The following is a 144179-nucleotide window of genomic DNA, read 5'->3' as shown; positions in this document are numbered from 1 at the left end:
GGACTTTAGTCTGGACATGTGTACCACAGTGATGCTATTCCTAGTTGTCTTAGTTACCTAATGTTGGTGACCAAATCATCACCTCAGAATTTCCGGCTCAAGATGTCAACTATATATAATAATTTCCATGGGTCAAGAATTTGAGTGCTTAGCTGAACAGCCTGGTTCTGGATCACTTACATGATTGTCATCAAGGTGTCTATAAAGGTGACAGACATATGAAGGTCTGACTGTAAATAGAGGATTACATTCCAAGATGGCACACTCATAGCTGTGAACAGAAGGCCTCAGTTCTTTGTGGGGCATAGTCCTCTATATTTGTGGAGAGTCCTCAAGACGTGGCAGCTGGCATCCCCAGAATGTGAGGACCTGAAGAGACTGTGGGAGAAGCCACTGACTTCTATGACTTGGTATTTAAACTCGCAAACTGTTGAGCTTGCCTTATTCCATTTATTAGAATCCAGTCACCAAGTCAGGTCCATATTAAAGGGGTCAGAAATCAGCCCCCATTTCTTAAATGGGGAAATCATAGGTATATCTTATAATCATCCCAGTGGCCATAGAGAAGTTCTGATTTGTGCAAAAAGAAAGGAAAGGGAAAATGCAATCTCTTCAGTCTGTTTAGGTCCCTCTTTATCACCGTGACTAACTTGCCTTCCAAGCCCCAGGCCCATCCCTGTGCTGTTTCAACACCACTCATAGCTTTGCTTATCTTCTTCCTACACTGACTCACAATTGTTGATCTTCCATTAATAAATCTCAGCGCCACACTCAATCCATGAATAAAAAGAATTGACTACTGATAGACTCAGATGCTCCTGAAACATGGAGTTGAAAGTTTCCGTCGCCCCCAAAACTCCATGAATTCAGAAGACAAAGGTGAAGTAGGCATGGATAGAGGAGGCGAATTCTCTCTCCACTCATGCGATTCTCCTCTGATCTGCAGCATCCTTGAGTTCCAGGAACTGTTGCTAAGGCTTCCCAGAGGATTCCCCTGGCTCTTGGAGAGGGTGGGCAATTTATCAATGTGGGGCCAGCATGACACCTCACCCATCACACCTCTGCAGCTCCCCTGAGCTTAGTAGTAATCACGGCACTAAATCACTCCCAGCTCATTACTATCCAGACTCTGTCCACAGACAACACTCTAAGCTACCAGGAAGTCTGATGGGCCTTTCACTGACTCCCTTTCATGCTCACTAGCAGCTTCTGGGATTACCAGCTCACAGGGCACAGTCAGTCCTAATGGCCTTATCACTTGGCTACCTGCTTCCCCTTCCCAAAGGGAACACCCCTTAGTGTATCTGAGCCAGAAAGTCTGGCTGAACCATCCTATTACTGTTTTATATAAAGCACTTACAGAATTCCTAGAGGGGAGAGAAGTCTCCAAGGAGAACTTGTCTCATTAAGCTGCAGCCTGCTTTCCAAGCAGCCAGAGAGGCTCTGAGCAGAGAGTTAAGACCTTTTGGGGGCTTGGTGGTGCTAATGCACTGACCTCCGGGTACAGGGGCACCGTAATGGGGGGATGCTCTCAAAGGAGACTGAAGAAGCTGTGCTTTTGTCCTTTGCCCCACTTAATGGGGTTGAGGAGACAGAGACATCTATAGAGTGGAAAAAATGTAGCCAACATCAAAGCTCCAGGGTTCCTACACCTAAAAACTCCCCAGGATACGTTCTTTCCTTCCTTCCTTTCTTTCTTTTAAAAAATTCTCCTCTCTCTGCTCTATAGGACTCTCAACTTAGCCATAGATAGATAAAGAAAATGGCTTCTGAGCATGTGGTCTTTTAAAAGTCTAGAGAAGAAAGACCAGACATTTCTTTAAAAGGCTTCTGGCCACGATGTCTTTCAACTCTGATTTATAGGAACTAGTCAAAGAAACTCCTGGGAAAATTTTTTTTTCCCTCCCCTTGCTAAGAAAGCATCACAGAAAACAAGCCAACTCCCAGGTTGACAGGACGGTGTCTGCAGAGAACTTGGGGTTTGGTTTTAGAAAGGTTTGCAGAGCAACCCAGTGAATCAGGATGCGATGCGCTCTGAATGCCGACTTATTGGGGAGCTCATTCCGCTGCAGGTTCTGCAGAGAAACCAGCCTTCAGCACCTTGGCAGACAACGCCAGGGCTGCTGCTCTCTGAACATCACTTTCGTTGCCAGAAAAGTTTTCTCCCTCTTCCCCTCCAGGCTGCTCAATGCAGAGAGGAGCATTTTAAGCAAGCATTTATGCCAGGTGCCTTGAGAAGGAAGCAAGAGCAAGGAAGGAAGCAAGAGAGAGGGAAGGAGGGAGAGAGAGGGAGAGGGAGGGGGAGGGGGAGGGAGGGAGAGAGAGAGAGAGAGAGAGAGAGAGAGAGAGAGAGAGAGAGAGAGAGGTGCTGTGACAGCACTACCATCCAATGTTGGAGGACCTCAGAGGAGCAATGTTGCATGTGGAAATGTCTTCTACCAGGACTCAGTTTGGTTCTTTGACAGTGAGGGCCATGATCATTGGAGCTAAAAGCAGGTCTCTTTCCTCAGCATCTTCAGCAGATAAACTTCCCATCACCTTTCAAGTAAGTTGTTAAGGAATCTGAGTGCCTGATTCTCAAGCTCAGTAAAAGTAGGTGGGGGAAAGTGGTGTTTTTCTTCCTTGTGTGAGCGTTAAGAGTTACCATAAAATTCACACTTCTTACCAGCGTGTGTGCCTGGCGGTGGTCCAGCTGATGTCTGCTTCCAGCTTCAGGGTGACTTAGAACAGGGTTTTGTTACTCACCTTGGGTGGGCATGCAGAGGAAGTGATGAGAAAGCTATTGCTGTTGTAAGAAACTGGGGGAACCATCTGCTTTGTTACTGCAGCAAAACATATCCCGTTCAGTGTGATGTACGGTCCTCCTCAGAAGAAGGGACTTATATTGTTATGTCCTTTTCAGAAGCGTGATTTATGCTTACAGAAATGTGTCTCTAGATGAGGGTTTGAAAATGCCTCATGACTGATCCAAGGGCCCATATATTATCTCTGCCACAAGAAAAAAACAGATTAAAAAAATAGCTTTATATGAGTCTTCAGTGAAAGGGTAAGGACTTAGCCAGTTTTTTCTTTCAATTTCACTATGAAAACTTACAATTAAATTAGTCTATCTTTCTACCCACGCTTATGTGTAATGTCTGTCTTGCACAAAATGTATGTGCTTGTCATTTTCTCTCTTTGCCAGAATATAGATCCTCCTTTAAGCGAGATTTCAGAAGATGACCACGAACTACTCATGCCCTATAGGTGATGAAATCTAGCAATATTTTGTCTACAGTATAATTATTTTTGTAATGAACTCCTCTTACACCTGTCATCTATACAAAAGACTTAGAAACAGATCTGTTTCAGGAACCCTAGGAACAAAAGGTTATAAACAGCAAGATATTACCTTTTTCCCATCATCCAGTGGGTCCAGCAGCTAGCTGGGATGATCTCAAATTCCAGGCCAACCCAGACTACATAGCAAGACTCTGCTTAAAAGAAGAAAAACAAGAGATAAACCCAAATATTCAACTGGGCAATGAGAAGTGTTATATGAGAAATTGACAGACTAAGACTCGTTGTTTATGAGTCATGATTTCCTCAATAATGGGTGAAACCCTGGAATATACATAGAATGATCAGCCAGATCCCAAGAGCAGACCCAAGGCGGGCTTGAAATGCTGGTGTTTCACTGAGGTAGACCAGGGCATATGAAGAGTGTGTCAAGAGATCTGGCAAATCAAGTGAAAGGCAGTGGCTTCTGAGCCAGCCACAGGTTCAAAAAAAAAAAACAAAAACAAAAACAAAAACAGAACAAAACAAAACAGCTGGCTGCTTGCAGGGATCTGTGGGTACCCACGGCCTCCTCTGCCCTGCAGAGCAACCTGTCAGGGAGAAGAGGGGCCAGTTTATCTGTTGCTGTCTCTCTGTTTCCTTCTCTGCTCACTAGGTGTATCTCACTGGTGCTAATTCTCACATACCCTCATTGCCAGTCATGGTAGCTGAGTCTTTATGGGTGTTTCATCTACTCCTTCAAATAAGGAGGACCATGGCCTTTGTGGATTCACAAAGATCTGAAGAGGGCACTTGAGCTGCTACCAGTAAAAACAGGCAATTTGGTGTCCAAATTTGAGCAAAATCAAGTTCTACGGCAGTGATCAGGCAAGGTGCATAGACTGATTCCAATATAAGAACTCAGTATTTAATGGTAAGAATTATAACATCTATATGGAGATGATGGTTGGAGTTGGAATTTTGCTACATGTAGAGAACTACATGCATATCATTATAGATGGCTGGAGGGTTGTGGAGCCACGTAGGAGAAAGCAGAGTAATGTTTAAGACTGAGTACAGTCTGTGTCAAAAGCTGGTACCTTAACTACCCAGACTGCTGGACATGGCAAATCCCATTCAGCTTACTGGAAACTTTGCCAAGATAAGATTGGAGTGACTGCAAGTCCTTTGTGAATACATTTTTCAAAGCCAAAATGCCTAGAGATTACATGCACATGGCATTGCAGCCAAGCAGGGCTAACCAGTCCTCATGCGTGTCCACAATCCAATCTGTAAACACGGCTATTAGAGCACCGATTTGCTGAAGTAGTTGGACTAGTAGGCTCTGTCTATCTGGTACTAGAAATCATTCAATTAGCCAGACCATGATTGTCATAAATACCAATGAGCCTGACTATGGCAATGCTTCTCAGGATGCAATGTGGTCTGGAAGTCATTGCTGTGGGGACAAGGATGTTACCCACACTGCCTTGACTAGAACACTTCAGGGACAAGGCTCCAAGGTACGTTATTTTAAAAGAATTTTAAATTTATTTTTACTGGTGCATTTGTGTGTGCATGTATAGGTATGTGCATGTGTCTGCAGGTGCCCACAGAGACCAGAGGTATCAGACTCCCTCGAACTGGAGTCACAGGTGGTTGGAGCTGCCTGACAAGGGTACTCAACTTGGGGCTTTTGCAAGACCACTAGGTCCTCTTCACTGCTGGGCCATCTTCTCTCCAGCTCCCAAGATGCCTTACTTTAAAGAACTCTACACAATCCAGTGTCTCCTGAAAGTTTTTCATCATACACCATTCCTTTTTGTGTTACAATAATCCACCATCTGAGAAACTGGTAGCACAGAAAATATGCCACCTCTAGACTGTCTTGAAGTGACATGTAACAGGCTTGTATTCTGGCAGCTTAAAACTAAGTGAGCATTGTGCTCCAGGCCTGCTTGTGACATCAATTCTCTGTCACTTTAAAATCAAGTCACACACCCACACTCTGACTTAGTTTCTTCATTTTCCAAATAGAAAAAAAAAAATAGTATCTTACAAGACCCATCAGGAAAAGCAGATCAAGGACTGGATGCAAAGACATTTTGAAGTTAAAAGGCAAGGCGAGTGAACTCCCCACTTCTCAAATGAACAATGTGGCTCACGATGGATTCAACAAGCGCTCTCCTTTTTACAAATGAGTTCTGCACTGATCTGAGCAGGTTTTGTCTTTCTCAGCAGACTCTCACATCATTTTATGAATGCAGAGAGCCAAGAAGAGCGGATGTTGAGTGGTTGCCAGAGTGAAATGAGCGAGCCCTGCTGCCAGCTTCCCACCAAAAAGTAGGTGCTTGGACCATTTTATTCAAAAGCGGTTCTTTGAATTCACTATGTGCTGAATAAATACCCCAAACGCGTGTGTGGCTTCTTTGCTGTGGAGACAGGGTGGGAGTCACTGAGTTTAAGTGCTCACATCTCTCCTGTGTGCTCCTCCTGAATCAAAAGGGAAAGAGCAGAAGAATAGGTCATAAAATCCTGGGATGATAAAATAGAAAGGGGCTTTCAGGTTTTTCTGTCCCCTTTCCCTATTTGGCAGAGGTATAAACCAACTCCAGGTCTAAACTGACTTACTCCTGATAAAGTGACTTTTGGGAGAAGAGCTAACTCAGTCTCCTGTTTGTCAAAGCCCGTGCTCCTGTTTTAGCCACCACCTCACTTCCGCCTTTTGATCTGGAAGCTGTGGCAGGACAACCAGGCTATCACTCCACCACAGAAGAGCGTGCCAGGAGTGCACAAAACCCCTCCATGGTTAGACTATGAAACGTTCCCCCATATATCTGAGTGCTTGGTCCTCTGCCTGGCAGTGGCATTTTGGAAGGCTCTAGAACTTTGAGGAGGTGGCACATGGCTGCAGAAAGTGGGTCACCTCATTGTGGGGGGCGGTGAGTTTGAGGTTTCACAGCCTGGCCCTACTTCCGATCTGCTCTCGGCCTCCTGACTGTAGGTACAGTATGACCAGCTGTCTTACACCCCTGTTGTCTCCTCAGACTGTAAGCCACAAGAAATCCTCCTCCCTTACAAGGAGTCTTGTCAGGTATCTGGGACCAGCAACCAGAAAATAAGTGATCTAATTCCCCAGGGAGGCTGTGCTGACTCTCAGCCCACACTGTGGCTAAAATGGCTTTTCTACAAAGGTAATACAGAGAACGACAGAGAAGAGATGAGATGAAGCTGTGTTTCTTAGAGTCTGACTCGGGGTAGGCAGCGGAGGATGTGGCTGAGCTGTGTTTTGATTTATGGAAGGAATGTTCTAGAGCATGTGCCATACACAGTAGCTCTGCCTTCTAGGCAAGGAACTTGACTCTTATATTTCGTGTCTACCAGTCACTGGCTACACATTCCCAGAGAGATTTTTTTTTCCCCCATCAAGATGGTTCTTGTCCTCAGAGGCAGTTGTCTGGAGAAAGGGGCAGCTGTGGACTCTCTTGCAGCATCCGGTGTGGTTAGGATCAGAGCTAGGTCAGGGGTCTGAGCCTGGCAGCCACAGAGTGTAAGCTCAGCAGCAGAGCACTGTTAGGGAGAAAGAAGAGGCAATGCCTACGGTCACGGACTTGGAAATAGGTATTTCCCAGGATGCCCCAGGGCTGGATAGGACAGGAGGCCTAGTGAACCCCTTCACGGGAGTCTTTGCCCTTCTTCACCTCACATTTCCTTTAGGGTCCCTCCTGGGTTTCAGCTGCAATGATTAACAAAGCATAGGACGAGGCGTGTGTGATGATGTCCCCAGGGCCTTGGTAATCAACCCTGAGCCCCAGGTTGTCCAGAAAATTCATCTGTAGCTGTCTCAGTCTGCAGAGGGAGCGGCTGGCTGGAATGGGTACTCCCAGAGTAAAAGTGGGACATAGTGTTCCCACCTTGAAGCGCTGGGAAGCATTTCTTTCATCCCTTTCTCAGGTCGGTATGCAAACTCCTGTGCTTGGCCACATGAGTCAGAGAAGGGAATGTTCATTTATTTTGCACAAACATATGTCAACAGTGCTTGCAAAAACAACCCACTCTTCTTATCACACCATGAAGAAAATGTTAGTTCTTTTCTTGGGAGAGGTTAGGTCTTAGCAATCTGCAGCATAGCTCACATAACAGTCTATTGTTGGGAATGAACTTAGCACACTCCCATTGAAGGAAATAGAGGTTCGGAGAAGTTTGTGTGTCTTGACTAGCCACCCCCCTCTCTCTCATCATACTGGGGATTGAGCCTTATTCATATCAAGCAAATATTTTACCATATAGCCATATCCCTAGACTTTTTCATGCAAAGTTTTAGCACAAAGTTTGACTAAAGTTCTACAAGCTGTCCCTGAACTCACTGTAGCGTAGGTAGCCCTTGAAACTTGTGATCTTCCTGCCTCAGCCTCCCATTTAACTGGGTCTACAGTCCTGAGCCAATAGCCCCTGCTAGGTGTCACTACTGTGTGTATACACACACACACACACACACACACACACACACACACACACACACACACGTGTGTGTAGGTATGCACATGTGCCTAGAGGCCAGAGGCCAACATCTGGTGTTTTCTTCTATCTCTGTCTACTTCATTTCTTGAGACAGATGTTCAGTGAATCTGAAGTTCACTGGTTTTTCTAGATTGACTGGCCAGCAAGCTTTAGGGATACTCCTGCCTCTACCTCCCCAGCCTCTTGTTTATAGGTGTGTGGCTCTGTGCTTGGATATTTGCATAGGTGTTGAGTGTCCAAACTCAAGTTCTCATGGTTTTGCAGCAAGTACATTACCAATTGACCCATCTCCTTAGCGCAATGTGTGTCTCTTTTAAGGAAGCAAACAATTGGATGTCAAAATATCAAAGCTTTGGCTGAGAAACAAACATTCCCAGTTGCATCAAAGCCAGTGACAGCCCCTGGAGAAGGCACAGTGCATATGTGATCCATTTAAAGTGACACAGGAAATAGGAAAGGAGATATACAGTGAAAAGAACATGAGACTGGCCTGAGAGAATTTGGAGACCATCTTCCCCAAACTTAGAGAATGGGTCAGATTTTGAAATTCAGGGAAGTCGGAGAGGATGAGACAGGAAAGCACAGCTTGAAGGAACCAGAGCTGAGCACAAGAGGTGTGTTCAGGGGCATGGTAGGTCCGGCAGAAGTGCAGCACACTGAGGTAGAGTCTGGAAGGGAAATGGGGGTGAGCTTTGATTTGGAAACCAGGCCATGAGTGAGGAGGTCACAGAGAAGGGATGAAGATTGAGCTCCCAAAGCCAGTTGGACTCGGGAGCAGTGTTGTGGCGGGTCCTACTAGATGGTGTCACATGTATAAAATTCACTTTTAAAATGTATTCTTTTGGGATGCTGAAGATGTTTCTGAAGTAGGCACTATTAAAATACAATGGCCCTACTGAGATCAGTGTAATCTGCTGGGTTATAATACGCCCAGGAAATGCGTTGAGAACTTAATGGCAGTTGGCTGAAAATAAAATGCCAAGAAGGAACACAGAGGAGGCACCTAGGGGCAGGAAGCTGGGTGCCAAGGGACAAAGGAAGAGGCAGTCTCAGGATTCAAACCTGAGGTTGATGTGCAGGAGCCAGATATGAGGGCAAAGGGAATTGACTGGTGGGCGGTGGTGCAGGGAAGTCTTATATTTACTCTTTCCCTTCTGAAATTTCAATAAATGTAGTCTTTGAAGTGAACTGACAGCGCATAGACAAACAGGAAGAACTTACAGTGGTCAACATGCCTAAGTATGGGAGTCACAGAGGAAGTGTGAGACCCACAGGGAACAGGGAAGCTGGTCATTAGAGACAGATAAATGAAGGGACAGAGGTCCGGGCTGCTGGGGGTAGGACAGAGGCTATGAGAGGAGGGGGAAGGAGGTGGACAGTGCAAGGGTTGTCTTGTGATAGAGTCAAGTTCCCAGGCGACAACCATCTGTGGTCATCTCTGATAGGACCAGGTGTCAGACCTCAACTCAGTCTCTTCTTCCTGTGGACACAAAATCTTTGCTAAACTGAGAGGATGTCATCAGCAAAAACCCTGTCACTCCTCTACGGATGTTTACATTGCCTCTTACAAAAGGACAGCTCTTCAGAGTTCTTGCGTCTGCTGAGATCTGCAGTTACAATAGCCAACTGGAAACATATCAGATAAATTTGTTTGAGGTAACATATTCCAATCCCTCTTGGTGTCTAGACCCTCGGTCCTGAAAGGGAACACGCAGTATCTCCGCTGGGAAGTATCACTTCACCTGGAGCCTTGGAGAGTAGAGGATCCAGGTTCTACAACTACCTTATCTGATTGGAAGGGGGAGGATGAGGAAACTGGCTTGCAGGAGACTTCCTTCTTCTGCTGTGGGGGAACTATGGATGTTGACTCCAAACTGGGATAGGAGCCTGCTTTTACAGACAGCAGTTCCCATCCACTGGTGCAGATTTTACATTAAATCAGTTTTAATCATCTTGAAGATATGCACTATGTTTACCGACATTATTTGATTGATACTGCCTGCCTTTTCTTCTTTAAATTTTTAAAAATGTGTTTGTGTGAACATATGCCACAAGGATGCAGGTACCCAAAGAGGCCAGAAGAGCTGAATCCCCTGGAGCTGGAGTTAAAGGTGGCAATGAGTCGCCAGATCACCTTTTCTGATATTAAATCATGAGTATTATCTGCCACTAGTAGCCAGTATTCTTTAAATTTAATTAATTTTTTTTTATGCGTGTGAGTGTTTTGCCTGCATGTATGCCTGTGTCTGTATACCATATGCATTCCTGGTGCCCAGGAGGCCGAAGTGGTCTTCAGAGCCCTGGAAATTATTGTTACGGACAGTTTTGACTGTCATGTCAGTGCTCAGAACTAAACTCAGGTCCTGTGCAAGGGTGACAAGCACTCTTAACCACTGAGCCATCTGTGTTGATGTTCTCTAGCTAGTTTCTAGGATGGCTGAATGAATGTTTGTGTCCTTGCTAGCATCCCAGCCTACTCGGAACAGAGCTGGCAAGGGTCAAGAACACTGAACTGCAGAAATCATGGATTCTGATTTCTGAACAGAGGGTTGTTTCCAGCTAGTGTTCTTAACTCATTGGTTAGGGAAAGCCAGGCACCAGGTGATAGCCTATGAAAAAGCCATTGTGGCAAGGTCAAAGGTCTCCTGCCCAAAGCCTTGGGAGAGAATAACACATCGTCTTTAAATCTTTGCAGAATCAACATAGATTTTTTTTTTTTTTTTATGTACCATTGTGACAGAACTTTCGGCCACTCCCAAATTCCTGGGTCAAGCCTCTGTGCTTGAGAGTCATGTGTTACACAGCAGCAACCAGCCAATGCATGGTCTGATGTAGACATTCAGAACAGGGCATAAGGAAGCCCTGAAAGTAATGTGTGCTGTAGACCACGAGAAGGCATCTCTCTCTCTGAATGTGTCATAATCTCAGACTAGATGGGACCTGAGAATTGGGGGAGAATGCACCTATACAGAAGGATTGCTCTTAAGATAATAGGTACGTGCAAAGGGAAAGTCATTCAGATATGTTAAGGAAATGGTTAGAGACACTCCCGGTGCACAGAGAGTCTGGAGACTTCAGTTGTTTCCCTGTGACCCACATTGACTTCTTGATTTCTCAGAAGGTGGTACTGTTGAAAATAGATGTCAATTTACACCTTAAGAAGTACGGAGGATTTAGTGAGAGAGTAGACAGAAAAATCTTAATGAAAACATGGACTTGGCCTCGTTTAGGTGGCTTCATTTCGAGATTGCTCAAACTTGTAAATAACCAGTATAGACATCATGCACTGGTTCTCAGGGAAGGAACTCAGGGAAGGAACATAAGCAAAGACATATGGCCAACGTCTTGCCTAGTAGTAGCAATGGTCTCTTTTCTTTCCAGGGAGTAACCAACTGTCCCTATGTTGGGCTCTGGTGTCATTGTCAAACACTTTCTCCCACTTTTCATGACAGAAGTATATGACCCTGATTTGGCCAATCAGAATAACTGTTTGTCTAGGCGGACTGATGGATGCAATGCCGTTAAATTTGGAGCAGCAGCACCTTCCTGGAACTTCCCATCAGTGCTCTAAGGATGGGTGCTCTTGCCTTAACGGGTTTACTGTTCAGCTAGCTATGAGCCCCAGGTTAATAGCTAAAAAGTCGTGGCCACTTCATTCAGAGTCTGAGGTAGCAGGTGAGATTCTACAGGTTTCTAAATTATATTGTTGGTGTGCTTGTCAGTCACATGAGCGAATAAATCACCTTCATGCTAAGTGTCCATCATTTGAAAACATTTCAGTACTTGTTGATTCATTATCACAGACAAGAGAGAATGTTCATACAGTAGTCCCCAAGCATCTGAAAAATGAAACGTGACATGGGCATTTTAGCAGAAAATTCTCAAGAGATAAAACAAATTGGAACAGCAAAGAAAAGATAACTAAAAAGATAGAAACTGAGCTAGCAGAGTATAGAGAAGAAATGAGAGAGAAAGAAATCTTCCAAAGATGAAAGCCACACAGAAAGAAGGAAAAGAATGTGAGCTAACATCTCAGAGAGAAGGCCAACAGCTGAAGCTAGAATCCCAGCTAGAATTCTAATTTATAAAAGTGAGTGATACCTGTCAGAATGGCTACGATCAAAAACACCAATGACAGCCAATGTTGGAGAGGATGTGGAGCAAAGGGAACACTCCTCCACTGTTGGTGGGAATGTAAACTTGTACAACCACTGTGGAAATCAGTATGGCGGTTTCTCAGAAAATTAGGAATCGAACTTCCTCAAGACCCAGCCATCCCACTCTTGGGCATATACCCAAGGAATGCTGATTCATACCTTAAAGATACATGCTCAGCTATGTTCATAGCAACACTATTTGTAATAGCCAGAACCTGGAAACAACCTAGATGCCCATCAACGGAAGAATGGATGAAAAAAATGTGGTACATATACACAATGGAGTACTACTCAGCAGAGAAAAACAATGAAAGCATGAAATTTGCAGGCAAATGGATAGAACTAGAAAAAAATCATCCTGAGTGAGGTAACCCAAACCCAGAAAGACAGTCATGGTATGTACTCACTCATAAGTGGATTCTAGATATAAAATAAAGAACAATCAGACCACAACCCATAGAACCATAGAGGCTATATATATAGCATGGAGATCCCTAGGAGACTGTGGCTTATAATAAATTTCAGTTTTACTCAATTATTGAAAAAAAATAGCCAAATGAATGGAAACAATGAACTATGAACCAAAGGCTGAGGGGCCCCCAGCTGGATCAGGCCCTCTGAATAGGTGAGACAGTTGATTGGTTTGATCAGTTGGGAGGCAACTAGGCAGTGGGACTAAGTCCTGTGCTCATTGCATGAGTTGGCTGTTTGAAACCTGGAGCTTATGCAGGGACACTTGGCTCAGTCTGGGAGGAAGGGACTGGACCTGCCTGGACTGAGTCTACCAGGTTGATCACAGTCCTCGGGGGAGGATTTGCCCTGGAGGAGGTGGGAATGGGGGGTAGGCTGGGGGTAAGGGAAGAGGGTGGAGGGGGGAGAATAGGGGAACCCATGGCTGATATGTAGAACTGAATGGTATTGTAAAATAAAATAAAATAAAAAAAGAAAGAAGCCATTAAAAAAAAGTGAGTGATAAAAGGATAAATGCAAAAGCAAAGGAGTAAATATATGATATGTAGTGTGTGTGTGTGTGTGTGTGTGTGTGTGTGTGTGTGTATTACAGCTACAACCATGTTCACAAACAATACTTGTATAATGCTTCATGTAGGCAAGAATCTTGTGAGGCAGCTGTCATGGTTTGAATGTGAAATGTCCCTGACAGGCTTGTGTGTTTGAGCTCCTGGTCCCTAGCTTGAGCTGTTTTGGAAGGTTGTGAAACCTTTAGGGTAGGTGGCCTGGATGATGGAGCTTGGTCACTGGAGGAGGGCCTCCTCTAGTAACAGGAAGTATGAACTAGAATAAAACTTCTTTTTTAAGTTGTTCCCATCAGGTATTCTGTGACAACAAGAAAAGGAAGCAGTACAGCCTCAGTATTGGCTTTACTCTTTTTAAGAGCCCTGGGAAAATAAGTTCACTTCAAAAGTGACAAAATAGGGAAATAAAGGAGTTTAGTAATTACCCAAGACCACTTAAAAATGACAGAGATGGGGTTTTAAACATGTTCTAGTGTTGATGTTCTAAATTGATATGCTTTGCAATTTCTCATATGGGATGTAAAACAAAGGGAGTCTTAGAATGTTCAACAACACAACACAGGAAATTCTTAATAAAGCCATGTTAGCAGTAACAATAAGTCTGATGTGTGTATGTATGTATGTATGTATGTATGTATGTATGTATTGCATATTACTATAGCCAAAAAATAAGTACAAAATTATCTTCATGACCAAAGCAATTCAGGATAAAAAAGAATAGGGAGCCTTATGAGTTCTGAACAAATAATAAGGATAAGAAAAAAGCAAGGGTAACTTCTGACTTCTTAGTGGCATTTGGTGGCAAACTACCATGCAATAAGTCCATATGAAAAATAATTTTGATATTTTATCATTTTATCTACCTTAATTTAGATTTTTGATTTAAGCATATTCATATATCATATGAGAAAACTATATCTTCAGGAATAGGGTCTTACCATCAAGTTCAGCAGACAAACAGACGCAATGGCAAAATCCTGTATTGTTTGGGATCTCTGGGAAATCTCCACACAAAACTGAAGAGAAGATATCCTGTACCTGACACTGGACTGTTGTGTCTGACTTCTGGGAGGAGCATTATTCCCTTGTGTAGAATAACTCCAATTGAACTCTGTTTTTTTAAAAAAAATTAATTTTTTAATGGGTATGGCTGTTTTGCCTACATGTAAGTCTTTGTACCACATGCATGTCTGATGCCTACAGAGGCCAAAAGAGGATTTCACATGCCCTGAAGCTGGAGTCACAGTTGCAAACTGCCACATGAGTACTTGGAATTGAATCCAGGTCCTCTGGAAGAGCAGCCAGTGCTATAACTGTTGAGCCATCTCTCCAGGTCCCAGTTAAACTATTTTATATACTGTATAATATGCATATGAAGTTTACAAAGCGGGTTTCCATATGACTTTTAAAACACCCTTAGTGTTACTTATCTTTCTTCCCCACCCCCTCCTGGCACTAGCCTCTCACCCCTCTCCTCATTTAAAGCTCTTTCCCCATTATCCTCTCTTTCCCTTTCATATTACTGTGCTCTACTCCCCCTCTCTGTAAGATCTACCTTCCCCTTCCCATGAGTGGTCCCTTCCCAACTTCCTGTATCTGACAGATGCCTTGGGTTAAACATTCAAATCCAAAGATTCATTACAAGGCTCCACATATGAGTGAGAACTTGGGGCCCTTGTCTTTGCTGGGTCTGGGTTCCTCACTCAGTATAATGTTGATGATTTTCATTCCATTTACCTGCAAATTTTATAATTTCATCTCTCTTTACAGCTGAATAAAATTGAAGGCTCAGAAGACTGTCATCACCAAAGCAGGGAGAGATGTAAGAGCTAGACCTTGGGGAGGACCAGAGCAAGACAGTGTCTTCTGAACCCAACGCAGCCATACCTGACAGTACTCATACCTCACAGCAGCTGTGGTTGCTTGCACAAGACCTGCGCATAATTAAGTCAGTCCATATGCTGGTATGGAGGTATGGAGTAGGGAGGCTCTGGTGAGTCCCAGCTGAGGAGCTGCTGGCCGTTGATGTCTTCTGAGGGGAGAGAACATCATTTTCTTTTAAGAATGTGATCATGGTTCAGAGGACAGCCTCAGCCCCGTGTGTGTGTGTGTGTGTGTGTGTGTGTGTGTGTGTGTGTGTGTACACATATGGGGTATTTCTAGATAAGGGGCCTTCACATCCTTTTTTTTTTTTTTAACTTTCTTCTTTGTATTCCATATCACTTGCAAGTTTTCCACAGGTAGCTATTATTTTCACCAAAATAGAGAAGTGAATGTGTATATGGGTATTTATAGAAAACAGAAAAAAATATTAGTTTACCAACAAATGATCATTGTTGGGCAATTTGCTTAAATGGGGTTCCTGACTCAGTGGCATCAGCCAGTGGCAGCCTGCTAGACTCCACCTGAGTTGATCTACCTCAGTCTGTGAATTGCATAGCACCGTATGCTGCCCCCACTGAATTTTTTTACACAGTATGGAAGTAATTCCTGTTGACAGGCTAACCACAATTACTGCAGGTAGGCTAAACTAAGGGAAAACAATAATCAAATTAGGAAAACAGTAAGTAGACAATTACCTGTGCCCACCACCAAATGTTGCCACTAATCTGTATCTGTTCAGGATGCCTGCAGAACATTTGGTTGGGAACAGCTTGAGGGCCGCTTAGAATGATACTTGGGTGTGAGCATGGGCCCTCCTGAATGCACTTGTTTATGAGCTGCTTAGGACTTATTATTCAGTCTTAATTTTTAACCACAGTCTGAAACATGAAAAGTTAGTCCATGCTTCAAACCCTGAAGGTAGAGATCTAGCACCAAGAATGTAGCTATAAAACCTGCTCCTCTGCTTGGCTGGATGGCATGTACCTTAGATCCATAACTGATTTTTTTTTTTTTTTTTGAGTTTCAAAAGTCAGTGTCTAATTATCTGACCCAAACTATAGTCGCATCGTCTACATGTCCTGACACTCTCTGCTCAGTGGCCCGCCCTCCTTTGCCATCAATGACGAAGACATCTCAGAGGGAAATGTGAGTGTGGAGATACCCCCGTAGAGCAATGGTTCCCAACCTGTGGGCGGGGGAGTCAGTTGAGCCTTTCACGGGGGTCACCAAAAACCATCAGAAAACACAGATGTTTACGCTGTGGTTCATAACAGTAGCATCATGACAGTTATGAAGTAGCAACGAAAATAGTTTCATGGTTGGGGGTCAGCACAACATGAGGAGCTGTATTAAAGGGCCGCAGCACTAGGAAGGTTGGGCCCCGCTGGTACAGCGAGCCCTGCTGAAGCCAGCTGGTCACAGGCCCCAGTCAGCCCTTCGCTTTCAGTACCTCACCTTCTCTTCATCAGTAGGAAACAACTGATACCTCTCTGCCACCCCCATGAAAACAGTGGCTGCTTAGACTTCCCGACCTGTGCTCCTGGCCGGAGCTGGGTCCCCCAAACCTGTGGAGGTCAATGTTTTCATTGGACAGTGCCTCTGAGAGTGAGCAAAACTGCTGTTTGGAAGGGGGTTGAAGGATGCCATAGGCCTGAGAATGCTCTTAAAAACATTGTTTTAGATTCATTTATTTTATTACTTTATGTGCATGGTGGTTATGCCTGCATGTATTGCTGTGCACCATGTACCTGCCTGGTACCCTCAGAGGTCAAAAGAGGGTGTCAGATTCTCCGGGCCTGGAGTTACAGGAGGTTGTGAGCTGCCATGCAGGTGCTAGGAATGGACTCTAGTCCTAAACACAAGAGTAATCAGTGCTCTCACCACTGAGCGACTCCCCAGCTCAGGAAGGCTTTAAATGGCTCCTAAAGTTAGAAGAAAAATTCCTGAAGGGACACTAGCCCACTGGAACATGTGGCTCTGGCAGGCCTTGCCCTTCTCCCCTGTTCCCTCTGCCTTGCTAAAAGCCATTAGATAACATTTCTAAGGAGAGCCACCAAGGTCCATTCCCTTTTTGGCCACTTCCTCCTCCTGAGGCTGATTACCAAGGTCCAGCACTCAAAAGCTCCCTTTGGCTCTCCTAATTAACATGCCCAATTAAAATTAAACACCTCATCCTAACACAGGGTTTCCCCTTTATCTTTATAAACTGACATTTTCCGATGTGCCACATCTGTCTCCCCTCTATCCAGAAGCAGTCCTTTGTCCCTCTGGGGTAAATACCCCTGGTCCCTTCCCCTTCTCCCTCGTCCCCAATCTCCTCTACCTCGGCAGCCTAGCCCCTTCTAACACAGACCCCCCCCCTTTCTTCTCTGCTTAAAAATCACACCTGCAAGGTCACTTGCCGCTGCTTTTCTGCCTGAGTCAGAAAGCAGTCACTTCAACTTTTCTTCCCCACTTAATAAAGGATCTCTCTGTGAAAACAGGTGTTTGGTTGTGGTTTGTGCCTAATTCGGGGTCTAGGAGGTAGCCCTGCTGTGTGTGTATGTGGAGGAGGGGTTGTCTCCTTCAATTCCTAGTGTAATTGTGTGGAACTTTTTTTGTGATCTAGATCTTTAAGAACAGTCAATTAAAATATATCTGCTAGCGCCTTCTGCAAAACAAATTAGTATGTCACTTATTAAAAATGAAGAAGCCATAGTGTCTAACATGCATGTGGAAGAGCAGGGACATGTAGCAACGGAAGCTTAGGGGCAAGGTGTAAAAAATCACACTGCACCGTTCTGATTTAAATGTACCACAAAGTTTGGGCGTCGCCACCTGCAGCGCACGACATTGGCATAATCAAGTTTGCTTACTTTTAGTTTATGAGTTGCAGACGGCAGTTAGGCTTGATTTGTATTGTTTCATCTAAATTATGGGCTGTAGCTTGGAAAGCAAAAAGTAGTTAAAGAAGATGCTTACAGCAGCTGGAGAGACTAAACAGTCCCCTGGTTTCCTTTGAAATAGACCACAAAACAGAACCCTGCAGCATGGAGATTATTTCTCTCTAGGCTTCCCATTTAAAGTGGGTTTCTCTATCTGAGACGCCTCCCCTGCTGGGTCCAAAAATGTATCTCTGTGCACCATGTACCTGCCTGGTGCACTCAGAGGTCAGAAGAGAGTATCAGATACCCCTGGGACTGGCGTTACAGGTTGGTTGTGAGCTGCCATTTGGGTCCTGGGAATTGAACCTAGGTCCACTCTGCAAGAGCAACCAGTGCTTTTACCTGCTGAGCTAACTCTCCACCACTGGGAAAGCTTTTAAATGACTGCTAATCACAACCCCACCTCCCCCACACTGGTAATCACCCTCCACCCCCCCCCCCCACATGCATATCTATTCTTCTTCTGTCTTTGGCGCCAAAGTTCCTTGTCCCTAGAATGGCATGAATTTCCTGAGACTACCTAATCATACTGTTTGAGTCGTGAGACTCTGGCTTAGAAACAAATAGCATCCCTTGCTCTGACATGACCAAGTGTCCTACAACCTGGCTCACCTCAAAGGACAAGGGCAGTGTCACCAGGGAGAGATACAGGCTCTGAACTCAGCTCATCAAAGCAGAGGCCGGCCTTACCTAGCCCCATCCATCTGTAGTTGCTAAGACATTCATATTAATACCATTACTGATGGTCCCTAGATACACTTTGGTAGCCATGTCTCCTCAACGGACACATACACAGAGGGAGGGGGGAAGGGGAGAAGGAGAGCGAGAACCTTGTTGTTTGGGGATGTCTGCTTGTTTTTAAATGGCGTCTCTGTTTTGATAACGAAGTATCTGTTTCTTTTTGGTAGTACAGACTCACTGCCTCTGCCTCTCCCTCTGCCTCTCCACCCTACCCATTTCCCAATGATCTGCCTGCCCCCGGCAAGGGCCATGTCAGCTTTCCTATGTCAGCCACTCTGCTTTGCCTCCTGTCCCCGCTCTGGACGTTTCCGTCGTGGACAGCTGAGCCTCCGTTGCCTAGTTATCAATGCAGGCAGAAAACCTGCTTTCTGATTGTTCCCTTGACCCTAGGTACAAAAAGGAAAGGCAGCTGGAGGTACTGCAAGTCTCGTGTTCAAAGAGCGATTGAGCTCATCAACAGCCAAACTCTTGGGCGTCCCATGTCCCCATCTAGTCCTCTCCTGTGAAATTCCCCCAGCTAGAAGTAAAGTTTCTCCACCCTGTGACTGTACAAGCCGAAACTCCAGGTTGGAGTTACTGGGGTCTCTCTCCCTGTTCCTCGGGCTCACAGGCAGTCCATCAGTGAGAAGGTTCCTCCGGAATCACTCTCTTGTCTTGTCTACCCCACTCACCTGCTCCATTATTCTAGGCTGCCAGTTCCCAGACAGGTTTCCCTGCTACTAGCTTTATGCCCACACAGAGGTCAGATGTTCAAAATCATTTTCTGGAGTATAACTATAAACCTCCCCATTCAGACCACCAATTGGCCTTTAGAGAACATCGAAGCAGGATATTGTGGCCATTGACTTTTGCCTCCATCTCAGCTTCTCATCCTCTCTCCACCCTTCTAGCTCATGGGCTCACTTCCTCTGTGTCCATCCCTGCGGCCTCTTCTGGTTGACTATCTGGAGCTCTCTGCTCCCACAGGAGCAGCATGATGACCTTTCTCTACTCAAGCCTAACCTAAAGGTTCTGTTCGCAGTGAGGTCAACCCCTGACACACTGTCTGAGGCCAGTTCTCATGCTAGCCCAATGCTAGCCCAATGCTCTCGTCCAGGCTTGTCACTCTAGAAAGCACCTTGCTGTCTTAGTGCCTTTCCTACTGCTGTGATAGGACACCATGACCAAGGCAACTTATATGAGAAAGAGCTTCTTTGGGGATCACGGTTTCAGAGAGTTACAATTCATGACCATCAGCATAGCAGCATGACAGCAGGCAGGCAGGCATGGTGCTGGAGCAGTAGCCGAGAGCTTACATCTGAGATGCAACCATGAGGTAGAGCTAACTGGGAATGGCACCAGCTTTTGAAACCTCAAAGCCTACCCCAAGTAACACATTTCCTCCAATAAATTCACACCTCTGAACCTTCCAAGCAGTTCCACCAGGGGGGATCAAGTATTTAAACATATGAACCTATGGAGACTGTTCTCATTTAAGCCAAACATTTACTGTGGTTTGGTTTTGTTTTCTGTTCCTGGGTGTGTCACCATTGGACTATAAACTCTAGAAAGTAATTACTTTAAACTATTGATTTATTCTTTTCTTAAACTGTGACATGAGACCTGACAAACACTAGCCTTATTTCTGTGTTCATATATCTCCAAGTTAATCACTCTTTGTGATAAAGAGAATGTCACAACTAGCTGTGTAGGTTGGGAATGCCAGATCAATGGACCCATACTTGAACCATGCTTGGAGCAAACATAACTAGGTCTGTATGCCTAACACAAGTGGCTGTGAGAAAGACTGTGGTAGAATATTGTTTTAAGGTGTGTTACTTTTTCTATGCTCTGGGACATTTGTTTAATGATGCAAAGATGTGTTACATTTGATTGATTAAATAAAATTAACCTGCGGTCAGGAGGCTGCATCAGCAACTAGCTGACAGGAAGTGGTAGGGAGGAACCAGGTGGAGAAGGGCTTTTAAGTGGGGGCTGGGAGAAGGATGGGGGCTTTTTGGAGGGCATGAGCAAGGAGAGGAGGTAAGCTACTTGCTGTTAGCCTCTCTGAGGAGCAGAATTCCACCTCAACCTTTGAATCTTGAGTTCTTTAGAAGGATAGAGATTTAGATAAGTTCCCTTCATAGTTTTGAAAGGGTCAGTACCTGAGGGAACAGAATCTCCTCAGACTGCGGGTATTGCAGCTGAATGGCTGCTGGTAGCCTTGGAGCTGCAGTTGCTGATTAGGACAGCCACGGCTTAAAAGGCAGCAGCAGATTTAAAGAAAGACACCAGGGCCCTGCGCAGTAGTCGGGTGCACTCACCTCCTACTGAGCACAAGGCCACAGAGTCTTGTGGAAAAGAGGGGATGGGGTTGAATCAATAAATCTCTGACCCCCCCCCCCCAAAGAGGGAAGCATTTTCTTCTTGGTTTCACCTTTCAGTGAAGTGTGTTTCAGCCATGACTAGACTACTGTCCTGTTCCTGCAGATGGGTCTGTTCAGCATAGAGGCAGACAGCACATAGGAAGTCTACACTCCTAACTTGCGGAACTTAATCCAAGACTATAGCATGGGTTGTCCGAACACCAACGCATGACAAAACAGAAAGACCAGCTGCTTCAAAGTGCACAGACTTTGCTGCTCTGTGCAGGGTTTTCCTCTCATCTTCCCAAATCCCGTCTTTGCCTCTCTCTATCTGTCTTGCTACGGCATTCTCTTTCCCTGTCACTTACCCTCATTACTATCTATGATTCTGAGGACATTTAAAATACTGGTCTCCCTGTCCTAGACAAAAATCTCTTTCCTGAGCTTCATACATTTCTGCCCATGTGCCACTCAGATATTAAAACTAATAGCTTTATTGAGGCAAAACAAGCATACGATGAGTTTCACATATTTGAAAAGTAAAATGTGTTACATGTGACAGATACATATAGCTGGAAAGCTGTCACCAGAATCAAGGGACGTACTTCCCGGCAGAGAGTCCCCTGTGCTGTCCTTCTCATCCTTCATATTCCCAGAAGAACTGATCTGCTTTTACTGTATGAAATTTGTCATGTGCTGGAGTTCACCTAAAGGGAGCCATTCAGTATCTGTTCTTTGATGTCTGGTTTCTTTTGCTTAGCATCAGTCTGGTAAGGCACATTCGAGTTGCTGAATCAGTGGCTCATTTCATTTTATTGCCGAAGAACATTCTATTGAATAGTTATACTACAGTTATTTATGCGGTCAATCACTGAAGTTCTTTATAGTTTATGGCTGTTATGAACAAAACTGCTAAGAAGTTGCTTTCACTTCTTCTTATCCATAAATGCTAAGATGTGGAATTTCTATTTGAAAGGAAGAAAGAAAGGAAGGAAGGAAGGAAGGAAGGAAGGAAGGAAGGAAGGAAAGAAAGAAAGAAAAGAAAACATAGAATTTCTTCTAAAGTGTATAGCTTTGCTTTGGGACCTTTTGGATAGGTCAAGTACAGAATGTGTGTGCCTATGTATATGACTACCACTGTGAACAAACTCCACCGTGCCTATACCTTTGCCAAACACAGTAAGGCCACTGTATTACCTTCAGCCATTACATTTAGGGAATTGTTACAGTTAACCTGAACAGTTCAGTCTCCTGCTCTCTGCTCTCCCCTTCAAATTCTTGTCCCAGTGCCATTCTTTAAGTAAGACCCTACTCGGGTCTCTGACATCTTCCCACATTTCTTTTTACCCAAAGAAACTAACGCCTCCTACAAACTTGGCCACTCCTTCCCTCCTTAGTACTGCAACCATGCCCTATAACTGACGAAGCTGGCAGGGACCTTGTCCTATTTCAAGAAAGGAAAATGAAAAGAATATAAAGAAACACCCACATCATCACCGTGTACGCTGGAATTCACCATAAACATTAACAGCCATATCCTCATCGTAAGGAACAGTGAGTTACATCACAATCCAAGCTGAAGTTGAAATCAAGCTTCCCTTTCAAACAGCTTTCTCCTTCAGTGGGTCTCCCTTCAGACAGCACCAATCACAGTGAAATACCGCATTCATATTTCTCAGAAATAAGCCAAAAGAGGGCACTAGCAAGAGACGGCTGCAAATTTTCATTCCTTTCAAGTTTCATGCTTACAATTTAAAAACTTACAACCCAGGGGAGAAAGGAACTCGAAGGCTTCTCAGCCGTTTACACTAAGAAGTGGGACTGTTTTGGAGATGCCCCTGGGATGGTTACAAATGCCTCCTAACTGGAGAACTGTGTGTTTCCACTCCCCTGTGGGGCTGAAAGGAGCCCAGGGAGGAGCTGAAGAAAGGAGATAGCTTACAGTGCTCCCTGCTTGTGTTCACCTTTCCCTTGCTAAACCATGCACCCGCCGAAGGTGATATTTTAACTCTTTCTTCACCTCAGTACATAAAATCATAGCTGCTGAAGAGACTCGTTGCAGACTCCAGCCAATGAGTGAGAATTTTAAATGGATTTATTGTACTTATTATTATTATTATCACCATTGTGTGTGTGTGTAAGTGTGCACAGCACAGCCTCCATGCAAAAGCCAGACAACAGCTTGAGGCAATCAGTTCTCTCTCTCTCTCTCTCTCTCTCTCTCTCTCTCTCTCTCTCTCTCTCTCTCTCTCTCTCTCTCTCTCTCCTGTGTGGTTTCCAGGGACCCAAATGAAGTTGTCAGGCTTGGTGGCAAGAGCTTCTACCTGCCTGGCCATCTCATTGGCTCACAGAGAGACTTTTAATGCCCAATCTCCACGGCTTATATTTAGTTGAGCACCCCACTCCACACCTCACAAGGTAATTGGCCTCATATCTCTTTTGCCTTTCAGTCTTGTGCTCTGTGCTTTATGGAGACCTTGCAAAGCCATCTGACATTTCTAAGGAGAGGGGACTCTGATTTTAGGATGCAGACCTTCTCTGTGTGACTGGTGCCTGAATTCTGAATGAACTGAAAACCAGCTGTTCCCAGGGCCAATAAATCACAAAAGCTGTCTGGGCCTGTCTGCTAGAAGATCTAGCCTGTGACCACTCTTGCAAGTCGGAAGAGGAGGGTGGGGCCGGGGTGGTTGAGATGAAAGGCAGGATTTCCTGTGGAAACTCAGCTTGGGCCTTTGCAGTTAGTGACCCAGCTTTTCCTCCTCACATGCTAAATGTGAGCCTGGGTCTGTAACCAGCTGGCTATCCACCTACCTCATTACAGCACCAGGCAGGCGCTGCCTTCACCTGAGCAAGAGCCAAAGCGCTGCTTCTGTCCTGCTTGTGGTAACATTGGAGAGGCGAAGGAGGAAATGATTTCATTTCCAGCTTCAAAAGGGGGATTCCCAAGTCCTGGTGCAGGGACAGTCCTTAAGATTTCAGAGGACTTAACTCTGATGCATGCACACTTACCCCCTTCTCCGTTGTTAGGGTACCTGGATGTGGACAGACTGGAGATGGTGGTACACTTGCTGGCAGGCTTGCTGTGACTATGGGCTGGCTGGTGAGTGAACCCCTCGGTGTGGAAGTGGTCACTCCCATATTTGGGTCTGGCCTTCGGCAGGACTGACTGTGTCGTGTAAGACGTCCAACACTCCCCAGCTAAGAGTGCAGGGAAGGGAAGTGGGCGTTGCTGAGGCCAGCCTTCTGGCCTTCTCTGCTACTGTGGTTTAAAAGTGAAGTGCCATATGTTTTAACACTCGTCTCCAGGTAGTGATGCTAAATTTGGAAAATTGTGGAGCCTTTTGAGCATGGGACTTCCCTGGCAGACATAGTGCCTACCTGGCAGAACTTCCGTGATGGGGGCATGTCCCCTCTGGTTCAAGCTGTTTCCTGATTCACTGAGGCAGTGGTTCTCAACCTTCCTAATGCTGTAACCCTTTAATACAGTTCCTCATATAGTGACCCCCAACTATGACATTATTTTCATTGCCACTTCATAACTGTAACTTTGCTACTGTTATGAACCATAATGTAAATATCTGTTTTTTTCCAATGGTCTTAGATGACCTCTGTGAAAGGATCATTCGACCCTCAAAGGGGTCGTGACCCACAGGGTTGAGAACCACTGCACTAACATGTGAGCACTCCCATCATCGTGGACATGTCTCTCCCACTGCCCTGAGCAGCACCAGGCTTTCCCATCATGACACTGAGAACCCAGATATGTCCCTCCTTCATTAAGCTGCTGCTACTTCATTAAGCTGCTGCTACTTGATACTTTGTCATGGGGAAATGAATGAATCTGCCAGGGCCCCAATTTTCTGTCACCTTCCGTCCAGCCCAGTCACTAGCTGAGTTACCACCAAAAGACCCCATTCAATCCACAGCCATAGAAAGGAAACCCAATTCTTGACCTATAGACAATGGTTGTTTCTTTTTGCCAAGTTTTAGGATGTTTCTTATAGAGGAGTCAGTCCCTGGAACCCTGAAGAAGGACAATTCCTATAGGAGCCTCTGCATCTTACACTGCTTTTCAAAACCTCAGCCTATTCTTTTTTATTGTTCTACAAACTTTATTATTAAAAAAAACTTGCAAATAAATAAAAACTAAAGCCATAATAACAACAATAAGTAATACATTAAAGATAAATAAAGCTAATTGTTTTTCTAGTTTTAGCTCTGTCATTGCCTTCTTGTTTTGGGTGGTGAATAAGTCCCTAAAATATATTTGATGCTGAAAGCATAAAAATTTAATGTGAACTTTCACAGTGTCTGTTCTGAATGCCATTTCTAATGTATAGAAGTTCACTACGATGCATAGACTTTGTGTCTGGTTAATTTAGGGGAGTGATTTTCTTTTTATTTGTCAGTCCTGTTCTTTATCAGACACTTCAGTTGGCGTCTGTCCCTCAGATTCAGACATCCAGGACCCTGGACCTGTGCTTCCCGTGGGAGCTGCTGGGCTGGCCGAGGAGTTTCAAGCTTTGCTCCAGCAGTCAGAACTACTTCATATGCAGCTGTCAACTCAAAATCATAGACCTGTCCTCTGCCCATCCAGGGCACACTGTGACACAAACTTTTCTGGTTGTCATGACTGCGATTTTATAGTTAAAACTGAGTAGGGAGATGAGGATTCTGCTAGAGAAAACAAGTAAATCTTTATGAAATTGTTCTTCTCAGACTCAGAAGGGAAGAAGAGCCCAAGGGCGGTAAGAATTCAAGTAACGACGCCACACTTTACCCACTTTAATCCTTCCCTGCTTTTTCTCTCAATCATTCTGCTTCTCTTCCCCAGGGCTCATGTCCTCAACACCATGCTGCCTTTCAGGATACAGATTCACAGTTCCCAATTATTAATCTCCCTTCGGGCCGTTTTCTCCTCATTTTCTCTTTCTTTTGCCCAGCTAAAATTAGCATCGCTAGGTGGGACCAGTAGTTAACCCAGCACACAGCTCCAGCTCTGAGTGGGATGCCAAGAACACCTTTTCAGCCTGGATCCCAGGGTGTGCATGGATGTTCTGTGCTGAGGGCATCAATATGGTGCTCCGCCATGCGTGGTTGTTTCTATTCTAAGGGATGCATTTGGCTGTTTATTAAGCAGCAAGAAACAGCATAATCTTCACCTGCTGACAAAATGAATGTGGGTAAGATGCTCCTAGATGCTTGGCATTGATGTTTGTGAGCAGTAATCAGCTAAGTTTTGGTGCGGATTACAGCAGGCAGGTGCTTGCTAGAGAAGCTGACATCCCCAAATGGCGTTTTTATTTGATCCAGGCCCCCAAAGAACTTTACTTAGCTTGGCAAAAGCAAGATGCATTTACAAATGTGATGTGTCAAAGTTACCTCATCCCATCTATTAGGAGGTCTTATCTTTTCTGGTTCCTTCATTTCAAGTTGCAGGATATTTGCTAAAAGCCCAAGAAGAAATCAAGTTAGACCGAGGAAGAATTGAATGGGCTAGTTGGGATGTGTTTCAAGTTATAGGAAAATTAGGATGACTGTATAATTGATTCTCACAAATAGGATAGTGAGTGAGAAATGAGGCACTTCCAATAATTATATCAAGATGACAGATGTTAACCTTCAGAGTCCTAGGAACAGGGGTGTTCAAAATCTCCCAGGTCAAGGAACTGGGGAGACAGCTGTCAGCAATGTGCTTCCCCCTGCAAGTGTGATGACCCGAGCTTGATACCCAGAGCCCCAGGGAAGGGTAGTTGCCATAGCTCCTGCTTCCATTCCTGGTGCTTTAGAGGCAGAGGTAGGAGGATGCCAGAGGGTTGCTGGGCAGCCAGCCTAGCCTAACTGGTGAGTACAACAGTATATGCCAGGTGAGTACAAGTGCATGCCTTGGCATATATGCCCCTGTACTTGTGTGTGTGTGTGTGTTCATGTACACACACACACACACACACACACACACACACACACACATGAATGGATAAACAATGTAATTTTAAGAAGGGGAAGGGTTGAATATAGAATGGGTGACCAGCAAAATGTCCACTCTAGAGAAACAAACTTACATTCAATCAAGTGGCTCCTTAATGCTTTGACTGTAAATCGAGCCCTCTGGTGTTAGTTACCAGAGTAAAATCAGGTTTCATTCTCATGTGACCTTTGGCAAGGTCTTTAAACCAGACTTTATTTGTCCAATTCAGAAACAGGGAAATCACGGTTACTGCCTTGTACAGCTGTAATGGGATTAAACAAAATACTACTAAATAGTGGGATTAGAACAGTGTCTGCCGAGTAAGAAGTGCTTAGTGAATGGCAGCATCATTGAAATGGTCGTTAAACGACTGTTTCAAAGGTATGTGACATCATATGCAGTGGAGGGTTAGGGTTCCTGGTGTAACCCTATTCCCTGAGGCACGCAATAGGACAGAGCTTCTCTTTCGCAAGGGAGGTCAACCAAATTCTAATCTTGCCTCCAGTCTGCCTCTGAACTGGCCATAAAGAAATTCTGTAACCTACCCTCGACAGATAGATCTTGTGACACTGGGCAGATCTTGTGACCCTAGTATTCCAGAAACTTTCTGTCCATACCCTGAGAGAAGGAATGCCGCACAGCAGAGATAAGAAGACAGCTGGAGGCAAACAGTCTTTGCCCACTTTACAGAGTCTCTTCATCAGCATCTGGTATGTGATAAAACCTCCATAAAATGCAGAAGAACAGGCTTTTCCAGCTCTGAGACAACTACTGAGTGTGTGGCTTTTACAGAAAGTCCGATGAGACACCTCACCACAGGGAGTTGGAGTTCCCTGAGGACATGGCTGTAGTGCCTGTGCTCCGAACCCTATACTTCACCCCGGCTGCCTCATCATCTGCCAGTTTCATTGATATTCTTTAGGGAAAGTAAAGAACCGGAAGCATAGTGTTTCCTTGAGTTCTGTGGGCCACTCCTGCAAATTCATCAAACTTGGGGCTACGGATCCTTAATCTGTAGCTGATTGGCCAGCAGTTCCAGAGACCCAGACTTATGCCTAGGCCTGCGTCGTGGGCAGTTAGGGTCCCCAATCCCCCAGTCCAGACAGAATGCAGCAGAGGGACACCCCAGTTCCGCTGCTGCAGAGTTGCTTGCTTTCTGGAAGGGAGGGATCCTCACACCTTTTGAGGCCACAGATGACTTCTGAGTTGATTGCGTGTTCGAGTAAAGGAAAAAGGTCGTGGTTTTTTTTTTTTTGTTTTTTTTTTCCAGAGATGCTATCAGCAGTACAGAAATTCATTTACTTGGTTGAGGGGGAGATAAAAAAGGCAGAGGTAAACTGAATGGGGATCCTGGTGAGAACCGAAGAGCAATTCAAAGAATGAGACCAACCTGCAGGCAAAGTCAGGGGCTGGGGGAGTTTGGATGTTTGCTGCTAAAGGTTGTATAATTACGTCATTTCTTCCTTCCCAACCCTCCCATACACCCCTGCCCACTCTCCTTCAAATTCATGGCCCCATTTTTCACTAATTGTTATTGCATGCATACATGTGCATGTATATACATACATATTCCTAAATAGAACCCATTTGGTCCCTATAATATTACATGTATGTATGTTTTTTCAGGGCTGACCATTGGGCATTTTTTCTTTCTTTCTTTCTTTCTTTCTTTTTTTTTTTTTTTTTTTTCCGAGACAGGGTTTCTCTGTGTAGTTTTGGTGCCTGTCCTGGATCTCACTCTGTAGACCAGGCTGGCCTCGAACTCACACCTGACTCTGCCTCCCCCGAGTGCTGGGCCATTTGGCACTCTTAAACTCACCACAGGGTAGGTTAAAGAAGTTTCCCAGTGTTTTGTGGTCAAGAGATTCTCTCAAATTCTTGATAAATCCCCTGTTTGTCACATCAGCCCATTGTATGTCTTCACATGGATAAAAGCATGGGGGAAGGATTTAGAGGCAGGAGCTGAGATGGTGTTTTAGAGATGCCACAGCAGAAAGGCAATGAAGCTTAGTGACATCCATTTCTCCCAGACAGGGGAAAGGGGGTGTCAGATGCAGGCCTGTGACTGCAAGGATGAGACTAGGGAGACAATGGTATCCCTGACAAAGAGGAGAAGGAGGAGGCGGGCCTCCTAGACACAGGGTTGGGTTTGTAAGAACAAGACTGGCATGACCAGGGCTTTGAGAATAAAGTCAAAGTGATCCCAGAATAGTGGGGAGGGCGTTTTCTCTTCCTCTCTGTCTTCCTCGGCACAAGCAGGGAGTGAAAAAGCCAGCAGAGAGAAAAATGTCACATCAATAAAAACATTTTCAAATTTGTACGTATCCTGCCTAAGTTTACCACTAGCGTCCTATCAAAGTTAGATGCCATTTAGTCCTGCTTTTGGGTGTGAGCATGAAGGAAGGCAAAGGAGTGGTTTTCATCTTTGCTTCCTAGATGCTTTTGTAACCAAACCCCTATTTTAATAGAAGGCAAGATACCTTATGAATGTGTGTTATAAATAGAGATTGAACCATTAGCAACAACTATGCACGTGCACAATTTAGCTTTTAATATCCTGTGTGTCTCTGGGGATTTTTAGGGTAAGATGTGGACAGGTTCTTATAGTCAAAACACCACACACACACACACACACACACACACACACACACACACACACACACGGCATAGGAAAAATAAGCAAACTTCAATTGCTAGGCTTTGTTTCACAAAACCCATCAAAAACATGGCAGACTGATAGACTCTTTTCTGTGCTTCTTTACAATGGCCTGTGCTTATCATTACCTGGGGAAACTATCTTTTCCCACCATTCGTCTGCCTCTATGGCACACTCAAAGGGTAGGTAAAAAGGAATGAACCTTATTGTGTGGAAGTCTGACCCATTCCTGAATCCCTCACCCATTCTACTTCAGCTCATGGATAATACTCTTCTTGTTAAAGTTTGTCTATGAAGCCCAATACCCAACACTCCCTTGTGCTTTAAGAAGGGCATTTACCCCTCATGTCTATGTCTTTGCCCTGTAATAAACTTCCTCCTGATTATTCACTCTGCTTCTTTTATGTATTTTTTCTCTGATAGAGACGGGAAACCTGCATAAAATTTCACTTCTGTCTGTATTAGAGACTTCCTCAGCCTTCACCCATTATATAAGCAGTTACATAGAGAGACAGGCAGACAGACAGATGGATAGATAGATAGATAGATAGATAGATAGATAGATAGATAGGATGGAATTTCTTCTTTTCTTACTGTCAGTTTCTATAAAAGACAGATTATCCAAATTCTCATTGTTTATTAATATAATGCCATTAAAGGAAATTTTTTAAAAATGTTTTCATTACAAAAGATTATCTATGATTTTTAAGCACTTAAAATTTTTCTTCCTGGACATGTAGAATCTGGCAGTCACTGGACTGAAGATATTAAAATATGCCACTGCCTCTGAAGTCTGTACTCTGATTTCAGAGGTGCAGGTATATAGTTATACTACTGGTCTAAATTAAATTTCAAAAGAGGACTCTGTCCTGCCCAAGACTGAGTAAGGAATCTTATTTTTCTGTCTTTGCTCTACGGGCATGCTTTGATTCTGAAACCAACTGTAGAGTTTTCTGGTATCACTAGCTCATCGTCATCATCAAACTGATGGTAAGCAGCATGTTCCGTCTGTGTGACTAGTACTTGCTCAAGTGATGTTTACAAACAAATGAATCAATGAATCCATTGTCTTTGACAGAATCAATTCAGTGGTTCAAGCTCTTTCATGGGCAGTTTTGAATTATTCCTTGTATCAATGTAAAGTTTTGGATACAATGAAGTAATACTTCATATTTTAAATGTATCTTTCCCTAATTTATTAACTTGTTTAAGAATTTAATTTTTGCTCACCCACTTGACCTACTGCTGTCCACTCATCTCAATTACTTAAGAGCTTAAAGAGACACTTAATAAGTATGAAAATGGAAGAACCTTAACGAAAAGCAGGTTTCTTCTAAGTGTCAATTATATGCCTCAACATTCCCTTCAATTTGAATGTGTTAGTAAGACTCCAATTACACTGGTTTACAGCTGATGGAATTACGGGAGGAGAAGATCTCTCTCCTACATACTTATTAGACCTCGGTAAGTGTTCGTTTGCAATCTGTTGCTATTCAATTATCAAGTAATAACTGTCTTAATGAATCTAATTAAAATGCTTATTTCAGACTCCTATCACACCAAAAGAAGAGGCTTCACTTGGAGTCACTCTCCTGGATTGAGCCTGGTTTGTTACCCAGAAAGAAGTGGCTTCCTGGGGCAGACAGTCACATGCTGAAAGCCGACAAAGAATTTTAAGGGCATCTGTGTTTCTGTGATTTGTATGCCATGGAACTGAAGCCCTGATTCGACCTTGCTACTCCAGGCTGCGTGATCAAGAACACTACCACCCCACATACATTTTCCCATTCAATCTCTACAATGCCCCCGAAATGTTTATACATTATTTTCCAACTGAAAAGATTTAGAAACTAAATATATTTTATTGTTGCAGGATAGGAAATTCAAATAGCTTATATGTTAATAAATGGCCAGGATCATGATTCAACCATAGGGTGGTGTTTCTCTCCCTCTCTGAATCTACCACAGGATATAAGATCTTCCACAAGGGCAAATGTAGTAGAATATTATTTTAAGGTGTATTGCTTTTGTTTATGTTGCATTTGTTTAACTCTGTGAAGCTGTGTTATTGTGCCTGTCTAAAACACCTGATGGTCTAATAAAGATCTGAACAGCCAATAGCAAGGCAGGAGAGAGAGATAGGTAGGGCTGGCAGGCAGAAAGGATAAATAGAAGGAGAAATCTGGGAAGGGGAGTTGAAAAGGAGAAGGAGCCAGAAAAGGGAAGGACATCAGGGGCCAGCCTCCCAGCCACACAGCCAGCAAGCCACAGAGTAAGAGTAAGATTTACAGAAAAGAGAACAGGAAAAGCCCAGAGGCAAAAGGTAGATGGATGATTTAAGAGAAGGAAAGCTGGCTAGAAACTAACCCAAGCTAAGCGTGGGCATTCATAAGCAAGAATAAGCCTCCGTGAGTGATTTATTTGGGAGCTGGGTAGTGGGCCACCCAAAAGAGCAAAAAACCAACAACAGGCAAATATTTGAAATGAACACTAGTGTCTATCCGATGACATTTCTGGTTCCTCAGGAAGTTGAGGCTCAAACCTACACAACAAAGTGGGGCCTGATACAAGTCTCTGAGGCTCAGGCCTGCAGTGCATTGTTGTGTTTTTGTTTTGTCGTGAGACAGCCTTGCTAGTCTCAAACTCATGTAGACCAGGTTAGCCTCAGACCCTTGATCCTCCTACATCAGTCTCACCAAGAGGATGAGGCCAACCTGGTCTACATGAGGTTGGGATTAGGGAAATCAAGTGTACCTGTGCGTGTTGATCTAAATGGGGCTACATGACTTAAAATCAGTTACGAAACAAAACTGCTTAAGCTAAACGCGCTCTACAGTACTCACGAATTTGTAGCTGTTGTACAATCTCCTTCCCTTTTGTAACTTTGTCTGGATCTACAACTTCATCATCAAACCCCTTCACTGCCAAGTCTAGAGACCATTTAGTATATAAGAAGGTGGCTTCAAACATCTCACTGTGCCTAATCCCTCCCTCCTTTTATTAATAAGTTTGATCTCTTATAATTTCTTGCATGTGTGTAATACATTCTGGTTACTTTCCCTGGTACCTCTTATTTCCTTCTCCCCTCTGCCAGCCCTGCTTCTCCCTCACAAACCTCTTTCCCATATCATTAGTTGTGTTTGGTTAGTGTCCCACACACTTTAAAAGGACGTGCTGTGTGATCCTGGGTTTGGAACTAGCCGTCAAAGCCTAGTGGTATTACAACCAAACGTGTGGACCTACAACTAAATACTACGCCTTCCCTTCTCCCAGAATCTGTTATTTGTCAAAATATCAGCAGTGAAATACAGGGCCCAGTGAAGCCCTTCTTCATCCATAGCTGACAGTTAGCGAGCCTGGCTTACACGGGCCCACTGCCTGGAGACACAGCTGTTATGCATTACCCACTGCCATGACCTGTACTTAAAAGCTGGCATTTAGCAGCCTTCTCCCTATCTTCCAATTCATATGTTGCTTCTGCCTCCTCTTCCAAATGTTCCTTGAACTTTAAGGGGTTGGAGTCATCGTCTTTGTCAGGATGAACCCTCAGCTTTCCCTTATTCTCAGCAGCTCATGCAGTCATGGGTCTCCGCATTCACTTCTGTTCAGGGATGCTTCTCTGATTAAAGCCGAAGGTGTGGTTGTCTGTGGGTATAAACACAGATACTTAGGAACTGGAGAAATATTTCAGAAGTTTAGGAACATTTACTGCTCTCCCAGGGGACCCAGGTTTGATTCCTAGTACCCACAGGGTAGCTCATAACTATCTGTAACTCCAGTTCCAGGGGCTCCAATGCTTTCTTCTGTGAGCACCCAGCATTCACATGCTATACTGACATACATGTAGACCAAACATTAAAAGACAAACATATTGGTTTAAATATTAAGGCAACTCCACATAGTTAAAAGGGAGGTGTATCTTGTGGGGTAACTTACAAGTGAAGGGATAGGTTACAGGGTCTGGGAAAGGTGTGTCGCAGTCCGCGAGTGTTCTCTGGAGAACTCTGCTCAGTCAACCTCCAGCATCCAGGATCCAGGAACCAAGAGAGCCGGCCCATCAGATCTCAGGTCTTCAGGGGTCCTCTCTCGGCTCCACCTTCTAGGTGTGACAGTTACCAAAGCCTCAATGGGGGTGGCACTTCCAGGTCAAAGCTGGAATGGCTACCCACTACACAAACACATTTAGGAAGTGGTTTGTTGCTATGTCAATTCCGCTAAGCAGCAGTATTGGGTTCCCCTCTAGGGCCCAAGACTTTTCAGTTGTGGGGTTTGGGTGGGGTTATCCGTATTAAGCATGGATTACTTCTTACAGAGAAGGCCTCAAATCTAGTCAATAGGAAGTTGTTGACTCCCACAAAGGTTATGCTGTTGTTGCACCAATGGACTCATCATACTCGGCAGGTTAGCATTGCAGTGCTAGAGTTCACAGCTGGGTAAGGCCCACCCCCACGGCACCCTGCATAGCACCCCTGATGCTTTGAATGGGAGCCAGCGGTGAGGAGCTTCCATCATAGTTCTAGCTAGATTCCACTGTCACATGCATCCAAGATGGGTGATGTCCTCAATAACAGGGTTTTACCATCCGGTCCTGGTGGGTAACTAAGGGCAATGGCAGGAGGCTGAATTATTTTGGAGGCCCCTGATCCATACTTCCCGTGGAGGCATCTCTTCACTGGCCCTGTAGCTTTGATCCATACTTCCTTTGGAGGTATCTCTTCGCTGGTACTGTAGCTCTTGTACACCTGGTGCCAGCAGTGTCTACCTTTGTGGGCTTTGTATGAGGTAATGACGTCTTTGTAAAATGAGTTTCACAGTATTAATCCCTGTTCTATTTTGTAGGATAATTTAAATACTGTGTTTTCTTCTTTGAAGACCTAGTAGAATTCTGCGGTGCATTTATCTACCTTGTTATGGGTTGTTGTTTGTTGGTTTGTTTGTTGTTTTCTTTGGGGACTTTGTTTTGTCTTGGGTTAGGAGAGTTTTATTACTGTTTCAATCTCATTGATGGTTACAGGTCCGTTTAAATTATTTATGTCGTCTTGGTTCAATTTTAATAGGCCATATGCACCTATAAATCCAGCTATTTCCTTACATTTTTCAACCTAATAGAATGTAGATTTTTACATTTCATCCATCAGCATCTGTTGTAATGCCTTCCTTTTTACCTAATTGCATCAGTGTGGGTGCTGGCTTACTTTATTTTGGTTAAGTTATCCAAGAGTTTGCCTATCTTACTTACCTTTTCAAAGAACCACTCTTTGTTTGCACTGATTCTACACATTTTTGCTGCTGTTGTTTCATCCATTTCTGCCCTGATCTTGATGATCTCTCCCTGTCTATTACTTTTGAGTTTGGCTTGTTCTTGTTTTTCCAAGGAGTTAAGGTACACCCTTACGTTGTCTGTCGGGGGTTTCTCATTTCTGCATTTGTCTTGTTTTGTTTTTGATGTAGGTGTTTAGCATTACAAATTTCCTCTTATAACTGCCTTCATTGTGGTTGATAGATCTGAGTATTTTTATTTTCATTCAATTCTAGGAATTTTTTTTTTTTTATTTCCTTCCTGCTGTCTTCAGTGACCTGGTTCTTCTTCAGTAGTGTTTTGTTAGTCTGTGTACCTCTGTAGTTTCTATTGGGGCAGATATCCAACTTTACTCCATCTTGGTCAGCTAGAATTCAGGATGTTACTTCAGTTTGCCTGCACTTGTTAAGAGTTTATTTGCATCCTAAAATATGGTCTAAAATAGAAGATTCCATTTTTCCGTGTTTGGGTGAATGTTCTGTAGATATCTCTGCAGGGTGAGATATAAGCATCCAGTTTTATTATTTCTACATGTTGATATACAGGTTTTTGAATATCATTTGTTAAAGATGCTCTTTCTCCAGTGTATATATTATTTTTGCTTCTGTGTAAACAAACAGAAACAAAAACAAAAACAGATAGCTATTATTGGGCATACTTACATCTAGCTTCTCTATGCTATGTTAAATAATCCCTTTTGGTATCTTTTAGAATTCAGTTTTCAAGTATTTTACTGAGAATCTATGCAACTAAATTTAATTAATTTATGAAGTCATATAATGTTTGCCTGTTCAATTTTTGTTTTGATATTCTGGCTATTGGTGAAAGTGGGTTATGGAAGTTCCCCCAATTACTGTGTTTGGATTAATTTGTTTTGTTATAGCTAGTAGTATTTGTTTTATAAAATTGGATACACATGTGTTTGGTGTCTATTTATTTAATATTATGATATTTTCTTGATGGGTTATTTCCTTAATGTATGTGAAGTGGTGTTCTTTATCTCTTCTGACTAGTTATGGTTTGGAATCTGTTTCATCAAATATTAGAATAACAATGCCTGCTGGTTTCCTAGTTCCATTGCTTAGAATATCTTCTTCTGTGTTTGTCACTGATGATGAGGTGTGTTTCTTGGGGACAGCAAAAAAGATGAATCCTGTTTTCTACTCCAATCTGTTCGTCTGTGTTTTCTAATTGGGGAAATGAAATCATTCATATGATTTCAGAGTTAATACTCAAAGTTGTGTATTAATTCTGGCTGCTTTGATGACTGTGTGGTGGGCGTTCTCTTAGACTTCTTTTGATGAGCTATCCTGGTATTGCTTATTTTTCCCTGTAGCTTCTTTGGTAGGTTTACTTTCAGTCTGAAGTATTTATCCGAGGGTCTTCTGTCTTTCGTAGAACTGGATTAAAGGTCAGACATGCCTCTAATTTGTTTAAATGGTTTTTAAAAAGACATTTCCCTTTATACATAAATGCATTTTATTCCTATCAAATCCAGCCCTTACTCCCACCTCCAATTCCTCTTGGGTTTCCCATGTCATGTCTTTCTCCCACCCTCATGTTCTCTCTCTGGCCATACACATACACAAGTACACACATATGGAAACATGTATGACATACTGAGTCCAGTTACAGTTACCCCCCCCCCCACACACACACAGGTACAAGGCTGTTCACTGTAGCATGAACAACCCACCGAGTTCCCCAGCCTAGAAGAAAACTGACTTGCTCTCCCCTAGTTGCCATTAGCTGCCTTTAGCCTCTGCGGGAAGAGCGGGGCTGTGTGAGCTCCACCATCCCTGCTAGAACACGAACTAGATGAATGCTCTGCAGGTCTGAGGCAGCATCCACAGTTGTGGCGAGTTCAGGGGTGCAACTGCCTGTGGTGTCCAGAACAAAGTATTGTGCAACTGTTCTTCCTGACCTCTGGCTCATAACAATCTTTCCACTTCCTCCTCCAGTGTTCCCTGAGCCCTGCCGGAAGAGGAAGTGATAAAGATGTCCTGTCAGGATGAGCACTCTGCAACTAATCCTCTGTGGTTTTCTGCATTAGTCTCCATTCACTGCCAAAGGAAGCTTCTTAATGAGGGGTGTGAGCTGGACTAATCTATGAGTCCAAGCATTTGAAAGACAGATATCATATCAATTTGGCAAGATGATAATTGTAGGATTTCTTCTAAGGTCTATGGCCTCTCTAGCCATGGCTTCTTGGCCTGGTTTATAATACTGTTGAGCTAGTCTTAAATCCAACTGATCACTGTTGACTATGTCCCGAGACATTCATACCACTATTGTACAAATGGGCATGTCTTACGAGGCAGGTTGGTAACCTGGTTTACAGCTGAGAAACAACCATCTGTGCCTTATTTCTCCTATCAGCCTGCCTGACACCTCATGGAATGTAAGCAATGACCATCAGGGAGGAGATTTCTAGTTCAGTACCAGCTTGATTTCTCCAAGTCCTGTGACCATATTGTGTGGTGTTTCAATCAATAGAGTCTTACCATCAAGTACTTGTGAGTAACCGAGTAAAAGGCCAATAGTTTTTATTATTTTTTAGGGTCTTTAGGGCCACCCAATGCTACCCACAGACAATAACTTAAAAGAAGATATTCTGGGACTGGGACTGGGCTTTTTGTTGACTGGTCTATGGTTACTGAGATGAGCATTAATCCCCCATATTGAGTACAATTAAACACACACACACACACACACACACACACACACACACACACACTGAATATATATTATATATGACTATATGTAAATGAATATATATATATATATATATATATATATATATATATATATATATATTATTCTCTGAGTGGCTGATTTAGTGGCTATGAATTTCTTTATCTTGTTTACAATATAGAACTTTTCTCTTTCTATTTCTTTCTCCTTTAACTATAGCAGACTGTTATGCTGGATACATAATTAGTCTGGGCTGGCATCTCTAGTTCTTTAAGACATAGGGCACATTACTCCAAGGTCTTCTGGCTTTTGAAGTTTCCAAGGCCTATGTGTGACATTTGACTTTTCTCTTGTAGTTTGCAGCAGGCTTTGCTTTCTTTGTTCTGTATATTTAGTGATTTAACTATAACGTAATGGGGGGGATTTCTTTTCTGGTCCTGTCTCATTAGTGTTCTTTACAGTTCTTTTACTTGAATGGACATCTCCTTCCATAGTTTTGGAAAACTTGCTTCTTATATTCTATTGGAGATTTGGCCTATGCTTTTAAATAGGAATTCTTTTCCTTCTTCTCATTATTAATAGGTTTGGTCTTCTCATAGTATCCCAAAGTTTCCTTAAAATCCATTCATGAGTTTTAAATTTTTTCAGTTTCTTTGATTCAGTGGTCCAATTGCTCAAGCCCTGATATTCTGTCTTACATGTGATCCACTCTATTCTTAAAATTTCGACTGAGTTTTTGTTTATTTGGTGGGAGGGCATTGAAATTTTCACTGCTGTCTTCTGTTCAGCTTGGATTTTCTTCAGTACTTCAAGCTCTTTGTTGAAATCATTTTTTATATCCTGAATTCTGTTCCTTGTTTCTTTCAGTCTTTTCTTTCTGTTTTATTGGACCTTCATCAGGAGTTTATTAATGTCCCCATTAAGTTCATTCAGGAGCTTTTGCTTCCTTGAACTCTTTGAATGCGTTTATAACTGCTCTTTTAGACTTGTGTCCTGAGATTCATCTGGGCTGTTCTTGTTGAGGAACGTTATTATAGGACTGATTATCTTGTGGAGGAACAGACTATCTTGGTTTTTCATATTGCTTCTGCTTTTGTGTTGGAACCTGAACATTTGGACTTAGGATGTTGGTTGTGTATTTTGTATGAGTTTCTAGTCGCATTTGAGTTTAGTGGAAGTTTGGTTCTATTTTTGTTGTTGTTTGTTTGTATTTCCTGCTATCCTATCTCAGTTGATTTTATATCTGGTAGGAAATGCTTGAAGTTCATTCAGTCTTTCAGATACTTGGTGTGGACTTGTGAGTGGGGAGGTTGGGGTGATTCCAATCTGGTGGCTACCAGAGGATCACAACAGGGTCTATGATGTGTAATTTGTTTTTGTTGTTGTTGGTGGTGGTGTTTTTGTTTGTTTGTTTTTGTTTTTATCATGAGATGGTTTATTTCCTCTTCACTTATAAAAGATTAGTGAGTATAATATTCTTGTCGACAGCTGTAACCATTCCGAGTTTGGAATGCATCTTTCCAAGCCCTCAGCTTTGAAAATTTCTACCTAGTAGTCAGTCATTATTCTAATGGGTCTGCCTTCATCTCTCTTGCCTACTCCAGCATCCTTTTTCTGTTTTGTGGCTTTGGTCTTCTAACTCCATGCCAGGAAGCATTTCTCTCCTGATCCTGTCTATTTGATGCTCTATAGAACAAATCTCTTTCCTGAGAGTTTGGGAGTTTCCTCTTATGATTTTATTGAAAACGATTCTGTGTCTTTGTCCTGGAATTCTTCTCCTGCTTTGTTTACAATTTGCATATTCTAGTTTTCCATGGAATCAAAAAGATCCTCCATGTTCTACTTATGTATTTAAAAATGATCACATTCCTTGAGCATACGAGCCAATTCCTCTGTCTCATCTTGTAGTCCTGATCCTCTGCCTTCCACATGGTCCATTCTGCTAGTGAAGCTACACATTGAACGTTGCATTGGGCTAATTGAATTTTTCTTTTTCCAGCTTCAGTCAGTTCAGGCTTTCTTCCGTATTTCTCTTTGTTTATTGAATTCAATTTTCATGTGCTGAATTGACTCCCTTATTTCATTCAGCTGTTTGTTTTCTTTCAAGCTTCAAACAGTTTATTCCTGTTCTCTCTCAGCTCATTCAGGTGTTTGTTTGTGAACTCTGAATATACTTGTGTAGAAGTAACAGTCTTATTAAATAAGAAACACAGAGTCAAATGCAGAGTTAAAAGCCCAAGAGGTCAGAGCAGTAGCTAAGAGTGGAACCTTTAAACTACCTTCTTACCCTCCGCTGCCGCTGCCATTCTTCCCCTGAGAAAGAGACCTACTTCCTGTGTGTCTGTCTTTTTATTGACTTTCTGTTCTGCCTTCTCATTGGTTATAAACCCAACCACATGACTTCCTTGTCACTGCCTGTCTATACAGACCTCCAGGTCTCTATGATTGGTATTGAGATTAAAGGCGTGTGTCTCCATGCTGGCTGTATCCTTGAACACACAGAGATCTGCCTGTTATGTGATGGGGATTAAAGGTGTGCAGCTTCTGCTATGGCTTGCTATTAGCTCTGACCCCCAGGCAACTTTATTTATTAACATACAAATAAAATCACATTTCAACACAAATAAAATATCACCATATACTTGTCATTGCGGTTTGAATTCTGTGTCTTCTCTCTCATCTAAGGCATTCTGCTTGGGTTAGTGCCTCTTAATGGGGATGGAGTGGCTTCGTTTTTTGTTTGTTTGTTTGTTTCGTGTTTCTTGCATTCTTCCTATGGGATCTGGACACCTGGAGTTAGGCTCATGGCTGTGTCTTTTGCTATGTGTTTTCAGCCCATCGGGCTTGTACTTTGAGGAGGGTGACAGACTGGACTGCCTGTGGAACAATGGTCAGGAGCAGGCTGGGCAGCATGTAGAGCTCAGCTGGAATGGTCTTTCATTTAAGGCAGGAGTAGGGAGTAGGGAGAAAGGGACTGCCTCTCTCCATCTTCACTGGGCTGGGCTGGGCTGCACATCTGGATTGATTCTCTTAAAGAAGAAATAGGAAACTTTATTACCCCAAGACAAATGAAATTGAATCAAGGTCAGGTGAAATTTCTGTCATCTTAAGGGTTCTGAATATAGACTTTACAAGGGTTTTAGATACAAAGAAATGACCTAAGTGTAATAAGAACACTTGATACAGTTGATGGGTCGTGAAGAGTTACCTGGGGCTGGGCAGGTTTTGTTTCTGACCACTGTTTCATCTCAACATGGACTGTTTTGCTCTTCTGAATAGCCAAGGGTTGTCCTCAGGCCTGTTCTTGACTTTTGTGCTATCTGCGTCTCATTTCACTGTCATATCTAAGATCTTCCTAGGTAAGTTCAAGGGCCTGAGAATTTCTTCAGGAGCAGTGAGACCTTGTTCTGCCCAATTAGTGGAGTGCAAAAAGAAAAAAAAAGGCAGAGCTAGTCCACAGTTGCTTTTCTAGTTAACAAAACCATGTAATAGAGTCATTTACTCTTGTGAGGAAATCTCACATTCACCCAACCTGTTTCTCTCAATAGTGTGTGGGATCCATGACTGTGCCAAGTGACTTGCTAGGTTCTTTGCCTCAAGAACTCATTGCTAAGGATGGGCAGCATGCCATTTGTGGAGAACTCTCCAGAATGACCTCACCATGATGACCTCAGGAAGTGAAAATGGGGAAATAAAGAGCATACAGTGGAGAAAACAGAGTTTAACTTCTCCCCCCCCCCCCCCCCCCCCCCCCTGTCTTTTCTAAATATGAAATGCTCAGCATAAAGGCTCCTAGGGTGATTTGGAAGGAAGGGTCAGGTCTGTCGGGGTGGGGGGGGGGGGGGGGGGGAGCTGCTGAGTGCCACTGAGATGATTTAGCATGTAAAGGTGCTTGTTATGCAACAACTGGCTGAGTTCACATCTACAGTACCCATAAAAAAAAACTGGGCACGATCCCTGTGTGTAGCTGTAAGCAGTGCCATGGGGTGAGGGGCAGGGACAAGAGCATCACTGAACTTTGATAGCCACCAGCCTGGATCCTGGTTCAGTAAGAGACCCTATCTCCAGGCAAACAGGGAGACAGTGATAGGGCAGGACATCTGATGTCCTTCTCTGGCATAGGTTCTCCTACACAAGTATAGATTCCTGCATGCCACGTGCACACGCGTACTTACTTGTATAAAATGATTACACAAATTTTTAAATTGAAATAATTTTGTATGTATATACTGCAGTCATAAGCAATAAGTTTAGTCAAGTATATGGAATATTTCTTCTAAAAGGGAACAGTGGATTGTTTGGTTTTAAATGTTTACCAGGCACTTATTTATTGAATTATGACTTTTTATTTTGTTGTTTCTCTAAGGCATGGTATGTAATTGATCTCTGAAGTGTTTACATTGCCTTGTGAGTTACCAAGAGACTCTAGTCTTAAACTCAAACCAGAATTTACTCCTTAGGCTTTGCCTGCTTGTTTGGGGGTAGGCTTAGTTCCTTTGCAGGGGTTGCAAGTGGCTCTTCTTGCAGCTGTAATCCCGAGGAATCTCACTGTAATCTCTCATCCATTCTCTCCCTCTTTCCCTTCTTCTCTCCCTTCCTCTCTCTCCCTCCATCTCTTATTACCTGTCCTGGTCCTTCATTTTCTCCTTCTTCTCAGAGGTCTCTCTATGGTCCCAGACTGTCCTCAGATTCACTGCTCTCCTCCTTTAACCCCCCAATGTTGACAATGCCTATGCTTGGCAAACAGCTGATCTAGACAGAAATGAATCCACAGGCTAGGTTTAAGATCTTGACTTGGATGGAGAAGTAGCAAGTGGGCTATTGTGAAAGATGGCACAGTGTAGAGAAAGGCACGTGAGATGGAAGATAGAGGGCCTCTTGTTTATTCATCACATATTTTCTGATAATAAAGAGTGCTCCAGAGGATAAAGCTGCAAACGGGACAGAGCCTTCCCACAAAGCATACACTGTGGTTACAGAAGGCAGGTGTATAATACACCAGCAGACAACAGTTAAGAGAATGTCTATTGGAGATGAGTGTTAGGAAGTGACTGAGAGCACTGGAGTGTAGCTCAATGGGAGTGTACTTGCCTAGCATGCAAGAGGTTCAAGGTTCAAATTTCAGCACTGAAAAAAAAGAAGTGCCTGAGATGGGACTGTAAGGTCTGGATGTGAAGTATCTTCTTTAGTGAGGACAGCCTCTGTGAGGTGGTACAATTTTATTGAAACTTTGCAATTTACGCTTTAAATGAATCACTTTACTTTTAAAATTACCCAAATCTCAGGTTATTTTAAGGATAAAAGATAGGGAAACAGAAAATACTGAAGATATAGTTTTTATACCACCCCTGAGAATGTAACATGCAAAATCAAAATCACCATATGATAAGTGAAATGAGCAAATCTCAAAAAGATAGGATTGTATGTCTTCTATCATATATGGAATCTAGGGGAGAATAAAAGCACAGGAATGTACAAAGAGGCTATTAAAGGTGTGAAAAGGGGAAGGGGAAATGCTATATAAGAAAGAGTAATAGAGGGGTGTATATGATCAAAGCATATGTTCACAGGGAAATGTCATAATGAAACCACTATTTTGTACAGCTTATATACACTAATGCAATCTGTTTAGATATTATAGTCATTGACAAAACAATGTGTCAGTTGGGATAGGCACAAGAAACTGGGAGCACATTGTCATTGTGGTAGTGTAAGTCAATTATAATAGAGAATTTATAGAGCTGTGTGCAAGGTGTAGAGAAACAAAGTGGGGCACTTCCATCTGTGGCTTGGCAAGAGCAGAGAGCAATGGCTAGTTTTAGACCCCCAAAGAAGGACGTGGCTTCAGCGTGGCACATGGTGGTGGAGAAAGCTGGGCAGAGGGAACAGCTCACTGAGCTGATGCCTCCAGCCTTAGACTCAGAATGGTGGGGGTCTACCAGCTTCAGGGCCAGCTTGGCGCTGCAGATGACTACAGTGCTGTACCAGATGTGGGATCTGCCACCAACAGGCCTGCCATCTAGAATGAGAACTAGTAGCTACACCCAGGACTGGGTGAGCACACAGCAAACAGTAAGAATTATAGGAAGCTATGAAGCATTCAGATAAAAACTAAAGAAATCCACAGGGACTGTCAGATTGCTTCCGGTCAACTGTTGTGGGGAGTAAACTATCCTACCCAAAGGTATTTCTTTTTTTTTTTTTTTTTTTTTTGGTTTTTCGAGACAGGGTTTCTCTGTGTAGCTTTGTGCCTTTCCTGGAACTCACTTGGTAGACCAGGCTGGCCTCGAACTCACAGAGATCTGCCTGCCTCTGCCTCCCGAGTGCTGGGATTAAAGGCGTGCGCCACCACTGCCCGGCCCAAAGGTATTTCTTTAGCATGTTTCAAATTCATTATACAGAGAGTGCTACTCTCTGGGCAGACATGGGTATAACTCTGAAAAGCTATCCTTTTTGCAAAAAAGTTTACTGCTATCTGCATGAGGCAGATGAGTACCAGGGGCTGCAGAGACTCTCCCTGGAGTCACCACCTGCCTAGAGAAGCTCTTCTCAAAGGGAGGGGAGTTGTGGGTCTGCCATTTGGTCCAGCCAAAACTTGGCTCCTGCTCTTCCAAGTGATCTTGTAAGGGAGGCCTTTTGCATCTTAAGACGACCTTTGATCCTAAGCTGATTCCCACCTGTACCTTCCTTGACTTTTGTCACCCTCCCTTGGCTCTGGAAGTCCCAAGCAACTATTGCTTTTGGTAACCAAGCTATTATATGAACCCGTCTCCTGTCTCTTTCTTTGAGTCTTACGATTTTTATGTGTCTGTCCATGTATGTACAGATAACACATTCTGCTGTTAGTCTATAGCCAGTTCGTTTTATGGAATAAAATCATCAAAACAGAGGAAGAGAACATTGGAGTCTTCCCTTCATGATGGATGGAAGCAACTGCTATAGAAGGCTGGCATTTGCCTCAGGGCTTAAGAAGAAAGAGACAGGGTGATGACTAGGTGAGAATATACCAGTTGAGGGAACAAAAACGAGACAGACTGACAAGCAGACCTCTTGTGATGAGAAGGCCCTGCTGTATGTGCATGCCACAGCAAGTTCAGGCTGAAGCCTTGATATCTGAAAGAGATCGAAACACTGTTCTTTCTGAGAATCCACCCAATATGCATCCATTGGCCAGTCTCCTACATCTATCCTATGCCTGTCTCTCCCTTTTTCTATGACTTTCTCTTCCTTTCTTTATTGCTCACCTTGTGCTCTTTTAAGAGAACATTTGGGAGAAAGATCACATGACAAGGTTGGAGTACTGTAGAACACCATGTTCAACCTACATTTTCCAGTCTCTCCCTCAGCCCTAGCCAGGGTTCATTTGACAGGTTGGGAAATAATTGGGGACAAACAATCTTGTAGCAAAACCTATTCCCTTTATCCTATAACTCAGTTTTCCTGCTTCTTGTTCTCCTTTCCTAAGAACCAACAACAGAAAGCATGACCTAGCAGAAGGCAGAGAGATTTGTTCTTTGTTATTAACAAACCAGAGGATGAGTCTACCATTAACAGTGTGTGTGAAGAACCAACTCCTCTCCCAACTAACGTGTCCAGCTTGCTTGCACCTGGAGCAGGTGTCTTCTCATTGTCTATAGGATGCAGTACTATCCAGATGCCGTGTAGTCACCCAGCCCAAAGGCCCTTCCTCTCTAAGAGGCAGAAATAGGCACTTAGAACCTGATTTTTCAAAAAAGCATGGACTCCTGACTTGGGCTCACAAGGTACCTAAAAGCAAACTGAAAACCCAACATTTGCCACCTTCATTTCCAGTCTGTCTCCTTTACTTCAGTTGAAGGCACATGGATAAGCCATTGTCCTTGTCCTTTCCTTCAGTCACCTTGGAACCCTACAGAAGCAGGACCTTACAGGACAGTCCTCCCCTGCTCCTACAAAAGCACTTATTATACATGATAATAAGACAGGTGTGGTGTCTCCACACCACACCTGGAGTAGAATCATTGTCTTCTGAGAACCAGGCTGATCCCCTTAAGCTGTGACAATAATAAAGATTTCTTGAACCACCTCGCAGAGCCAAAATGGACACAATGAGCAGGTAAAGAACACACCTTGACTGGGATAGCTAAATTACAACCTCTTGCTCATACCCACCCCTAGTTCTTCCTCTATTTAAACCTAAACCTCTTGATGTTTGGTTGTGAGTCCAGGCTTTAACTGCTGAGCCATCTCTCAAGGTCAATGTCATGTTAATATCCTGGAAGGTGAACTTGGTCTTACTGGACCCTTATCTGTTTCTCTTCCCAATGTGGCCATGTTGAATAAGCCATCTTTCTATGTTCTTCACCATCGCTGGTTTCCTTCATTGGTGCACTGGGGCAGAGTGTCTGAGCCTAGATTCTTAGAGGTTCCAGAGCCCATGCTTTTGTCAAAAAGCTCCAATTACAGAATGACCCAGCTGAAGAAAAGCTACAAAATCTGACCTGGCTTTTGGGGCAAGAATTCATTGTTTGCTTGGTTTTTCTAGTTTGTGGGCTGGGATCCTGGCCTTATCCTTTAGGCAAGTGCTTTCCAGCGAGGTGTGCACCCAGCTGGGGATTTTGATTTTGGTTCTTTGCTCACCATGGAATCTCAGTTGAAGTGGATAACTTAAGCTCAGTGTACTCTCACTGGCTTTGGTAGGTGTTCTCATAGGCTCAGCAGTAGATGTTCCACATAGGCCCATGTGATGCATGAACCATTTGATTGGCAAGAGTGTCTACATTAAATGGACTCCAGTTCCCAGGTATGTGTTTCTTCTCTCCCACAGGCCTAGCTCCACTACAAGGAGAAATAATACTTTGATCATTTTTCCCCAGGCCATGCTATATTTTCATTAATCATGTAAACAACCTTCATTAATATACTAGGACAAAGAGGAGGAGAACTTGGTTCTCAGATTGGAGGCCCTGAGAGAACGCTAGGCTGGTGCAGGGAAGCCAGTTTACAGTGCCACTGTGGATTATGTCCAGGTGGTGAGAAGCTCTTTCTCTCCACCACAGCTAGGGGTACAGACATGACAATGTGTGATATGTGTGTCCTCTAGATGCTTAGGATACTTCCTGCCACTTTCTCTGATCTTCTGTCTCTATGGCCAGATGGACATTCCTGCTTCTCCATTTCCTTCAACTGGGCCCTATCACGGCTGGAGATTTTTCTTCATTTTCAATTTGCCTGCCATTTTCTTAAGATAATCTGTGTCATTGTGCTCTAAGCCCAGAGTCTAGAGGCTCCCACTTGGACTCCTGGTGCTCCAACTTGGGCTCTTCCTGTGAGAGACTTGTGTTAATCATCTTCAAATCCCCAGTTGCTAGTATACTATATATGGTCCATAAAAGGCCTCTGATACACCCTTGCTTGATGAAATGAAGTTTTCCTTAAATAAATGAGCCTGTTGGAAGCATGATTTACAGACATATCTGAGAGAAATTAGGTCTCTTTACTGAGGCCAGGGGGGGAAGGGCCTAGTCACAAGACCCAGTTTTTATGATGACTCAGCTGGTTTTCCAGCTGTGGAAAGAACTGAAAGTTTTGAAGCAATTGGGGGGGGGGGATGGTGATTTCGTGATCAAAGCTTTTTTAAGAAGACCATTTCGATGGTTGTTTAGAAGATAGACTGCTGCGGTAATATATTTGATGCATGTCTGAGCTTTTGTTGTTTCTTAAATTGACAATGGAAACTTTTACTGAATAAAAGGTTTTGGAACTCAAGTCCAGGCGCCGCTATCTTAATTCTACAGCTTACTAATGGGGATAAATATACTTTATCCACCCTCTATAGGCTAATGCAGGGTATAGTTTCAGAAGACAGCGTGTCCCCATGAGACCAGTACACAGCAGCATGCTCTATTATTTATCATTTCAATAAAGAACAAAGTTACAAGAAACATCCAGATCCTTAATGGTAACCATGAAAGGGAAACTCTGGTTTCTCTCTTTTAACATCCTTCTGGGAAACAGAATGCTCTTCAATGGTCTTCAAAGCGACATCAAAATTGTATGATTTTATAGCTGAGTAAGATTTGAAAAGTTCAGCTTGAAGAAGATTGTGGGTTTGCATGTACTTTGTGAGTAGCTGGTAGTGATTTTCACACCTTCATGTACCCTTTGGCCAAAGCATTTAGAATTTTTTTCCCTTTAGAACTACTTGTTTCTCAGAATCTTGTGAAGAGCACTTGAAATTACTAATGTCTGGGTCCATAGTAGATATAATAATTTATTTTATTTAATTGTTCTGGGATCTAGCCCAGACACTGAGATTTTTAAAAGCTCCCCAAGTGATTTTAATATCTAACCAGGTTTGAAAAATCACTAATATAATACAAATGACTATATAGGAAGATAGATAGCCACACAGCAGAGACGGGAGAGTTCCACCTTGTCTGTTCTCATTAGTTCATCCACTGTGAGCATTCTGTTACTTAGGGCACTCTCAGCTGGAAGAAAGGTTTTGATAAACGATGGAATATGAGAGACATTATTCTTTTCATCCATAGAAACTCTATACGTGAGGGTCTTCCAAGTTAGTTTAGCAGTTGTATAAAGCTGACAAGGACTAGAAGGCTTTGCATGATATTATATATATATATATATGGAAACAGAGCACATGTGTATGTATGTATGTTAGGAAAAGATAACCTGCTTGCAAAGATATTCATTAAAAAAGAGAACTTGTCTATTTTTTTCCTTTTTGCTGCTAGTTTTATATATATATATATATATATATATATATATATATATATATATATATATAGAGAGAGAGAGAGAGAGAGAGAGAGAGAGAGAGAGAATGGCAGAGCTAGCCCCTAAAAATTCTAATTCCTTGCTGGCTATATAAGTTAAGAATCCCAGAAATGTCTCTGAAAGAGGGAAAGGAGGGAGAGGAAGAGGAGAAGGAGGAAGAAGAAGAAGAAGAGGAGGAGGAAGAAGATCTCTTCTTTCTAGGGAGGCCTTGCAAAGTGTAGGAAATTGCCTCTCTAAAAGTGGGGGGAAGCCTCTGGGAATTTGGCAAAGGGGCGTGGCTCTTCTGACATCCTCAACTGGCATGCTGAGAGGATTTAGCTGCTAATTACTTTGTATTTTCTCAAGTTCTCATTACCATAATCACCTCATTGTCTTCCAAGCTACCTGCTGTCTGTTCTTCAGCTGCCTTGAATCAGGGGAGAGGAGCAGACAAAGGGGAAGCCAGGGACTGCAATCGGTGCCCTTCCAGACAGGAAGATGGATGAAGCCTGCACAGCTTCTTCCTCCTTTGTGAAGACTCTCAGCCCTCCTGGGGTCCCACAACACTTTATTTTTAGAGACAGTCTGGCTGGCCATCCTGGGACTTATTTTGTAGACAGGTGTTGAATTGCAGTCATCCTCCTGCCTCAGACTCCCCAGGGTCCGGATTACAGGTTACAGATGGGAGCCAGTGCCCAGCTCACAAAGGCCTTGTCTTTCACGTATTCAGAGTCCCTGCATCTTCAGCTGACAGAGATGCTCTGCTTAGATGCTTTAGCAATCAGATGGCATTGAACTTGAGCATCGTTCTGTCCTCTCCTTTGTTACCACATCCAATCTTTGGGGAGTTTGTTTTCAGTGGACACAGAGTTCATCCTTTCTTGAGACCAATTAACTAAGCAAAGTTAGATTTCTCCAGAATGTCTGTTTTCCTTTTATAAAGCAAACTTAGAATAACAACTTACAGAAAATTAAAAATATATATTTGAAGGAAGCACTTTTTAAAGAGCATCTCCATTTTAATGATTATAACTAGTTTTAGTATTTTTGCATGTTTCTTTCTAGACAGATATAGACACACATATATATGACATATAAAATAAATTTGAATTCTATTGCATTCTTTGATTTTAGTATTTGCCCATTTTCATTCATTGGTGATACACACTCATCTAAGTTCAGCACACATTGTGACCTCTTTGGAGGTGAGCTCCATAGGGAATCAGAAATAATCACTTACCAAATCCTGAAATCTGCTGGACTAATTCAAGAGCAGCCTTAACCTGTACAGCTGGAAGAAGCTGCTGTCAGTTCATTTGGTGTCTTCATTTTATGGCTCATCCCAGTACGCACTGACCAACCGAAATCCAGATTACTGGATCCAGTGAATGACAAGTCTTTCAACCTGAGATGTCATGGACTTCAGGACCTCGCTATATCCAAATGCTAGGTAATAGTCAACAATTGTAAATTTGCACATTGAATATTCCAGGAGCACGACAGTTCTCTTTCCAACTTCCTCAAGCTACCCTCAACATCTGTGGAAAGCTCCTTTGAGAGAGGCTGAAGAATACACTAATCCTCTTATTTGGGAAACTGTTTTGCAAATGCTAAGATGCTGTATGCTTTGTCTTTCCTCTCACACTCTGGGGCATATATTTCTTCAGTGTTTATTAGCATCAGAAGGTACAACTCTCTGGCCAGGCCTTGCCACCTAAATGAGAGTGTCATTTGGGCTGTCACCATATCTGGTTCCTGCCTCCCAGAAAGGCTAGGCAGTCCACATGATCAGAAAACAACCTTGTTCAACTACTAGTATGCAACCTCAGCTCAGTATGGAAAACAAACAGACAAACACTTCCCAAATAAGAAATCAATGCCTCCCACCCTAGGGCCCCTCCGTCAGTTCACGGTGTAAATCTGGCAGGATGCCCAGAACCTTAGATGGGTGCAATTTCACATATTAAGCTAGCTCCTTGCAGCACCATGGTTTCCATTCTGTTTGGTTGTGTTCCACGTACCCAAAGTGAACTCAGTCCATGGACTTTCTTTTCTAGCAATTGATGTGGAATGTTTATTATGGTGGCCAAGCATGTGACTGGGATCAGTGATTGTCTCATTTCTCAGTGGCAAGCTGGCATGTAACCCTGAACACCCATGACCATTCTGCCTCTATGGCTTCTCCTCTCTGCAATGAAGTGCTGGAGAAAGACCATCCTTCCAGACCCACAGCCCCTTTTCAACCTTAAACAGAAGGTGTGAGTTTGCGGACTGGGCATGAGTATATGTGGATGGGATTCAATTTGTGAACTGACTATTCTTTATACCTCCATAGCTGTCAGAGCCCCACGGAATTTAATTCCTATACTTTGAAAATGGGAATGCTAAATCTTACTCCTAAAAAAATGTTGAGGATTAACTGAATAGAGCCAGAAAGCCCCAGGAAATAGTGTATACATATGATGGCACTGTATTTTATGTTTCCCTTCACTATCCAAACCCAGAATAGAGAGTCTGAAAGTGTTCCAGAGATTAATCACTCCATAATCAATACCTAATTTTGAAAAGAATTATATCAAAAGACAGGGGCTAGAAATATGCCATCTTCCTTTGTATGTGAATTCTAGTTGACTCATGGCCTAAATGTCTAGGACATTACCTACCCCCTTCATCCCCTCCATGAATCTTCCACGAGTTAGATTTATATTACCATAGGTTCATTCCTTGTTCTTTATGATATTAAAACTATTTGATAAAGATTGAAACACTGACAGAGATTTAAGTGTTTATCATATTCTATATGCAAAAGGAGTAAACTTCAAATATAGATCCAAGTTAAATAGCATAAAGAGCATTGTTTATCATGCTTACTTTATTGCTAATCTCACATATATTGCTCATCTAACAGGGAAAAGGCCTCATGCATCCATAAATGGCCTACAAACCAAGCTACTGAATGAAAAATATTTAAGCTCAGCATTCATAAAATAAAAAATAGAATTAGAGTTGACAGAGACCATAGAACTGCCAGAGAAATAAATGCCAAACGGTCTCTGCTCAAAAATGAGATAGCTTAAGTTGAGAGAGGTGGAGTAGCCTAGTCACTCAAGCGGTAAGAGTCAGAGTCAGACCCATAGCTCAGCCACAGAGGGAGGGCTGTGGAGAAATCGTGTTCTTTGCCAGTCTGAGGAGAATTAGGGAGAGAATGCAAAAGAGGAGAATGGAAAGTTGGCCCCTCTCAGATGTCAGGAAGGTAAGTCCCTCTGGTGCCAGGACAGTATTTAGGCCACCATGTCACTGTCTCACTTGAGAGATGTGCTCGCGCTCTCTCTCTCTCTCTCTCTCTCTCTCTCTCTCTCTCTCTCTCTCTCTCTCTCTCTCTCCTGAGCTGTGTCAGCATACTGTGTTCGGTCAGGGTCCAATGCTGCCACTTCCTAGAGTAATCTAAGTCAACGTATCGCTGGAACAGGAGCATGGGCGTTTTGTCTTGGGTGCTTTGTTGTATTTGTACCTTTACTCTGGAGCTTAGCCATGTGTTCTCTGAAAATCCGCAAACTCCCCTGCTGTCCTGCTCTCCAGTAGGAGCTGAGTATCCACCTCGAGGATTCATAGATGTGGTTTTTAGGTACTATAAATCCCCTGAAGAGGAAAGCGAAGATTATTTTTCATTCCATAGGCTGTGTTAAACCACCAAGGATGCCCATGATGGAAACAGCTAGGCATACCTATGAAAAGAGGAGAAAAAGGATGCACTTTCTGAAAGAAAGAAAACCCCAATGGACCTAGAAAAACTGCTGTCCATAACATAAGTAGCAGTATTGTAGGAACGCGCCGTCAGAGGGATGGAGTGCTAGGATTAGGCCAATGACACATTTCTCTCATGTCTTTCCATCAATCTGCCCAAATGCAGCTACAAACTGACTCATGCTGGTCCTTCCCGGGGAACACAATGCCTTCCTGACTCACTCTCAGTGCTGGACAGGGGCTTTCAGAATGCCATGTGCAGCTGCAGAGCTACCTACAAAAAATGAATAAATATGCTTTTCACCAACTTATTTTAAAAGAATTCCTGAAAAAGAATAAACAAAACCAACCCCCTCCTCAAAAAATGTGTTTTTGTTTGTTTGTTTGTTTGCTTTTTGTTTCTGGAGACAGTCTCATTTGGCCTAGGCTAGTCTTGACCTTAAGGATTGTCTTAAACCCTGATCATCCTGCTTAAACCTCCCAAGAACCAAAGTTGCCGGCATGTAGCCACACTCGGTTTATGCATTGCTGGGAATGGAAACTAAACCACCTGCATACTAAAAGCATTTGACTAACTGAGCTACAGCCTTAGCCACGATTTCCACAATTCCTCATCTCTCTGGACTGCTGCATGTTATAAAGAGAGTGAAAGGGGGCTCAGACCACTGAACTGATGCTTGGATCCAGATGCCTCTAAACCCTGGTTAAAGGATACCATGAAAGGGGTGAGACCCTAGATGGGATATGGCAGTGTCTGCTGCTCTAAGATGCTACTGAGGTCTTCTGACAAAGGCCTCAGAAAAGCTGCAGGTAGGTTTTGTCTGGGAGAAGCTGCTGAGGGCGGACACAACCTCACTGCATCAGAAATGGCTTTGTGCCCATCCATAAGGGCCTGTATCAGCTACTCCCAGCTAGTCACATGCTAAGAGACTTTAATATCTGGGGAATTCATCTCCTATTATACAATGTGTGGAGGACTTCCAGGCACCCAAGCGTAAGAACAGTTCGCCAGTTATAATTCTGAACAAAATGTATGTTTACATTTTCATGTGATAATACAAATCATGAATTCTTTGTGATATTTCTCCTTGTGTTGTATGTATGCATGTATGTATGTATACATATTTGTGTGTAGATGCATGCATGCCATGGTGCATGTGTGGAGATCAGAGGACAACCATGGGTATAAGTAGTCTATCTTCCACCATGCCTGAAACAGGGTCTCTTGTTCACCTCAGCTTACACTAGACTAGCTGGCCTGTTTAGAGGGCTCTCCTGTCTCTGTCTCCCATCTGTTAGGAGCACTGGTCTTATGAAGTGCTGCTGTGCCAAGCTCAAAATGCTGGGGGTTCAATCCCTGGTCCTCACGGTTGTACACCAAGCACTCTACCCATCTAGCCCACAGGGTATAAATTCTAAAATACTCTTCGAGCTGGATCAGGGCACAAGACCAGCATTGGGCTGTGGATGCAGGACCATCAGTCCTGTGATTTTTCTGAACCACTCATCTAATTTCAGACTCTAGCCTTTAACGAGTCTTCCAAGGAGAAAACAGGAACAGAATGTGACCAGGTAACAGATATTTCTGATAAGAAGTTACTAGATTTTTGAAATAAATACAGCATGACTAACATTAAAAAAAAAAAATGATGCAGTATAAACCTCTAAATGTCAACAGGCAGGATGTAATGACTTGGATATTTTATTTTGACTTTACATGCGGTGTTAAAAACCCAAAGTACATATTATTTACACATCCACAATACAAGTTTACAAGATATCTATACATGTTAAAGTACTCTATAAAACAGTATAGAGCCACTTCACTTTAGGGTTATTTTTTATGCCGTACCATTAAAAAAGATACAATCTGTGTTTACCTTTGCACAAATGGATAAAGCATTTAAAATTAAATTAACAGAATAGAGACTAGAATCCATGTTAGAAATTTCAACATAAATACTGATAGAACTCACAGTACACTCTAAGGCAGCACAATGTTACAAAATGTTATCAGGGTCACACAGAGTTACCACGCTGGGATTAATATCGGTAAGGTAAATGCAAACACGTTGTTGGTGGCAGACTGCGTAGTGCTTATTGTTGGTTGGTTTAATTGATTAAACTGTAATATTTTAGTTGCAAAGCTGAAGTAGTTTGAGGACAGGTGTTTCAGCTTTTGAGCTCCCAAGAAATCACAGGGAATCATTTTTCTCTAGAAAAGAATGTTCTTGAAGGAAAAGACCAACTCCATCAGTATTCTACATTCTGTATAAAAATGATCTGGTGTTCTGCACCCATCCCTCCCCCACAAGTAATGCATACCATCGTCACTGTCCCAAGATATTGGTTAACTTTACCTGGCTGGGTCAGGAGCCTTTCTCAGCTGTGGTAATTTCTAGATTAGGTTGGGTAAATGACTGGGCCATGTGCAGTGAGTTAACCAAAGTCGTCAGCAGGCTGCACATCGTCAGCCTTCAGTAGGCCCTGCCAAGCTGCGCAGAAATGACTTTAGACATGGTTTCCTCAGGTGTCACGTTCCCTGGGAACCCTCATCTGCCTTCACATTATCAGAAGAGCAGGGCTGGAATGTTTATCATGACAAGGGGGCGGACGCTGCTTCTGATTCTGGTGTGGGGGGGGAGGGAGGGGGGGTCAACAAGAAATTGCTCTAGGTTACTGCATGACTTTGTAAGAAGTCCTCAGGTGCTGGCTGAAAAACATCTGCAACCGGCGCCTGGGAAAGGATGCGCTATAGCGGAAACACTCAATGTAGTGCAGAACTTCTACCACTCTCGTGAATAAGGCACAAAATGCACAGATCCAGGTAAACTCACATGTGGTATTTACAGCTGACTGTCATTGCCTGCATGACTCAGGAGAAAATCCTCAGAACGCAACACAGAGGCCAGGACGGCACCACCAGTGGCTTTTCAGACCCTCCCTGGCCAGCCAACTGCCTGTCATTCCTGTTCTGTCTCTTTCTTTTGTCCTCTGTTTGGGTTCTCTCTTTTTGTCTTGGGGGAGGGAAGAGTTAACAGAAGAAAACTTTTGCTATACGGAAAATGAAATAACACAATCAAAATAAACACTTAGGAGTGTGTCCGGGGTTAAGTAGCGTGCCTCAGGCTTTAATTCACAGTGGACAGGTAAATGTTACTACTGAATACTGGTAGATACATCAAGGATACCTCTTAATATCTCTAACTTCTTAAGCTGGCAAGGCTGGAATAGAAGTTTTGATGAATAGCAGCACAAAATTATTTAGAACTCTTAAATGTTCTGACATTGGGTACCACATAGGTTAAGTTAATCATTTGACAGTCAAAGGAGCCTCGACTTCCTTTCTCGGAGCTGAACACAATGGACTGGTGTGGGAGGAAGCTAGTTGTCTTCAATCATGCTCAGTGTAAACAACTCCATAGTACAAAAAGATGCAATGGGCACCTAAATAAATCCTAATGGGTACAGAACTATCTCACTACACACACACACACACACACACACACACACACACACACACACACACACTCTGACACAATTTTGTTGGTGGCATCAAATTAAAAAAAATAATGCCACACATGAAAAAAAAAATGCTACAGTTTGGGTCAAAGATTGAATTTTTTTTTTTTTTTTTAGCAAACTGCTTGGTAATCTACAAGCTCATTTTGTTTTGAGACATTCCCATCTTTTCATTTTGACATTTGTGCAAGAGGCAAGGTGAATGCATACAATATTAAAATGTTCACATTTAATGGGAAGACCACACAGAATGGCAGTCTGAATTGAACCCATTTTCAAGTATTTGTTCAGTCTTCTGAGTACTCTATCAGCTCTTTATACTGGTGAAGGGAGCCCTGGCAGGCTGCAAAGCCCCTTCGGCTCCAAACGAGAGAAATGGAATGACCAGTACCTCCCTTTGTCTCAGGCAAGTACACAGAAGCCTTGCTGCAGTAGCTACATGTGGCAAGTTCTGGTGTTACCAAAGTTACAGAGTTTCTTTGGCTACTTGTTTCTCTTCAAATACAACCAGGTACCTCGTCTTAAGGTACCCTCACAGCGACCTCTCAACAACCGGGACAGGATAAAGCCACACGGGAATAGCACGTTGGAGGCCTAGTAAGTGTATTTGTTCAGTGGCCTGACAGACGTGGTCTGAGGAACAAAGGAAGGCTTTGGCGGCACATCAGGTTTTAAGGATGGTGTCCTCTTTAGTCCCGTCCTGGGGAGGGTGCCATTACTGGTGTAGCTGCTCTGTCTGGAGAGGGAAGGCTGCAGATGGACACTCACAGGTGTCCCCTGAATATAGTCCACCTTCGCCCCGGTGGGAGTGGGCATATATCCTCCACGGTTCATACTCGGCTGTCTGGATAACAAAACACCATTTGGTGAGTTTAAGTTTTTAGGCACAGCTGATATAGAGTGCCTCTGGGAGGAATTTTTATGATAACCCCTTTGTCTTTCCAGAGATGTCATTGGGACCCCAGGAGTGGTGGGGACATCTACTCTCTTGGTTGGGCTATTTCTGGGGAGTGTTGAGGGAGGGGAGTACAGAGATGCCTCCCGGTTAGGGACCTTGGGTGGGACCTCAGACATAGGTCCTACTGGGTCCAGCATGAGGGTTTGATGGGCCATATGGATTTCTCCCATGATGGCTTTGGGGTTACTGTTTGGGTCATTTAGATGCTTCAGGAGATCGTTAAGGGTGTTTCTGGAATCCACAGAACGCCGGTGCTCCCTCTTACTGGACGACTTTGTAAGAGGATGGTCGATGTTCTGAAGTTTCTTTTCAGCTTTATGAGCATTAGAGTTTGAAAATGACGTATTGTAGTCGTGGGTGGCGTTTGGAAGAACAATGGCACTGGGGATGTGCCCGTGACTTAATGGGGAATGGGGTGGAGGACTAGAAGGAAAAAACTGGGGATGTTCTTTCCTTGAAGCACCATGGCCGTGGGCCTTGTCAGAGTGGCTCTTCATGGCCTGCAGGGTCTTCTGGTGGAGTACAGGTGTGGACTCTGGTGTGGGGAGAGCAGCCAGCTCTGGAGGCTGGCCTCGGTGGTCCATGACCATGGATTTTGTATCCATGTTGGGTGGCAGCTCCTTCCGACTGGTCAGCAGGTTGCTATAGAGTTTAGGAGAATCAATGTTCTGTTGGTATTCCTTGACGGGACTGTCAAAGAGACCATTCAGCTTGGCAAAGCTTCCGCTGGAGTCTGTGCATGACTGGGCTGATTCCGCATCTTTATGGATCTTTCTGTTCTTGCGAACAAACATGTCGCGGTAGCAGTATACAGCCACGCCTGCAATGAATGCGCCCAAGACGAAAGCCGCGAACACACAGGTGATGAGGACATTCATATGGACCATCTGGTTGGAGTCTCCAGATTGGACTTCCCATCGTACACCTGCAACAGACATGTGAAGACTTTGAAGGAGGTGCTTAAAAAAAAAAAACAAACCCAAACATTAAATACAAAAGAGCTTACACTGAACCAATACTACCTTCAAAGGCTCCATATGCCTAGCTTATAGGATCAAGTAGATCGCAAAATTTCACATGTATTCCCGTCCCCCCCACCCCGAAATCACAATACAATCTCCAGAAACATACATGCTTGCTGCAAAAGTCAACATAACTCTAATCTTCTGTTAGCATATGTTTCTCCTTCCTTTCCCCCAATCTCTTTTAAGCAGTTGTTAAGCATTTTAAAAGTTTCTATCTACAGAGCAGAGTTAGAATATTTCAGAAAACATTTACCTTAGGACTCTCACCTAATTCCTAAGGAGGGGTTAAAGAGTCGCGGCTGGAGTTAGGAAGTGTCTGAATTAGCAAACACACGCATCACGCTAAAATAGCTGTGCTAATATAGCTGTGTTAGCTAGAACACAAGCGTAACTGGTCACAAACTAAAAAGCAGCTACTTGGTCAGTGTTAAGTACAAATCTACACTTGTGCGTTTGTCTTCACATTCTGTTTCGAAATTTCATCCTGGGATGAAATATTCATGAAGTATCTACTATGTAAGAAAACGGGACAGTGTAAGAAAATAATCTATATATTAGTTTAAGAATACCATTAAATTATCTGGAGGTATTTGAGGAATACTTAAATTAGACCTAGGGAGTGAAGAGTGAGTTAGTTTATAATTATTGGAAATTTTAATGCAACCACAGACATCTAAGAAGCGATTAAGGAAACGTTAGATTGAGAAGCATTCAAGTCCGTTATATGTTACACATGCAGCTATCCCAGAGTGACTGAGTCAGAGCGAATGGGAGGGTTCTCCGGCATTAGGACAGTAGTAAGGCTGACTGTTAGTTGGTTTTGATCAGCTGTCAAAGTTATGGAATGTAATGGCACTGTGAAAGACCAGGAAAGAAAAGAACAAAGAAATGGTATTACTGAAGAAATCAAAACAGAAATAATGATTATAAAATTGTTTGCAATGAAAATACAGGAAACAAAAATCAAAAGAAGTAAATCATAAATGACAAGGCAATGCTGTAAGAACTGATTGGAAACCTGAGACCACAGCGTATACACAAAGGGACAGACTTTTTGGTTTTTCCTGAAGAATTAGATCTAATAAGCAAATTGATCAGGTAGCTTTTAAACTCCATCTATCATGTGCTGAAAGCAGTCATTACAGGCAAGCACTATGTCATGCTTTACTGCTTTGTGGCATCTGAGTGACTTGTCACCCCACATATCCTTTCCACATTACATTGCAGTCAAAGCTAAGTAAGGGGTGGAGAGAGTCTCCTCGATAGAACTTTGGTAACAGGATATTTGTCATCTGTGAGGATTTTTTGTTTTTGTTTTTCTTTTTGATATTTCGAGGGTGACCCTCAAAGTTCTCTGATATACAGCAGGCTCTCAGTGTCTCCAGGCAGAAACCAGCGCAGATTAGATTGTCTGAGCGGCTGTTTCAGGAGCGATGTCCTGGGCAGGAATGAACTCAGACTTAACCACAGAAGAGCAAAGTCACTGTGGCCACAGGTGCTAGAGGAAGGCACCTGCAGTTAGGTCTACTGAGTTTCCCCTCTGAGAGCCATGCCAGGAGTCAGGTTTCCACGCAGTTGGAGATGAGGTGCCTGGCCAGGCCTTACCCTTTGGGATACCTGATAAAGTATCAGTAAAATCAGAAGTGTATGGGTCATCTTGAACTACAAATTTCCGGGAGCTCGTCAGTTTAGGTCTCCAGGTATCAACCACTTTAGATGTAATTTCTGGGCTACTTGCCACAGTGGCAACAGAAGATGAAGAGACCTCCATGTCTGTGGTGGCAAACAGATGTCCATTAACATGGCTAGCGTCAGAAGAGCTTTCTGATTGCTTTGTTGCATTTTAAAGTCAAGTAAATGTTCTGAGAAATCCTGTCCTGGAATTTTGTAAAAGCACACCTGAGGGAACTAGACCAAATCCTTTCCTTGTAAGAGAAGTGTGAAAACTAGAAGTTGACAATGAAGACATAGTTTGCAGATTTTAACAGTAAAGATCCTCCAACATTCCTACTGAACCCTTCTCATGGAAATGTAACATAATTCCCAACTCAGGCTGCCTCTGCTTCCCTCTAGCTCTTGGGGGTCATTTAATTTATTTGTACTATGTATTGTACAGAGAACTTTTGTGAATGGTTGTGGGGGGTTCTTTATACCCTTCTCTCCACTGGCGGAGCTATAATGGAATTACATTGAGAAAATACCTGGTCAAGTCCAAGTAAACAGTTGATTTTGGACCTGATAAACCAGTTCTGCCTAAGAGGCCATTCTGCTTCTCCAGGGCCTCCTGTCCATTTGCAGATTTCTCACTGCACTGAGAGCCTCCATCCACAGTGTAGCACAGACCTTGCTGTGTTCTCTGAAATGCCTGGGGAGTTTCTTCCAAAGAGTTAGCAGTAACTCATGCACAAGCAATGGCATTTACACACTGAATAAGGATGCTGGGATACATGAGATCAGCCATCCTTTTCTCCCCCGAGGGATGAAACTGATGTGAACCCTAGAAGCAGCATAGACTGAAGAGCAACTGAACCTTTCTGAATCTATTACCAGCGTTAACCTAGTAGATTCCCATGAATATATAAGCATATGCTTTTAGACATGGTATAGACTGATCCAACAGTTACAGGGAGAGGCTTCTAAACAAACACAGAGAGATGTGCATGGAGACCCCACTGTACATCTTTGTACATCCAATTCCAGCTTCATTCAACTGAAGCTACTTTCACACCACTGAGAACACAACATTCAGAGATTCCTGGGATCACCACAAAACATTCAAAAAAGATCTTTAAAACTTAGAAATACACATTTTTTAAAAAAATGTGTATTGTTCATTCCTTGGTCTTATGAAAGGTGGGGGGAAAAGGGGGAAATTATGCGATTCTGTCATCCATGGAGTACAGATGGCCAGAAGGAGCATTCACAATGCAAAGGGCTGAGAGAGAAGGAAGCTGGGCGGCCGGCGTGCAGTTGAAATGCAGTATATGTCAACCCACTGGACTGTTCTTACGGATGTGCCTCGGTCAATGATGAATCATTAACATGCTACACACGGGTGGAGGGTTGAGTAAGAAAACATCTTTCAGGACCTTCAGAGGGTTATGAGTCAAAGCAGAAAAATGAAGGGGCTGCCAAACTGCGCAAAAGGAGGAGGGGGAGAGGGGCTGAAAATGCCGAACTGAAGGAAAGAAAAGACTGTTAATTCAAAAAAATTAAAAAAAACTAACCAGATGTTGGACCGCCAAATATTTTGTAATCTGGTGTAGTTGAAGTAGGCAAACTTTCTAAAGGGATTAAAGGAACAAGTAATCAGTGGAAAGTAACTGAAAGAAAGCAAAAAGTTTATGAATTCCAAGTAATAGGAAAAAGTCAAAAGAAAAGACTACAAATTAAAAGTCTACTGGTTAGACTCCCTCTCTCGTTAGACTTTTTTTTTTTTTTTTTAACAAAAGTTCCAATGGTGGAGGAAAAGAAAAATTCAGAATCTTTTCTAACGGACCCCCATGACCAAACAGCTCAGCTTTTGCGAAGTTTAAGTTAAGTGCTAGGTGGTATGTGTCCCAAGTTGTAATCAAGACTGGTTGTCAAATCATGTGGGCGTGCAAACAGTCAAGGGCAGCAGCCGGAGGGGAGGGAGGTGTCTGTCTTACCGTGGCAGTCCCCTAGGTGGGCCGTGTTGCCATACTCTGTGTCTTGCTCAAATCCTCCAGCGCTGTGGTTATGGGAAGCAAACAAGTCTTCGGTTAACAGCCTTCATAGGAAACCAAGGGACAACCAGGACAGAGCCGAGAACACAGACTGGTTAGTGACAGGAAGCAGAGAACATACACTGACGACTCAACACGCTTGCCAAAGGGACCACTTGTTAGTTCATCTAGGATGTCTGGGAGAACAAAACAGTCTCTCTCCAGAATCTGTTGTCCTAAGGGTTGCTGTGTCTAAATCTCGTTTCCCTTTCAAAGTTTTAGATTTTTTTTTTTTTTTTTTTTTTTTTTTAAACTTTCCCCATACCGGAAAAAGAAAGGAAGGAAACGAAAGGCAGTGCATCTGGAAATTTAATTTTTTTCTTTCAGGTGTTGTTGCTACTCTGAGAGAAGACAGTTAGGTGGTCCAGTGTACTTACAGCATCCCTAGGGTCACTCTCTCACAAACGCCCTGGCTTAACCAACCGCAGTACGGGTCACGCGATGCGATGCAAGACCTGTCGGAGACCGAACAAACTGTGATGTGGATTTTGTTATCAGCACGGGGTATGCCATCACAAGAGCTGGAGTGGGGAAAGGAACACAAGCTTACTTTTTACAGGATCCATAGCGCTCACAGCGACTGAGGGGGATGCGGACAACGCAGCTAGAGAAGGCCACGTACAAAGCATGGTGATCTTTGTCCAACTGCAACGAGACGACCTTTCTGTCCTCCTCGCTCTCAGCGCTGCACCTATTTTGTGGGGACATTATGAAGGCACACACTGAAGTCAAACCGGCACCACCCACACCAGAGGTATGATCTGGCAGCCAAGCAGCAAGCCAAGTGCCTAATTTGAGAAATAATCATCACGGGATACAGCTCTCTGCTTTTGTCTAACTGGTTACAAATCAAGCTGGATAAAGGGTCTTTAAAATTGCTGTCCTGTTGAATGGAATTGCAGCTGTGAAGAGTGTGTAGGACGCTAGCAAACGAGAAGGATGATATTCTAAAGCGTTGAAATCCTCTCATGCTGGAGGCCTCTGGGTGCCTGTCTCCCGTGCTCTACTTCCGTCACTGATTTCTTATGTGTTTTAATTGTCCGGACAATCTCAGTTCCCTGGTTAGAACAAAATGCTAAACCCTCTGTGCACATGCTCACTACCAACTGTGCCACATGCAGCATCCCAAAATAGATCTGCAAGGTAAGATGGTGCTAAGATGTTCTCATTTTTCACAGGTGAGAAAGAAGGGCTGACGTATTTTTAAACTCATCAGCTGTTCACCCTCCTTGCCCCAGTGAGCTTACGAAAACAAACAAGCCTAAAAGGCATCTGGTGGTGGTGGGGGGCACAAATAATAAAGGAAGACATAAAACCCAAACAGAACCGCTATAAAGCGCCACTAGTTCAGAAGTCTGAAAGGAGATGGCCAGATGAGATACACCCCAGACACTTCTGAGCAAAGCTGAAGAGGTTTCTCCTCAAACGTACTCACTTGGCTTGGTTGTAAGCTTCAATCTCCTCAAGCAATACACTGTCATTCAGAGAGAAAGGGCTGGTCTTTGCCAACACTTTCAGCACCACGCCGGCTTCAGAGCCGACAAAGATGACGGTGTAGTTTTGGTAGGGCCCCGCCGAACGGTCCACTTCGATGGCCGTCAACCTGTACCTGGCAGAGGAGAGAGGCAAGTCAGCCCAGGAGGCCAGTGGCGGGAGAACCGGGAGGTGGAAGCAGACTGCCTGGAGTCTCACCTGACCCGTGTCTTTGTGAACCAGGGCTCATCAGCAATGGGGGGAACAGCAGAGTCCATCAGGGGATGGGATTTGATGAAAGACAGGGTCTCGTCTGGAAAGTCGATGGAGGTTTTGTAAGCTTCTGCAAGGCCATGCTTGGCACAACAGCCAGGCCTGAAATGAAAATAGTGATCTTCAGTCAGACTCGCTCACATAACCGAATTTAAGGAGTAAGCACATATTCTGTAGAAAAGAGGCCAAGAGAAGAAGTGACAGAAAAGCCAGAGGAGTAGTATCATTTCCCAGAATTCCACGGGTCCTTCACATCCACATGCACAGGGGGTAACAGGACACCATTTATTGGCTTTGTGGGGGCTGCCTCCGAGAGACACTCTGCTGGGGAGGGAGAACGGGTGGAGAGATGGTGCCAGTGTTCACAATGGTTTTTTTTTTTTTTTGTTGTTGTTCAATACAAAAACCTTTCGACTCTTCTTTACCTTGGTTTTGGTACTTTGTCTTCGGGAACTGCCGTCCAAACAGAGTCCGGGGTTTTCTGCTCTTTGAATCGCCCTTTGAACACTTTCTCAATGTCGTCCATGCTAAAGGCACAGACTGCAGAACCAGGAATGCTGAAAGATGAGAAAATGGTGAGGAAGAGACTCACGCTGGGGGCTGTGCCAGGTCCCAAGGAGGAGCACAAAGCACCCCTGGGAGGACCAGGGTTCCGCCTGTCCCCACCTGTTAAGCTGCGTGGTGAAGACCCCAATCACGGTGGGGACGCCATTGATTTGGATTATGTCTGTGATGGATTGCAGAACATCAAAGTAGAAAAAGGAATCTCCGGGGACAGAGCAGTTAAGCCTGGCCTTCAGGAAGGAAGTCCAGTGCTTCTCCAGAACCCGCTGGGAGCCACCCATGTCGTTTTTACAAATGCGAGCCACGCGGGAATACACAGCCTGCCGGGAGACAAAAGGCGAGGGATGGACGAGGTTATGAGCACGGAAGAGGAACACAGCAAAATGCTGCTGCTTAAGGGATGGACAAAAAGAAAAACAAACAAAATAGATGTCTGGCTCAAAACAAGCTGCCCCTCACTGTGCTTCCGCAGTGAGAATGCAATGCAGAGTTTTTCCCACATTGCCAAACAGGCTCCCCGAGACATGAGCCATCTATCTATCTTCCTGGCTGAATGAAAACCACGCCTGTACTTCTGCCTCTAACTTTTCCTGTTGCTTCTCGTGTTATTAATAAAATGTGCAGTCCTTAAACATGATCACAGAAGAAGTTGCACTACTTCAGGAACACAGGAATTTTCACAGTAACACTCTAAACTGAACAGGAGAGGTTCCTGTTCTCCATTCTGCCTTTGACATTGGAAACGATGAGATCATCGATGGCTTTCTAGAGAGTAAAAAAGAAGCCTCCACTTTCTATGGTGAAATAAATTTCTATGGTAGAAATAAAAATATGAAAGCTTTTGAAAACCCAAGGAGGCAGCTGTTCCCACTCTGGGCATCGTGAGGTGTTTCCCAACCGTCAGCTGTACCCTCAGCAACCCGGTGCCCTGACCTGGCCTCATAGGCACTGAAGCGAGTGCTCTGAAACAAGACAGGAGAGTACCCATCACTCTACCCAAGTGGGTGGGATTCCGTGCTGGTTGTGTCCAGAGTGCACATCCAGCACATGTACTTGCCTTGCCTAAGTTATTATGTTCCACAGCGATTTCTCTGAAGAAGAAATAGACATAGTTTCCATATTCAATGGCATGAAGAAAGTGTGGTTCTGAAAGAAAATTGAAAACAAACCATTCTTAAAGGATAATTCAATTAGTGTAAGACCCCAACTGCCAGGTATGTTGCATAGCTACCCTTGGAGCAATGATTTCAAGGAGTCCCAATATGGGTGTGTTCAAGCTTCAGGGAGCTTACGTCTTTAAAGTCAGCTAATGGACTGTGAAAAAAGGCCTACAGGGAACGGCTCTACAGCAAAGGTCCATGTTTCAACAGATTTATTCATTAACCTATTTAACTAGAGAAGAAAACCTCATATTGAGATTTAAAAAAAAAAAAAAAACCTGATTTTCAGAATCTAAAGAACAAAAGGTCTCTATAAATATTAACTCATCAGTTCTCATTATTAACGTTCCAAGATGGGTGGACGAGCATGGGAGGGTAGTAGTGTGTGCATTTGGAGTTAGACAAATTGATCCGTGAAGACAAAGTCTCTCTTTAGTTGTCTGGTTTTGCTTTGGCCACTTGGCATAACTACCTGGATACACTTACTCCCTGACATGGCTGCTTGTCTGATTATTCCCTGTCAATGCCCCGTTCATAAACAAAACACATGTGCTTATTCTAGACGAACAATTCAAAGTCATGCTCCGAACTTGGCTGCTGCTCCCGCTTGAGTCTTCTCACCATCCCCAATAACCCCATGGTGTTGCTCCTCATAGGTACCTTTGATCCATTTGGAATCATATTTTATTGTTCTAAGGGCAGATCCGTCACCCATGCTTCTATAAATGACAGCATCACTAGCCAGGAAGTCGGCCACTGTGGCAGAATACAGTTTCCCATCTGAAACCAAAGTTATAATTTGGTAAAATAACCATAATTACCTGCAGTATGTTAGCACGGCTACCTTCTGCAGGTTCCACCTGTCACCATTATCTATGCAATAAACTACACCTGTGCTCACCCTCAACCTCTGACTGGCTGTCGTATGACATTACCTAATTTTACAGATGAGGGATCTCAGCACCAAAAATTAAGCAACGTATTCAGGGTCAGTGGCTTAGTTAATGGCAGAGCCACATGTGAGAATATTTGGCCCAGTCACTGAGATCCTCATTTTTTTTTTCACGTATTCTTCCTAACAATTTGTTCATTGGCTTTAGCCTTTGAAATGCTTATGTCAAAGCAGGATCTTTTTTCTCCCTTTAAATTCTTTTGTACCTTCAATGTCATTAATCATTAATATTCAATACACCACAGCTTCTTACCAGCAAAGAGGGCAACATTGGTTTGTCTGGCATCAAATGGGCATCGTGCCAGGCCACTAATTTCTTCCCCATCATACTCTAAGGTATTCAACTGCAAGAGAGAAAAAAAAAATAGCTAGTGTCACATCTGTTCAATGTACTTATTTGAAGGCAATATTGCTTTATTTATATTGAAATTTTATTTGAGGGATTCTCTTTTGTATTCTCTTATAACATTAGAGATAAATCACTGGGTTATAGCAGAGAAGATTCATCTCTAATAGCAAACCGGTGAAGGAATATATAGTTGAAGGGGAAAAATATTCATCATATAAAACATACTTACCCTATAGTATCTACACATGGGGTTGAAAGCATTGGTACCACAAACAAAAACCATCTCATCGTTTCTTGGAACAAATACTTTGATGAAGTTGTGGCACTCATCCTAAAGGAAAAATAATGACATGACGATCAGACATCTCCTATGCTGACATTATGGTGGCAAGTCCACAAAGAGGGAATGGAGCAGGCACCCATCCACTGTACTCACTTTATGCTTGCCTTTCATAGCACAGTTTTCTCGATCCTGTTGCCTGGACCTCCACGTCAGCTTCTGGATGAATCAAGTAAAATCAAAGTTCAGTTTTAAAAGGATGCACTTTTGGCGGGGGCATTACTGAAGCTCAGAGGGAGTGTGAACACATTTGCCCTCTGTAGCTGATGGCTCACCTTGCTTGGTATGACCTCTGTTTTGGGGATTTCATTTAAGTTCACTGTATAGACTTGATCTCTGTTGGAAACAAGGCAGTAAGTCATATCACGTGAATGCATAAACACTAAGCTCTCTCTTATTTCATCTTTACAGATCTGCCATTCTTGTTCTTTGGAGATCACCAGGCTTTTCCGTGACTTGCACAGAGTTAACAAGGAGTACTTTTTCATTAGTGACATGCTTCTATGAATCACTGAGGTCAAGGAGCAAAGGAGGCACTTCCCTCCAGGCTTGGCGCAAACTGACTGGGCACTAGCATGGGCATGTTTCTGATATCTGCTTGAATAATTCTAAGTTAGAAAAGAATGAAGAATACTTTTTTTTTTTTTTCTCTCCTGTTCCTTTAAGATGAAAGAATGATGTGTGATTTCTGGATGTGTCACAGAGGTCTGTAGTTCTGTATTCTGTAACTGGTACCCAGCATGCTCTTCATGGAGAGTATTTTTGGCTACTTGCAATTCTTGATCACAATCACATATTAGTTTTTCATGAACTAGACACATTAATGCAAGCACCACAAGAGAAAAGAATTTTAATCTAATAAACCAGCGAAAGGAAAATTACCTGCCAGCAATATAAAGTGTGTCTCGAATTTTCAGCATCAGCTGAAAGTCCAGCCTATGCTGCGATTCGTTGCCTGAAGGGCGTCCTCTAAAAACCGGATATTGCCTTGAATCTGCAAGTAAAAATGGGCTAAACCATCAGTCAGGATTACAGAGCTGAAGAATCAATAGCCAGCATTGATTAGCCGTATATAGTACTTGTAGGAAGGGTTTTAACTAAATTCCTCTCTTAAGGTCTTGAATATAAATTAGTAAAAGATGGAGAATGTCAGCAAATGGTCCTTTTCTTTTTTACTGAAAATACGTAATTTCTACGTATGGGCTGCTGCAGGGCAGCGCCCAACAGAACTGGCTCAGTCTCTGCACAGCCGAGGAAAAGAATGCAGATGATTTAATGGGCAAAACACTGTACAGACATATTAAAATCTGTCTCTGGCGCTGAAAATGAATCTACATAGAACGAGGCAAACACGAGGCTTCCTCTGGAAAGGATGACAGGGCTCGGGCGACTTACAGTGATAATCAACAGTGTTAAGGGGCTCGTCGTCTTCCGGGAAGCTGACTGCCCGTAACCTGGAGACCAGAAGGAACAGCACGTGGAAGCAAAGCAGAAAGAACCTCATGGTTGGCCAAGAAGAAATCTGAGCGACCCCTCCTCAGAAGTCCCACCTAGCTACCTGGAAGACAAAAGCATTATGGGAAGACCTTTACGCTGTGGTGAAATTACCTTCTCATTCGTAGACGATCCTATTTTTTTTTGCCACCTCTTTCCATAGCTCCCTATCAACCAAGACACCTGGCAGAGGCAGACAGGTATCTCCAAGAACAGACAGAAGGCAGCACCAAGCCAGGTCCCGCTGAAGCACCTGGTGAGCATATTGATGCTTCGGGTTCATTTGCCAGCATTTTGGAGGCAACTCTGTGTCACTGCAGCAAAATCACCAGAACCACAAACAGAAGTGTTGGCTGCTGACTTGGCAAGGAAGTGGGCAAAGTAGGAATCAGAATTTTAATTAAACTCCAATCTGTATCCCTGCCCCCAGTCCTGACACACATAGATACAACATGTCGCTTCCTCCCATGAAAGGCCCAACCTGCCTTGAAAAGCCAGAGCTGATGACCTTGCCCTCAGCCACCGGCTTTTTGCATAAGTGCTGCCCAGCATCGAGCATCGCTGAGCCACAGTCCTACATTCTCAAACAGGTGTTTTGAAGACCAACTTGCAAAAAGGGATCAGTGACCTTGCATTAGGGTGAAAGGGACTGAAAAGAAATAAAGATGATTTCGTGAAAACTAATCAACTAATCGGTAAAGCAGGAAGTGACAGAGTAGGCCAGCTGGTACCCGTCTCTAGGGACATCGGATGTTCTAACATAAAACCATTCAGACACAAACCACTGTCCTAAGTACACTGTTCTCTTCCTTTTACTGGGATTTGAACTGTAGGGGGCCCTAGTCCTAACACCCTCCCTTTGTTAGATGGGAAAACTAAAGGCTGACAAAAAACCAAAATCACTCTGACTTTCATAGTGCCTCCAGGGCAAGGCTGGAGTCCAGAGCAGTCATCTGAGTCTCTGACCAGACTCTCCACTCCAAACTAGACTGAGGAAATAAATGGGCGTTTTTTTCCTTCAAACAGATGGCATTACAAAGAGACTTTTGAGAGGAATGGCTATATTCATCATTTTTATTGAAGTTATGTTTCACAGATATTAAATCACACATTAAATATGTACAGTTACTGTTGATCAATACCCCAATAAAACCATGAAAACAGAACAGAGTTAAAAGATCTGTAAATGTTAGCAACTCATTGATGAAATGAACTGGGTTTTCTGGGCCAATGGGAGAGGGACCTCTGTGAGATTCCAAGGGTGTTACTTTTCAGGAATGCCATCTTTTCCCAACCAAAGCTGTCACTTTCAGTGACCAAAAATGGCCTCCCTCTGTATACCTAAGAACCATGGGACAAATTATAAGTAGCTATCTCAAATTCTGAAGTATACAACAATTCAGTAATTAAAAAAATGTGAATATGTATAGCACACACTATAATTTGAACAAAAGTGTAAGCCAAATACAAATGAGTAAAACTAATTTTAAAAACAGGCCTAGTTTTATATGGAGAGAGTGTTTCGATAAAATCTGTTAATAGACAATGCATCCAGCAGTGAGTTAATAAATAAAAATGCTTCACAAAATATAAGGGCAAATGGAAATGACGACAACATCATTCTATACTCAAGCCTGCGGCTGGATGGAACTCCATCATTGCTGGCTAACTGACCCTGGAGAATGGGCCCTCAATCTCTAGGAGAATTGGTCTGCTTATCTATAAAATATGGAAATAGCATCTCTTCTCTTCATCATAAAAAGGAATAAATGCCTATTGGACAGTAGAGTCTGAGCATAGTTCGCACTGTGTACCGCCAGCTTCACCTCAAGAGTCTGAACAAGGTCTGGTGAAAAGCTATGCTAAAAACTGATGATAATTCGTCCAATTTCTCTTACAAATAAAAGGCTACTTAGCATAAAAGACTATGTTTAGAATAAATTTTGCAGCTGATACCTACCTATGAAGAAACCTTCTCTTGAGAATTTTACCAACCCAAACCCATGACGGTGGTAACTGTCCTCGTATTTCTGTCTCACATGTTTTCAGTTGTAACAACATAACCTTATTCCCTTTGCCACATCTGAAGCAGCCTGGCCTGGCTTGTTCCTAATGCTTTCTGTTTGTCAAGACTCCAGACAATTCCAGCAGTCTAAAAAGACTAATGATGCTCTGAGCACCAAGTTTGGCTGTGGCTCCAGTCCCAAACTGCATCTTCCGGATGGAAAGTCACTTGGCTCTCTCTGCCCAGAATCATGAAAAAGGATCTCAGACACTCACTGCTCCTAAAGAAATGTGGAACTACGTGTATAGAAACAGAGAGTTCTGTGAGGCTCTCTTCCATGCCGCACGTCAGCCAGGCAGCATCTGTGTTGCCCAGCACCGGAAGAGGCCCCCATCCACAAGAGCTTAGGCCAGGTCGTGCTGACTCATAGCTAGCCCCTAGCTATGGCTGAGCTGTCACATCCTTTAGTACCTCATCTGACACACAGAGCTCTTCTTCCCAAACCCTGCCCGCAGTCAACCTAATCCTTCAAAACTCAAGTACACCATCAATGGCTTTCTGCCCATGAAGAAAGCTTTATTAAAAAAAAAAATACAATTTTACTATAGATGCTATACATGGAAGTATTTGTTGTTATACATACAGCAAAGAAGGGCGGTGGCAGTGGGGGGTGGCTGTGCGTGCGTGCGTGCGTGCGTGCGTGCGTGTGTGTGTGTGTGTGTGTGTGTGTGTGTGTGTGAAAGAATCTGGAAGTCCATTCAAGAAATGTACCAAACAGAGGAATGATCTGCATAGAAATCTCCAAGTTATTAAGTTTTTGAGACACGGTGTCACTATGTATCCTAGGCAGGCTTTGAGCTCACTAGGTTGTCCAGGCTGGACAGCTTCACAGCTCAGCCTCCTAAGTGCTGGAAGGAGAGATGTGCTAACCCATGTCTGGGATTCTAGGGCTTAAATCAGGACACTAGTTAGGTGATGCAGGCAAGTTGAGAGTCAGACAAAATGCTGGAAAAGATGTAGACTGGCAGCTAGAAAAAGCTAAAATTTGCCTGTGACATTTACTCCGTGTGTCTGGATTTGACTCAGTTTATCAAATATAACACAAGAGCAATTTTCTTTACCATCTCATTGACCCTTCTGGGGATTAGATGAAATGATCCATAGAAGACACCTACCACTACCTGACTGACAGCAAAATTCTAGTAGCTTTTTAGTAAATATTATGATTTGCCGTTTCATCTCATTAGGCAACAGAGATGTGAAGGAAACCCCCCTGCTCCCGTCAGGTAGAACCACTTGCAAAACTTCCTGTGTTGCCATCACAAAATGATGTGGTTTTTCCCTGCAGGACAAGGTCCAGTCCACAAATGCAGACGCCTCCACTGAGGAGGAGGGACCACTTCCCCAGAGTAAGCTTATCTAGAGAGCATCCTCGGTGGGGCTACTCTGTCTAGTCCAAGAGCAGCGACACAAGGATGAGCATATTTTGTCAAAAAACAAAGCAAGCTCTTAAAGGGAGCTCCAAGCTGCCGGGACACCCAGTGCCCAAGCGGCAGTATCTACATGAGGAGATAGGTTCAAGGACTGAACTCCACAGTCACCCCTCATTTTACCCTACGGGATAGCTAATTTTTAAGGTCCATACAAATGAGAACACAACTAGAAAGAAAAACAGTATTTTTGGCAGTCTGAAGGGTAATATATATCAAAGATTGCAATCAGTAACTATCAAAAAGCCATCTTTTATAGCCCGGAAAAGCGGCATCATAAGAAAGGAGAGAAACAGGAGACCAACACTTCATCCCACCCAGCCTTCAGCAACCTGACCTCCAGAGTGACAGCTGTAGAGTTCTTCCATCCTACCTGTTTTCAAGAAAAGAGAAGGTGATCCTGTGCTAGTCTCCTCTGAGATGAAACCATTCCACCCCGCAGGGGAACTCCTTCAGCAGGGGGGTGAACAATAACAACAAAATAGCTTCCAGAAGTCCCTGAAACTGGCCAGATTCACTAGCCGGCTCCCGGCCAGAGGACGCAGAGCACAAGCTGCAAGGAAGACTGAGAGGTGGGAAGTGGCACAGGAGGCGCTCTGACAGGAATGGCTGCCTGGAAGAGATTTCGATCAACCCAGCTACCTAGGAAAGACCCTCTCCAACCAGCTAAGCTGCCTGCAGGCTGTGAGGTGTGCTCCAGGTTCCTGGCTTTCGGAGGCTGAGGTGGGCTCTGCTGATACAGCTGTCTGAGTCATTTATGTTCCTCTAAGTAACCAACCCCCTACCCACCTGGAGGTAGGCACAATAAAATTCATTGGTTCAATTTGGACTTTGGCGGTAACCATACTTTGGTCTATTGGGGGTTCCCCATCTGGGGTGAGAAGAGAAATAAATATATTTCATCTCCCCAGGAAAAATTTTGTCACACAACACACACAAAAATTTTGTATCACTCCTGAGAAAAGTAACATCACCCAGCTACCCAGAGATAACTTCTTATACAGTGTTCAGTATCAAACACCCATTACTGGACATTCCAATCCTTTGTGGAGACAAAATAACAGAACTAGGTCTACAGATAAACTATACATTAGAGTTATCAAGTTATTGTCCAAAAAACAATGGTGTATGTGGGTGTGGTGGTGCACCTCTTTAATCCCAGCGCTTGAGAGACAGAGACAGGTGTATCTCTATGATCTGAGGTTAGCCTGGTCTACTTAGAGAGTTACAAGCTAACCAGAGAAACATGTGACAGCCTGTCTCAAAAACAAACAAACAAACAAATCAAAACTGCCCAGATTTTATCTAAAGGATAAAGATGACAAAGAGAATTTCACCAAAGAACCAGAATCCATAAGGCAGAATTAAGTGGAAATCTTACAGTAAAATCCATATGCACCTAAAACTTCGTAATAACTGTGGTCAGTAAAGGATTGTTTGTCACTAAAGAGAATATTAGTGAAGTGGAAAGTAAGTTTAAAAAGCTAACAGGCAGAAACATGGAGAGCGAAAACACTGGAAAAAACAAATCAGAAAAGTAAAGACAAAACCAAAACCCCCCACAAACCACATTATGTTTATTTAGAGAGAAAAATAACAGGAAGAATATTTAACAAAGTAATGTCAGCATTTTTTCCAAAATTGACAAAAGATTATGTTACCCATTAATAAGAACTCTAAGAACTTCTAAATAGAAAGAAAAATCATAATTAGACATATTATACTGTAGATACTGAAAACAAAGAAAACTTTAAAAGACCATTAAAAGCTAAAAAAGATGTATTACCTTCAAAAGAACAAGAATGGTCGTGACAGAGGACTTATCAATAGAAATGATGGAAGGCAGCAGACCATAGAATGAGATTTTTAAAACTGTTGAAAGAAAATAAATTCCCAGCATAGAATTCTGTGAGTAGTGAGGGTAGTTTTTTTTCCTTTTTTAAAAAACACAAAAAATGTTTTATACAAGCAAAATCTTAAGAAATTTGCTGTTAGGGAGGATTTAGGCACAATAATTTACCCAGGAGTCAAAGTGATCCCTTTTTACATTTCTAGTATGGTGGTCAGATCTGAAATCTAGAACTCTCAGATAAAGATGCTAGCACCTAGTCTCTGGCCTCTGAAAACCCCTTGACATCCAAGACAGAAAGAAAGCAACAACCACCCAGGCCTTCCCCACTGGTTTCCAGTACATTCCCTTCCTGTGTACCATAGCCACCATGGCTCAGTGAGGTGCACTTCAGCACCTGGGAGTCTTCCCACCCAGGATCTAGAAGCTACACCGCTTTCTTCTGGCTTCCTAATGACTGCTCTGGCCCTTGAGTCTTGGCTTGCTTACCAAGGTTCACCTCCTCCTTCCTTCCATTTTGTCTGATAACACCTTAGTTTCTAGAGCTTTCCAAAGATTTTAGTGGTTCCCTCCCTCATGAGTCCACCCTGTTATTCCTCCTCAGAAACTATTAAGTCAAAAGTCAAGCTTGGTTCAGTGGGATCCTAATCCTCTGCCTTCCCAGCCTGCTTGCTCCTCTGATTTCATTCTCGCTGCACATTCTTCTTATGGGAACCTTTAGCACACTAACTGCTCTTTCGTCTCCAATCTCAGCATTCCTCTCAGACACTATAATTAAAGGTCATGCATTTCTTGAATATGTCTATAGATGCTCCAGACTCCCCTGCCTGCAAGAACCTTCTTGCAAGGGCCTTATCCTGGACAAAATAGCCATTAATCTCCATATCTACCCTACAGCATAGAACGTTTGCTTTGATTCAGGCACAATGAACAGAGTTCTTGACCACCAACTCCAGATGGCAGTTTGAGACCCCAAGGAGATCCTAGTTTGTTTTCAAAACTTGACTATTCTCTAACAAATTCAAACTTTCTGATCTGCCTCAAGCAGGCGGCATGCTCTCTAGTAACAACTGACAGCCCACATGACCCACCTTTCCACCTCCAGCAAAATAACCAAGCCTGACAAGGACACATCTTCAGTACCTTGCCTCAAACCAAGATACACTGACTCTTCCCTGTGTTCTTTAATCAGCTTCTGAAGTCTTTTCTTTCACATGGTGTGTGTGTGTGTGTGTGTGTGTGTGTGTGTGTGTGTGTGTGTGCGTGCGCGTGCATGCACATGTGTTCATCTGGGCATGTATGTATGAGGGGAGTGTGCCAATCTGCATGAGGCCAGAGGCTAGTATTATGTGTTTTCCTTGTTCTCCAGGGTCTCTTGCTGAACCTGGAGCTCATCTGCTGGTGATGATAAGCCTGCGGTCCCCATCCCCACCCCACCCCCAGCCACCTTAGCACCACGGGGCTAGAGATGTATGTTATCGTGCCCAGCTTTTACACAGGTGCTCAGGATCCTAACTCAAGTCTGTGCAGTAAGCAGTTCATTCACTGAGTTTTCTCCTCAGACCCTTCACCTATAGTCTTTTCCTAAACAGGAAGACCATAGTCTCCCACACCCTCACTCTCCTGTCTCTCGTTAATGGGACTTTTCATCTATAGCTGACTGAATACGGTTGGGTGTTCATAGGTGTCTCAACCCCTCATCTCATTAAAAGAACAGAAAGTCCCATACTGCAGGTCCTGCACCAGCCTCCTCTTCTTCCCTTCCCTTCACAGAGCTTCACGTTGTTGATTCTCACTGTCATCATTTCCACAGCTACTCCTCAGCTGTCCACATCCTGAGCTCCTACTCTTTCTAAATGAGGCCTCTCTGGGAAGACACTGAATACAACAGACATTTACAGCCCTGGCTCACACTCAGCCCAAGGTCCTTTAGTCACATCTGTCTGTTACAGAAGTCCCCACTCCAACCAAGACAAGGTCTAACACTCTAACCCAGGTTGTTCTGGAAGTTCAAGTCCAGACTGGCCTTGGACTCTCCAATTCTTCTTGCGCAGCCTCCTCATGCTGTGACTCGAGACTTGAACCACCCCATTTGGCTCCGACGGCACATGAAAACTCTACCTCTCTGTGCACTGTCTTCTGTCGCATTCTTCTGACATGTATCCACCCTCTCTTTGTCTCCTTTTTAATTTTTTTCCTCTTCAGACAAAGTCTCACCAAGTTGGTTTCAAACTGGAGGGTCCCCCTGCTTCCTCCTCTGCAGCCCTAGGATTACAGGCATGTGCCACCATGCCTGGCTCTTCCATTCATTTTCTAGCTGCAACAAAAATTACCTTTCCAAGATGTACTCCTTGGCATGTGACTGCACAGCCCTCCAAAAACTTCCTATTAAAACCTCAGTGCTTTGAATGTGGCCTTCTGGACTGTTCTCATCCTGAGTTCTCTCCTCTTCAGCTGCATGTTAAGAAGTCTCTATTCCCTCCTAACTGAGGTTTCTGCCACCTTGGCATGGTGTTGGGCACTGGACTATGGTATAAGCCACTGGCACCAACAAGGAGAATTCTCCTACTTATCTTCTGTTGGGACCTTCTCCCTTCCTCTTTATCCCATTCACCTTTTCCTCCTCATTTTTTTTCTTCTTTAGAGAGAGTCTTGCTATGTATCCCAGGCTGGCCTCGAACCCACTATGTAGCCTATGCGAGGAACTTCCATCATCCTTCCTGCCTGTGCTTGCTGAGTGCTGGGATTATACATACATACCACCATGACCAACTTGGATTCAGGTTCTTGATTTCTGTTCTTGGTTTCCTCAATTGCAAGATTTTAGAGCCCCCCAAAAGCTTCTCCTGTCCTGGAGGGATATCTGGCTAGGTTATCAATGCAAGTTCCAAGGAACTGTGAATAAAGGAGTAAACGAAGGGACTAATCAAGAGTCCTGAATTGCCACAGCCCTGCAGACTCTTAGCAATGGGGGCTTTTTGGACTCCGATTTAATTTAGATTTATATCAAACTATTAAACAGCCACAGAAGGTAGCAGGCTGCAAGAGGACAGGTATCTGGGGCTCCACTTTCAAGGAGCATTGACTTCACTGAGAATGCTGTGGATTAAAGGGGAGGGGGAGGATCTGGAACTAAAGAATGCCATCCACTCTGGAGTGTGCAGTTGATAAGAGTGATGGCCCCCAGGGTTACAGAAATTATAGGTCTACTGCCTGACAGCCTTGCATGACGGGACGGACAAGGAACAATGGGTTTGGGAAAACTGAAAGAGAGCAAAGAGAAGCAAGTTAATTGCTCTTTCTTGGAGCCTAACACGATATGGCACAGAATCTGAAGGTCAGTTATGGGAGAGGGGTTTATTCCGCATTCACTTGTCTAGATTCTCTAGAGCAGTGTGTTCTATGGAGGACCTAGTGCTTTCATCAGTAATTTACAGTAGTATGTAATCAAAATGGTGGATGGCATGAGTTTTGGTTCACAAGCAAGTAGTAAGCTCACTGCTATGTATGATGACAGAGCAGCACCGTGAGCCACCAGTATATGCGTGCAGATTCCAGAGAGACCCTTAAGTAGTGTTGGGGGAGGGTCATCTGGGTCCTACAGTGTAGAAGTCTCTTCACATGCAGGCTCCCAAGGATTTTTGCCTACTGAGGTGTCTTGGGGAAGAGCTCCTCTTTCACTGAAGACATTTCTCCTGTGAGCCTATTCAGCACACAGGCTTTTTGACAGGTTCCAGGTAGGAATGAATGCATACTCTTATCTTACGACTAGAGAAGGAGACAGCTGAAAGGCCTTGACTCTGAGACCCTTTATCCCTCTGGGGGTGTAGATGGTTTGGAGGAAGAGGTGTCCAGCACGATCGTGCTATTGACAGGCTGTAATTAACCCCTTAAGACTCTGCTCTGCGCTATACTGAGGAAATGACAAGGCAGCTGTCTGATTCAACTTCCGTTCGGTGTAGCCCTGCGGATGCAGGAGAATCTGGGAGGATATGCCTGCCCAGTACCATGAGGAAGATGTCAGGAAGGAAGTCTCTTCCCACTGTCAGTGACATCAAGCAGAGAGTCTGGGTCACTGGAGACGTGGGTCTACAAATTGTTGTCTGTCATACACAAGTTGTTCCACTCCTCTGGCCCAAGTTCCTTTATGTGTTATATCAAAATGATAGCACATGAACCTTTATTTCTTGGAGGATCCATGATCTTCTTCTGAGGGTCAGAGGTAAGGCTCTGAATTCCCTTTCAGCTACCGTCTTGGATCAATATTAACCTGGTGCAACCTCAACCTCCCACTGGGCTCCTCTCCCTCATCATAAAAACATCCCAAGCAGGGCTGATCGTAAACAAGCTCTCCCTGACTCGGAGGCTGTTTGTAGCATCTCCCTCTTCCCAACCCCTTTCCCAGCCAGGCTTCTTTGATGAGCAACCTGAACCCATATCTGTCTCTACTTTATCACTTTTAACCTACTTCCGTCTAACTTACCCCTACCTATCAATAATCAAGTCCAAGGCAACCCTCATTTTAAGGCCTGCTCTATCAGTGCACATGCTGCACACAGTCTTGCTGGTCACTCCTGTGGTTCTTTGATGGGTTGATCCAGAACTCTCCGCTGTTGCAGATCTGCATCCTCCCCCAGCTCATCTCAACATGCCAGTTCCTTTGACTGGGTTCTTCAGATCTCAGCCAGCGTCTTGAGAGAGTCACTCATAGCTGCTTTCTTCACTGCTGCTGCCTCCTCGAACTTCAGATCTTCATGCTCAGCACAGACCATGTTCCTACTCCAGATCCAGCTGCCCAGTTCTCTGCTAGAAGCAATTCAGTTTTCTACAGGCCAAAACTGAACCCAAGATTGCTCACTTGGACTTCATCTTCTGAACAACCCCTACAGGCATAGCATTGTTTTCTTTCTAGTCATGTAACTCCGGACATGTCCCTTCATCATGACACCATGCAAACTCTTCTACAGAACTCATCACTGTACATGTCTCTATTAAATTTGGAAGATAACATTTCATTAGTAGATTATCTGCAACCAGTCTCTTCAAGAGAGATGGGATGGCTGAACGCTGTATCATTCTCTGTCACCCCAGCATCAGACACAGAGTCTAGCGCCAAGGAGGTTGCCTGTAAATACTTAATAGTTAAGGAAGAAATGAGTCCACAAGAAAGGTAGCACATGCCTGGCTTACGTGTTAGGATAAATGCTGACAGAGTGGATGCATGCTCTGTCATAGCTTGCGTATGCAATCTACGTGAGCCCCGAGGCCATGAGCCTCAGGCTGTGAAACCAAATGTCTACAAACGGCAACAGATGCTGATTTTCACACCTGCCCATCACTAGGAAACTAGTCCTTGGTTCAAGAGGAACCCAGGACAAAGAACTAAGTGATTCCATTTCCCACCCATCCCCACCGTATATCCCATTTCTGCTCACTTTGTAGCTTTCCTGAAACAGAGGAGAGCAGAGTGGTTCTTGAGAGAGGCACTCTGGATGCACGAGTCTGTCAAAGAAGCCTGCTTGATATGATTCCATTGCCCAGCAAATGTCATAGAAAATCATCCTGTCTCCCAGTTGGCTTAGGCCTGAGATTCTGCACTGGGAAGCTCTTTGCTATGGTAGGTGGCCATTTTCCTGTTCTAAAGTAAGTTGTGCTAAAGCACAATGTAGGTTATATCAGCATGAACACACTCATATTTCTTTTCTTAGGGCTAGATTCTGACAGAAGAGAAAAAAGAGGCAGTGGGTACCACACCAGGGAGAGAAGGCAGGAGCCGAGGCACACAGCCTGTTTGGTCCATTATTAATGGCTTGCTTTAAAAATCTATGTTTCCTAAAACTTGAGCCAATTCTGATTATTTTCAGCTTATTTTATGTGCATGAGAAAAGCTGGCAAGCTCAAGAAGCTTTGTGAAGAGCAACAGGTTTTCATTATGTGTCCGGATGTCCTTAAATCAATGAACACGGCTATCGGAATCGGCAATGCTTCGGTAATTCTATTAATAATTCGAAGAGGAACTGAAGTGAAAACAAATTGAGCAGGAAGGGACAGAAAACAGGCTCTAACCCGTCTTTGCCAAACTCTAAGTAAACCTGAATAGGGATTGCACAATGTGTCCTGTAATCAGAACCATTGCTCTGGGGCAGATAATTCCAGTCAAAACTTGCCTTCGAGTTTTGGCCTGTCAACCTCAACTCAGAGAGGATAACATTTTTTTTTTTTTTTAAAGCTAAATTGTTCTAGCAACAATCGTCATTTAAGGTGAAAATAACACAAGGAACTGATGAGAAGATGAGGCCTGGATCTCAGCAGAGAGAATGTTCTATCTGGGCCAATGACAAACTTTCTTAAGGGATCAAGATGAGGACCGGCTCTTTGAGAATATAAACAAGAAACTTTTGCAATCAAAAAAGAAAAAAAAAATACATAGCAGGAGACTACTGTGGCAGGAATGAACAACAGAGTCTTCCTTTTTTATTGTGATTTTTTTTTACCCAGAGGACAGAATGGTTTCCAAGGCTAACTAGTTAGCAGAGAGAGACATTAACAACAAGGTCATCCGTCATTATCTGTTCTCCACACCAGGTCCCAGACAGGCTGCTCCCTTTCTTTGGCCTCCAGAAAGACTGCTCTAGACAGAAGAAGGACCCAGGCTCCTGGGAAGACTCCATGCCAAAGGCCTCAGCTTGTCTTTGCGACACCAGCTTACTCCACCAGATGACCTGCTGTGGCTGCCATCTGGCCTGTGTGTGACATTCTGCTTGGGAGAATGGGGCCTGGGTGTGTGCCTGGTTCTGCCTACAGGGTTGGGATGATAGGAGTCGAGTGTGTGTGTGTGTGTGTGTGTGTGTGTGTGTGTGTGTGTGTGTGTGTATGTGTGTGTTCCTGTTCTACTGACCTGTCAGGTCAGAGGCCACCACTCTGCAGCCTTAGCTTTTTTTTTTTTTTTTTTTTTTTTTTCCCCGAGACAGGGTTTCTCTGTGTAGCTTTGAGCCTTTCCTGGAGCTCACTTGGTAGCCCAGGCTGGCCTCGAACTCACAGAAATCCGCCTGGCTCTGCCTCCCGAGTGCTGGGATTAAAGGCGTGCGCCACCACCGCCCGGCAAGCCTTAGCTTTTAATGTTATTCAAGGTGCCTTTTCCGAGAACATGCAGAATCCCCAGGCAAGGGGAGGCGAAGGAGGGCTACCGCTGTTACTTCTGTCTGGCAAGGGCAGCGAATAAGCCGAGAAATGAAGGGACTTGGGACGCAAGCCTGCAGAAGCTGGGCCCAGCAGCAGCGTTGCCACAGAGTCCAGTGATCCCTGTTTGTTACCGAGAGAGCAATGGCACTTCAGTGTGCTGTGAGGAGCTCCCGTCTGCAGGCACAGGGCTCAGCGAACCGCTTACAGAGGTCTTCAGATGGTGTCCCGCTTTGAAACTGTTGGCAGGTTTACAGAAGGGTTAAAATCCTAACCATCCAGGGAAAGAAAAGGAGTACTTAAGATCAAATGAAAGAGCATTTAAATCCAAGAACCATAACCCTCTCTCATCCAGGGTTCAGACACCTTGTATCTGCCTTCTGTGTGTACACATGGAGACATGGATGTATGTGTAATAGCAAGTTAATTTGACAGAGAGGGACTTCTACCCTGACAGACCTAAATGGTCATTAGAATGCATCATCAGCTGTCCACAAGGTTCTGACTTGTTTGACAAGCAGAGGGGTACGGGGCAGGACTCGACTACTGTTTGCAACTTCCGGGGAGTTACAACTTGGCTTGTGTCTTTCCCCAAAGCAATTACTTTTTTGACAGATATGTGTTTGTGGTGTGGATGGAAATCCCTAGAGAGTTAGGCCCAGCACACTGGTCCACGACCAAAAATGAAGCTGCCATCAAGGGAGAGGACCAGGTGGATTTCACGGCCAAGCAGAATTCCCAGGAGGGCCCACACAGGTATGGACCACAGTTCAACGGCAACATTCTGACGAGGCATGTTGGAAAGCGGGGGAGCCACCGAGGTAGAACTGGAGACTAGGTAAATCCACACAAACGCTCAGGATCTCCGCTGCTAAGTTTTACTAAGTAAACACGGGACAAAGGTGTCAGCGGACTTTGGCTCTTGTACCGTCACCTACTTAACCACCCCCACTCCTGAACAGTAGAACGTGGGCTAATGAATAGGGTTCCGGAGGCCCGAGGAGCAGTCTAGCTTTGCCAATTACCTAGCTATCTGACCTTGGACAAGCTAATTAACCCCTCTGTACTTCGGTTACCCTGTAAATGGGGAGTAGCTGCCTCGCAGGATTACTGTGAGGATGGGATCAGCCCTCTAAGGAGCTTATCCAGTTCCTGGCACAGGGGAGCACCCTAATTGTTATTATTCAGGGTGAGTATCAGGAAGCCTGTTCAAGGCCAAAGCTACAACCTTGAGGAGGGGTATGGAGCTCCAAGACTGGAGATAATTGTACTTCAAACACTTTACTGCCCTTATCTACACTTATTCTTCCTCCTTTTTATGAACCACCCCCGGCCCGAGGGGGAGGGGGTGTTAATCTTACCTTCATGGTCAAACACACCTGGAGGTGAGGGAAGGCTAGGGGAAAAAAAAAAATCTGGATTTCCTCTCAACTCCTTGAAGGCCTTTAAGGAGCACAGAGGCCACAGGAAAGCGAAGCCCCTCCTCCAGCTTCAGTTTCCTCGTCTATACAATCAGAGCTGGAGCCAGAATACAGGTGATGCGGAGGACTGCCTCTAACTCATCAGATTTTCATGTTTGCGAATGTGGTGCCTGGGTTGAAAAGGACTCTTTAACCAAATGATTTCCAATTCATACTTCTAAATGTCTGCTATGGCCTCCGCGTTGCCTAGGATACAAAGTGCACGGGCTTGCTCTCAACCCAGAGACAGCAGGGTTCTGCTCTTGCAATCTCTGCCCGTGATCTTCCAAGCCAAACCACAAATGGAATTTGCAGGGCAAATGAGTCTCCACTGGGACTCAAGAATGTAGACCAGACACTCTGATGGGGTCCCAGATGGACAGCAAAGGACACATTTGCTCCCCTACAACCAGGTGGCCATGGGACGCGCGCATGCGGACTTTAGATATAGCCTGGCCCCAGGGGTGAGGAGCGGCAGGCCTCTCACAGGGCACCATTTTCTTTTGTAATTAAGGAAACTGCACGGTGGGAAACTCAGTTCACATACACTCAGGAGCTCCACGCAGGCTTCGATGCCCCTCCCTGTACCCAACTTCACAACGGATAGAGTGGATAAACCATTTCCGGCCTGAAGGAGTGGGGCAGCATAGCCCAGCTCTCCAGTGGTGTCCAGCCCAGCCCAGAGAATAAGCAATGGGCTTTTTTTTTTTTCTCACTTTCAGAGCATCATACACTTTTCAAAGGAAGTATTCCTTTCCTAGTTCCCTCTTTGACCTCCTAAAGGTGTGGCACACACAGCGTCTCTGGAGAACGTCGGGCCAGTGGCATGAGGAGAGAGGTCCTATCTGTGCTGTTCTCTGCTTTATCTTTAGAACCCACAATTGTGTCTGGTTCCTGGCATCTGTTTCCATGACTTCTTGCTGAACTAGGAATGAGTCTCCACAGTACAGGCCAGGCGTTAAGAATCACTTGAGAGTGTACAGCTTAGCTTCGAAGAGGCTTCTGGGCCATCACCTGTCCTCAGGCCCGCTGTTCTCCCTCTCACCTCAACAGCTAATCTCAGAGAGCTTCAGGATGGACTTGTGTAGACACAAGTGAACAGTTTCCACAACGTCATCAACAAAGCCCTCACTCACAATTATGGTGCCCAAGAAGGAAGAGAGAGGAGCAATGGAGGAGGCCTCTCTCAAAACCTTGTCTCTTGGAGAAGGAAAGGCTCAATTCTGATGGCAAACATGACCTTCAACCTTTCTGCCCTTGTCTGTGCCCTTCTCACCACCTGGAGCCCTTTCCTAGAAATGAAGACACCTACGCCATGCTTCTGTTGCTTTATCGTGGCGCAGCATGGCTGCGAGTCCAGGGCTGCGGGCTTTGTCATTTGCGTCTATACACAAATTCCTGAAAGAACGCCTGGCACACGGGACTTAAGAGTTGGTTAAACGAACTGTGGCCAACCTCGCACCTTATCAAGAAAAGAAAAAGCTGAAAAGCTTTCAGACAGCACTCTTCCCCCTCATGACGGTGAGATAGTTAATCTTGGTTGTCAACTTGACTGGACCTGGACGCAAGCGAGAGGGAAGCTGTTCAGCATAGTTGTGAAGTGTTTTCTGGATTGGGTGACGTGACGTGGGAAAGCCCATGGAAAATGCCAGCACTGCCTTCCACTGGTAGCTCAGACAAAAGGAGGGTCAAGGAAAGGCTTTATCACCTTCACTGACTGTACACATCACTGGTGAATTCATCTACCCTATTGTCTCTGCTGATACATCCCTTCATCAGGACTAGAATCCAGCATTGTGGGGCTTCTAACAATGAACGGAGACCAGCGGCCTTCAGCAACCGCTCAGGTATCTGCTTCATAAATGGAAAAGCTACCGGGTTCCCAGTCTCTCCAGAATCAAGACAGCCATTAGTGGACTATCCAGATTGTGCTGTGTATGCCAATCTATTAAGTCCCCTTTCAATGGGTATTCACTCTAGCAGTCCTTTTCTCCTAGAGAACAGGTAAGTGGTAACATCACCTATAGTTACCAGCTATGAGCAGAAACACAACAACACATTAAATCATGTCCCATTACGTGAGAGCCATCCTTCCTTATGGTATGGGTCTGACCACAGTAAGGCTTGGGCTGCCCCTGATTCTGCAATTCCTGGAAGAGACACAGATGCTTACTATGTTCCAGTGGCAGACTCTGGCTAATTCCCAGTATACAGCTTAAAACCTAAAGCTTCAAATTCTATCCCAGCCACTGGAAATGTCCCAGGGGGGTGGGTGGGGCGTGGGGGGTGTGCTAGAACACAATGTGGCTATAGACGTGCAAAGAGCCCGAACAATAGTAAAATCATTGAGAGGAAATTAGCCTAATTACCTTAGTAGGGAAAAGTGGATTGCTTTCCTTTACACCTCCTACCCTTGCAGATTTACAGCTCTTTGATGAAAAGAAAGGATTACAAAGCCAGGGAGGCAAGAGTGTGGGACCCTTTATCTCAGAGTTCACAGGGACCAGGTGAGGTTGCAGGACCTGGGATGGGGTGGGGAGACAAGAGGGCTTTGGGCTGGGGTGAGTGGCTTCCTGTGGCCTTGCCAAAATGGGTGAAAGGCAGGGCTGCTTTCTCTTCTCAGTCATGCTGAGGGCCCCAGGCAGCCTCCAGGTGAGGGGACACTAAAAGCACAGAGGCCACATGTAACACAGGTAGGGGTGCCCTCCGGGTATTCTGACCCCATCTCACTCCCTCTATACTACCTCAGTGCATCTGTGACACCCTCTCAGTGTGCCGTGCCTTTCTACAGCATTCATGCTGCCCCAGAAAGAAACAGGGTGTCCCTGAACAGAGACAACCCCATGCAGTGAGGAACTTCCTGCCCAAGTGGGGCTTTTGGCGGCGGCGGCGCAGGGGGGGGTGGTTCCCCAGCTCCCAGTCTTACCTTCTCTGAGGTGGCAAGAGGGTGTACCTCTACTGACTCCCTCACTGAGACTTCCGAGGGACAAGTGAGAATATAGGAGTAAAAATACTTTCTAAGTCGTGAAGGTGCTATCCAAGCGGGGAAGAGGCTGTGGTATCACGGGGACTTTATTTAGCCGCGGTCTGCACAGCCCGGGAGACTAGCATGGTTTTTCTGTCTGGGCTCAGGAAAAGCCCCTTTCCAAGGGAGCAAGTGCTTTGCAAGTCCCCAGCTCAGCTCCCAGGATTCTTCTCCATTCTTGGGAGGTAAGTTCTTCTGCATCCTGGTCATCCCTTTAGACTCCCCCAAAGCTTGGCAACATTTCCCTTTGATCTTCACAGAACTCTATGCATTTCTACAATGCATTTGCTATGGCCAGGAGCGTTCTCCGGATAGCTACTTGCCTGACTTTCTCATTGGACTGTGAGTTTCCAGGATCTACTACATAGAAGAGAATAATCAAGTTCAGGGTGCAAGGCCTGGGATATTCCCTCTAGCTGCCCCACTGAAAAAGGGGAGTTCCCCCAAGATGTTCTTGGTTCGCTCCACGTGACACATCCTGGGATTCTGTATAAAATGTAGATGCTGGCAATTGGGAAAAAATGATTGATCACCATAAGCCAGGGTTGACTTCGAACAAAGCTCTGGGCCCTGGGTTAAGTTAAGCACTTACTTTCCAAATTCACCAATGAGGAACTGAAGAGGTAACTTGTCTTCAGTAACAATACAAGATGGCAGGCCTGAAGTCTTTCAGACTCCACTGTCTGAGGACTTGGTTCGTATACCAGAAAAAGTTAACACTGATTAAAGGAAAAAGACAGGGGAAAGGCATTTCAAGTTTTTAAAGAAATATTTTTCCTATTTTTAGCACTGTTTTATTATTTTAAGACAGGAACATTGCCCACACTTCTTCCTCTAGTCAGATGACTTGACAGGTAGCTACCAGAAAAGTAAATAAATCAAAGCTATGAAAAACTAAGGGAAGACTCCTGCCGGAACCCAGCCCCCATGGCACTGATGCCCCAGCTGTCAAAGCCTTGAGAGGGCCAGTCCCACCTGCTTCTCCTACCTTCACCTTCGAAGCCAAGGGTCAGCCCTGGGCACAGGACTCCACCTGGCCACCACCACCCGACACCTACGCCTTTAGGTTGTTTCCAGGGTTAAGAAGGCTGGGGTCACCTGTCAGCTTGAGGGAGACAGTGTTCTGAACACTCCCAGCTCAGTTGCTCCAGCCTCCTTGGAGACAAATCGAGTGTCAAAAGATTAGTGCTCCCCTCCTCCCAGGCCCTTCAAATGAAGAGGTTTCCTTAGCAACTTCTTTGAAACACTTGGCTGATTTGTCGGTGGTGGGGGGGGGGAGGAGCATGCTGGGAAGCACATAGTATGTCTTCGCTATTCTGCAAGGCCTGTCTAACTTCTGGGACTTTCTATTTCCCACAATAAAGCACAGTGAGACAGGCGTTCCCATCCCTATTCCTAGTCAGCAGAGTTTTACAAAGTGTCAACATGGAAGAACCTCCTGGATGATGGCCCAGCTTCTGCCACATCCAAGAAACAACATTCCCATAAATCCCAGAGAAGAAACAGGCTTCACTTTTAAAATAATTTAGGGCTGACAATGTGGCTCAGTAGTAGAGTGTGTGTGTGTGCGTACAAGGCCGTGGGTTCTGTCCCCAGCACCTCAAAAAACAAAAACAACCAACTAACCAATAAATAAAATAAACCATTTTAGTTTTACCTCGTATTGTCTGTGACACTGAAAAACACCTTATATCTGATAGCGGTAAAACCGGCTGGACCTACAATAAACAGTTGTTTTAAAGGGCACAGACTTTATACACGGACAACCTTTAAATAATGCAAATAAATGCAGGGAGTAGCAAGCAATGTCTGCAGCTGCTGCCGTCAGCAGCATGGCGCCTGATTGTAGTGGGTAGTCATTCCAGCTTTGATCTGGAAGTTCCAACCCCCATTGAGGCTTCGACAACTGTCATGCCTACAAGGCGGGGCCAAGGGAGGCGCCAGGAGACCCCAGATCTGGATGGGCCAGTGCGCTCTCTGTTCCTGAACCCTAGACGGTGGAGGTTGACCAAGCAGAGCTCCAGAGAACACCGCTGGACTGTGATACACCTTCCCCAGACCCCGCAACCTACCTATCCCTTCATTTGTAAGTTACCCACTAAATAAATCTTCCTTTTAACTACGTGGAGTGGCCTTAATAACTTCACCAATGCCTGATCTATGGTCCATCTCCTGCCCTACATTACTCATGTGTTTCAGAAGACATCCTGGTGACTTCACCACTGTCTTCTATGCTCCAGGTTCTCTCCCGGGAACGTTCTGGAAGATGGGCTCAGGAAACTCTAGATCAAATAATTTCCTAACGGCAGTGTCTTAGTTAGGGTTTCTTTTACTGTGACGAAACACCATGACTACAAACAACTTGGGGGAGGAAAGGGTTTATTTGCTTACACCTCCATGTCACTGCTCATCATGGAGGAAGTCAGGACAGGAACTCAAGTAAGATAGGAGCCTGGAGGCAGAGGCCATGGAGAAGCGCTGCTTACTGGCTTGCTCCTCGCGGCCACGGAGGTGCTGCTTACGGGCTTGCTCATCTTGCCTTCTTATAGAACCAAAGACCACCAGCCTGGGGTGACCCTACCTACAGTGGGCCGAGCCCTCCTCCATCCATCACTAATTAAGAAAATGCCCCACAGGCTAGTCTCCAGCCCCATATTACGGAGGCATTTTCTCAATGGAGGTTCCCTCCTCTCAGACGACTCCAGATTTTGTCAAGTGACTTAAGACGAGCCGGCATAACTAGTAATAGAGACTGAAATCAACCATTCAGCAGCTGGGTGAGGAGGGTCTCTAAATGCAGCTGCTAGCACATTCAAAAGTTAGGAACCTTACCAGGTTAACAGCACCACATACACTGGAAGCCTTTATTCTTTTTGAGGTACACCACACACTTGGCCCCACCCCTTTAGTCTGTCTTAACAGAAAAGGGCAATGGTATAGGTTACCAGAAGCCACACAGCCTGGTTTCTTATGGTGCGTTGCAGGTTGAGTGGAAGAACTGGTAGACTCTTCACAGGGCACCAATCAGCCCAGGAGAGGCTGAGCTGGGTTCCTTGCAGCAGAGAAGGTCGTCTAGATGCACAGAAAACCTTCTCCTTGAGTCTCTAGGAAGCAGTGGTACAGAGGAGCATACACAATCTCTCCTAGCCACAGGTGTTCCACTGCCCAGATCTTCAGCTTCCAAAGGGCTAGAAACCATGTGATGACAGCTCAGTCACATTATCCCCAAATGTATTCAAATTCTCCACCTTTGAAAGTGGGCGAGCCCGCTCTGTGAATCCGCTGACTGAGTAATAAAATATGGCTGAAGGGATGCTAGTGCCAGCTCTGGTCCAAGATTTAATAACAGGGTAGCGTCCACTTCTTATGGTTGTCGTGGGAACCTAGCCACCGTAGTGAAGGAAGCCCGAATTGCTGTGGAGCAGCCGGCACGGCCAGATTCACTGTAGAGAGAGACAGGCCGTGGCTCTCAGCTGTAAGGAAGCGCCTTGCTGATGATGGGTGCTACCCAGTCGTCATCATCTCGAAACTGGATTCTCCAGCCTCAGCTCTGCTACCTCAGAAACTAGTTGGAGCAGAGCTGAGTCTCTCCTGAGCTCTGTCTAAACACAGAAAGTCGACAAGCGTGAGAGTTCCAAACAGTAGGATTTGGAATGGTCTCTCATGCAGTTAGGTCAGGGACACCCTCCACTCTGTGTTTGGTGTGCGTGTGCCTGTGTGTGTGTGTAACTCCTTTCCTAGACTGTCTCAGTATTATTCTGTCCTGAAATACCATTTCCTTTTTTCTCTCCTCTCAGTTCAGCAGAGTAGTGAAATTAGCTATCAGAGCTGGGCACACTGCGGACGCAGTGACTTTGGTCAGAGCACAGATGATCTGACAATTGTCTGGCAGCAGCCTTCAGACTATTCTACATCTCACACACATTGGAGTTTGTCCTTAAAATGTCTTGTTCCGGTCTCTTAAAAAAAAAAAAAATCAGGCTCCTTGTTAGCAATCACAGAAGTAAATATTAGTTTAAGAAGTATGATTTCACACAGGTCAAGTAGCTTTGTTTGGAGGAACAGCAGGTATGTATGAACGTGTGTGTGTGTGTGTGTGGATGGGTGGATGCCAGTTTTACATTGAGTGCTTTTATTACTCTCCACATTATTTTTTAAGATGGGGTCTCTTATGGAAGTTGGAGTTCACTGACTTGCTGGACTGGATAGCTAGTGAGCTCTCTGGATTCTCCCATTTCTGCCTCTAACTGCTGGAATCAGAGGTGCATAATGGTCATGTCTGCCTTTCTCTGGATGATGGGGATACAAATGCAGGTCCTCAAGCTTGTGCAGCAAGCATTTGACTCACTGAGACATGTACTCAAGACCCTACTAGTTATTATTTTTAAAGGATAATATGGATGGAATGAATACATTGAACATCGGAGGGTAGTGCACAAACACCTTAGAAAATAATTTGTTGAGGTGTAACACACACTGGAAAAAAACAGCATCTTCAACAAATGGTGCTAGTCAAACTGGATGACTGCATGTAAAAGAATGCAAATAGAACCATCCTTATCACCCTCAACAAAACTCAACTCCAAATGGATCAAAGACCTCAACATGAACCAGATACACTTAACCTGAGTGAAGAGAAAGTGGGAAACAGTGTTGAACTAATTGGCACAGAAGATGGGGTTTCTGTACACAACTCCATTAGCATAGGCACTAAAAGCAACAATTAATAAATAGACTCTCAAGAAACTGAGAAGCTTTCTGCACGGCAAAGGACAAGGTCATTCAGACAAAGCACAGCCTATGGAATAGGAAAAGATTTTTACCAACCACACATCTGATAGAGGGCTAATATCCAAAATATATAAAGATCTCAAGAAACCAGATATCAAGAAAACAAACAAACCAGTAGAAAGTGGGGTACAGATCTAAACAAAGAATTCTTAATAGAAGAAACTCAAATGGCTGAGAAACACTTAAAAATGTTCAACAGCCACAGCCATCAGGAAAATGTTAATGGAAACTACTTTGAGATTTCATCTTACACCTGTCAGAATACTAGGATCAATAAAATAAGTGACAGATCATGTTGGTGAGGATGTGGAATCAGGGGAACACTCATCCATTGTTGGTGAGAGTGTAAACTTGTACATTTACTACAGAAATCAGTGTAGTGATTCCTCAGGAAGATGGGAATCAATCTACCCCAAGATCCAGCTCTACCACTCTTAGGCATATACCTGAAAGACATGACATCCTACCACAGAAACATTTGCTCAACCATGTCTACTGTTGCTCTACTCATAATAGCCAGAAATGAAAAACAATTTACATGTGGATCAACAGAAAAATGGATAAAGAAAATGTGGTATCATTTCTATAACAGAGTATTACTCAGTTGATAAAAAAAATAAAATCATAAAATTCACAGGCAAATGGATAGTATAGAAAAAAAAAATCACTGAGTGAGGTATCCCAGACCCAGAAAGACAAATATAGTATGTATTCACTTGTATGTGGATATTAGCTATTAAGTCACTATTCAAGCTACAATCCACAGAACCACAAAGATTAGGAATAGAATAAAGGACCAGGGATACAGATCTTGCTAGGAAAGGCCAATGGAATAGAGTTATGAATGGATGGATGGATATGGATAGATGTGTGGATGGATAGGTGGGGGGCTGGAACAGGAAGATCTAGCAGGGAGGGGACGAGAGAGGGAATATGGGTAGAGACAGTTAAAATTAAGGGCTATGTGAGGGGTAGTATGGGAAAGCTAATACAGTAGAAAATTCTTAAAATACATACATATATGAAGGTGATCTAAATGAAATTGACCTTTAGCTTTGGATGACCTAGAATCAATCTATGTATCATTTATCTATCTATCTATCTATCTATCTATCTATCTATCTATCTATCTATCTATCTATTCATTTGCTTTTCTGTGTATGTGTGTTTGTATGTATGTATGCATGTATGTATATATATATGTATGCATGTATCTATCTATCTATTCATCTATCTATCTATTCATTTGTCTTTATGTGTATGAGTGTTTTGCCTGCATGCATATATGTACAAATATACATCTGGTGCCTTTGGAAGCCAGAAAACAGTATCAGATTCTCTGGATCTGGAGTTATATAGGCTGTTGTGAGCCCACATGGGTGCTGGAAAATAAACGTGGGTCCTCTGCAAGGGCAGTAAGTGCTCTTCACTACTGAGGCATCTCTCCAGGCTGCAGTTCCCATTTTTAATATAAGCCTTAATCAGACTGTCATAAATATCCATGGCAATTTAAAAAATCATTGTTTTTCTGTTGGCACCAGGATTATAGGAACTTTTACATTAAAATTAAGAATTATAGTCACATAGAAGAGGAAAAGCTGTTATAGACACCTTGGTTGTCAGATCTATACCACTAAAATCAATTTAAAAACCCATTGCAACTAAGCACATGAATCGTGAAAACCAAAATCACTGGTAGAACAGTTGCTCAAATGTTAAGATCTCCTTCCTGCCCTCTAAAATCACACAGGGAAAAGTAGCCAAGGAAAATCGGGTACTTCCAAATCCCAAGGCCCCTGGTGAAGTCCTGACTATGATGCCTGGACACAGGGGTATTCTGCCAGCTCCCTTCTCTTCACTGGAAGCTTCATTCCATATCACCCTATATTTTATTATAATGTGTAGTAATCATTAACTGCCTGTTTTCAGAAACAAATTTATATGGCTGGATTGTTTCAGTTCGCTTTGAAGACGGCAGTTGGAACTTTGAGTCTACTGCAGAACCTGGTCACCTGAATCACTTTTCTCAGTCATAAGATAAGTATTAGAGCAGAGGAGGCTGATCTGTGCTCCTGCCTTTATTTGTTAGTGCAACAAATCAGACTGCAGTCATATCTGCAGGCCACTGTCCAGTCACCCCATTCAATGCTAAGACACTTGTAGATGTATCCCTTAGACCACAACTCCTCAAAGTGTGGGTCCTGACCCCATTTGGGGTCATGTAAGTAGATGTGGTGGTGCCAATAAAAGGCTTCTGAATGTGCAATAACGAACTGAAAATCTAGCCTGCCATGAGTCTGAGGTATTTCTGGTAGCAGTTGCTATGTTGTGTCACGGGACCTCACCACAGCCTTTGTTCTTAATGTATCACACTGGCTCTTGCTGCTGTGCATGGCATCCGGACACCTAGCACTGCCTACAGCTGTCTGAAGTACACTGGTTCAGCTTTAGACAACTGTGTGCTATACAATGTTGTGACTGCACTTACATGGTTTCCTGCTCTTCCAGAACTCCCAGAGTTTACAGAAAGCGGCAGCTTTTAGCATTTCCCTGCTATAATCCCTCAGCATTTAAATAACAAAGTAGCCTAACTTTAGATGGCATTGCTTGAGACTTCAAAAACATTTGACTTGAAAAACTGCTGTTCAAGTTGTTAACTTGAGTTTCATTTAAAGAAAATTAAATTCTTACACGAATTTTGGCTTGAGATGAGGAGAGAATTTGCAACAGTTTCTGAAATGGCCCTGAGCATAAGCCTCCCATTTTGGACTATATATTCATGCAAAGCGGTGTTCTCAGCATTAACTACTATAAAATCAAAGTATTAACTCTGAAAAATGTTGAGGCCATACACCCAAGGTGTAAACTCATATACACCCAGAGGCCTGTAAAAGCTTCTCAGGAAAGAGGGGTTGTGAATGGAACCAAGTTTTTTAAAGCCCTGTCTCAGAAAACCATTCACGGTTACATGGGACGTGGGGGCTCACAGCTGTCATTCCAGAATTTGTAAGGCAGAGGCAAGAGGATCAGCACAGGTTCGAGGCCAGCCTGATCTACAGAGTGAGTTTCAGGGCACCGGTGAAGGCTACACAGCAATAACATGTTTCAAAACACCAAACTGAATAAAGCAAACCGGTGCTGGGGAAATGGCTCATGGTTAAAACACTTGCCAGGCCAAGCATGAGGACTGGACGGAGGCCAGATTTCAGATGCTTAGCCCCCATGCAAGTGTCAGATGGGCATGAAAGCTTGCCTGTAGTTCTAGAACTTGGAAGGCAGTGGATAGGGACCCCGACCTCCTTGCTCCCACAGGAGCAAGCTAGCCAGGTAGGCCGGCCATATCAGGGAGCTTTGGGTTAAATTGAAAAATCATGCCTTAACGAGTAAGCAGAAAGTGATTGAAGAAGATTCCCAACTCAACCTCAGGCCTGCATCTGCATTTGCTCACATGTGTAGGCATACTCACACACACATTCAAACACGCAAACATTCACACTCATACACCACACATACATACACAACAAGCAAAACAAAAAATAAAATTAACGGTAAACTAACCCCCCCCCCCAACACAAAGTAAAAAGCAAACAAACAAAACCCAATCTGTGAAGGACTGACGAAATAATCTTGGGAAAGGAGATGTAAGTATTCATTCTGTTCTAAGCCTTCCCAGCTAAGCACCTCCTTCCTGGACACCAAAATAGGCAGACGGCAAGACATTCCCTACTAATGTAAAATTAAATTAAGTATGGCTAAATTAAGAGATAAACAAGCTGCACACCTGAGACTTAAGACTGAGACCGCGGGTCAGCCGCAGCTACACATTGAAGACTGTCTAAAAAAAAAAAAATGATGTTTACAAGGTCCAATGATATGCTGCAAAGTGGTCTGCTTCTGTCTCAATCTACATCTTTTAGTTGCTTAAAATAATCTACATTAAAACCTATGAACTGGTGTCAAAATAAAAACCACTTAACAAAAAACCTCGTAAGACTAAGAGCCATTACTTTGCTATCAGGTTCCTGACACCATAACTTAAGTTGTCCTGGCTTCTGCTATACACAGCAGAAGGCTGCCCCTCCCTCTACTGAAACAAGGCAGGCATCTGCTTGCTAAGCAGAGAGGCAAGCCTTAGATGCCAGTGTTTATGTGGGTGACCAGAGATGCTCGGAATGTTGTATTCTTTTTCCGACCTAAAAATCCACTCAAGGGGCTGGAGACTCGGCTGTTAAGAGCACTGAAGGACCCAGGTTCGATTTCCAGCACCCATATCTGGCAGCTCACAACTGCCTCTAACTCCGACGCTAGGGGATATGATGTTCATCTTCTGGTGTCTGTTAAGTTCCTGAACATTCTTGGCATATACTCACATACACACACCCATACAAATAAATAAAAATCTTAAAATAAAATAAAGTTTGCTCATGTTAAGGTGATTGTAGGTAGCACTGGTGGTGTATTTAAAAGTATTTTTGGAACCTCAGTTAAATTAGCAGGTTTTCTTTGGGCTTTTCGTCCTGAAGTTTCCTGGGAACCTCAACCTGATCTGTCTGTGTCTGCTGTTAAACATCTATTGGATTTTAACATGTAGAGGTACCCACAGAGCTCTTCCAGGATGAATGAGCCAGTCAGATCTAACATATCAGTGGTAGAACTTCTCTCTTGCACCTTAGACACAGATTCTGAAGAACTTGCTTGGCCCATGGGCTACGCTCATACCTTTCCTGAAAATTAACATGGAGTTGTAAGACCACAGGGAACATACCCAGAACTGGCATTCCTGTGGTACTACGTGATGAGCACAGTGCTGCTTCGATCTGTTAGCACTCATGGCAGAGTTCTGGCATGAAGCTAGACAATTCTGAAGGATGCCAATATTTATATGTGAGAGTTTTAAAGTCTTGGATATAGATTATTTTTTAAAGTATGGCCAAAGTAAAGTACAGGAGTGAGTTAAGTCTCCTTGGGGAAATTAGTATAAAATCTATAGAGAAGAAAGGACAGATCCAAGGGAAATGTGTGGAGTGAGGCCAGTGCCCATCAATCTGACGGCATGTTGTAAAGCCACCTTCATCGTGGAGGCCTCTGCTAGAAATCAAATTACAGCTCAACTTTCTCAAGACAAGTTCTAATTTCAGGTATTCCTTTGGTTTCATAATTCCCATGTCCCAATTTCTAGTTTAGAAGGTATGGTATCGCTACAGACAAAACCCAAACTCTGGCCTGAAAGCATATCACTTATATCTTACTCTCCTAAGGTGTGAAGATTATGTCTTCACTTACCAAATCCAAGGCCTGAGAAAATTAGGGGGCTTCCAGGAGGGCTGACACAGTGAGAGCTCACACCCAGGCTTAGTGAGTCCTTCTAGCTTATGCCAACACTGAGCCTCATGGCCGGTCAGGTGATTGGCCAGGCCCAAGCACAGTGGAAAAGGTGGTCTGTGAGAAATGTCAAGATAGTAACAACAGAGTATTCTTAGCCAGGAAGGACCAAGTGCCATGCACAGGTCACATGCCCACAGAGCTGACCCTGCTAGCAATTATTCCAGCAGAAGCTACACTTTGTTTTTGTTTTTAATTTATCTTTTTATTTATTTATTTATTTATTGAGGCAAAAGGAAGACAGGCTTTGAAGATAGAAAATGAACTTTAAAAAATCGCTGCATGGACAAATAAATAAATAAGCACGAGTGCTAAGGGTCTTAGAAGCATCTAGAACACCACTAAGATCCAAGGCTAGGTTGAGCTGATACTGTAACTCACTGTAAGCACTGGCCCATCAGTTGTGTCATAATCATAAAATATCGTGCAGCACAGTATATGTTTTGCATGGCCAGAACTGCATCCAACAGGTGAGTGACAATGTGCGTGTGGTAGACTGGCTTTGAAGAGCTTCAGTGACGCCACGTTCTGATCAGACCTGGTCCTGTCCTTTCTCCTTCTCTAAGAGTTTTTAAGGAGCCATCCAAATAAGGTTTGCTTGTAGCCAACCTATATACAAAGATCTAGAAGCCCTTGCTACGTGAATATTCCATGTATCGTCCACCATTTTTTGATTTGAAAACGACTAGTAGTTACTAGTAAAGCTACTGCAACTTGTTGGATTCCACGCCAAGTGCTTTCCATCAGTTACACTGGGAACAGGTTCATGGCGTTCCTGTTAGGCAGAAATACTATTCTAATTTATCAGAGGTGAAGACGAGGCTTCCCAGAGGTTGAGTAGCAGAGTCCGACTCTGCGCTTAGGAGCATTTGGGGTCACGGGTTGCAAGAGCTGGGAAAGAGACTGTGAAGGCTGTACAGACAAAGGGGGCGGGGGTCAGAGCCACAGTCTTCCTTTGTGAAGCAGTACTTACTTATTCAAAAGTAAGTCTGAGTGATGCTTCACCTTGGTGGGCAAAAATGCAACTATAAAACACTGAAACTAGAAATCTCAGATATTGAAAATCTAGGCAGTTAATTTTTATAGCTCCATGCAAAGGCAGATCAGCTGTAGAAAGACAGGTAGAGGAGGGGCCTCCTCGCCCAGGTTTTATGGTGCCTTAGACCTGATTTATTGTTTAACTGTACCAGGAAAAAGGAGGCTAAAAATGAACAAAGGGTAAGCAAGCTCATTCAGGAGAACTGCATTCAGGATGGACTCCACTCTGTGACAAAGAAACTTAAAGGGCAGTAACTTTCCATGTAGATACAGGACTTATCACAGGTACTAGAAACACAGTAAACTTGAACTCTGGGGCTTCAAGGGTTAACGGCTTTTTTTCTTCTTCTTTAAATAGGAGCAGGAGAAAACTGTGAATTTATGATCATGAAATGCCTCAGCGTTTCAGAAAACCCAGTTAGCGTTTGCGACTCTCAACAGATGAAAGCGCCTTTATAATTATGACTATATTTACTGTGATGTTTCCAAGTTAATCTGGCAGGGGGTCCTTGTTTCTCATCTTAAACAAGCTTCAGGGAAAAGAGGGAAGGACGGAGAAAGCAAACGTATGCTTTATACTGAGCCCACATTTGGTAGCATTTTTCCTCCAATGTCAAACACCTTCTATATTTTTAACTAGCTAATCAAGTGTAATTTCTATTTCAGGTGTATAAAATTTTTAAATAATGGAGAAAATATTCCTTGCCAACTATGAAACTTCTATAGTTTGGATGCAAACACACTGTTGTGACGCACACAGTAGAAATATGACATATATATCTGACAAGGTATAGCTATAAGTGCTCAGGAATCCAAATGCTGCTTTTATGCTCACTGCCAGGAGTATGTCAACCTCTGTACCCTGGGACACTCACAACACCCCCATTCCCTTGTCTAAGACTGGTTTCTACTCCAGATTCGAGAGGCTGAACAATTGTATCCTATGAGACCCAGGAGAAATCGGTCACTCGTTAAGGCATTCTAGCAAGCATTTGCTTGGCTAAAGAATGAACCAACTCAAAGCCAGCACATCTCAGAACTCTCTATAACATGACATGAGGCCCTGATCATTTAAACATCTTTGAACTGGGATTTTTGTTTTCATCCCAAAGAATTCTCATCAGTCTGGAGCAGTATGGAGCGCTAACAATGCCAAGACTGCTCCCATGCAGTATGCTCATTGGTTTTACATCTCTTTAAGAACACTTTCTCCACTTTATAGAATGGGAAACCAAGATTCGGAGAGACTAGTGATATATTCAATTTCTAATAGCCACTGAACACAGGCCAGGGTTTCAATCTCTTGTCTCTCTTGACTTCCGAGGCTCCTATTCAGAAGCTCTGTGTGGAGTAGACTGTGAATGTGTGGTGGCACTGGATCATTTTATGACTCTAGACTGATATATACTAGTGTAAAGGACGTCTCTATAATAGTGTAGTTACTTTTCATAATCTTGAGTTTGAAAAAATCATGAAGATAGTGAGAACAGGTGAGGGAAAAATGCAACCAAGCCTTAAGTTCCAATGGTAGGAACTGAACAGTGGTCATCGGCAAGCTTGTACCTGGGCTGAACTTCCTCATCTTACTTTCTGTGATTTGGACAATTCAGGGGGCTGAAACTGCAGGCGACATCTGGATTAAATGCTAGCATGCTTTTTAAAGAGACACGTATTTTTTAAGGAAATACAGCAAGCCTCTCTTATTCTGTGGTTTCAAGCACCTATGGCCAAGTGTGGTCTGAGACTATTAACCGGAAAATTCCAGGAACAAATGACCCATCAGTTTTATGTCAAGTACCCTTGAGTCATGTGAGGAAGCCTCAGCTATCTCACTCAGTCTTGCCCTGTCTGTGATAACAATCCAGATGTGCTTGGGGAGGGAGTTTTTATAAGGGACTGTCGCATTAGGTTGGCCTTTGGGCACCTCTGTGGGAGATTATTTGATTGTGTTAATTGAGGCAGAAAATCCTGCCCATTGTTGGTGACATCATTTCCTGGAAATGGGATCCTGGATTGTGTAAGAGTGGAGAAATCAAGCTGAGCACTGGTATGCAAGCATCCACTCACTGCTTTCAGCTCTTGACCTGGGATAGAATGTGACTAGCTGCACTGAGTTCCTGCTGCCTTGACCTTCCCATAACCTGGAAGTGGGACCCAAACAACCCCTTGTGTATCCCTTAACTTTCTTTTTTCAGGGTATTTTATCACAGCAACAGGAAATGAAGCCATCCCAGCTGGTACAGGAATCACCCCTCTGTCCAGGGACACCACACTATGTCTAAAGTCACCTGCTTATTGGCCACTGAGCAGCTGCCTTCATGATCAGCTGGATGGCTGCTGGTATTAACAGTGCTGAGCCCAAGAAACCCTATCTCTGACTCGGTAATGGCTTCAGAGTCTAGTAGCGATCTGGACAGCTGAGATGTGCCAGAGAGAAGCCACGAAGTTGCTACTTTTAAGGAAAAAGCAAACATACAGCAAGATGTTTTGAAAGATACCGCATCAACACAGCGTTTATTAGTGTGTGCTGTTGCCATGCTTCCATTCTGTTATTAGCAGCTGTTGTTAATCTCTTACTGGGCCTAATTTACACATTATACTTTATTACGGGTATTTATTTCTATATGGGGGCGGGGAGGCATGGTACACACAGCGTTCAAGGCGCTGAGGCTTCAGGTACCCACTGGAGGAGGTTCTGGAATAAATTCCCCATGGATGATGGGGACCACTGTACTCAATCAAAGATGACAAATTAGTTTTAGAGGGGCTACCACCCCTTTCTTTTTCATAAAAGGTTTTGCTAATCAATAAAGACACTCTCTCCCTGACTTTGGATGTCAGCCTACAATTTTCTGCAATACAATCTAAAATAGCCACAGCCCATAAGTCAGGTCCGGCTCTGTACTTTCAAACTCTCTGCCTCTCCCTGCTACGTGTTTGGGGGGGGGGGGATGGCTCTTCAGGGAAGAGAGTGAAAATTACAGAGAGAGAAACCGCGCTGCAGCATCGCATCAACTCCCGAGAGCTGAACGAGGTGCAGTTATTGCTAACTGAAAATATTATCTATGTATTTCTGAAAATTGCGCCTAAAAACTATATTAACAGCAATGAAGTATAAGTGATCCCCAAAGAAAAAGGCAGAGGGCTGTAAAATGTAAATGACAATAATAAATTTGAAAAGTCAAGCTATCTGTTGTCTGTCTCTGTACGCACACAACTGTATCGTACTCATATGTGGACTCATAGTTTTTAAATCACCACTGCATTCACTCTTACAACTGAGGAAGGTACTGTATGAAGGTAAATGTAGCATTTTAGGACCTTGAAGGTTCTAGGTACTATTTTGCCCTCAAATTCACTTTGTTCTAAAAAGAAAATGATGGCCATTAGGCTGGGATCTGTCCCAGGCCTCAGGCTGGTGGCCAAGCAAGGATAGCTACCAGACTCCTAGACCTGTGCTTTTAATCCATTTTCAAGTATAGTTTTGACTTGAAAAATTATAACTGAATTTACACACAAGAGAGAAGAGAGGCCCTGACTGTGACTGTACAAAACACAGGCTCCTGATTGAATGGCTGGCCTTTGGGGACGTCAAGCTTCACAAGCCAGAGACCGTCGTGGTCATCAGGGATGGAGCGCAACAGTCTTGCTTGAGAAACTCCATCCAGTTGGCCAAGAGGCAGCGCCAAAACCAGGGAGGGACAAGACAGTTGCTCCCGTCACTTTCTCCATTTACCCTTGCCGAGTGGACAGTTCCTTTGAAATACTTTCCCACAGATTTTAAGCCTCAAAATGGTCCAGGTCCCCAAACTGCCCCTGCTTGATTCAGCCAGTGTTGTCAGAAAAAGACAAGTGGACTCATGAACCCCTTCCATTCAGTTGGTAAATACCCACTCTCAGGAAGACAAACAAAAACACCAATGTGTCGCACACTTAGTACAGAGCTGGACATGAAGGTCAGTACAGGTAACGTCTGGGTTGTTACCAACTACCATGACTGTATTGAAAAGCTCCCGACTAATTACTCTAGGAGCAACATGGGTTTCTCGCCGCTCACGTCCCAGGTTTTACTGTTTTCTCTACCAGGTACATTAAAGTGGCTTCTGGCAAGTGGTTGAGATCATGGGCTTCAAAGTCAGAACTGGGCAGAGAGGTTCCGAGTCTGCTCCTTCAAGGTCCTCACAGGGACTGAACTACGCTAGGCAGAATAATGCCCCCACCCTTGAGAAGTGGCAACACTTGAGTTCCCACAATCTGTAAATAACGCTAACTTTCTTGGTACGAGGGAGAGTGAGCTAAGGGCCTTAAAACTGGGAACTAATCCTGAATCACCTATAGGGGCCAAAGAAATTGCGATGGTCCTTAAAAATGTGGGAGAGGGAGGCCGGCAGGTGAGAGCTGCAGTTCTGAGAGAAGACAGATGGTAACTGCGACACCAGAGGAATGAACGGGCAACAAGCAAGGCCTAACCACGGCCTCGGAGGCCACAACACGCAAGGGCAGAGGATTGCTCCTGGCACCTACGTGCCTTGCTTTGAGCCCACTGACACACATCTCAGACTTCTGATTCCTCCCGACGACAAAGCTATAAATCCCAGCTGTCTTAGGTTACTGGTTTGTGGCCATCTATGGCAGGGGACATTCCTGGAGATTTAGTGTTGCTTTCTACAAAATGGGAATAAAACAAGTAGGTGTTCCAAAGGACTAAGACAGACAGGTCCCTGAGAGAATGTACATAAAACCTTTCAGTGCTCCACATAGGTTAAGAACTCAATGTCAGAGCCGGGTGGTGGCGGCGGCGCACGCCTTTAGTTCCAGCACTCGGGAGGCAGAGCCAGGCGGATCTCTGTGAGTTCGAGGCCAGTGTAGTCTACAGAGTGAAATCTAGGATAGGTACCAAAGCTACACAGAGCATCCCTGTCTCGAAAAACAAAAAACAACAAAAAAACCTTCAATGTCAGTCATTATGTCCATGATAACATTATTCCAGCATAAACATACAGACTGTTGTTTACAATGAACAGTGATGTCATTATGCTGGGATGGCACCTTCCATGTAAACAGTGCCTTCATTTCCATGAATTATTTTATCTGACATTCACTAGAATTTCACAGGGCACTAGAGCACGATCAGATGAGGAAACTGGATTTGCTGAGCATGGATGGAGTGCAAGGCAACCTCTTCTAAGTGCGGGGTGCTCCTGACCTCAACTTGTGCCTTCTAGCCATCAATAGATGCACCAGGTACACAGAATGAGGACAAGTGATTACGAGGAGGAAGCCAAATGACGATTCGGCTGCGTGCTCCAGACACACTATTTCCCATGTGGGATCAACCACAGGAGTTTTCAGCCAGGCCTCCACCCCGCCCTGCCCCCCCCTCTCCCAAGCGTGGCAAAAAAAAAAAAAAAAAAAAAAAAAAAAAAAGAAAAAAAAAAAAAGAAAAAGAAAACGTCTGCCTAATGTATCTAGTCAATTGGGCAAAGCACTAGGGGGAAGAATTCCATCCTGACCACAGCAGGCAATCACCTGATGCCCTGAAGCATGAAGTTTGATTACCCTTATCTCAGTTTATCACTGAATCAAGAACTGTTGATAGCAATACTGGCTCAGAGCCCCGCTTATGAAATGATACAGGCCAGTCAGCAGAAATAAGCCAGACCCTTTTTCTTTCCTGATTTCTGCTCACTGTGGAAATCTTTTACAAACTAGAGTTTTGGTTTTTTTTTTTTTCTTTTTTTAAAATAAGCCTCTTTAAGCTTGGAGTGTATTTTATTGCTTTCTCTTCCCTTCCATAAGCTATCTGAGATTCCTTGGGCTGGCAGGAAGAAGTCACACCTACCTAGTGGCTTGTCCACACCAGCCTTGCTGTCCAGTAATAAGTTGACATGGGAACCTGCATCCTCCCCCCCTCCGATGCTAGGCAGGCACATGACTGTCAGGGATACTCTGGCTACACCAGAGGCTCTTTTCTCAAAGGGTGGTCAACAGACAATAAGCATTAGTTACCTGGCCTGCCTGGAGGAGGGTTAGGATGCTGGGAATCTGCATCTTAGCCTGTGTGATGCTGATCAATTTTAAAGTCTTAGGATTGCTGGCTACGGGTCAGAGACCTGGATTCGCTCAGGAGTGTGCCAGAGTGTTTATGGCAAGTTTCACCAAGCCAGGAGCCACCAGCACGGACAACACACCAACCATCGGCATCTGTCCCTCCACAGCACCAGCCCTGGCCTCCAGATTCTGACACCATGACAGTCAAACAGTCGATACCTGGGTTGGAGATCTTCCCCAGAGGTATGGAGGGGCTGAGGTCAGTCTCCACACTGCCTGCAGGGATCCTCTTCCTAGCCTGGCCTGGCTGAACCTGTGGCCCGTGTATGGAGGGTGCTGTGGAGCTGAGGTCACATACACTAGTCGAAGAGCAGTAACAGAGTCACACCTGTCAAGAAGCACAGGATGAAGGCTGCAAGCACAAGCTCTGGAGCCAGACTACATTTATTTTTACCTGACAGACAGTGGTATATTTAAAACGCTACTGCATGCCAAACACTATTATAAGTGCTCTTCAAATATTAATTCATTTGTGTCTCACAACACTCATCAGACACGGGTACTACCAGCAGAGTCTTCTTTTTAAAAGAGAGTAAGGAACGTGTTCAAGATCACACAGTTTATCGGTCCAATTACACCCCCTCTCCCAGACCCTAACTCCCTCCTTTCACTCTTGGGTTTAACTCTAGGACATACTTAATCTCCCACGCCTCAGTTTCTTCCCCTGTAACAATGAGTATATTATTAATAGCAGCCACCTTAAAAAATGCTGACCAAGTGATTGAGGGTATTTACTTGGGCGTAGGCACATGGTGAGGTCTCACATATGGCAGCCCCTTGCTCCCAGCCTTACGTTCCCGGGGGGCGGCGGCAGGAGGATTAAATGAGACAACATATTTAAAGCACCAGGCACAATGCCATGGCACACGGCAAACACACAGCAAGTGTTGTTATTATTAGCCCAGCTGAGCCAGGCCAGCTTATTTTAGTCAGGTCTAGAGGCAACTGTGCTGGGCACAGGCGAGCAGCCTGCCCTTCACTTCAAGCTACTGTGCAGGCGGCAGATCAACTCCTAGACTTAACAGGTTCTCTGTTTTAAATCACCGGAATATTCCTAAAAAGTTCCCCATATTAGATATCTATTTTGTAATTTCTGATGGATGGTTAATGGGCAGTGATTCTTCGCTGAGACTGTCATGTAAAGCATCAACTTGCGAGAGGCTTTAATATACCTTAGAAAACCAAACCCAGGGGTGGGCGCAAGGCTTGGCAAAGCGGCTGACTTGACCATTCCGAATGCACCCATTTCATCTCATTCCTCCTTCATTATGCATTCTAATAAGCATGCTTACATTACAGAACTCCTGGTCTTTCCTCCCCCAAAGTATATTACATCCACCATTAAACTTAACTGTGTGTTGGTACTAATTTATGTTAACCTATGGGTTAACAACGGCTGAGAAACACCCATGGTCCTACTTAGCTTGGAGGAAGGTTTGGGATGGGGTAGGGGGAGTGACAGTGTTGGGGAGGAAATAGCACAGGGAGCCGCTGGTGGCAAAAGAGTTCGTCCTGGGAGCTCAGAACCACAAAAGAATGTTTCCTTTCTAGAGGACGTAGTCATAATTTCCCAGGCAATCTTCCTCTATGAGGAGTAAGCTGACCCAGCCTCCAACCACGCCTTGCAATCCATCCGCCATGGAAGACTCTATCTGCTGTGTGATAAAACGCACTAATACTACAACATTTGCTGAACATATGTGTCTCTTCCTCCGCTGACTTGAACCAGGCCACAGCCTCGGGGGCTGCCATCCAAATGAGACTTACACTCCAGTCCACCTCATTATCAGGGGTTCAATGTTTTCATTCTCATCTCTACTTCTTCTCTCCTCCAAAATGCTAATCTACACACACGCAATTTTTTAAAACGAAAGAGTCTATGTTTAAAGTCTTTTTTGTGTTAAAAAGAAAAGATAAGGCAGACAAGTCAGCAACCTAGTTTGCATCTGTTCAAGTATCCCAGTGAGGAGAGGTCTTGCTGGGTCCTCATTACTGAGTCTGTGTATACATGATCCACCTGCAGCTGACATGGGGGTGTTTACTACTCATCACGGAGCAATCTGAGTTGTCACAGATTGACCCCATGCATTCTGATGGCAGGCTCTGTGGGGCCAGCAGCCCAGAGACACTCACTACGGCTCTGTGAGTGGCATAGTTAACTGCCACTGTGTACCTGAAATACAGCTCTCCAGTAGGTAAGGACTCACATGTAGACAACTGACCTTGACCCCAATCCCACCTCACCCCAGGGCCTTTGCTTAAGCTGCACTCTATGCCTGGAATGCCTTCTCTTTCAACGTCTCCCCCACCGCCTCTCACTGTCCACCTGTCCAAATCCTACCTAGTTCAAGGACCAGCTCAAATATCAGTGGCTCCACAAACGCCTCCCTGACCACCCTCGCCAGAAATAACCTCCCTCTTCTCAGCTTCCATGGGGCTGGGTGTCTCTTCTCTGGCACTTGACACACACCCCATTCTACTGTGGCTGTTTACCTAGGGTTCTGAAATTGTGCTGTGCTCTTCTTTGAACGTAGGCAGAGCAGACCCTTGGTCCAGGCTGAAGGAATGCGTCCTGGATAGCAATGACGAGAACAGAAAGTTCAGAACACGTCACTACTTCTGTGGCCGCTCTTTCTTTTGTCTGTTGCTTTGAAAAGCATCTTTCCTCGATCTGGCAATTTACCCAAGGGAGGTTTGGGATCTTCCCGAACACTCCTGTGCTAACAAGTGAGGTGCTAGACAAGGTAGAGCGCCTAGCTTCCTGGTTGCTGATGGTCCACTGAGGAACAGAAGAAGTGTTTTCTGGGTGAGCTCTTCTGTACCAGGACAAACTCTTGTCTCTACTGCTAAATGCAGACTCCAATAACAGGCTAAGTGGTGCAGATCCTCCTGAGGCCTTATTATACATGTACTGACACACTGAACTCTTACTCTTAAAACCTATATTTCCTTCCCTTAAATATATGCTGAAAACCTTAAATTTCAGCATCATGTGTAATGGCAATCTGGTTTTATGTTTTTCCTCCCATAGGAACTCTGACAAAAAAAAAAAAAAAGCACAATAATAACAAGGAAGTTACTGCATGGGAGACAACTTCTCAGCTGTGTGTTTGATCGCTCAGGTCAAAGAACTCCATGGAGACACAATGAAGAACAGTGTGTGGCATGCTGGACCCTACAGTCAGGCTTCAGACACCTTCAACCCTGAGATGTGGCCCATAAAGACCTCTTGGAAATGGGACAGTGGTACATAATAGATCGTCACCTGACAGGATCGGGAAACAGATGGCAAGTGTACTAGACAGAATATCGCCATATGATCCTATTCAAGAAAACCAACCTGGAGAGCAGTGTTGGGTGAGGGGCTGTTCTGAGCCCACTGAAGATGTCCCGTTTATCTGACCATGTAATGCATGTGGGAATAGAGTAATACATGTGGGAAAAGAGTAGACCCTATGACTTAGGTTGGCAAGAAAGACATGACTCAAGAACATACCCACATGGGTAAGTCATTCAATAAAAATATTTTTCCCCAAATGTAACTTCTTGATTAAGAAGAGTCAGAAATATCAAAGCAATCAAGTGCTGGGACAAGAACATGTGGGCTGGGATGTCTAGAGGTTGGAATTCCCTATTGGGCACCTCAGTTTCTTTGATCATCAAATAGGGATAATGGAGCCTACCTCCTGTAAGTGTTTGAGTCTTGCACACAATCAAGATAAAGATCTTATCAGAGTGTCTAGAATTTAATCACCACACTATGTTCATTGCTGGGCATTGTGATTTCTGTTCCCTCTTTTCCTCTCTTCCAACAACATCACTCTCCTTCTCCCCACTATTTTGTGGTAGATCTCACTCACACCATAGCACGAAATGACCTCACCCTTTCTGCACATCAAATTCCCAAAGAAGTATTCTCAATCAGAAAAGTTCAAGTCAGCAAATGAAAAGCTTGACAATATCTCCTAAGAAATTCACCCACCTAACACCTGTTATTCTTTCCCTAACAAGCAATGGCTACCCTTAGAGATACAAAGAGCGGGAAACATCAAAATGTGAACAAAAGTATGTGTACTATGTACCACAGGCCTATGTTTAGGTCCATCATATGTTTTGTGAAAAGGGATGAAGTCAGGGCGTGTGTAGGTCACTGAAGAGCTAGATGGGTCTTTTTCTGTCTCTAGTGGTTCTGGATCATAGGCTAAATGCTACTCTTATTCCTTTCTTCACTTTTCAGATAGAGTAAGTTCTGAACGGGTAGGATGAGCAGGGTCTGAATGCAGCTTTCTCATTCTATAATCTGTGGCTAAACTGTATCAGGCCTAAAGTGTCACTGCTGCGGCCACATGGCACTTAAGGCTGGAACAAGCTCCCTTGTACGTGAAAGACAAGCCAGCAAGCCTTAAGGCAGGTGGACTTCCAACACTGGATGAGGGGCCTGGCACAGGGTAGGAAACAATGGACACTTCCTGTTCTCGGTGTTAACTTTAGTTACCACAGCCAGACAATGCTGCCAGTGGTGTGGAAGAAAAAATGGCTGTAGCCAGCTGTGCTATTCACAGTTGGATGGATTCTGTGTACCTCCAAATGGTGATAGAGCCAGCAGCCTGTTGTAGCCAAGGACAGGATGATGGATGGTCTACATACTGTGTCCAAGTGGAGAGAATGGCAGAAGTTCACTTCAGGGTTGTTAAAATGCTAATCTGGGTGAGTTAACAAAGCCTGATAGAGAAGAAAAGTTTGAGAAATACGAACACCTCATGTGGGTTCTGCACCCCACTGATCTGAAGGCCCTTAGCTGTACTCTGCTTGATGTTCTTTCTTTTAAGTAAGAAGTTTTAATAGTTTTCCTGTTGAGGAGAAACGAAAACCACATCAGTGGTCAGCTACACTGCCCCTGTCATCAAGGTCTGACAGGAAAACAGCCTGACAACAGCCACCACAACCGAAAAGTGTCCTGGCATGCTTCGTGGAGTCACAGGGTCTTGTGTTTCCATATGGCACAGGAACACATCAAAACACGTTTCCTCCCAACTGGAGTACTCAGCTGTTCTCAACGGCATCCTAAGGTGCTGGATTGGGTAGATTTCTGATGCTCCATCTCTATTCATGTAAATCTCAAAGAATGCCATCTCCCACTTCTGTGACAGACCCAGTACCCAAAGGACACTGACAGCCCATTCATTAATGCTCAGGGCAGGAAGGACTTGCATTTGAAACATCAGGTGCAGACTATCTTGTTTTAAAGTTTTGTGATAAAGCAATTTGCACAAAAAAGGAGACACACTTCTATTTCTTGTCCACAGATCTGGTTTTCTAGTCAAGCAGTGTTGCTTAAGGTGAACATACAAAAACATATCTGGCCACAGGGTGTTGGCTCATGGTTATAGCTCTTGGCAAATGACAGGTACTCAATGAACAGAGATGGGTTGGCATACCTCAACTGCCTCTTGCTTCCTCTAGAAATTATTCAAGGCGATGCAGGCTTAAAGACCCTTAATAGAAATAAAAGAAAATAGTTTGTCCTGCAGTGTTAGAGTAGGAGTTTGCCTCTTATGGTTGCACTAATACTGGTCAGGCATTCAGCCAAGCTCTTAGCCCTGAATAAAACGCATCAGAAGAGTGAAAAATGACCCCATTTCAGATGCATTTTTCACTCTTTGTATCTTAGTGAAACTCACATGCAAGAACAATGACTAAGCTAATTACCATGGCTCATTACGACGGAGCAGCAAGGAGAGATCCCTCAGACTCAGTTAAGTCCTCAACAATCATGGCTATCTTTCTGAATCAAAGTTCTGAATCCGAGCTACTTGCCCACGGCCTTTCAAGGAACAGTCACCACCAGACAGGATGCAGAGGCCCACTTACCCAAATCAGTTACTGGACAGTCTTCCTGTGCAGCAAGTCAGTGAACTGAAGTCCTCCGGATTTTTAAGTTGCCCTCACTCTAAGGACTAAGGCTGACGTCACAGCCGTCTTTCAAATCCATCAAACCAGGGGAGGCATGACCAGATGGTTCTGGTGCTATTAGGGGGCATCAAAATGGGGGAAGGGAGCGGCAAAATGCCCACAGATCTAAATCAAACTCAAGTTAACCAGATGTCTGGTGATGGAGATATCACAGTATTCCTGGCACATTCTCATGCATCACAGAAGGGCTCCTCAGAAAGGGAGCCTATGTAGCATCCTTGGGAGAAATGAGATGGGTACCAATATTCTATAGGATTTAATAAGAAATGCTAGTGGGTTGTTGATCTTCCTAAGAATGTCAGCAGAGAAATCTTAGGATCTTGTGTTTAACTGTCTTCTCTGGGTGTACATCTCAGAGACCTAACAAAAGCACCAGCAGACTGAAAAGCAAGTCTCAGTTATGGGTGAGCTGTAGTTTATCTGTAGATGTTTAGGCTCCTGGCGATACAGACCCAATCTCAGAGCTTATCTGTTATTTTTATGTGTCTAAGCCAGGGCAAACGTTTGTGTGTAATACGTGCTAGCTTGAGAGAATGAGCCTGTCACTCACTATATTAAACGCTACTAAAGACAAGTTAATTTCCTAGATACTTATCATGAATAAACACAGTACCAGAATCTATTGTTTTATACCACCAAAAAGAGAGTAAAACACTTCCTCCAGCTGTCTAAGGTTTCACAATACAAGGAAGAAAAAAGCCTTGAAGATTTTCTCCAAACGGGAGTATTTCTCCTATTCAAGGAGCAGAGACTGAACCAACTGAATAAAAACGCGTTAACTCTTTCCCTGGGACCTCAGCATTGAAATAAACAAAAGAATCTACTTTATTGCATCAAGTATCAAGTAAAGGGAGAGGGAAAAGCACTCATCTTTTGGTACTGTAGATTTAGATAGTAGCTAGAAGTTTTGAGAGGAAGAAGCCCTCGACATTTCCCTTAAGTAACCAGAAGCTGTTGATTTAAGGGAAAGAAGCCTGAGTGTCCGACGCGGGGTCCAGTTACTGTACACAAAGTCGGGGGGGGGCGTGTATCTCTAATAATGATGTGCTGTCCCACTCTGAGGATACTGGAATTGGTTACTGACCGCTCCAATTCCTATGGCGCTCTAACTCATACCCTACTGCAATGCCACTCCACCTCCCACCACCACCACTACCCTGGCATTAAAAAGACAAAAAACCCAAGAACTAGATTTAAACAGTCCTCTGTCAGTAATGGTCCTGCTGGCCGATTAATGAGAAAAATTCTAAACTCAGTTTGCATCCACACCTCCAAGTCCTTTCTGGCCTTTAATTTGGAACCTAAGAGTTAGACGTGCCACTGGGAGCTGAAAGCGCTCCCAAATCTCCCAGGGCGGCTACTGCCTCAGTTTCTACAGACGGTCATTGCAGCCGGATCTGGAAGTTTCCCTACCTGGATGTTGAGCTCGCCTTCCCTGCCGCTGCTCCCGGCTACAGGACGCCTCTGGCCACGGAAGAAAGCGGCTCATACAAAATTGACTCTTCCTTATTTGTTTCCATCCATAATTGATGGGAAGCTGAGAGCGTAACACGTCTCCGGGCCGAGCCCTAGCCGACTGGCTAAGACCCTGTCCAAGGCGCTTCGGCGAATCATTTCCAGCCAGTGAACAAAGCACGCAAAGTTGCGGGGGAGAGTGGCTGGGAGCCTGGCGGGTGGGTGCCCACGGTCCCCGCGTGGACAGCCAGTGGCTCCGCGCTCCCGGGCTGCTCCCTGCGTCCCCGGGGCCCAGGCTGGCCGGGCGGCCTGGGTTGCGCTGCCGGTGGGCTGGAGGTTCCAAGCCCCGCAGTGATGAAGGCGGGCTAACCCTGACGGTGTGCGGGGCAGCGGCGAGCCGGCCCTGCCTGGAAGAAACTTTTCCTCGCGGCCCCGGGTGTCTTTCTTCCCTTAGGGGTGCGCCCGGGAGGAGGGGTGCGCCTAGGAGGAGGGCCGAGCCGCCCGCCCCGCCCCCTAGGCCGCCCACCGGCCAGCTGGGACCGGTCAACCAGACCCCCCCAGGCGCCTCGTGCACCGCTGGAGACCGAGCGGCTCCGGAGAGCAATGAACTCCGGTGGAGATACGACTCGACGCCCACGCAAACACACGCGCCCGCCCGCACACAGCTGCGCTGCGGGCTCGGGGTCCCCCCCCCCCCCCCATCACGCACCCAGAGCGTCAGCCGAGCTTCGGAGACCGTCTTACCTCTCATGGGGAAGCCTGCTTTAAAAGACAGACAAATAAAGCTTGTCACGATCAAACGGAAAAGCCGATCAAGATAGTGTGCAGAAAGAGCAATCCCTCGGGCTCGGGTCTCGCCTTGCGATCTATCCCGAAACTCGCCAGCTCCAGCCCTGACGGCGGCCGCTGCGGCGGCGGCGGGACCCAGCGCGAGCAAAACAAACCGCTGCCCTGCAAATGGTGTAATTCGATCCATCTCCGAGTCGCTCCCCGAGAGCCCCGGCTCCCTCGCCGCTCTGCAGCTCCCACCGCGGCCAGCGCCGCCCAGAGCCCCACGCGCGCCGCGGCCTCGACCCTGGTGGCCGCCGCGGCGTCCCTGCTCGCGCTCGGCCGCGCGCCCAGGCTCTCCCACCTTAGCGGAGCCGCTCCTCCCGCGCCTCCTGGAGCCGGGTCGCCCAGCTGGCGCCGCCTCTGTAGCCTGCAAAGCCGCCTCTCCCCCTTCCCTCCCTCTCCCTTCCTCCAGGCGCCCTCACTACTCTCCCAGCCGCCCCCAGACGTCCCGAGGACAAATCGCTGCAGCCCAGTGTTGCCGTGGGCACAGTTGTACCCCGAACTTCAGTCTTAGTTTTCTAGTCGGAAGATTTATATTTGAGCTCATTCTTGCAAGCCCCCTCCCCCGTTTATCTTTGTAACCACTAAGCAAAACAGCTGGGGAGAAGCAATCAAACATAGCTGTATCTTTAGAAAATACAGAAATTGCCTACTAAAAATCTTATTTCCACTTTGAATGAAAGCCATTCAGTACAGTATAATTTTGCAGGCTAATGAGCCGGTTTTACAGGCAAGTGTTTCGTTTAATACGTTGTGGGAGAAATGAAAATGTCCTTGAAGCGACACCATTTAAGATGGACTGTCATAAATGAAATAAAAGAATCATAGATTCCCCAAGCAAGAGGTTTTTAATTCAAAGTTTATTTCCAAGAACGGGCTATTTTTATTAGTTTGCAATCTAATCATGTATCACTTAAGGATTCTAACCGCCTGGAATCAACCATGGTGCCCCCGCTTAAAGAGAGAGAGAGAGCATTTCCGCCAAACTTTTGGTTTTCGCTTGAGTGTAGTTAATTACCGTGGAAAGAGAGTCGGGCCACGCAGGAGGCATATTCTTGTCCGCTGTTCTCCCTGTTTCTCTCCCGCACACAGATATATGTTTACATTTAGGAAGAATGTGCCCTGGAGTTGAAAAGGAACTCCAAAAAGACACCCCGGTTAACACTTGGTAGCCAAAAGCAAGCCCAGAGAGAATGGGCAGCCTTTTAAAAATTCAAGCTTTTCCCGCTGTCCCTCCTATAACAAGAAAGGGGTAGGGGGCGGAAAGAGCAGCCTCTGAGACTCGCTCCGTGGTGTCTCTGCTAAGTCTTTTGTTGCCTGGTTGGCTGGTGTTTTCTGGTTGTGCTGGGCTCTGACATCACTGCGAGTTCCTTGGCAGTCAGGGCCCTCCCCTAGCCAACTTCTGACCCAGAAAGCTGTGGCTGTTTCCTGGCCAGCGGTCATTTCTTTTTTTCTGCCCTGCAGGCAGAGGGTACTGGGCACTGCATGGAGATGAAAAGAGTGGGGGGCAGGGGCAGGTCTACTTGGTTGGTGAGCAAACCAGTCTACCAGCCACCTCAAAACAGGTTTGTGAGTTGTCCCATGTCCGCAGTAGCAGCAAAGGTTCATTTCTCCAGATTTCCTGATTAACTCTGCCCCACCCCCCACCCCCACCCCCATCTCACTCTGTAGCTCAAGCTGGCCTGGAACTCACTGTTTCTCGACCAGGCTGGCCTCAGACTTGAGGGAATCCTCCTGCTTCCCCCTCTGGGAGTGTTGAGATTACTAAGGGTGAGTCACCTGGCTTAGATTGGGTTCCTAAACAGGTGAGCAGTTTTACAAGGACAAAAACACCAGAGATGACAGTTTTACCCCAGACTGAGTCCTTAAATCCAGGAATAACAAGGAACAACGGTCTGCTGGGCGCTGGAGAACGTTCTGATGGGCCCTTGGAAACCATAAATTGCATGTTTTCACTCTAAATATCAGTCTGGATCTTGGGATCATCCTTGTATTTGCTCTGCTGGAGGCCAAGAAGCCAGAGCATGGCATGGGAAGAAAGGTCAAGATCTACTCTTGGGTTTGTCTTGGTCCTGGTGGGGAACGGAGAGAGGAAAATGACACTCTTGATTTGGTCTTTAGTGGAAAGAGACCCACGCAAACCACTCAGGCAGTGACCACTGCTGCGGTTCATCCGATTCCCGTCCGCACTGTTGACTTTAAGCCAGTCAACCCTTGAACCCTGTTGACTTCTGCTGATTCTCCATTCTCCCCACTCACCCTCTGTTCCAGGCACTGACACTGGCTGGATGCTCTCCGTGCCCCATAGAGCACACCCTCCTGATGTTCCTGCTTTCTGTGGCACCCTATAACGTGGCTGCTTGGTTTCTTGACTGAGCAGTAATTGTTGAGGTGTCAAATTTCCCCAAACCTGCGAACCCTTAGTACAGAGTGACTGTCTTCTGTGCTCCAAAATGTTCTCCGTGTTTGTTCTGTTTGGGATATCTCCCACCTGAACAGGCCGTCATGGAGCAGGGTTCTTGCCTTCCTTACCTGCACAGGCCTGGTGCCTCCCTCGCACGGGGAAACACACTCAGTAAGTACTTGTTGAGCAGATATGACACTGGAGCCTGCAACATTCTCATACTCTCTTCTGGGCCAGATAAGAGAGGATTGTCATTGCTATATTATGGAACCCTCCATAGTAACGGCTTCCTTACTCTGTGTCCCAAGATCTCACAGTGCCCCTGAGAATATTTGTTAAATATTTGTCAGTAAGAGAATACAGGCACTTGGCTCTTTTTACTTCCATCCCCCGCCCCCCAGCTTTGAAGGCGAGATTCTACCTGGTTAGCAAATACACTTCAGTATTCTCTGCCTGGTTTTCCCATCAGTGGTAAGTAATAACTCATTTCCAATTGAATTGTAAGTATAATAGCTATCTAGAATCTACAGAAAAATCTCTGTGTATGATTCTTAGTAAAGTGTATCAATCGTCAGAAAGTGCAGTTTCTTAACCATTACAGCTATTAAACAAATACCATGCTTAACATGGGCCAAGCTGTTCTAAGTACTTAAAAAATTTTAGCATGCAGCAATTCTATGAGGCAAGTACTGTTATTAACACCATTTTAAAGGCCAGGAAGCTGAAAAAGAGAAATTTCAGGGATTTGGTTAATGTGACACCTGTAACTAAGATTTGATGTTCCCTCATACTTAATGAGGTCTGAATAGCAAGTGCCAAGAACAAAGTTTTGAGAGTTTATGCAGTTCGCATTCAAGTTCAAACACGAATCTGTGATTTGGATAACTTATTTAACCTCAGCGGGCTTCAGTCTCCTTATTTGCAAAACAAGGATAACAATGAAACTTTAAATGGCTTCTGTAGTAGACTGGACACTATGACACGCACATGTGATGTGTTTAGCCTCTTGCCAGGAGTACAGCAGGCCCTGAGTAGACACCAGGCTATGCTTTTCCAGATGCCACGAAGGCAGTGACATCTTGGGAGGCCACAGGATTGGTTGAGATACTTCTTCCACACTTAGAGCCAATGTGAGACTCAGGACTCAATGGGTATGTTATAAATTTTTGTTCACTTCTCTCCCCACCCCTCTATCCATGTGATATGTCTCTTAATTCAGGTGTACATACTATTATCCAATCGATAGGAACAACACTGTGCACGAATTTTCATGAATCACATAGTGTAGGATGTAGAATCCCAGGTTTCAAAACATAAAGAGGAAGGCACTGGAATTTCACAGAGAGAGGTATTTTCTCTGAGGACTTCAGTTTGGAGTGCACATACCCTATTCCTTGCATTCACACATTATGGAATGTGCTTTTGTGGCGAGGAATTGCTTTCAGAACTAATCTAAGCTCTCCATGACACGATAAATCATTAATAATATAGACCCACATCTCTGCATCTGCATAGACACAGCTGGCCTCCTTGTGTCAAGAGTTTGCATATGAAAGTGACTCTGCCAAGATATTTCATTTTAATGAAAAATATTTATCATGCTAAATCTTAAGCTTCAAGATTTTACTGGCATAATTCATTTCTATTGCTATGGTCTCTGCTAGAGGAGCACATAGCCATACCCATATTTGGAATAATAAAAATGTGCTTTTTAAACTTATTTTGATTCCTGTTCTACCTTAGCATGTATATTCTCTGCCATTCGCTCTGTGTAAAGAAAATGCACCATGTATTTTTGGAAATAATCATCAGTTACTTATCAGCTTTTACTATTGCCTTCACAGGAGTCACATTATGGACATTGCTGTGTTCGAGCCAAAGAAAACGATGCAGGTTTTCCAAAAACCATGTCCACCAGACACATGCACAGCCCTCAGCTTTTAATACTATTAGGTCCGTTGCGGACAGATGAAAGATGAACACATGCATCGTTATATCTGAACATTATGTGTATCCTATCATCCACACAACTGCTCTGAGCCATTTGTGAGCTATAAGGAAAAAGACTTATTTAAACCCATGCAAATCTATAATAAAATGAACCTCACTGTTTTTAAGATACAGGTGTCTGCATTAATGGTTAGGGTCACAGGATTGCGTTTCTCCAGAGCTCTTCAACATTGCCAAATTCTCTCCATAGAAAAAAGTGGCTGGCCATTAGAGATACAAGAAGTGATTCGGTGCCAGAAGCCGCTAGAGCCACCTACTGGCTAAAAGCACAAAACAAAACAAATAAACAAAACAGAATAGGATTCTGGGTAATTTATCTCTTTCCAAATAAAGACTCTCCAAATGCATGCTTTGCTTTTTTTGTTTTGCTTTTCAGTCAGGGCGTACAATAGATAGTTTACAAACATCAAATATATGGAGTTATTATAAATTACACTGCTAAAATGTGAGGGAGGCAAGGCATTCCATATGGGGGACAGGAAGAAATTGATACTCTGCTATAAAAATCAATAGTAAGCCTTATTAGTGTTCAGCTGTAATAATAGGCTTGTTCAAAATTCCCAAAGCCCAGTTAAATGCGGATGTAGCGGCAAGGTCGATCAGCTCACTCACTACCAGACATTTAAACCTGTGACTTGGATACTTGTGGCATTGAGCCCAAAGTGATGAAATGAGGGTCTGGCTGGCACTCTCTGCACTGGTCAGTTACAGGGATCATCAGGCAAGGCTGTAAAGAGTCTGTAGAAGAGACACAGTGTGTCTCTAATCTTTGATGCCATAAAGTAATTTGCCCACAGTGCTCTTGACCCTCCCCCTCCCCCTGCATCCCGCACCCCCCCTTCCCCAGATATCTATTATGGCCTTTGAACCTACAGTTGGGTACTAGTCAACAAACAAAACCACGGCAGACCTGTAAATTTTTATGACAAACTTTCTCACCAGGTTGATCCCAGCAATCAAGTTCCATTTAAACTTTAGTGATTCATTCCACCATTGTGTTGGCAAGCTCTGTGGCAGCTATCTGAACTTACATCTTTAAGAAAAGCCTAAAAGGGGGACTTAGAGAAAAATCCCCATGGACATTCTGTTCTGTTACCAAACAAAGCAAACAAGCCGGCTGAAAGGCTTTTGGAAAGTTCTTAACAGAATCCTACAAGCCCTGACTTTGACTGCTGACCTGTTACAGGTACACTGGCAGTTCACTTTTCAAGTCTTATCTCATAAGGATGTGTCTCCAACAAGTGTGTGCACATTTGCGCATTTTCCTCTGTGTTCCCATTTAAAAGCTTTATGACTTCCTTTACTGTATTAAAATCTTTGGAATTATGCTTATAAACTACTCCAATATGCTCTGAATTTCTGGGTCATAATTACAAAATAAACAGATTCATTTCTCATCACAAGTTTTAATTAAGGATTCTAGTTACATGATTATTTTCTAATGAATAATACCAACTAGGTACCCAAGCACACTAGCAAATAAGTTGACTCAAAAGCATATTTTCTAAAGACAGTTCCCATGGATCTGTTTCTCATTTGTATGCCATCAACCTTGATGGCTGTCATATTAAAACAAAAGGCTAAGCCTTATTTTCTACATCAGTATAGGTGGGAGATTCGAGAGGCAAGGGTAATTTATGATTGCTGGAAGTAAATTAATTTGGCAGGAAGTGTTAATCAGCCATGATTTCAGCTTGTTGTGACTATCTGACTGGCGAATTCTGTGTTTTAGCTTTGGCTAGACAATTTGCCTAGGCTATCCTTTCATCAAGTATCAGCTGGGCCTTTACTTATGCTTTACTTACTTAGTCTGTGAAACTCTTTGAAAACATGGCTTCAGTCTGGGCTCCTGTTCCTCAAAGATATCTGCCTTCCAACCTAGTGAGGAAACAGTTTGGTTTTGATTTATTTGCCAGCTTTTATGCTGAAGAGTAAAAAATATAAATAAGAAAGTAATCTATTTTTGATAACAGGTAAATGTGCAGCCTGTGGAGGAAAGATGTGGTATCTTTAGAAACTACAGACAGACTTAACCCTTTCATATGAAACCACCAGGAACACAAAAATGCCCAGAGTCAGAGAGTGCTAGGTATTGTGTGACAGAACATTTCCTGGGGAGACACAACAGTCTTCTCACCCCAGACAGGGAGCCCACGATAGACTAAAGTGCTGATACAACCAAAGTCCAACTTGATAAACCAATGAGTTTTATTAGGGTTACATACAGGAATACGGGTGAGGAGTGACTTACAGATGCAGAAATGACTCAAAGACAGCTGCACCACCAAGTCCACCCCTTGCATGGGTAACAGTTCACAAAGCTGGGGACCTGGGGTATACTGCATATCTTGCATGCAGCTCAACATGTTGGAGAGTGTCCTTTCCATGTGCCTCAGTTGGTCTAAATCTCTTCCAATCAGCTCAGTCCTGCTGGTTTCTGCTTCTTCCAGGCAGCTGGTCTGTTCTGAGAGTCTTTTTTTTTTATTTTATTTTATTATTATTATTTTTTTTTTACAATGTTTATTGCTTACTCTGGAAGGGAGGGGCCAGGTGAATCTGGTCTGTTTCAGGGACCTCCGGAGGCTATTTTGAGTTGTTCACCTTTCTGTTTAAACTGTTACACAACACTAGGGGAACAGGGACCCTGGCAGATGAAACCACAATCTTTGCAAAATCTAAGGGCTCCAGAATGACTGGAAAGAAAGAGAATCACTCATTCACTCCTGCATGCATTCATTTCACTGCTTGTTATTAATAGCAGCAGTCTGCTTTGTGTAAAGTGCTGTGCCGAGATAAATGAGAAATAGCTCACATTCAGACAGCAACTGAACATTTGAAAAGCAGTTTTATCATTCAGAATCCTGGCAGGGAACAGATGGCAGACTTGACTTGGGTAATTCGAGGAGCTGTTTGTGAAGGTGAGAGTGGGGTGCTGGGAGAACACAGGGGCCAGTTACCCTGGGGGTGTCTAAGGAGCCAGAGAAGGAAGCAGTGAGCAGAACCTGCAGTCACAGAGACAAACAGGACCCCTACAAGAAGCACCGACCTTCAGCAAAAGGACTCTGCCAGCCTGAGGTAACCTGTGTTTTGGGGAAGAAAATAAGTATCACAGGTCACCCTCTCTGGTCCCCCAGGGTGCTTTTCATTGGTTCAGCCTCACTGGAAGCCAGAAGGCGAGGAAGTCACTGATACCTTCCTTAAACTCAATCACCTTCTCCTGAGAAGCAAAGTCAAGGGAAAGAGATTGAGAGTGGATCTGGCGGAGCAAATAGAAAGCCATTTTATTTTGATCTTTGTAGAAAACTTTGCAAAGGAGAACACTTCAGCTGGGAGATTGCTTACTGTAAGCAGGTTACATAGCAGAGCCACATCTGGAAACTGGGACTGCTGAATGCAGTTCTGAGCTTATCAGGGTTCCTCAACTCTCTGCCCTTTGAACTTCCTTATTACACTTGTATCACCACACAACCTTATTAACATATTTTATCACTGCCCTTTGTGGGAGAAGGAACAAGCCCTTTAGCTATTACTGTCTAGAATACTGGCTGGGACAGGGACTCTGGAACTTTTTTTTGATAGATGGGATAATGAGTGAGAGAGTAAGCACCCTAGCTGGGCAGGAAATGGACCACATGGGATGAGGCTATGAATAATCAACCCAATGATAGAGGATAAATGCAGTGGATGTATACAAGGAGCAATGAATAATGGTGAAGGTTATAAAAGACTTCACCAGTGCAGTCTACTGAAGACAGACATCAGGGATGCAGGTCACAGCAAAGGAATTACTGTAAGGACAATGCAGCCAGGGGAGAGTGAAAGGGCATGGCAGACTTGGGGCTTGGGCGTGATCCTGGAGGCAAGAGCTGGGATGGAGAAAACCAGAGTGCACACGGTGTGTCTGAAGTGCCCTGGGCTGGCCTTTGAATCTTTTTTTGGGTACTTAGAAGACAGACGTATTTTTGAGGGCACACATGGTCAGAATGCTCTTAGGATGTTAGAGCTTTGAAGAAAGCATCACCCAAATGCTTCTCACATAGAACTCAAGCCAAAGGGAAGCACTTTGAGCGGTCACAGTGCAGGAGGAAGGACATTGGCTGTCTATTGGACAACACCTTCAGTGGAAGTGGAGCCTGAGAAACGTAGGAGTGTCAAATAGAAGCCACACCAAGTCATGGAATGCCGGGTTGAACGTCAGGGAGGGAGGCACAGGGCTTTCCCCAAGGCTCCTAGCCATGCCTGATCTAAGAAAAGTTGAATTATCATCATCATCATCATCATTATTTTGGTTTTTCGAGACTGAGTTTCTCTGTGTAGCTTTGGAGCCTGTCCTGGATCTCACTATGTAGACCAGGCTGGCCTCAAACTCACAGAGATCTGCCTGGCTCTGCCTCCCGAGTGCTGGGATCAAAGGTATGCACCACCACCAGCAAAAAAGTTGAATTATGAGAGAAGGAGACACAGAAAGTGGAACATATTTGCAGAGGAGGGGAACTGAGTTTTGTCTGAAGTAGCCCTTAAAGTGCTGGCATAGCTGCTGTGAGCCAGCAAGACGCTGGAAATGACGATGGTGACGACGACGACGACGACGACGATGATGATAATAATACTGATAATAATAACAACCATATTATCAATATTATTACAACTAGTAGATCAGGGAAACTTCTACCTTCCAGGGGAATAATAACATCTCAATAGGCCAAATACAGATAGAAAGTCCAGACATTGAGTTCTCATCCAATCATGAAGGTGAGACAATCTGACTTCTCTTTCTCAGGTGCTTAGGATGCTCAAAGGGCCTGGACAAAGAGCTTGTCCTCTGCCACATACCTGGCCTCTGTCACCCACATGCAAGCCCTATGAGGAGAGCTATGGCCTCCTTCCCACTCTCACTCACAGCTTACACACGGGAAAAGCAGGCCGGGTGGCTTGCTGCATTTTCTCTAATATCCTTTTGAGCTGACAGTTCAGTGACGTGCTTTCAGCTTGACAGCGAGAATGCTGTTGGCAACTTCTAAAACTTTTTGTGAAACTGTCCAAATCCATTAGTCTAGAAAGGCTTCGGGGACTCTGGTCGCCTAATATGGTATAATTGAGGAAAATGTGGCTACAATTAATTTGCTTAACCATTATCACTCATGTAGAATTAAGAAACCTTAGGCCACGATCATTAGCACTTGCTTCGAAGACCTCAGGGAATTTGGAAAAAATACAGCTCAGTGGCTTCTCTGACTTTTCTTGGGCGACATGCAGATCTCTGTTTTGCTTGATTGAAAGGTTAGGATGAAACAGTAGAGAATGGTTCTCTTGAGGATGACAAATACCATGAGCACTGGGGTATTACTTACTGACCAGGGTGAGCTTAGAAGCAGTCGTCATTTAAGGCAACTTTTGATACAGTAGTTGAGAGAATCATAAGAATAGCCATGTAATTTATTTTTGCTTTTTGAGACAGGGTCAGGTTATATAGTCTGGGCTTGTTCTCAGGTATTCTCCTGCCTCAGCGTTATGAGTGGCTAAGACTCCAGGTATGTCACCAGACCTGACTTTCCTCTTCTTCTGTATCCTCTGGTCATTTCCAAATCACTTACATAGTGCTCTCTTTAGGTGGGGTGTGGGGGTAGAGAAGCAGAGTAGAAAGGATGGCAAATGAGAAAACTAATCAAATTTACTGGCACATTTCCAAGAGGCGGGCGAAGGTAAGTCTTTAGCAACATCTGTAGTTTCAGTTTCTGACTTGTAGATGCTGACATTGCCAGGAACCTATGCCTCCCCCTTTTGCTTTACTATTTAGCATTAATGGGAGGAGAAATAAAATAGATATAAGTACTTGTTAATTTTGTAGAAACTGCTTCAAATTACACAGAATGTCATAGAATGTATGCTTAATTATATAAGCAACCTTTGCATTAGAAACCTCATTTTATTACCCTCCCATAAACATTTTATGAATCCGTTTAGTTTACGGTGGAGTTAAGAGGAACTGAGAGGCAGGGATAAACTGCAGAGATCTTCCCTTTTACTTTAAACTTATTCCATTAGAACTATAATTTAGTGCTATGTATAAGCGAGAGATTCAAAAGCAGAGACAGGACAAATCTATACTTTCATTATTTAGTCAAATGTTGGGAAAGCAGCGTTTGGCTTTTAATGAATATTTAATATGTCGGAGAGCTCTTAAGACTCACGATAGCAGTGAGATCTGGGTGATTGCAGCAGGGACTGAATTGGCACATGGCCTCCTGAGTACTTTCTCTGCTTTTCTTCCTTTGATATTCCTTAAGCGGCAAAAAAAACAGGCAGAACCCACAGCAGCCTTTACTCAGAAAGTCCCCCACCCCCTTACCTCTACCCCCTACCCCCCTTACTCCACCCACAGTGCTCAGGAATTGAAGGTTAGGGAGAGGACTCCCAGACTCCACTGATTCCCCACTGTAGAGGAGAAGTGCCTTTGGTCATCAACCTTAGAGTGTACCTGTTCTGCAATGGCTTCTGAGGCCCAGTGGCCCCCACAAAGCTGCTGGGAGAACTGGGTGGAGAGCCATTTTTTTTGTAACAGCAGCACAGACTTTGTGCCTGACTCAAGTACCTCCTCACATCACTCTTGGTCAGCTCAAGTCTTGTGGGAAGGAGTACCAGAACTTCCAGGCAGGCTGGTCCAAGGTCAGACTGCAGTGTAGAGGGAGTCCAAACAGGAAGCTACTGTGATTCATAGGGCTGTCTGGTGCATGGAGGAATGGGAAGCATTTAGTAACACACTCAGGAAGATACAAATTTTAGACCCCGTCAAACAAGTCATGATGTCCTAAAACAATCACCTGTATGTTATTTCATTGTTCTTTTTATTAAGGTATTATCAAGAGTATAGGATTTGAATATTCATTTGTGTGTCTTTGGGATCTAACAATGACGTTTCAGTTTCTCAGGACTACTTCACTTGGTCATTGTGATTAGGAATGAGGTAAATAATGTTTGTGGAAACATCTAAGTTTCGAGAGAGGAAACTCTAGAACTCTATATAAAGCTGACAGATGAGTAAAGACCGATGTTCAATCTGTGGCCATGTCAGAGGTCTTGGGGTGTCTGTTAAACTGTATACACCCTGCCAGCCACCCTTCTTCCCCATATGCTAAGCACTCACAGCCCAGCCCTCTGTTGTGTTTCTGAGCTACTACTACTATGCAATCCTTTCTCACGTTGTCTCCAAGAGGTGCCTCACAGTCTTCAGTAGTGAGTGCTGGTCACCACGGGCCTGGTGCTTACCACTGGGCCTCAGAACCTTGCCCACGTACCCTCCTACTGAGTTGTGGCCTGAGTGATAATGCAGATTACCAAGAATGTGAATGTACCTCTGTTAGCACGGTACCTTTAAATGCGTTTTGGTTCTTTCTATGAAACAAAACTAGAGTGGGATAATTTGCCACATAGAACTTTTTCACCACAAAATTGAACAGCACAACTCCTGTTAAATAGAAAACAAAACTAAAGCTATTAGAAATCAGTTGCTACTATTATTTAATATGATTTTGAGGAGCTAGCTAGTGTAATAAGAAAAGAAATATTATTATGAAAATTAGCAAACATTGTAATGATTTGAAAGGTGAAGCGGGTCTAGCATTGTTAGCAGTTCATAACATAATATGAAATTTGTTGTCTTCCTTTCCTTTAAATGTTTTATTTTTCATTACACGTATATATGTGTGTGTGTATGTCTGTGTGTACATGTGAGTGAGTACAGGTGCCCAAGGAAACCAGAAGAGGAGGTCAGATTCCCTGGAGCCAGAGTTATAGGGAGTGAGCTGCCTGATATGGGTGCTGGGGACTGACCTCTGCAAGAGCAGTCCATGCTCTTAGCCACTGAGCCATCTCTCCAGCCCTGAAAACAGCTGTCTTTTCTACACATCTGATAAGCTCACAAGTATTGTAATAACATATAATGGACAAAATAACCACCTTTTAGAGTAAATCAAGTATAAGGTATGTGAGGAGAAACTTGGAAAGAATTATGAGTATCTATATGACGACTATGATGGTCTATATGAAGATTATGATTGTCTATGTGATGACTATGATGGTCTTCAGAAGAACAAAAGGCAGGGTTGACTACATGGAGGCCCTGATTCTTCTGTGTGTAAAGCATCAGCACAGTAAAACCTTCCATGTCCTCCAGGTCTCTAAGTTCAGTGTCTTTGTAATTACACTATGACGCCCTTTTGTGAAGATATAAAAAGGCTGCTTTGAAAAATTTCAGACTGCACTACAGCACTAGTTTAAAAATTCTGGAGAAGAAAGTAATTCTTGGCTCTTCATGCAATTATATACGCTTTCAAGCTACCACAATTAACACAGCACTACAGTGATGGGGGAGGAGAATCGAAAGCAGGCGACAGAAAGAATGCACAGATAGATACATGTGTGCTATTAAATAACATAGGATACAAGTTAAAACTATGATAATAGCATTTCAAGCAACAAGGAAAATTAATTATTGAATAGCCAGTTTGATAAACGGTTTATCAGCTTGGTGAGTGAGTGTGTGTGTGTGTGTGTGTGTGTGTGTGTGTGTGTGTAAAAATGCTTATATCCTATTTCACACTTCATCATTTAAAAAAAAAAAAAATTCGAGCAACTCAACTAGCCAAAATTTAAAAAGATACTATAAAAAAATTAAAGTGAATGTTTCCACAGGCCTAGAGTAGCAAAGGCTCTTTTAAATATGCCATAAAATCAAATATCATAGTGAAAAAGGTGAGCGTTTTTTACTATAAAAATATAAAAATGGCACACATCTTCAGTCTTTAGTCTTTACACTTGAGAGGCAATTCAGGCAGATTTTTGAGTTCAGGGCCAGCCTGATCTACAGAGAGAGATTCAGGACAACCAGACCTACACAGAGAAACCCTGTCTCGAACTGCTCCCCAATAAAAATGTGTGTACAGTACAAAACAAATGTTAACGTGGCAACTAGAAACCATTTGCAGTAAGAACTCAAGGTCCAATGCACTGTTTATGACAGTAGCTGTACTGAGCAACAATTCACTTATCAAAACTTTTGTGCTTTACTGTTTTCCAGTGCTGGGGATGAATTTAGGGCTTTACCCACATAAGGCCAGTGTCCTGTCAAGGAACGCTACCTTCAGCCTCAAATTCACACTTTTAAACCGTACAAGTCAATGTGTTTTGCATGTTAGAGTTGGGTATCTGTCATCACAACCTAACCTCAGTATGGTTTCATCATCACAAATGGAAAGTCAGTGTGCACAGCCACCAGTTCTTGCTTGTCTTCCTCTTTGCTACTCGAAACAACCAGTCTAATCTGTTTCGTAGCTTTGTCTTGTTGGACTATTTCAAAGACATTAAACCATATAATATGTGGCCTCTCTATGATTGATTCTTTTCACTTAGCATAGTGTTTTCAAAGTATTGTAGCATGTGTCAGGACTTCATTTTTCAATGTTTATTGAAATAAAATTGCTTTGAACGGACATACCATGTTTAATTCACATTACCATTCACAAAGTGTTGGGCATTTGGGTAATTACTATTTATTTTTTTGTCTCTAAGAATTAATGCTTCTATAAATGTTTGTATACAAATTTTTGCAAGGATAGATTTTTTTACATTTTCTTGGCTATATACTTATGAGTGGAGTGTGTAGTGTGTGTGTGTGTGTGTGTGTGTGTGTGTGTGTGTGTAGGCCTGAGACTGTTGTAGGTCACCTTTCTCTATCTCTCTTCACCTTATTTTTAAGACAAGGTTTCTCATGGAATTGGAACTTGATGTTTTGGTGAGGCAAACCCCCAGGATTGCCTGTCTCGCCCCGACCCCAGCACTGCAGTTACAGGTGTATGCTTCCATGACTGGTTATTAATGTGCATGCTGGGATCAGAACTCAGGTCCTTATGCTTGGGAAGCAGGTAACTCTCCATCTCCCCAGGCCACATTAATGGAACCCTATGATAATATTTATGTTTAGGGTTTTTAAGAACTCTCAAATACATGAATACCCTAATTGTATCACAACCTCACCAGCATTTTCTCTTGTCTGATTAGAACATCATATTGTGTGTAAAATGACATTGCAGTTTTCATCTTTAAGTGTTTATGAATTTTTGGATATCTTCTTTGAAAGCATGCCTATTTTGGTACCTATTTTATGACTAGGGTATTTTGTTTTGTTGTTGAGTCTTTTGAGCTCTTTGTATATTATGGATGCATGTTCCTCACCTTTGCAAGATTTGCAAAGGTCTTTTCCAATTATTTGGGTTTCTTTTCACCACTTCCCCCCTTTTCTTTCCTTCTCTGTTCCTTTACTCCATCTCTTTCTCCTTTTCTTCCACCCTCCTTTTCTTCTTTCTTTCCTTTTCTTTTGAAGTATTTTCATTTTTCTTTATTCAGAAACCAAATATACAGAACATTTCATAACTCATGTTCATTGTTTTACATAATTAAGGGAGACAAAAATAAAAAAATGTGTTTGTATTTATTTATAAAGGCATTAAGAGATGTTGGATGGACTAATTTGGGGGAGGCATGGCAGGAGATGTGAGTCATGTTTTTTAGTGTGTCTTTTTTTTTTACAGTATCTTGAGTTTTTGAACCATGTATCTATAATTATCTTTCAAAAATTATTAATAAATTAAAAGCTCTCTGTGTAATATGATTTTAAGTTTTAAATTTATATAAATGAAATGATTATTCTCTTGTAAGTAAAACCGAACTGTTTACCTGCTCCATCTGTTCTGTCTGATTCTTCACAGCCATAGCAAGCCTTCACGTTACTAGGAAAGGGCACAGACCTGCCCTGCAGCACAGTGCCCGGGATGCGGGCAAGCCAGGATCTGAAGTCCATTCTCTATTTGATCTCCATCCAGATCTTTGTACAATGGAAGCAATTCTTTGTATTTTCTTGATGATGCCTTTGAAGGTCCAAATTCTTGAGCAACTCATTTGAAGTTGTTTATCTACTTTGTAGGTTATTATCTACACTTTTTTTTTGTTACTGTACTTTTTAGACAGGATTTCATATACCTTAGCCTGGCCTCAGTCTTGCTATAATTCTGAGTTGTTTAAATTCCTGGCCCTCCCGCTTCCACCTCCCAAGTGCTGAGATTACAGGGTGCAGCCCCATCCCTGGGTCGATGGCAGTACTTCTGACGTCATATCTAAGAAGCCATCACCTGACACAAGGTCATGAAGCTTTTCTCCTATGTTTCCAATTAGAGCACATGGCTCTTACATGTTGGTATGCAGTCCATTTTGAGTTAAGTGTTATATGAGGTAGTGGCTTGAGTTTATGTGAAAGGATTGATATTGTTAATATATTCAGAGCACTTTAATAAGAGAAGTACAGCATGCCAATAATAAAATGGACAAATGGTGTTGAAAAGGCAATTTCAACTAACTGACTTGTGAAGAGATATTAACTATAGTAATAATCAAAATGCAAATTAAAATAATGAATTATCATTTACAGTCCATGAACTTAGGAAAATTCACCACTTTCAGCGATAATGCGTATTTTTAGACTTTTAAAGTAGTGTTGCATGTTAATTTTGTGTGTATGGAAAAAATACACTCTATACTAAATAAAAATAAGCTATATGGAGATGATATTGTTCTATACATAGTCATTTTTCAAAATCAATGTCAACCGAGAATGCATGTGTGTATATGTTGTGTTCATGTGTATGTGTGTGTATGATGTATGTGCATGTATATGCATATGTGTGTATGATGCATGCACCTGCATGTGTATATATATGATATGTCTGTGCATGTGTATGATGTGTGTGCATGTGTATGTATATCTGTGTATGGTGTGTGTGCATGTGTGTATGTGTATGCATATGTGTGTATAATGTGTGTACATGTGTATGCATGTGTGTGTATAACATGTGTGTTTGTGTTTGTGTGTATATGATGTGTGTGTGCATGTGCATGATGTATATGTGTGCATGTATATGCATTTGTGTGTGTGTATGATGTGTGTAAGAAGGTAAGTCTTTTCTTTGTGCTTCCTCATGAACTGTGATTTTTTTTTTCTTTCATTGAGCAGCAATTAATTCTATTTTCAGGAAAACTTATGAAACTTTCTAAAGTTTCCTAAAATAATCCCCATATTTGATTCAAATGCACAGACACACATATATACTCACATGTATGTATATAATATGCATATGCACATACATAAAAACTTCCCATTTCTCCTTGCCTTGAAAAGATAAAGGAATAGACCATAATTTAGAATGTTATTTAAATATTCACTATTGACTTGGAGTTGAGTGTGGTGTGCTTGTGTGTGCTTGTATGTGTCAGCATTCATCTGTAGGCTCTTTGGTAAGAATTATCTAGGTAATTCTATTGATTTGCTAATTTCCTCTATGACAAATTCAAAGGGAAGAAACCATCTCTCACATGCACTATTTTTCTCTGCATGACTTTCTGGAAACTGTCACAAAATGGATTACTGTATAATGGTATCTTTTCTCATTTCCTACCAGAATACTGACATACACAGAAGTCCGTATATCTGACCAAAATGTGTTCTGTTACCAATATATGCTATACATAACAGTTATAGTCTGTCATAAAGTCAAATAAATAAATGTAATCTGTTGTATTTAAGTAGCAAAATTACATTTAGTGTCCTATAAATATTTTTATTGATTATACAGAGTACCTCCAAAGTATTATAAAACGAATGTATAGCCTATAAGGATTCAGTTCTACCATGTCATAAATTGCAGTTATCTGTAAATAATGAGTTGACTACAGTAAACTTAAACACTGGATTAATAATTTGCTTTAGAATGTAGAAATGCCTGAGCTCAGGAGATGACTCAATTGGTAAGATCATTCTGCATGTGTGACAACCTGAGTTCAAATGCTCAGCATGCATGTAAACAGCCAGGCGAGGCCTCTTACACACTTGTTACCCAGAGCTTTGGGGAGGCAGGAAAACAGGAGAATCAGTGGAGCTTGCTGGCCACTGATCTAGCTAGATTCAGGGGCGGTGAGAGATCCTGACTCAAAGGAATAAAGTGGAGAGTGATAGAATAGACAGACTCTGTGCACCCATGGGTGCACACTCACACACAAGTTACAGCACACACACACATTCTACACACACTATGGCACACTCTACACTACACTAATACACATATTACAGCACAGTCACATACTATGTCATATTCACACTACAGCACAAATATTACAGCATACTCGTACAGCCCATATTTCACTACCCCCTTACACTACATATACAAATATTATAGCATAGCCACATATAACACATACACACATATATGTTGTACTCATATATGCCACATACACACACATAGTACAGAAAACTCACACACATTCACATTATAGCATACACACTATTATACACTCATATACACTAACACGCACTCATACACACTCACACATGCATGCACATATAACTTCAAAATTCCTTTGGAGTACTTCAATAGGATGTATGTTTTTAAAACACATGAAAACTTGAAATAAGAATGTTTTTGTTCTTAATATTATTATTAATAATGACTTCATTGAAAATATGTTAAAATTGTTTAAATTTTAAAATGCTCTGTTCTTTGTAATAAATTAACTCACACTGAAACCATGTTCAAACTCTCTCTGTTTATCCCACTCTTTAAACAGGCACATGATTGCACCCACACTGATGTGACAGAATATTATACAGAACAGCCTTAAAGCTCCAAATACCTCAATACTTCATGTAGTAATGTTACTCATTCTCCAATGTAGGCACTGAAAACCAGGGATTTTCCCCCCACTGTCTTCATAGTTTTTCCTTCTACAAAATGATTATAGGTGGAATCATCAAGTGTGTGGCCTTTCAGGCTGGCTGTTTCGCTAATTTCATACATTAAGTTTCTTTCCATGTTTTTCATTCACTTACTAGAGGACATTTAGTTGGCTCCAAGTATTGGTAATTGGGGACAAAGCTGTAAAAAAATTTCATGTCAAGCCGGGCGGTGTTGGCACACGCCTTTAATCCCAGCACTCGGAAGGCAGAGCCAGGTGAATCTCTGTGAGTTCGAGGCCAGCCTGGTCTCCAAAGCGAGTTCCAGGAAAGGCGCAAAACTGCACAGAGAAACCCTGTCTTGAAGAAAAAAAAAATTTCATGTCCAGTTTTTGTATATATGTGAGTTTTCACCTTTGGATGAATACCAAGGAGTTTAAGTGCCTGATGATATGGTAAGAACATGGCTAGTTTTCTAAAAACAGCACTCATGATTCATTTTTCTTGCTAACTTGATGACCTAGAGTCACCTGGGAAGAGGTCTAATAGGAAGAACACCAGACAGGCATCCACAGGTGTGTCCATGTGACCAGACACAGGCATTGGCAGGTGTGTCCATGTGACCAGACACAGGCATTGGCAGGTGTGCCATGTGACCAGACAAGGGCAGGTGGCCATGTGAGACATAGGATGGCGGGTGTGGCCAGGGGGGGGGGGGGGGGGGGGGGGGGGGGGGGTGCATGGACAGACACGGCATGGCAGGGGCAGGCAGCAGGGGGGGGGGGGGGGCAGGTGTGTCCATGTGACCAGACAGGCATGGAGGTGTGTCCATGTGACCAGACACAGGGCAGGTGTCATGTGCAGACAGGCATGTGTCCATGTGACCAGACACAGGCATGGCAGGTGTGCCATGTGACCAGACAAGGCATTGGGGTGTCCATGTGACCAGACACAGGCATTGGCAGGTGTCCATGTGACCAGACACAGGCATCCAGGCATTGGCAGGTGTGTCCATGTGACCAGACACAGGCATTGGCAGGTGTGTCCATGTGACCAGACACAGGCATTGGCAGGTGTGTCCATGTGACCAGACACGGTCAGGACGGCATGGTCATGTGAGAACAGGTATCGGCAGTGTCCATGTGACAGACACAGCATGCAGGTGCATGGCAGACAAGCTGGGGTGGCAGTGACAGACACAGGCGTCGGCGGGTGTATCCATGTGACATGCGTCTCCGTTTCATTTTGTGAACTTGCTACATCAACTAGAAAAGACTGCAGCAGAGCAGACAGTCAGGCAATGTCCAGACAGAAATGGAGTCAACAAGGTAAATACTCAAACCCTTCACAGATCCTGTCACGGCTGGTTGAGGAATTTCGTTTGATGAGTTTTGATTTCTTCATGTATTGAGCAGAGATAATATTAAGCTTTAGGATTGTTAAAGCCTTAAATGAGATGGCATAAGCAAACACTTGGCACAGTATTTGGCACATAGTAGAAATGCAATAACTATGAGTCTTTTCCTTAAATCCTATTATTTGAAGAGGGTTAGTTTCTGAGGTGAAATATTGGTGCTCATTGAACAATGCTGAATGGAAGGAAAGGGTGAATAAAAATACTTTGAAAAGCCAATAAAGATATTTTCCTCTCATAGTCACTGGACCAGGCATACAGTGCTGAATAATTTGGATAGATAATTAGGGCAACAAATGCAATTTAGTGATTGTTGTACTTCACGTTCTGTCTCAACTATGCTAGGTCTCTTCCCGTATACTAGCTTTCCTCTCACAGTCATTTTGAATGAAAGTTTACTGACTGATACAGAAGACAATGTTACAGCTGCTACTTAGAGGGTGGTAATTAGTTTTGACATCATCTAGAAAACCATATATCTAGGGATCTGGTGTGTCGCTAGTTCATAGGGTCCAAGTAAATAAGTGTTGTGAAAACTCTGATAGTAGCTACGTGAGATGTTGCATAGACAGAATGGCCATGGCCACAGGAAGGCTTATGTGGGAAGAGCAGCATGCTTGGCTTTTTATGTCAGCCATGGGTACAGCAAGAGAGAGAGATACCTGTGTGCTGTCCCTGTCTGTGTGAGTTAGCCATACCAAAGGAGAATAAATGGAATAAAGGAAAAAGCAGCAGGTGAGATTCAGACTGGATTGGGGTTCCAAGTTAACACAGGTTTATAATTTAGCAGACTCACATTTTTTTTTAGGGCCCATTTATATAAGAAAACTTTTCATTTCCCTTCCAAGAAGTTTCCCTGGTTGGGAGGTTTTAGTAGCCATGCCTTGAAGAAGTCTTAGGGGAATTTTGTTTTTATTGCTAGAGGTTTTGCAGCAGTAGTAAAGAGCATTAATAAGATTTTGTTCCCGTGTTGGAGAATTTGCTCACTTTGTTCCTTACTAATGGCTGAGCTCACACCAGCTGCCTCTCGTTTTCTGACCTCTTCCACAGCAGAATAATTTCTAAAACTGCTTACCTTCTGTGGTGATATATTGTATACCCCAATAAAACTTATCTGGGGAACAGAGGACAGAGCCATCTGCTAGATTAGACATAGAGGCCATACAGCGATGGCCTACACCCTTAATCCTATCACTCAGGAGACAGAGATCCGTCTGGATCTCTGTGAGTTCAAGGCCACACTGGGAACAGAGCCAGGCATGGTGGCACACACTTTTAATCCCAACACTTGAGATCTCATGGCTTTGCTTGGGAAGCAGCACACACACCTTTAATTCCAGGAAGTAAGATGGCAGGGAAGGAAAAGGTGTCTAAGGCGTGAGGAAACAGGAACTCACTCTCTTGAGGCTGAAGATTTTGTAGAAGTAAGAATGTGGCTGGCTTGTTCTGTTTCTCTGATCTTTCAACTTTCACCCCAACATCTGGCTCTGGGTTTCTTCTTCTTCTTCTTCTTATTATTATTATTCTTATTAAGACCTTTTAAGATTTGTGTTACAACCTTCCACTATTCTGACCATTCCCCCTTCATGAGGACAATTGCTCAAATATTAAGTTTTACAGAGAATAAAAACATAATCCTAATGGGATTTCAATACATCAAAATTTTATTAATGAAAATAGTCATTTTGGGGAAAAATGAAAACATGGATGGTTTCCAGTAAGCATGTGCCAAATACCCAATGATTTTTGAGAGAACAGACAATACTGAAGGAGTCTAAAGGTCATCTACGGACAGATCTTCTGTTTTATTGATGTAACCACTGAGAGCCAGAGAGTTAATGATCCTCTGGGCTTAGTGAATTAGGTAAGCACTTGATGAGAATGGGATCTAAGACTTTAAGCATAAGAATATTCCCCAGAGAAAGCTGGTCCTGCGTTCAGAAGAATGGGAGAGCTGCCCCTGCCCCTCACCGGCTGCAGCACTCAAGAGAGTGGCCCTGCACCTTGCCTGGGTAGCACAATAGAGCCAACCTTGTTGACAGAGCACAGGTGATCTGGCCCTGCGAATGCGCCTGGGAGATCTGGCCCCAGCCCTCATCTGCCATATGGTGGAGTGGGTGAAGGGGAGATGCCCCACACCCCTTGCTCCTTTGCTGCCCGCGGCGGGTGGTAGGGGGTACAGGTGAGCCAGCCCTGAGGGAGCGAGGGCAGAAGAACTGACCCCCCACTCTCATCTGCCATGTGGAGGCATGGGTGAGGGAAAGATGCCTCCCATAACCCTTGCCGCCTGCAGCGGGTGGGAGAGTGGACCCTTTACCTTGCCTGGACCAAACTATAGAGCTGGCCCTGGAGGTGTGAGTGCAGGTGAGCCAGCACTTGAAGGCGTGAGAGCAGGAGAATTGGCCCTGCTCCTTACTGCTTGCTGCAGTGGGTGGGCTAGCCAGGGCAATGCTGGAGAGCTTGCCCTGTTGGTGCCCATGAGGGAAAGCTGGCTATCACCCAAGCCCAGAACCAGGGCTATGAGTTGGCTCACCCCAACACCCACCTCATCCACGAACTACTGGAGCCTGTGAAAGGGCCAGATCTGCAGATCCAAAGCTGCAGGATCTCCATGACACAAGGCGACAACAGGACATCCAAGAGGAGTCCTAGGGAGGGCCCACTATTAAGAATGTAGCAGAAGCCAGAGATCTGGAACCAGACCAGTGACTCATTGCAACGAACACTTATAAGTAAAGATGTATGGACTGAATGGTATATACTGAGTGACTCACTTTGTCACATGGCACCTTCCAAGGTGAGACTTTATTTTTTTTTTTTTTGTATGTTAGTTAGGTTGGTTGTATTTGTCTTTTTTTTTTTTTGAATTTTGTTTGTTTGGGGGGCATTGCAAGGGCAGAGGGTGGAGATGAAGGGAATATTCCCCAGAAAATGTGACAGTATCTCAGCTAGACCATAAATAGGATGATGTTTTATGCTTTGATGGGCAATCTCAATTGTCGACTTGATGAGGTAGGTCTGGTGTCACCTAGGTGACAAGCTTCTAGGCATATTTCAAGGGGTTGCTTAGTGAAGCTAGCTTTTAGACAGGCCTGTGAGGTGTGGTGATAGATTGTGTACCCTAATAAAATTTACCTGAAGATCAGAGGACAGAATAAGCCACTAGATTAAACATAGAGGCCAAGCAGTGGTGGCACACGCCTTTAATCCTAGCACTCGGGAGGCAGAGATCTATCTAGATCTCTGTGAGTTCAAAGCCACCCTGAACTACATGAGATTGACTTAGTCTAGGAGAGAAAATGAGCCAGACAATGGTGGCACATACCTTTAATCCCAGTGCTTGGGAGTCACACTCCTTTAATCCCAGCACTAGGAAGGAAGTAATATGGCTGGGCGGAGAAAGGTATATAAGGCGTGAGGAGACAGGAACTAGAGCCTTTCGACTGGGGAGCCCTTTTCGGCTGAAGGCTTTTCCACTGAAGCCTTTTCACTAGAAGTCCCTTCTGGCTGAAGCCTTTTTGGCCGAGGAGTCTTTTCAGTTGCATCCCTTTTGGTTGAGGACTCAGAGGACTTCAGTCAGAGGATTCACTGAGTTCTAGAGGTGAGACTTGGCAGTGACTTGTTCCTTTGTCTCTCTGATCTATATTACCCCAATATCTGGCTCCGGGACTTTGTATTAAAAGACCAATTAGCAGTTCATGTTACAGTTTGGGATTATTATTATTATCATTATTATTATTATTATTATTATTATTGTTGTTGTTGTTGTTTTTCAAGACAGGGTTTCTCTGTGTAGCTTTTTATCTTTATTAAATTAACTGAGGTAGGAAGACCTACCCATTGTGAATGGCACCGTTTCCTGAGGGGGTGGGGTGGGATCCTGGACCACATAAAAAGGAGGAAGCCAGCAGAGCAGTAGAATCCATTGCTTTCCTTTCCTGACTGTGGATGCTATGTGACCAGGTGCTCCAAGCTCCCTGCCGCTTAACTTCTCTGGAAGGATGGGCTGTGTGCGAAATTATATCTTTTTCTCTCTTAAATCGCTTTTGTTAGAGTATTTTATCACAGCAACAGAGAAGTAGCTAAGACATGTGTTGAGCACACTGTAAGGTTTACCTAACTTAAAAAGGCGAGATTGAGATGAAACATTCCAAAGGTTTGATCAGTGAAGAATTTAGATTAATTAGACTTTACTTCAAATAACCAGAGTGTCTTTGTTATAGCAAGAGACAGTTTGAAAGAGATGAAAGGACTGCTGAAAAATCAAATAGTTGGGATTAAGGGGGTCCAGGGACATAAATTCTGTCAAATACAGCTCATTGGATTATTACATGAAAATACGTAGAGATTAACTAAAAATAAGGTAAAGCATGGCATTCAATGAATAATGAATCAATGGGGAAAATATTTCCACAATCTTTCATAGTGGGAGAGTAAAATAAGTAGCGAGCAAGTAAAAGCCATGGCCACTGGTATAGGGTTTCCAGGTGTCCCCAGAAGTTTCTGTGGGAGTTCAGAGAGAAATCAAGGCAGGGCTTGGGGGTTTTAGAAGAGTTGGATGACGGCTGAGCCCAGTGCATGCATGTCAGAACCACTCTGGGAACAGAAGTGGCTCCCTTGTGGCTCTCTGCTCTCCTAAGGAGGAAAAAAACTCAAGTCCCTGTGTCCTGGTCCCTTGGTACTTGCAAGTTTAAAGATCTGTGTTGCTTCTGCACTTTCTGAACAAGAGAGATGCAGCTGACACATCTTATAATGGTCTTTAAAACCTGGCACCTGCCTAGAGGGACAGTAAGAGAGGCAGGAACTACATCATGTCCCTATTCAGTCATTCGATAAGAGCTTACTAAAAGATGACAAGGATCATCTGGGAAGGACATGCAAGATGATGGTGACACTTATGAGGATGAAAACAATGGCTATGAATGTAGCCCCTTCCATGTATTATGCTCCCAATGATTCCAACCCTAAGTTCAGCACTTAATAATAAACCTCCGAGGCAAATGTCACAAGCACTGCATCTGTGATATGCATCCAGTCCACAGAACAGAGGCTCAAACACCAGCTCTGTCACTATCTATGTGACACAATGAGAGAAACCTGAACTCCAGCAGAGCAACCTCAGTTTCTTGTCTACAAAACGGGAATAATCCACAAGGCAGTGCTTTTGAAGAAGGATCCTTCACAGTGCTTGGCTTCCAAGAAGCTCACACAGATTTTAGGTCCTCACCACCTCCTCAGTTTACCTGATACTTTTGTCAAGTAAAGATACCATGACAGAGAACTGTCCCTCTAATTGTCCTAATATTTATTTGCGAAAATGCTTGTGAGACTTGCAGCCATAGAGAGCAAATCCCACAGCATGATGCTCAGTTATATTATTCCCTGGGAACCCCTGAAGTTTCACATCCTGGAAAGAGTGAGCAAGGCATCCTGCTCAGGAGTCTTGCAGAGTTTTGCCGAGGACAACTTTGGGATTCACAGAGGTTGCAGAACTTCAAACCATTGCTTGCACTGAACAATGCGACTTTGTGTATTTGAAGCCTCAGATACCTAAAGAAAGGTAGGATTTAAAGCAAGGTTTGAAAACCCTAAATAAAATAAAACAAAACAAAATAACCAGGGAAAGAGGAGTTTGAAAATGTCAAGTCAAGGGGTATTAAGGTGAATAAGGAAACATCTTTTGTGCATATTCAGCAGCGTGAACAAACGTGCATGCTTGTAGATGTGTGTATGATCCCTTTGCAACAGCTGTTTGCAAACATCATCAGAACCTGTTCTTACTGGATACACTGATGGTATATTAGTTACAAATGTCAGCTTAGTTTATCACAGATCAATAACTCATTACATGTCCAGATTATACAAAAATCCAATATGAATCAGCTTGCTGTCACATCTAAGTATTCAAATCTCACACCAATATGGACTTTCAGTCATGTGACTTCTCATTTTTCATTCCTAGACTAGCATTGGAGATTGAAATATATTTTGTATTTTTTTAAATAGCTTTTTTGTTTTTATATCATTTGGAAGTTTTGACAAAGGGAAATCTTGAGATTTTCACAAACATACATATTTCTCTGTGTATGTACATGTACATGCCTGTGTACAACACCTACCTCTTTGTAGGTAAAAGTCAGTAGAGGTTCTAGTAAGTTGACACAGCATAGCTTAATCAAGAACAACAAACCTCTCCCACCTGGTTTTAGCTAAGGTCACTCTTGGCACATTGTGACAGATTTGAAGATGCCCAGACTCTTGCTGCATTGTTCAGTCCTTAGCCTGTTAGAGCCTGAGACACAGCTTGACTGAAAAGACTGTATATTTCTATTTTAGCAAGAATCATAAAGGCAAATAAAAACATACTACCCTTTCTTTTTCCCTGTGCATTTGAAAAATGCAAACTTCAGCCTGGGCATTGATATTCTAAACCAGCTTAAGACTACAGAACTTTGATCCACACCAGACACAGCCAAGGAACGTCATTGAGGGTGCCCACCAAACAAACACTGACCTCCTAGTGCCTCAGCAGTCTGCCTGTCTGTGTTTCTTAGGTCTTAAGCCCAGGAGGCACATGCCAGATATGAGGCTGTAAGTCAATGAATAAATCATCTTTATCAATATTCCCTTTAGTTTTGTTTAGAGCAATGCCTACTCAAAAGTCAGCTTGGTTTCAGGCTCAGGAGTCTGACCCCGGTATCAGCATACATTGCTTCTATCTCAATAAGGGCAAGAGGTAGTCTAATTGACACAGATGTGTTTTAATTACAAATCTTCCCTGTCATGGCATCTCTCGTTTGTCACATTCATGTAAAGATGCTTCTGATTTGAGAAAAGCTGTTGTGTTCTTCATGACCCTACTGGAAGAAAAAAAAAAAAAGCTTGCACTTTATAGACACATGTTGATCTTTTCACACCTGGTCTGTTTGTATTCATGTGAGTCTAGGGAAAATATTGCCATATGTATCAGGTGAGTGAGCGCATGGTTCAGCCACAGGCCTGTAAACCTGATAGCTTCAGGCAGGAGGTATGAGCCCCACCCAGGCTGTCCCACAATGGCTGGACAGCAGGAAGGAAGCATAGGGAAGTTTATTATTTCATAGTTAAGGAGAGGTGAGAATTTTTTCCTTTCTTTTTTTTTTTTAAATAAAGTTTGGGAATTTGGAGTTGGAATAACAAAGGTTTCTTTTGTTTTTGCTTTGGGCTTTCTAGGCATTGTCTCACTTTGCAGCCCTGGAGTCTGGAACTCACAATGTATTCCAGGTTGGCCCTGAAGTAATTCTCCAGCCTCAGCCTCCCCAGTGTTAGGGTGACAGATATGAGCCAACACACCTGGCTTTCAAGTTCTTTTTAAAATTAAAAAAAGTATTTCTAGTGATGCATAAAACCCACGTTTATGGAGGTATTATATGATATTTGAATATATATACACACACACATATGTACATACAGTATAATGTTCAGAAAAGTATAAACACATCTATATCTTTAAATATCTACCATTTCTTTCTGGTGAAAACATTTACTATCCTTTCTTTCAGCATTGGAAGCACACACGTCATTATCTGTGACAGTCCAGAACTCTTTCTCCTGTCTGAATGTAACTAGCAGCCTTTGGTCAGCCTCTGTCCTCCCTCTCTCCACATGGCTCTCCTAGCCTATGAAAACCATCATTCTCTTCCATGAGACTGACTTTTCAATATTCTAGACAGGCGTGAGATCATGTGATACTTGTCTTTCAGTGCCTGACCTAGTTCACCAAGCATAATGATCTCCAGGTCCAGCCACAATGCCATGGGCAACCGGACTCCATCCCTTTTTATGCGGGTGGGGGCATTATTCTGTAGTGTATATGCTCCATGTAGCCTTTATCTGTTCAGCTGGTGCACACGTTGGTGCTTCCATATCTTGGCCACTGGGAATAGTGCTGCAGTCATATGCAAGTGTAGATGTGTGTTCCACATACTGATTTCATCTCCTTTGGACACACACTCAGTAAAGAGATTGCCAGATCATATGGGAGTTTTATTTTTAGCTTCTGTGGGATTTCCATGCTGCTTCCCACATTGTCTGGCATTCCTGCCAGCTGTGTGCTGAGCTCCTTTTTCTTCTCATCTCTGCCAGCACCTCTTATCTTTTGTCTTTGAAATAGCCATTGCCAGGTACTTGAGTTTTCAGCTTCACTTCCCGGATGATTAGTGATGCAGAGCATTTGTCTTTTCTGTTCTTGTTAGTCATTTGGACATCTTCTCTTGAGAAATGTCTACCCGAGTCTATCACCCATTTTATCTTTGTGGGGATTTTTTGGTCTGTTTTTGCTTCCGATTTATCTATTATTTTGCTATTGAGTTCCAACGTTCTTTATAACCATGGACTAGACTGAGGTAGACTCTGAACTTTCTAATGTTACATACACACTTTTGTAGAAGAACACTCTCTGGTGGAAAGGGATCATAGTTTTCTTGCTTCTACTGAGGCCATCATGCATAAAACATCAGTGCCTTCCACGAACTTTTCTCAAATGTGGAACATACCACATACCTGTTTGAACATGAGTTCTTAGATTCCTCTTTAAGATTGTTTGATTAGGCAATTTTTGCACGGAGCCCAAGAACGTGTCTTTCTAACAAGGTTCCAGGAGACTCCGCCACAGCTAATCTTGGGGCCCTGAATCGAGGATCATGGCAGTAAATGATTGTAAGAGTTTCCAAACCCCTCTACACATGAGAATTCTTTGGAAAGCTTTGGAAAATTCCACATCCCATGCCCATGTCTTTAATTACTTTTATTTTATTTTAATTCCAGGTGATTCTAAGGATGGATAAGCAGAATTGAGAACCACCACTTTAGAGGTTACAGGATTTTATGGTGAGGGTAAGGCAGGGAGGGGTTGAATTGTGTAGGAGACTCCTTTCCCTTTTAACTGATTAGATGGCAGACATTTCTGTCTACCTCAAGTCGTACATGCTGTGTTTATTTGATAGAGCTGATATAGCAAAGAGTAGGTGTCTTATATATCAACAATCATGTCTCTCAATAACAGAGACCGGCAGTCCAAGACTGAAATATCTGAAAGGTGGCTTCCTTCTGGTGCCTCTTAGGGAAGAGTCTACCTTCTTTCCCCTTGGCTTGTGGATGTTTGCTCTCTCTCTTTCTCTCTCTCTCTCTTTCTCTCTCTCTCTCCTCTCTCTCTCTCTCTCTCTCTCTCTCTCTCTCTCTCTCTCTCTCTCTCTCCAATACGGTCTCCTCTGTATGGAGGTGTGGTAGTTTGAATATAATTGGACCCATATTCTCATAGGGTATGGCACTATTAGGAGGTGTAGCTTTGTTGGAATAGGTGTGGCTTTGGAGGAATTGTGTCACTGTGGAGATGGACTTTGAGGTCTTTTGCTTAAGCTTCATTCAGTGTCACAATCTCCTTCCTGTGGTCTGCAAGATGTAGGACTCTCAGCTACTACTCTAGCACCATGTCTTCCTGCATGCCACCAAGCTCCCTGTCACGATGATAATGGACTGAAACTGTAAGCAAGCCACCCCAATTAAATGTTTCCTTATAATAGCTGCCATGGTCATGGTGTCTTTTCACAACAATAGAAACCCTAACTAAGACAGTTGGGGTGGAAGTTTCTGTGTTTAAATTTCTTTCTTTGTTACAACAACAGCCATATCAGATTGGAGCCCACTCTGATATTCTCAACTTAGCTTGATTATGTCATGTGTGTATGTGTGTGTGTGTGTGTGTGTGTGTGTGTGTGTGTGTGTGTGTGGTGGGGACACAGGGGTGGAAGGGTGGACTTCGGAGGAATGTGAAGTGAGTGTGATCAGGGTGCATGTACAAAATTCCCAAATAATTAAAAAAACATTATGTTGGGGAGAATTTTTATCTTCAAATAAAGTCATATTCTGAGGAATTGGAGATAAGACTTCAATAAGTGAATTTTGTTTTTATTGTGGAAGGAGAGCAGAGGGATATCAATCTCCTACACAGATATTCTTTCTAAAATTGAGACTATGGGAGGCGGGAAGAGGGGTAGGCCCTACTCTTTTCCTATTTCAAACCAAAGCTTATTCTAATCATAGACAATCAATCCTTTGTAACAGTTCTTTTCAACCTATGGCACAGGCTCTCAACTTTCCACAGTGATTTTGAGGCAAAGGAGCGGCATGCCAGAATGAGAGTTCATGTCATCGCCGTCCAACCAGAGATGAGTCACATGTTGCTAGGAGCCCATCTTGGGACACCAGGAGGTACAGCTGCACACAGACCCCAAGAAAACCTGCACATCCTTTCCAGTTTAGATGACAAAGAACTCCCCAAGATGTTTACACAGATTCGTCATGCTCTGAGCATATTAGCTGAGGCCTAATGTATTTTTGGTTTTTCTAAGTATAATGTATTTTAACGTAATGTGACAATATTTAAGCTGTGGGACACCAGGTTTTTAACAACTTAATTCTCTATGCTGAAGTAGCACTGTTAACTATATACTTGGGGATTGTTTTTAGGCAGAGAAAAAATTGTATAATCAGACCTTAGCATGATTTTTTTTCCCTTGTCAGAACATAGCTGATATAGTATCTTGATGTGTCCACAGTGGAGAAGGAGAACTGAAATAAATATGTTTCCCTCTCATGAGGGAAATGAAGGTAAAGGCAGGTGTGTGTGTGTGTGCACGTGCGCACGCGCGCCACAGACACACACACAACACACACACACACACACACACACACACACACTTCTGATGCCTCATCAATAACTTAGAAAAGTATGTGAAGTTGAGCAAAAGCCCAGACTCGGGGAAAAATGAACCTTCTGATTAGTTTTGACTATTAAATACAAGTGATATTTTATGTTTTTCAGTCGCTCTTACCATGTTCCACCATCACTACTGCCTCCTCCTCTTCCTCCTCTTTTTAAAGACAAGGTCTCACTGTACTGCCCAGGCTGGCAACAAACTCATGAACTCAAGTGATTTTTCCACCTCAGCCTCCAGAGTAGCTGGGACTGAAGGCATGTGCATCCAGGCACAATCACCTCGTATTTCTACAGCAACCAAGGCCCTTTCAGGTCTTAGAGTTTCTGCCTTGACTGCCCATCCACTAGCAACACTGGTCTAGAGCAGTTTTGCCAACCTGGAGTTCATGAACAATATTGCCTCTTGATGGTTTTCTTCTATTGTTCCATATGCATAGTTCCTTTTCCTATTTTTCTTTTAAAAGTGGTTCACATGGTGTGTGTGTGTGTGTGTGTGTGTGTGTGTGTGTGTGTGTGTGTGTGTTTTCATTGATATTGTTTGATTTCATTTGGTATTTCATTTCATATTGTTTCTTGGCTTTCCTTTCCTCTAGAACAGAGTTTCTAAGAAAGAAGTAACTGCATATTCAACACTTTGCACATGGCAAGCACTCAATTTAGACTTTTAAAATGAATGACCTATGAATACTTAAGAAGGGGGCACAAGAACACCCAGTTGGCCAGTGTTACATTGAATAGACACATCTATTCCATCTCCTACCTGGGATGGTTGATATCCTTCCATTAAGCATCTACTACCAGCTTAGTTCCACCTGAGAACCTTATATTTCCAATCTAAGACTGAAATCCATCTTTCAAGATAGATGCTATTAGCAGTGTTTGCTGAAGAGAAAGTTAATGACTTGTTCAAAACTAAAGACCTACAAGTCTTACCATTAGATTAATCATTTTTCTTCAAGTCACTGTATTTACCTGTGCCAATGACAGTGGCACAGAGGGCAGTGTTTGCACCGCCTATCCCCATCTGTAAACATAGATCCAGGGGAGAAGGGGTATGCTGTGGCCTCCCTTCTTTACAAGCAACCAGAAATGCACAGTGATCACTACACTGGAACTACCATGCTGGAATTGAGCCTTCGCAATGTCTGGTTCCAAAGGAAGGAACAGTAATAATAGACAGACCTGAATATAGCACTTAAGTGAGCAAAGTTATCATAGCTAAGAACACATACTAATGTCAAGTACCTCATGATCTGGTGCTCTGAGATGGCTCATATTGCACCTTTAGTACTTCGAACAAAAATACATAATGTCATTTAATTATGAGACAGAAGTGGCAAATTGGGGGATAGTCTAAAAAAAATGAGACAGTAGTTTCCATGAGCATGATGGTCATGAGGAAGAGTCTGAGGTTAGAAGAAAGGATGGACACATGACAACCAAACACAAGATGGATCCTCAATTAAGTCCTGAAACAGTAAGACATGGGAGGCAACGAATACATTCAGATGGGGGGGGTGCAGACAAGTTTGTAGAGTGTATCACTGCTAGTTTTTAAGATTTTGATAATTATTCTGTATTATTCCATGGTCACCTGAAACTTTAACATGAGGGTGAAGCTGAATGGAATTTCATGAAGTTCTGTGTATCCTTTTATATCTTGATTTTTTTTTTTTTTTTCGAGACAGGGTTTCTCTGTGTAGCTTTGCTCCTTTCCTGGAGCTCACTTGGTAGCCCAGGCTGGCCTCGAACTCACAGAGATCCGCCTGCCTCTGCCTCCCGAGTGCTGGGATTAAAGGCGTGCGCCACCACTGCCCGGCTATATCTTGATTTTTTTTAATTCTTACCAAATATAACAGTAAAGAATAGCATGGTTTCTACAAAAATGATCTAATTTCTAAAAACTCAAACTCAAACAAAATCCTAGTTAGCTGAAGTCAGAACAAAGCTTATGTGTAAGTTGATGACTGAATTTAGGTCCCCCACCGGGAGTCACTGGGTGATACCTGAGGTTATTAAGTGGATTCTGAATATGCATGTGGAAATGAATTGCTATTGTTAGTTGGTTCCTTAGAAGGAACCAAGGAAAAGCACTTCTGAGTTCTGTAGACTGTCTCTGCATACTGAAACAAGCTGTCGGGCACCCTCACCCTCATTTCTAAATTCAGTCTTTGGAGAATGGAGAACTCTTTGTGGAGAAAGGTGAACAGACTCTGAAATCAAGATAGGAAGAGGTGCAGTAGGCTGCCTTCACCATTTTATGATCTCCTGGTTTTTTTTTTTTTAAGTGTTTCTTTTTATTTAAAAGTTTTTTTCTTCATTTTACATACCAACAAGAATTCCCCCTCCCTCTCCTCCTCCCGATTCCCCTCTCCTCTTACCCTACCCCTCAGAGAGGGTAAGACCTTCTATGGGGAGTCAACAAGTCTGGCATATCAAGAATTTGAGGCAGGACCAAGCCCCTCCCTGCTGTATCAAGCCTGAGCAAGGTATTTTACCTTAGGGAATGGGCCCCCAAAAGCCAGTTCTTGCACCAGGGATAAGTCCTGGTCCCACTGCCAGGGGCCCCACAAACTGCCCAAGGCACACAACTGTCACCCACATTCAGAGGGCCTAGTTCAGTCCCATGCAAGTTCCCCAGCCATCAGTCCAGGGTCCATGAACTTCCACTAGGTCGGGTCAGCTGTCTCTGTGGATTTCCCCATCCAGATCTTGACCTCCCTTTCTTATATAATCCCTCTTCTCTCCCTTCGACCGGACTCCAGGAGCTCAGCCAAGGCTTAGCTGTGAATTTCTGCATCATGATACCATGAAATTTGCAGACAAATGGATGGAACTAGAAAAAATTATCCTGAGTGAGGTAACCCAGAAACACAGTATGTACTCACTGGTGAGTGGATATTAGATGCAAAGCAAAGGATAACCAGGCTATAATCCATAACCTCAGAGAAGCTAGGTAACAAGGAGGAACCTAAGAGGGACATGCATGGATTGCCCTAGGAAGAGCAAAGAGATAACATCTCCTGGGTAAACTGGGGCAGGGGTGGGGGAGGGGGACACAGAGAGAGAACAAGAAAAGAGATATCTTGATAGAAGGAGTCATTATGGGGTTATGGAGAAACGTGATGCTAGGGAAATTCCCAGGAATCCACAACAATGACCCCAGCTAAGACTCCAAGCAATAGTGGAGACGGTGCCTGAACTGGCCTTCCCCTGTAATCAGATTGATGACTACCCTAATTGTCATCATAGAGCCTTCATCCAGTAACTGATGGAAGCAGAGGCAGAGATCCACAACTTTCTGCTGTGTTAGGTACTATGGTCAACAAGAATAGGGCTGAGTAGCGTGCAGTCACATCCAGAGAGAGAAAAAGTCATAGTCATCGAATCTTT

General features: G+C 43.7%; 1 protein-coding gene and 2 long non-coding RNA genes across 17 annotated transcripts; 2 read left to right on the top strand and 1 right to left on the bottom strand.

Moving 5' to 3' along the window:
- The first annotated feature begins 5496 nt into the window (after nt 1-5496).
- On the top strand, nt 5497-23965 carry LOC119087886. Its single transcript, XR_005091397.1, has 3 exons — nt 5497-5601; nt 14741-14963; nt 23892-23965. It is a non-coding gene; the product is annotated as an uncharacterized LOC119087886 (long non-coding RNA).
- Nucleotides 23966-25234: 1269 nt separating this feature from the next.
- Nucleotides 25235-31415, top strand: LOC119087885. The gene is made up of 2 exons (XR_005091396.1): nt 25235-25612; nt 31036-31415. It is a non-coding gene; the product is annotated as an uncharacterized LOC119087885 (long non-coding RNA).
- A 22254-nt stretch (nt 31416-53669) lies between these two features.
- Sema6d (semaphorin 6D) lies at nt 53670-110785 on the bottom strand. Of its 15 annotated transcripts, none has more exons than XM_028878749.2 (20): nt 110342-110717; nt 102329-102497; nt 67741-67903; nt 67228-67339; nt 66621-66681; nt 66442-66504; nt 66235-66336; nt 65910-66000; nt 65365-65484; nt 64602-64690; nt 63647-63864; nt 63406-63537; nt 62927-63082; nt 62670-62843; nt 61785-61925; nt 61612-61689; nt 61139-61239; nt 60716-60772; nt 59094-59261; nt 55671-57388 (listed from the first exon to the last, which is right to left on the bottom strand). In XM_028878749.2, the coding sequence occupies exons 3-20, from the start codon at nt 67847-67849 to the stop codon at nt 56100-56102; spliced, it is 3261 nt and encodes a 1086-aa protein (XP_028734582.1). In that variant the 5' UTR covers nt 67850-67903; nt 102329-102497; nt 110342-110717; the 3' UTR covers nt 55671-56099. The 15 variants fall into 15 exon arrangements, with proteins under 15 accessions (XP_037061077.1, XP_028734587.1, XP_037061080.1 ...); XM_028878748.2 differs by lacking the exon at nt 110342-110717 and adding an exon at nt 109556-110256; XM_037205182.1 differs by lacking the exon at nt 102329-102497 and having other exon boundaries at nt 53670-57388; nt 61139-61200; nt 110342-110716.
- Between the last annotated feature and the right edge of the window lie 33394 nt (nt 110786-144179).

The sequence above is a fragment of the Peromyscus leucopus genome, chromosome 4 (assembly GCF_004664715.2).
Source record: "Peromyscus leucopus breed LL Stock chromosome 4, UCI_PerLeu_2.1, whole genome shotgun sequence".
NCBI lineage: Eukaryota > Metazoa > Chordata > Mammalia > Rodentia > Cricetidae > Peromyscus > Peromyscus leucopus.
The sequence above is the reverse complement of the archived record's forward strand: the minus strand, read 5'-3'. Positions and strand labels throughout refer to the sequence as shown.

Excerpts from the sequence above, each read along its gene's own strand:
- Sema6d (XM_028878750.2), bottom strand. The coding sequence starts at position 67,849 with ATGAGGTTCTTTCTGCTTTGCTTCCACGTGCTGTTCCTTCTGGTCTCC. Across the intron at positions 66,001-66,234 it reads CCATGTGTAGATACTATAGG|TTGAATACCTTAGAGTATGA; the intron begins GTAAGTATGTTT and ends TCTCTCTTGCAG. Across the intron at positions 63,538-63,646 it reads TTCACCACGCAGCTTAACAG|CATTCCTGGTTCTGCAGTCT; the intron begins GTGGGGACAGGC and ends CTCATCTTTCAG.